Here is a 144,179-nt window from a genome sequence, read left to right as displayed (position 1 = left end):
TGGAAAAGAATTTTTTGTCTTCTGGGGTAATATCGTTGGAAGAGAATTTTTTGTGTTCTCCGGTTTTTTCGATGGAAGCAAATTTTTGAAGTAGGGGGTCATTTCGTTTGTAGCGTGTTTTCTGTGCTCTGGAGTTGTTTCTTTGGAAGCGAATTTTTTGTGTTCTGGGGTGATTTCTTTGGAAGCGAATTTTTTGTGTTCTGTGGTAATTTCGTTGGAAGCGAATTTTTTGTGCTTTGGGGTGATTTCGTTGGAAGCGAATTTCTTGTGTTCTGGGGTATTTTAGTTGGAAGCTATTTTTTTGTGTTTTAAGGTGATTTCGATGGAAGCAAATTTTTGAAGTATGGGTAATTTCATTGGAAGCGAATTTTTTGTGTTCTCGGGTGATTTCGGTGGTCCATAATTTCTTGTGTTCTGGGTAGATGTCGTTGGAAGCAAATTTTTTGTGTTCTGGGGTAAGTTCGTTGGAAGCAAATTTTTTGTGTTTTGGGGCGATTTCGTTGTAAGCATGTTTTCTGTGCATTGGAGTCATTTCCTTGGAAGCAAATTTTTTGTGTTCTGGGGTGATTTTGTTGGAAGCGAATTTTTTGTGTTCTAGGGTGATTTCTTTGGAAGCAATTTTTTGTGTTCTGTGGGAATTTCGTTGGAAGCGAATTTTTTGTGTTCTGGGGGATTTCGATGGAAGTAAAAATTTTCCGTTCTGGGGTAATTTCGTTGGAATCCAATATTTGTGTTCTCGGGTGATTTTTTTGGAAGGGAATTTTTCGTGCTCTGGCTTGATTTGGGTGGAAGTAAATTTATCTATTCTGGGGTAATTTCTTTGGAAGCGAATTTTTTCTGTTCTCGGGTGATTTGGATAGAAGCACATTGTTTGTGTTCTGGGTTGATTTTGTTGGAAGCGAATTTTTTGTGCTCTTGGGTGATTTCATTGGAAGCGTGTTTTCTGTGTTTTGGAGTCATTTCGTTGGAAGGGAAATTTTTATGTTCTGTGTGATTTCTTTGGATGCGAATTTTTTGTGTTCTGGGTTGATTTCGTTGGACGCGAATTTTTTGTGTTCTCAGGTGATTTCGTTGAAAGTGAATTTTTTTTTTTTTTTTTTTTTTTGCCTTGGGTAAATTCGTTGGAAGCAAATTTTCTGTGTTCTGGGTTGATTTCGTTGGAAGCGAATTTTTTGTGTTCTGGGGCAATTTAGTTGGAAGCGAATTTTTTTGAAGTATGGGGTGATTTCATTGGAAGCATGTTTTCTGTGCTCTGGAGTCATTTCTTTGGAATAAAATTTTTTGTGTTCTGGGGTGATTTCGTTGGAAGCGAATTTTTTGTGTTCTTAGGTGATTTCGATGGAAGCAAATTTTTGAAGTATGGGCTCATTTCGTTGAAAGCGAATTTTTTGTGCTTGGTGTGATTTTGTTGGAAGCGAATTTTTTGTGCTCTGGGGTGATTTCTTTGGAAGCGGATATTTGTCTTCTCAGGACATTTCTTTGCAAGTGAATTTTTTGTGTTCTGGGGTAATTTCGTGGAAGTGAATTTTTTGTGTTCTGGGGTGATTTTGATGGAAGTGAATATTTTGTGTTCTGGGTTGATTTCGTTGGAAGAGAATTTTTTGTGTTCTGGGGCAATTTTTTGAAAGCGAATTTTTTTGAATTATGGGGTGATTTTGTTGGAAGCGTATTTTCTGTGCATTGGAGTCATTTCTTTGGAAGCAAATTTTTTCTGTTCTCAGGTGATTTGGATAGAAGCAAATTTTTTGTGTTCTAGGTTGATTTCGTTGGAAGCGAATTTTTTGTGCTCTGGGGTGATTTCATTGGAAGCGTGTTTTCTGTGTTTTGGAGTCATTTCATTGGAAGGGAAATTTTTGTGTTCTGAGTGATTTCTTTGGATGCGAATTTTTTGTGTTCTGGGTTGATTTCATTGGACACGAGTTTTTTGTGTTCTCAGGTGATTTCGTTGAAAGTGAAATTTTTTTCCTTAGGGTTATTTCGTTGGAAGCGAATTTTTGGTGCTCTGGGGTGATTTCTTTGGAAGCGAATATTTGTGTTCTCAGGAGATTTTGTTGGAAAACAATTTTTTGATTTTAGGGTGATTTCATTGGAAGCTAATATTTGTGTTCCCGTGTGATTTCGTTAGAAGCGAATTTTTTCTGTTCTCGGGTGATTTCGATGGAAGCAAATTTTTTGTGTTCTGGGTTGATTTCGTTGGAAGCGAATTTTTTGTGTTCTGGGGCAATTTAGTTGGAAGAGAATTTTTCTGAATTATGGGGTGATTTCATTGGAAGCATGTTTTCTGTGCTCTGGAGTCATTTCTTTGGAAGCAAATTTTTTGTGTTCTGGGGTGATTTCCTTGGAAGCGAATTTTTGTGTTCTGGGGTAATTTCTTTGGAAGCGAATTTTTTGTGTTCTCGGGTGATTTCGATGAAGCAAATTTTTCAAGTATGGGCTCATTTCATTGAAAGCGAATTTTTTGTGCTTGGGGTGATTTCGTTGGAAGTGAATTTTTTGTGCTCTGGGGTGATTTCTTTGGAAGCGAATATTTGTCTTCTCAGGAGATTTCTTTGCAAGCGAATTTTTTGTGTTCTGGGGTAATTTCGTTGGAAGCGAATTTTTTGTGTTCTGAGGTAATTTCGATGGAAGCAAATTTTTGAAGTATAGGGACATTTCGTTGGAAGCGAATTTTTTATGTTCCTGGGTGATTTCGTTGGATGCAAATATTTGTGTTCCCTGGTGATTTCATTGGAAGCTAATTTTTCATGTTCTGGGGTATTTTTGTTGGAAGCGAATTTTTTTCTGTTCTCGGGTGATTTCAATAGAATCAAATTTTTCGTGTTCTGGGTTGGTTTCTTTGGAAGTAAATTTTTTGTGTGTTGGCGTAATTTCGTTGGAAGCGATTTTTTTTTTGTTCTGGGGTGATTTCGATGGAAGCAAACTTTTTCCATTCTGGGGTAATTTCGTGGGAAGCCAATATTTGTGTTCTCGGGTGATTTTGTTGGAAGGGAATTTTTTGTGCTCTAGGTTGATTTGGTTGGAAGTAAATTTTTTCAATTCTCGGGTAATTTCGTTGTATGCGAATTTTTTGTGTTCTCGGGTGATTTCGTTGAAAGTGAATTTTTTTTGCTTTAGGGTGATTTCGTTGAAAGCGAATTTTTTGTGCTCTGTGGTGATTTCTTTGGAAGCGAATTTTTTGTGTTCTGGGGTGATTTTATTGGAAGCGAATTTTTTGTGTTCTAGGGTGATTTCGTTGGAAGCGAATTTTTTGTGTTCTCTGGTTTTTTCGATGGAAGCAAATTTTTGAAGTAGGGGGTCATTTCATTGGAAGCGTGTTTTCTGTACTCTGGAGCCATTTCGTTGGAAGGGAATTTCTTCTATTCTGGGGTAATTTCGTTGGAAGCGAATTTTTTTGTGTTCTCGGTTGATTTCGATGGAAGCGATTTTTTTATGTTGTAGCGTGATTTCGTTGGAAGCTAATATTTTTGTTCTCGTGTGATTTCATTGGATGTGAATTTTTGGTGGTCTGGCGTAATTTCTTTGGAAGCGAATTTTTTCTGTTCTTGGGTGATTTCGATGTAAGCAAATTTTTTGTGTTATGGGTTCATGTCGTTGGAAGCGAATTTTTTGTGTTCTGGGGTAATTTCGTTTGAAGTGAATTTTTGGTGTTCTTGGGTGATTTCGATGGAAGCAAATTTTTGAAGTATGGGATCATTTCGTTGGAAGCGTGTTTTCTGTACTCTGAAGTCTTTTCGTTGGCAGCGAATTTTTTGGGCTCTGCGGTGATTTCTTTGGAAGCGATTATTTTGTGTTCTCGGGTGATTTCGTTGAAAGCGAATTTTTTATGTTCTAGGGTAATTTCGTAAAAGCGAATTTTTTGAGCTCTGGGGTGATTTGGTTGGAAGTGAATTTTTTGTCTTCTGTGGTGATTTCGATGGAAGCGAATTTTTTATGTTCTAGGGTGATTTCGTTGGAAGCAAATTTTTTGTGTTCTGGGGTAATTTCATTTGAAGCTTCTTTTCTGTGCTCTGGAGTCATTTCGTTGGAAGCGAATTTTTTGTGCTCTGCGGTGATTTCGATGGAAGCGAATTTTTTGTGTTCTCTGGGGATTTCGATGGAAGCATATTTTTGAAATATGGGGTCATTTCATTGGAATCATATTTTCTGTGCTCTGGAGTCTTTTCTTTGGAAGTGAATTTTCTGTGCTCTGTGGTGATTTCGTTGGAAGCAAATTTTTTGTGCTCTGGGGTGATTTCTTTGGAAGCGAATATTTGTCTTCTCAGGAGATTTCTTTGCAAGCGAATTTTTTGTGTTCTGGGGTAATTTCGTTGGAAGCGAATTTTTTGTCTTCTCAGGTAATTTCGATGGAAGCAAATTTTTGAAGTATAGGGACATTTCGTTGGAAGCGAATTTTTTATCCTTTGGGGTGATTTCATTGGAAGCGAATTTCTTGTGTTCTGGGGTAATTTCTTTGGAAACGAATTTTTTTCCTCTGTGGTGATTTCGTTGGAAGCATATTTTTGTGTTCTGGGGTAATTTGTTTGGAAGCAAATTTTTTGCATTCTCGGGTGATTTCGTTGGAAGCAAATTATTTGTGTTCTAGTGTGTTTTCGTTGAAAACGAATTTTTTGTGCTCTGGGGTGATTTTGTTGGAAGCAAATATTTTGTGTTCCTCTGGTGATTTCGATGGAAGTGAATTTTTTGTTTTCTGGGGTAATTTCATTGGAAGCAATTTTTTGTGGTCTGGGTTTATTTCGTTGTTAGCGAATTTTTTGAAGTATGGGGTGATTTCGTTGGAAGCGTGTTTTCTGTGCTCTGGGGTGATTTCGTTGTAAATGAATTTTTTGTGTTCTCGGGTGATTTCGATGGAAGCGAATTTTTTGTGGTCTGGGATGATATCGTTGTTAGCGAATTTTTTGAAGTATGGGGTGATTTATTTGGAAGCGTGTTTCCTGTGCTCTGGAGTCATTTTGATGGAAGCGAATTTTTTGTGTTCTGGGTTGATTTCGATCGAAGCGATTTTTTTGTGTTCTGGGGAGATTTCAGTGAGAGCGAATTTTTGGTGTACTGGGGTAATTTTGTTGGAAGAGGGTTTTATGTCCTTTGTAATCATTTCATTGGAAGCGAATTTTTCTCTGTTCTGGTGTGATTTTGCTGGAAACAGATTTTTTTTGCTCTGGAATGTTTTCGTTGTAAGAGAATGTTTTGTGTTCTGGGGTAATTTAATTGGAAGCGAATTTTTTGTGTGTGTGTGTTCTGGGGTGATTTTATTGGAAGGGAATTTTTTTGTCATCTGGGGTAATTTCGTTGGAAGCGGGTTTTATGTCCTTTGGAGTCATTTCGTTAAAAGCGAATTTTTCTCTGTTCTGGTGTATTTTCGTTGGAAATGAAGTTTTTGTGATCTGGGGTGATTTCGTTGGTAGCGAATTTTTTGTGGTCTGGTGTGATTTCTTTGGAAACAAACTTTTTGTGTTCTAGGGTGATTTGATGGAAGCGAGTTTTTTGTGTTCTGGGGTCATTTCGTTGGTAGCGTGTTTTCTGTGCTCAGGAGTCATTTCGTTGGAAGCGAATTTTTTGTGTTCTCGGTTGATTTCGATGGAAGCAAATTTTTGAAGTATGGTATCATTTTGTTCGAAGCTTGTTTTCTGTGCTCTTGAGTCATTAAGTTGGAAGCGAATTTTTTGTGTTCCAGGGTGATTTCGTTGGAAGCGAATTTTTTTGTGCTCTGGGATGATTACTTTGGAAGCGAATATTTGTGTTTTCAGGATATTTCTTTGGAAGCGAATTTTTTGTGTTCTTGGGTAATTTCGTTGGAAGCGAAATTTTTGTGTTCTCGGATGATTTCGATGGAAGCAAATTTTTAAAATATGGGGTCATATCGTTGGAAGCATGTTTTCAGTGCTCTGGAGTCATTTCTTTGGAAGTGAATTTTTCGTACTCTAGGGTGATTTCGTTCGAAGTGAATTTTTTGTGCTCTGGAATGATATCTTTGGAAGCGAATATGTGTGCTCTCAGGAGATTTTGTTGGAAAATAATTTTTTGTCTTCTGGGGTAATATCGTGGGAAGAGAATTTTTTGTGTTCTCGGTTGATTTAGATGGAAGCAAATTTTTGAAATAGGGGGTCATTTCGTTGGAAGCGTGTTTTCTGTGCTCTGGAATCATTTCGTTCGAAGCGAATTTTTTGTGCTCTGGCGTGTTTTCGTTGGAAGCGAATTTTTTGTGCTCTAGGAGGATATCTTTGGAGGAGAATATTTGTGTTCTCAGGAGGTTTCATTGGAAAAGAATTTTTTGTCTTCTGTTGTAATATCTTTGAAAGAGAATTTTTTGTGTTCTCCGGTCTTTTCGGTCGAAGCAAATATTTGAAGTAGGGGGTCATTTCATTGGAAGCGTGTTCTCTGTGCTAAGGAGTCATTTCGTAGGAAGCGAGCTTTTTGTCTTCTGGGGTGATTTCGTTGCAAGCAAATTTTTTGTGTTCAGGGTTAATTTCGTTGGAAGCGAATTTTTTGTGTTCTCAGGTGATTTGGATGGAAGCAAATTTTTGAAGTATGGGGTCATATCTTTGAAAGCATGTTTTCTGTGCTCTGGAATCATTTCTGTGGAAGGGAATTTTTCGTGCCCTGGGGTGATTTTGTTGGAAGCGAACTTTTTGTGTTCTCGGGTGATTTCGTTGAAAGCGAATTTTTTATGTTCTAGGGTGATTTCGTTGGAAGTGAATATTTTTCTGCTCTGGGGTGATTTGGTTGGATGCGAATTTTTTGGCTTCTGTGGTGATTTCGATGGAAGCGAATTTTTTATGTTCTAGGGTGTTTTCGTTGGATGCGATTTTTTGTGCTCTGGGGTGATTTCGTTGGAAGCGAATTTTTTTGTGTTCTCGGGTGATTTCGTTGAAAGGGAATTTTTGTGTTCTGGGGTAATTTCGTTGGAAGCGTATTTTTGTGTTCTCCGGTTTTTTCGATGGAAGCGAATTTTTTAAGTAGGGGGTCATTTCGTTGGAAGTGTGTTTTCTGTGCTCTGGAGTCATTTCGTAGGAAGCGAATTTTTTGTGTTCTCGGGTGATATTGATGGTAGCAAATTTTTGAAGTAAGGGATTATTTCGTTGGAAGCGTGTTTTCTGTGCTCAGGAGTAATTTCGTTGGAAGCGAAGTTTTTGTGTTCTGGGGTGATTTCGTTGGAAGCGAATATTTGTGTTCTCAGAAAATTTCGTTGCAAACAAATTTTTAGTGTTCTGGGGTTATTTCTTTGGAAGCAACTTTTTTATGTTCTCTGGTTTTTCGATGGAAGCAAATTTTTGAAGTAGGGGGTCATTTCGTTGGAATGGTGTTTTCTGTGCTCTGGAGTCATTTCGTTGGAAGGGAATTTTTTGTGCTCTGGGGGGATTTTGTTGGAAGCCAATTTTTTGTGTTCTCGGGTGACTTCATTGAAAGCTAATTTTTGTGTTCTAGTGTGATTTCGTGTGAAGCGAATTTTTTTGTGCTCTAGGATGATTTCTTTGGAAGCGAACATTTGTGTTCCCAGGAGATTTCGTTGGAAGCGAATTTATTCTGTTCTGGGGTAATTTCGTTGGAAGCGAATTTTTTGTGTTCTCGGGTGATTTCGATGGAAGCAAATTTTTCAAATATGGGGTCAATTCATTGTAAGCGTGTTTTCTGTGCCCTGGAGTCATTTCGTTGGAAGCAAATTTTTTGTGTTCTGGTGTGCTTTCGTTGAAACGAATATGTGTGTTCTCTGAAAATTTCGTTGCAAGCGAATTTTTTGTGTTCTGGGGTAATTTCTTTGGAAGCGAATTTTTTATGTTCTCCGGTTTTTCGATGGCAGCAAATTTTTTAAGTAGAGGGTCATTTCGTTGGAATCATGTTTTATGTGCTCTGGAGTCATTTCCTTGGAAGGGAATTTTTTGTGCTCTGGGGTGATTTCATTTTAAGCTAATTTTTTTGTGTTCTAGCGTGATTTCGTTGGAAGCGAATTTTTTGTGTTCTGGGGTTATTTCGATGGAAGCAAATATTTTCTGTTCTGTGGTAATTTCGTTGGACGTGAATTTTTTGTGTTCTCGGGTGATTTCGTTGAAAGGGAATTTTTGTGTTCTCGGGTGATTTCGTTGTAAACGAATTTTTTGTGTTCTGGGATGATTTCTTTGGAAGCGAATATTTGTGTTCCCAGGAGATTTCGTTGGAAGCGATTTTTTTGTGTTCTGGGGTAATTTCGTTGGAAGCGAATTTTTTGTATTCTACGGGTTTTTCGATGGAACCAAATTTTTGAAGTAGGGGGTCATTTCGTTGGAACTGTGTTTTCTGTGCTCTGGAGTCATTTCGTTGGCAGCGAATTTTTTGTGCTCTTGGGTGATTTATTTGGAAGCGAATTTTTTATGTACTAGGGTGATTTCTTTGGAAGTGAATTTTTTCTGCTCTGGGGTGATTTGTTTGGAAGTGAATTTTTTGTCTTCTGTGGTGATTTCAATGGAAGCGAATATTTTATGTTCTACGGTGATTTCGTTGGAAGCGAATTTTTTATGCTCTGGGATGTTATTTTTGGAAGCGTATATTTGTGCTCTCAGGAGATTTCATTGGAAAAGAATTTTTTGTGTTTTGGGATAAATTCGTTGGAAGCGAATTTTTTGTGTTCTGGTGTGATTTCGATGGAAACAAATTTTTTAAGTGGTGGTCATTTCGTTGGAAGCGGGTTTTCTGTACTCTGGATTCATTTCGTTGGAAGCAAATTTTTTGTGCTGTGGGGTGATTTCGTTGGAAGCGAATTTTTTCTGTTCTCGGGTGATTTTGATGGAAGCAAATTTTTGAAGTATGGGGTCATATTGTTGGAAACGAATTTTTTGTGTTCTCGGGTGATTTCGTTGGAAGTGAATTTTTTCTGCTCTGGGGTGATTTGGTTGGAAGCCAATTTTTTGTCTTCTGTGGTGATTTCGATGGAAGCGAATTTTTTTGTTCTAGGTTGATTTCGTTGGAAGCGAATTTTTTGTGCTCTGGGGTGATTTTGTTGGAAGCGAAATTTTTGTATTCTCGGTTGATTTCGTTGAAAGGGAATTTTTGCGTTCTAGGGTGATTTCGTTGGAAGCAAATTTTTTTTATTCTGGGGTGATTTCGATGGAAGCAAATTTTTTTCTGTTCTGTGATAATTTCGTTGGACGTGAATTTTTTGTGTTATCGGGTGCTTTCGTTGGAAGCTAATTATTTCTGTTCTGGGATGATTTCTTTGGAAGCGAATATTTGTGTTCTCAGGGGATTTCATTGGAAAAGAATTATTTGTCTTCTGGGGTAATCTCGTTGGAAGAGAATTTTTGTGTTCTCCGGTTTATTCGATGGAAGCAAATTTTTGAAGTAGGGGGTCATTTCGTTGGAAGCGTGTTTTCTGAGCCCTGGAATCATTTCGTTGGAAGCTTGTTTTCTGTGCTCTGGATTCATTTCGTTGGAAGCCTATTTTTTGTGTTCAGGGGTAATTTCGATGGAAGCTAATTTTTTGTGTTCTCTGGTTTTTTCAATGTAAGCAAATTATTGAAATAGGGGGTCATTTCATTGGAAGCGTGTTTTCTGTGATCTGGAGTCATTTCATTGGAAGCGAATTTTTTGTGTTCTGGGGTGATTTCGTTGGAAGCGAATATATGTGTTCTCAGAAGATTTCATTGAAAGCGAATTTTTTGTGCTCTGGGGTGATTGCTTTGGAAGCGAATATTTGTGTTCTCAGGAGACTTCGTTGCAAGAGAATTTTTTGTGTTCTGGGGTAATTTCGTTGGAAGCGTATTTTTTTGTTCTCCGGTTTTTTCGATGGAAGCGAATTTTTTAAGTAGGGGGTCATTTCGTTGGAAGCGTGTTTTCTGTGCTCTGGAGTGATTTCGTTGGAAGCGAATATTTGTGTTCTCAGAAAATTTCGTTGCAAGCGAATTTTTTTGTTCTGGGGTGATTTCGTTGGAAGCGAATATTTGTGTTCTCAGAAAATTTCGTTGCAAGCGAATTTTTTTGTGTTCTGGGGTAATTTCTTTGGAAGCGAATTTTTTATGTTCTCCGGTTTTTCGATGGAATCAAATTTTTTAAGTAGAGGGTCATTTCGTTGGAAGCTTATTTTCTGTGCTCTGGAGTCCTTTTCGTTGGAAGGGAACTTTTTGTGTTCTGGGGTGATTTCGTTGGAAGCGAATTTTTTGTGTTCTCGGGTGATTTAATTGAAAGGGACTTTTTGCGTTCTAGGGTGATTTCGTTGGAAACGAATCTTTTGTGCTCTGGGACGATTTCGTTGAAAGCGAATATTTGTGTTCTCAGGAGATTTCATTGCAAGCGAATTTTTTGTGTTCTGGGGTGATTTCATTGGAAGCGAATTTTTTGTGTTCTCGGGTGAATTCTTTGAAAGGAAATTTTGTGTTTTCGGGTGATTTCGTTGAAAAAGCTAAGTTTTTGTGTTGTAGCGTGATTTCGTTGGAAGAAAATTTTTTTTTTATTCTGGGGTGATTTCGATGGAAGCAAATTTTTTTCTGTTCTGTGATAATTTCTTTGGACGTGAATTTTTTGTGTTATCGGGGGCTTTTGTTGGAAGCGAATTTTTTTGTGCTCTGGGATGGTTTTTTCGGAAGCGAATATTTGTGTTCTCAGGAGATTTCGTTGGAAAAGAATTTTTTGTCTTCTGGGGTAATCTCGTTGGAAGAGAATTTTTTGTGTTCTCCGGTTTATTCGATGGAAGCAAATTTTTGAAGGAGGGGGTCATTTCGTTGGAAGCGTGTTTTCTGAGCCCTGGAATCATTTCGTTGAAAAGAGTTTTTTGTGCTCTGGGGTGATTTCATTGGAAACAAATATTTGTGTCCTCAGGAGATTTCGTTGGAAAAGAAATTTTTGTCTTTTGAGGTAATTTCGTTGGAAGGGAATTTTTTGTGTTCTCAGATTATTTCAATGGAAGCAAATTTTTGAAGTATGGGATCATTTTGTTGGAAGCTTGTTTTCTGTGCTCTGGATTCATTTCGTTGGAAGCCTATTTTTTGTGTTCAGGGGTAATTTCGATGGAAGCTAATTTTTTGTGTTCTCTGGTTTTTTCAATGGAAGCAAATTATTGAAATAGGGGGTCATTTCATTGGAAGCGTGTTTTCTGTGATCTGGAGTCATTTCATTGGAAGCGAATTTTTTGTGTTCTGGGGTGATTTCGTTGGAAGCGAATATATGTGTACTCAGAAGATTTCGTTGAAAGCAAATTTTTTGTGCTCTGGGGTGATTGCTTTGGAAGCGAATATTTGTGTTCTCAGGAGACTTCGTTGCAAGAGAATTTTTTGTGTTCTGGGGTAATTTCGTTGGAAGCGTATTTTTGTGTTCTCCGGTTTTTTTGATGGAAGCGAATTTTTTAAGTAGGGGGTCACTTCGTTGGAAGCTTGTTTTCTGTGCTCTGGAGTCATTTCGTTGGAAGTGAATTTTTTGTGTTCTCTGGTGATTTCGAAGGAAGCAAATTTTTGAAGTATGAGATCATTTTGTTGAAAGCATGTTTTCTGTGCTCTGGAGTAATTTCGCTGGAAGCGAATTTTTTGTGTTCTCTGGTGATTTCGAAGGAAGCAAATTTTTGAAGTATGAGATCATTTTGTTGAAAGCATGTTTTCTGTGCTCTGGAGTAATTTCGCTGGAAGCGAATTTTTTTTGTTCTGGAGTGATTTCGTTGGAAGCGAATATTTGTGTTCTCAGAAAATTTCGTTGGAAGCGAATTTTTTGTGTTCTGGGGTAATTTTGTTGGAAGCTAATTTTTTGTGTTCTCCGGTTTTTTCAATGGAAGCAAATTATTGAAATAGGGGGTCATTTCATTGGAAGCGTGTTTTCTGTGATCTGGAGTCATTTCATTGGAAGCGAATTTTTTCTGTTCTGGGGTGATTTCGTTGGAAGCGAATATATGTGTTCTCAGAAGATTTCGTTGAAAGCGAATTTTTTGTGCTCTGGGGTGATTTCTTTGGAAGCGAATATTTGTGTTCTCAGGAGATTTCATTGCAAGCGAATTTTTTGTGTTCTGGTGTAATTTCGTTGGAAGCATATTTTTGTGTTCTCCGGTTTTTTCGATGGAAGCGAATTTTTTAAGTAGGGGGTCATTTCGTTTGAAGCGTGTTTTCTGTGCTCTGGAGTCATTTCGTTGGAAGAGAATTTTTTGTGCTCAGGGGTGATTTCATTGAACGCTAATTTTTTGGGTTCTAGCGTGATTTCATTGGAAGAGAATTTTTTGTGTTCTCGGGTGATTTCTTTGAAAGGAAATTTTGTGTTCTCGGGTGATTTCGTTGAAAAAGCTAATTTTTTGTGTTCTAGCGTCATTTCGTTGGAAGCAAATTTTTTTTATTCTGGGGTGATTTCGATGGAAGCAAATTTTTTTCTCTTCTGTGATAATTTCGTTGGACATGAATTTTTTGTGTTATCGGGTGCTTTCGTTGGAAGCGAATTTTTTTGTGCTCTGTGATGATTTCTTTGGAAGCGAATATTTGTGTTCTCAGGAGATTTCATTGGAAAAGAATTTTTTGTCTACTGGGGTAATCTCGTTGGAAGAGAATTTTTTGTTCTCCGGTTTATTCGAAGGAAGCAAATTTTTGAAGTAGGCGGTCATTTCGTTGCAAGCGTGTTTTCTGTGCTCTGGAGTCATTTCGTTGGATGCGAATTTTTTGTGCTTTGGTGTGATTTCGCTGGAAGCGAATATTTGTGTTCTCAGGAGATTTCGTTGCAAGCGAATTTTTTGTGTTCTGGGGTGATTTCGTTGGAAGTGAATTTTTTGTGTTCTGAGGTGATTTTGATGGAAACAACTTTTTGAAGTAGGGGGTAATTTCGTTGGAAGCGTGCTTTCTGTGCCCTGGAGTCATTTCGTTGGAAACGACTTTTTTGTGCTCTGGGGTGATTTCATTGGAAACGAATATTTGTGTTCTCAGGAGATTTCGTTGCAAGCGAATTTTTTGTGTTCTGGGGTAATTTCTTTGGAAGCGAATTTTTTGTATTCTCAGGTGATATCGTTGAAAGTGAATTTTTTATATTCTAGGGTGATTTCTTTGGAAGCGAGTTTTTTGTGCTCTGGGGTGAGTTCGTTGGAAGCGAATATTTGTGTTCTCAAGAGGTTTCGTTGGAAAAGAAATTTTTGTCTTCTGGGGTAATTTAGTTGGAAGCGAATTTTTTGTGTTCTCAGGTGATTTACATGGAAGCAAATATTTGAAATAGGTGGTCATTTCGTTGGATTCATGTTTTCTGTGCTCTGGAGTCCTCTCGTTGGATGGTAATTTTTTGTGCTCTGGGGTTATTTCGTTGGAAGGAATTTCTTGTAATCTGGGGTAATTTCGTTGGAATCGAATTTTTTGTGTTCTCGGGTGATTTTGATCGAAGCGAATTTTTCATATTCTTGGATTATTTCTTTGGAAGCGAATTTTTTATATTCTTGGGTTATTTCTTTGGAAGCGAATTTTTTTGTATTCTGTGGTGATTTCGTTGGAAGCGAATGTTTTGTACTCTGGGGTAATTTCGTTGGAAGCGAATTTTTTGTTCTCTGGGATGATATCTTTGGAAGCGAATATTTGTGTTCTCACGAGATTTCGTTGGAAAAGAATTTTTTGTCTCTGGGGTAATATTGTTGGAAGAGAATTTTTTGTGTTCTCCGGTCTTTTCGATGGAAGCAAATTTTGAAATAGTGTGTCATTTCTTTGGAAGCGTGTTTTCTGTGCTCTGGAGTCAACTCATTGGAAGCGAAATTTTTTTCTCTGGGGTGATTTCGTTGGAAGCGAATTTTTTTTTGTTCTCGGGTGATTTCTTTGAAAGGGAATTTTTGTGTTCTAGGGTGATTTCGTTAGAAGCGAATTTTTTGTGTTCTGGGGTGATTTCGTTGGAAGCCAATATTTGTGTTCTTGGGTGATTTTGTTGGAAGGGAATTTTTGTACTCTGGGGTGATTTCTTTGGAAGCAAATTTTTTGTGCTAAGGGTGATTTCTTTGGAAGCGAATATTTGTGTTCTTAGGAGATTTCGTTGGAAGCAAATTTTTTTTCTTCTGTGGTAATATCGTTGGAAGCGAATTTTTTGTGTTCTGGGGTGATTTCGTGAAAGGCGAATTCTTTGTGTCTCCGGTTTTTTTGAATGAAGCAAATTTTTGAAATAGGGGGTCATTTCGTTGGAAGCGTGTTTTTTTATGTGCTCTGGAGTCTTTTCGTTGGACGTGAATTTTTGTGTTTTGCGGTGATTTCGATGGAAGCGAAATTTTTGTTTCCTGGGGTCATTTCATTGGAAGTGTGTTTTCTGTGCTCTGGAGTCATTTCGTTGGATGCGAATTTTTTGTGTTCTAGGATGATTTCGTTGGAAGCGAATTTTTTGTGTTCTCGAGTGATTCCGTTGGTAGCGTTTTTTCTGTGTTCTGGAGTCATTTCGTTGGAAGCGAAATTTTTGTGTTCTGCGGTGATTTCTTTGGGAGCAAATTTTTTGTGTTCTGGGGTGATTTTGTTGGAAGCGAATTTTTGTGTTCTGGGGTGATTTCTTTGGAAGCAAAGTTTTGTGTTCTGGGGTGATTTCGATGGAAGCGAAATTTTTGTGTTCTGGGGTGATTTCGATGGAAGCAAATTTTTTTTGTTCTGGGGTAATTTCGTTGTTAGCAAATATATGCGTACTCAGGTGATTTTATTCAGTTCTGGGGTAATTTCGTTGGAAGCCAATATTTGTGTTCTTGGGTGATTTTGTTGGAAGGGAATTTTTGGTGCTCTGGGTTGATTCGGTTGGAAGTAATTTTTTTCTATTCTGGGTTAATTTTTTTGGATGCGAATTTTTTGTGTTCTTTGGTTTTCGTCGGAAGTGAATATTTGTGTTCTCAGGAGATTTCGTTGCAAGCTAATTTTTTGTGTTTTGGTGTAATTTCATTGGAAGCTAATTTTTTGTGTTCGCTGGTTGTTTCGATGGAAGAAAATTTTTCAAGTAGGGGGTCATTTCGTTGGAAGCGTGTTTTCTGTGCTTTGGAGTCTTTTCATTGGAGGTGAATTTTTGTGTTTTGCGGTGATTTCGATGGAAGCGAATTTTTTATGTTCTAGGGTGATTTCGTTGGAAGCGAAATTTTTGTTTTCTGGGGTCATTTCATTGGAAGCGTGTTTTCTGTCCTCTGGAGTCATTTCGTTGGGAGCGAATTTTTTATGTTCTCCGGTTTTTTCGATGGAAGCAAATTTTGGAATTAGGGGGTCATTTCGTTGGAAGCGTGTTTTCTGTGCTCTGGAGTCATTTTATTGGAAGCGAATTTTTTATGTTCTGGGGTGATTTCGTTGGAAGCAAATATATGTGTTCTCAGAAGATTTCGTTGCAAGCGAATTTTTTGTGTTCTGGGGTAATTTCGTGGGAAGCGAATTTTTTATGTTCTCCGGTTTTTCGATGGAGTCATTTCGTTCGAAGGGAATTTTTTGTGCTCTGGGGTGATTTCATTGAAAGCTAATTTTCGTTGGAAGAGAATTTTTTCTGTTCTGTGATAATTTCGCTGGACATGATTTTTTTGTGTTATCAGATGATTTCGTTGAAAGGGAATTTTTTTTGTTCTAGGTTGATTTCGTAGGGAGCGAATTTTTTTGTGCTCTGGGATGATTTCCTTGGAAGCGAATTTTTGTGTTCTCAGGAGATTTCGTTGAAAAGAATTTTTTGTGTTCTGGGGTAATTTTGTTGGAAGCGAATTTTTTGTGCTCTGGGATGATATCTTTGGAAGCAAATGTTTGTGTTCTGATGTAATTACGGTAGAAGACAATGTTTTGTGTTTTGGGGTGATTTCATTGGAAGCGTGTTTTCTGTGCTCTGGAGTCCTTTCGTTGGAAGCGAACATTTATGTTCTCAGGAGATTTCATTGCAAGCGAATTTTTTGTGCTCTGGGGTGATTTCATTGGAAGCGAATTTTTTGTGTTCTCGGGTGATTTCGTTGAAAAAGCTAATTTTTTGTGTTCTAGCGTGATTTCGTTGGAAGTGAATTTTTTGTGTTCTGGTGTGATTACATTGGGAACGAATATTTCGTGCTCTGTGGTTACTACGATAGAAGCAAATTTTTTCTATCCTGGGGTAATTTCGTTGAAAGGGAATTTTTTGTGTTCTAGGATGATTTCGTTGATATCGAATTTTTTGTGCTTTAGGGTGATTTCGTTGCAAGCGAATTTTTTGTACTCTGGGGTGATTTCGTTGGAAGCAAATGTTTTCTGCTCTGGGATAATTTCGTTGGACGAGAATATTTTTAAGTATGGGGTGATTTTGTTAGAAGCGTGTTTTCTGTGCTCAGGAGTCATTTCGTTGGAAGCGAATGTTTTATGTTCTGGGGAGATTTCATTGGAAGCGAATTTTTTGTGTTCTCGGGTGATTTCGATGGAAGCAAATGTTTGAAGTAGGGGGTCATTTCGTTCGAAGCTTGTTTTCTAGTTTTGGAGTCATTTCGTTGGAAGCAAATTTTTTGTGCTCTGGGGTGATTTCGTTGGAAGCAAATTTTTTGTGTTCTGGGGTAATTTCATTGGAAACGAATTTTTTGTGCTCTGGGGCGATTTTGTTGGAAGAGTGTTTCTTGTGTTCTGGGGTAATTTCGTTGTAATTGAATTTTTGTGCTCTGGGGTGATCTCGTTGAAAGGAAAAGATTTTGTTCTGGGGTGATTTTGTTGGAAGCGAATTTTTTTGAAGTATGGGTTTCTTTCGTAGGTAGGGTGTTTTCTGTTCTCTAGAGTAATTTTTTGGAAGCAAATTTTTTGTGTTCTGGGGTGATTTCGTTGGAGGCGAATTCTTTGTGTCTCCGGTTTTTTTGAATGAAGCAAATTTTTGAAATAGGGGGTCATTTCATTGGAAGCGTGCTTTCTGTGCTCTGGAGTCATTTCGTTGGATGCGAATTTTTTGTGTTCTAGGATGATTTCGTTGGAAGCGAATTTTTTGTGTTCTAGGGTGATTTCGTTGGAAGTGAAATTTTTGTTTTCTGGGGTCATTTCATTGGAAGCGTGTTTTCTATGCTCTGGAGTCATTTCTTTCTAAGCGAATTTTTTATGTTCTCCGGTTTTTTCGATGGAAGCAAATTTTGAATTAGGGGGTCGTTTCGTTGGAAGCATGTTTTCTGTGATCTTGAGTCATTTCATTGGAAGCGAATTTTTTGTGTTCTGGGGTGATTTCGTTGGAAGCGAATATATGTGTTCTCAGAAGATTGCGTTGCAAGCGAATTTTTTGTGCTCTGGGGTGATTTCTTTGGAAGCGAATATTTGTGTTCTCAGGAGATTTCCTTCCAAGCAAATTTTTTGTGTTCTGGGGTAATTTCTTTGGAAGCGTATTTTTGTGTTTTCCGGTTTTTTCGATGAAAGCGATTTTTTGAAGTAGGGGGTCATTTTGTTGGAAGCGTGTTTTCTGTGCTCTGGAGTCATTTCGTTGGAAGCGAATTTTTTTGTTCTGGGGTGATTTCGTTGGAAGTGAATATTTGTGTTCTCAGAAAATTTCGTTGCAAGATAATTTTTTGTGTTCTGGGGTAATTTCGGTGGAAGCGAATTTTTTATGTTCTCCGTTTTTTCGATGGAAGCGTGTTTTCTGTGCTCTGGAGTCATTTCGTTGGAAGCGAAATTTTTGTATTCTGGGGTGATTTCAATGGAAGCCAATATTTGTGTTCTCGGGTGATTTTGTTGGAAGGGAATTTTTGTACTCTGGGGTGATTTCTTTGGAAGCAAATTTTTTGTGCTCTGGGATGATTTCTTTGGAAGCCAATATTTGTATTCTCAATAGATTTCTTTAGAAGTGAATTTTTTGTGTTCAGGGGTAATTTCGTTGGAAGTGAATTTTATGTGTTCTCTGGTCTTTTCGATGGAAGAAAATTTTTGAAGTCTGAGGTCATTTCTTTGGAAACGAATTTTTTATGTTTTCGGGTGATTTCGATGGAAACAAATTTTTGAAGTATGGGGTCATTTCTTTGCAAGCGTGTTTTCTGTGCTCTGGAGTCACTTCGTTGTAAGCGAATTTTTTGTGCTCTAGTGTGATTTCTTTGGAAGCGAATATTTGTGTTCTCCGAAGATTTGGTTGCAAGCGAATTTTTTGTTTTCTTGGGTAATTTCGTAGGAAGCGAATTTTTTGTGTTCTACTGTTTTTCGCTGGAAGAAAATTTTTGACGTAGGGGGTCATTTCGTTGGAAGAGAATTTTTTGTGCTCTGGGGTGATTTCGTTGGAAGCGAATTTTTTGTATCCCCTGTTCATTTTGTTAAAAGCGAAGTTTTTATGTTCCAGCGTGATTTCGTTGTAAGCAATTTTTTTGTGCTCTGGGGTATTTGGTTGGAAGCGCATATTTTGTCTTCTCTGGTGATTTCGATTGAAGCGAATTTTTTATGTTATAGGGTCATTTTACGGGAAGCGAATTTTTTGTGCTCTGTGGTGATTACGTTGGAAGTGAAATTTTTTCTCGGGTGATTTCGTTGAAAGCGAATTTTTTGTGTTCAAGGTGATTTTGTTGGCAGTGAATTTTTTGATCTGGGGTCATTTCTTTGGAAGCGTGTTTTCTGTGCTCTGGAGTCATTTCTTTGGAAGCTAATTTTTTGTGCTCTGTGGTGATTTCGTTGGAAGCGAATTTTTTTTGTTCTCGGGTGTTTTCGTTGAAAGAGAATTTTTTATGTTCTAGGGTGATTTCGTTGGAAGCGAATTTTTTGTGCTAAGGGTGATTTCTTTGGAAGCGAATATTTGTGTTCTCAGGAGATTTCGTTGGAAGCGAATTTTTTTTCTTCTGGGGTAATATCGTTGGAAGCGAATTTTTTGTGTTCTTGGGTATTTAGTTGGAAGCGAATTTTTTGTGTTCTGGTGTGATAACATTGGGAATGAATATTTCGTGCTCTGTGGTGACTACGATAGAAGCAAATTTTTTCTCTCCTGGGGTAATTTCGTTGAAAGTGAATTTTTTGTGCTCTAGGATGATTTCGTTGATATCGAATTTTTTGTGCTTTAGGGTGATTTTGTTGAAAGCGAATTTTTTGTGCTTTGGGGTGATTTCGTTGGAAGCAAATGTTTTCTGCTCTGGGATAATTTCGTTGGACGAGAATATTTTTAAGTATGGGGTGATTTTGTTAGAAGCGTGTTTTCTGTGCTCAGGAGTCATTTCGTTGGAAGCGAATGTTTTATGTTCTGGGGTGATTTTGTTGGAAGCGAATTTTTTGTGTTCTCGGGTGATTTCGATGGAAGCAAATGTTTGAAGTAGGGGGTCATTTCGTTCGAAGCGTGTTTTCTAGCTATGGAGTCATTTCGTTGGAAGCAAATTTTTTGTGCTCTGGGGTGATTTCGTTGGAAGCGAATTTTTTGTGTTCTGGGGTAATTTCATTGGAAGCAAATTTTTTGTGTTCTCGGGTGATTTTGTAGAAAGCCAATTTTTTGTGTTCCAGGGTGATTTCGTTGGAAACGAATTTTTTGTGCTCTGGGGCGATTTTGTTGGAAGAGTATTTCTTGTGTTCTGGGGTAATTTTGTTGTAATCGAATTTTTTGAGCTCTGGGGTGATTTCGTTGAAAGAAAAAGATTTTGTTCTGAGGTGATTTTGTTGGAAGCGAATTTTTTGTGTTCTGGGGTGATTTCGTTGGAGGCGAATTCTTTGTGTCTCCGGTTTTTTCGAATGAAGCAAATTTTTGAAATAGGGGGTCATTTCGTTGGAAGAGTGTTTTCTGTGCTCTGGAGTCTTTTTATTGGATGTGAATTTTTGTCTTTTGCGGTGATTTCGATGGAAGCGAAATTTTTGTTTTCTGGGGTCATTTCATTGGAACCGTGTTTTCTGTGCTCTGGAGTCATTTCATTGGATGCGAATTTTTTGTGTTCTAGGATGATTTCGTTGGAAACGAATTTTTTGTGTTTTCGGGTGATTTCGTTGGTAGCGTTTTTTCTGTGTTCTGGAGTCATTTCGTTGGAAGCGAACTTTTTGTGTTCTGCGGTGATTTCTTTGGGAGCAAAGTTTTGTGTTCTTGGGTGATTTCGAAGGAAGCAAATTTTTTCAGTTCTGGGGTAATTTCGTTGGAAGCCAATATTTGTGTTCCTGGGTGATTTTGTTGGAAGGGATTTTTTTGTGCTCTGGGTTGATTTGGTTGGAAGTAATTTTTTTCTATTCTGGGGTAATTTCGTTGGATGCGAATTTTTTGTGTTCTTCGGTGATTTCGTTGGAAGCGAATATTTGTGTTTTTGCTTGATTTGGTCGGAAGCAAATATTTGTGTTCTCAGGAGATTTCGTTGCAAGCTAATTTTTTGTCTTTTGGGGTAATTTCATTGGAAGCTAATTTTTTGTGTTCGCTGGTTTTTCCGATGGAAGAAAATTTTTCAAGTAGGGGGTCATTTCGTTGGAAGTGTGTTTTCTGTGCTCTGGAGTATTTTCGTTGGATGTGAATTTTTGTGTTTTGCGGTGATTTCGATGGAAGCGAATTTTTTATGTTCTAGGGTGATTTCGTTGGAAGTGAAATTTTTGTTTTCTGGGGTCATTTCATTGGAAGCGTGTTTTCTGTGCTCTGGAGTCATTTCTTTGGAAGCGAATTTTTTGTGTTCTCGGGTGATTTCGTTGAAAGCGAATTTTTTATGTTCTAGGGTGATTTTGTTGGAAGCAATTTTTGTGCTCAGGAGGGCTTTAGTTGGAAGCATGTTTTCTCTGCTCTGGAGTCATTTCTTTGGAAGCAAATTTTTTGTGCTCTGGGGTGATTTTGTTGGAAGCGAATTTTTTGTGTTCTCTGGTTTTTTTCAATTGAAGCAAATTTTTGAAGTAGGGGGTCATTTCGTTGGAAGCGTGTTTTCATTGCTCTGGAGTCATTTGTTGGAAGCCAATTTTTTGTGCTCTGGGGTGATTTCTATGGAAGCAAATTTTTTGTGTTCTCTGGTGATTTCGTTGAAAGCGAATATTTGTGTTCCCAGGTGATTTCATTGGAAGCGAATTTTTTGTCTTCTGGGGTAATATCGTTGGAAGAGAATTTTTTGTGTTCTCCGGTTTTTTCGATGGAAGGAAATTTTTGAAATACGGGGTCATTTCGTTGGAAGCATGTTTTCTGTGCTCTGGAGTCACTTCGTTGGAAGCGAATTTTTTGTGCTCTGGGGTGATTTCGTTGGAAGCGAATTTTTTGTGTTCTCGCGTGATTTCGTTGAAAGGGAATTTTTGCGTTCTAGGGTGATTTCGTTGGAAGGGAATATTTTGTGCTCTGGGATGATATTTTTGGAAGTGAAAATTTGTGTTCTCAGGAGATTTCGTTGGAAAAGAATTTTTTGTCTTCTGGGGTAATATCGTTGGAAGAGAATTTTTTGTGTTCTCCGGTTTTTTCGATGGAAGCAAATTTTTGAAGTAGGGGGTCATTTCGTTTGTAGCGTGTTTTCTGTGCTCTGGAGTTGTTTCTTTGGAAGCGAATTTTTTGTGTTCTGGGGTGATTTCTTTGGAAGCGAATTTTTTGTGTTCTGTGGTAATTTCGTTGGAAGCGAATTTTTTGTGCTTTGGGGTGATTTCGTTGGAAGCGAATTTCTTGTGTTCTGGGGTATTTTAGTTGGAAGCTATTTTTTTGTGTTTTAAGGTGATTTCGATGGAAGCAAATTTTTGAAGTATGGGTAATTTCATTGGAAGCGAATTTTTTGTGTTCTCGGGTGATTTCGGTGGTCCATAATTTCTTGTGTTCTGGGTAGATGTCGTTGGAAGCAAATTTTTTGTGTTCTGGGGTAAGTTCGTTGGAAGCAAATTTTTTGTGTTTTGGGGCGATTTCGTTGTAAGCATGTTTTCTGTGCATTGGAGTCATTTCCTTGGAAGCAAATTTTTTGTGTTCTGGGGTGATTTTGTTGGAAGCGAATTTTTTGTGTTCTAGGGTGATTTCTTTGGAAGCAATTTTTTGTGTTCTGTGGGAATTTCGTTGGAAGCGAATTTTTTGTGTTCTGGGGGATTTCGATGGAAGTAAAAATTTTCCGTTCTGGGGTAATTTCGTTGGAATCCAATATTTGTGTTCTCGGGTGATTTTTTTGGAAGGGAATTTTTCGTGCTCTGGCTTGATTTGGGTGGAAGTAAATTTATCTATTCTGGGGTAATTTCTTTGGAAGCGAATTTTTTCTGTTCTCGGGTGATTTGGATAGAAGCACATTGTTTGTGTTCTGGGTTGATTTTGTTGGAAGCGAATTTTTTGTGCTCTTGGGTGATTTCATTGGAAGCGTGTTTTCTGTGTTTTGGAGTCATTTCGTTGGAAGGGAAATTTTTATGTTCTGTGTGATTTCTTTGGATGCGAATTTTTTGTGTTCTGGGTTGATTTCGTTGGACGCGAATTTTTTGTGTTCTCAGGTGATTTCGTTGAAAGTGAATTTTTTTTTTTTTTTTTTTTTTGCCTTGGGTAAATTCGTTGGAAGCAAATTTTCTGTGTTCTGGGTTGATTTCGTTGGAAGCGAATTTTTTGTGTTCTGGGGCAATTTAGTTGGAAGCGAATTTTTTTGAAGTATGGGGTGATTTCATTGGAAGCATGTTTTCTGTGCTCTGGAGTCATTTCTTTGGAATAAAATTTTTTGTGTTCTGGGGTGATTTCGTTGGAAGCGAATTTTTTGTGTTCTTAGGTGATTTCGATGGAAGCAAATTTTTGAAGTATGGGCTCATTTCGTTGAAAGCGAATTTTTTGTGCTTGGTGTGATTTTGTTGGAAGCGAATTTTTTGTGCTCTGGGGTGATTTCTTTGGAAGCGGATATTTGTCTTCTCAGGACATTTCTTTGCAAGTGAATTTTTTGTGTTCTGGGGTAATTTCGTGGAAGTGAATTTTTTGTGTTCTGGGGTGATTTTGATGGAAGTGAATATTTTGTGTTCTGGGTTGATTTCGTTGGAAGAGAATTTTTTGTGTTCTGGGGCAATTTTTTGAAAGCGAATTTTTTTGAATTATGGGGTGATTTTGTTGGAAGCGTATTTTCTGTGCATTGGAGTCATTTCTTTGGAAGCAAATTTTTTCTGTTCTCAGGTGATTTGGATAGAAGCAAATTTTTTGTGTTCTAGGTTGATTTCGTTGGAAGCGAATTTTTTGTGCTCTGGGGTGATTTCATTGGAAGCGTGTTTTCTGTGTTTTGGAGTCATTTCATTGGAAGGGAAATTTTTGTGTTCTGAGTGATTTCTTTGGATGCGAATTTTTTGTGTTCTGGGTTGATTTCATTGGACACGAGTTTTTTGTGTTCTCAGGTGATTTCGTTGAAAGTGAAATTTTTTTCCTTAGGGTTATTTCGTTGGAAGCGAATTTTTGGTGCTCTGGGGTGATTTCTTTGGAAGCGAATATTTGTGTTCTCAGGAGATTTTGTTGGAAAACAATTTTTTGATTTTAGGGTGATTTCATTGGAAGCTAATATTTGTGTTCCCGTGTGATTTCGTTAAAAGCGAATTTTTTCTGTTCTCGGGTGATTTCGATGGAAGCAAATTTTTTGTGTTCTGGGTTGATTTCGTTGGAAGCGAATTTTTTGTGTTCTGGGGCAATTTAGTTGGAAGAGAATTTTTCTGAATTATGGGGTGATTTCATTGGAAGCATGTTTTCTGTGCTCTGGAGTCATTTCTTTGGAAGCAAATTTTTTGTGTTCTGGGGTGATTTCCTTGGAAGCGAATTTTTGTGTTCTGGGGTAATTTCTTTGGAAGCGAATTTTTTGTGTTCTCGGGTGATTTCGATGAAGCAAATTTTTCAAGTATGGGCTCATTTCATTGAAAGCGAATTTTTTGTGCTTGGGGTGATTTCGTTGGAAGTGAATTTTTTGTGCTCTGGGGTGATTTCTTTGGAAGCGAATATTTGTCTTCTCAGGAGATTTCTTTGCAAGCGAATTTTTTGTGTTCTGGGGTAATTTCGTTGGAAGCGAATTTTTTGTGTTCTGAGGTAATTTCGATGGAAGCAAATTTTTGAAGTATAGGGACATTTCGTTGGAAGCGAATTTTTTATGTTCCTGGGTGATTTCGTTGGATGCAAATATTTGTGTTCCCTGGTGATTTCATTGGAAGCTAATTTTTCATGTTCTGGGGTATTTTTGTTGGAAGCGAATTTTTTTCTGTTCTCGGGTGATTTCAATAGAATCAAATTTTTCGTGTTCTGGGTTGGTTTCTTTGGAAGTAAATTTTTTGTGTGTTGGCGTAATTTCGTTGGAAGCGATTTTTTTTTTGTTCTGGGGTGATTTCGATGGAAGCAAACTTTTTCCATTCTGGGGTAATTTCGTGGGAAGCCAATATTTGTGTTCTCGGGTGATTTTGTTGGAAGGGAATTTTTTGTGCTCTAGGTTGATTTGGTTGGAAGTAAATTTTTTCAATTCTCGGGTAATTTCGTTGTATGCGAATTTTTTGTGTTCTCGGGTGATTTCGTTGAAAGTGAATTTTTTTTGCTTTAGGGTGATTTCGTTGAAAGCGAATTTTTTGTGCTCTGTGGTGATTTCTTTGGAAGCGAATTTTTTGTGTTCTGGGGTGATTTTATTGGAAGCGAATTTTTTGTGTTCTAGGGTGATTTCGTTGGAAGCGAATTTTTTGTGTTCTCTGTTTTTTTCGATGGAAGCAAATTTTTGAAGTAGGGGGTCATTTCATTGGAAGCGTGTTTTCTGTACTCTGGAGCCATTTCGTTGGAAGGGAATTTCTTCTATTCTGGGGTAATTTCGTTGGAAGCGAATTTTTTTGTGTTCTCGGTTGATTTCGATGGAAGCGATTTTTTTATGTTGTAGCGTGATTTCGTTGGAAGCTAATATTTTTGTTCTCGTGTGATTTCATTGGATGTGAATTTTTGGTGGTCTGGCGTAATTTCTTTGGAAGCGAATTTTTTCTGTTCTTGGGTGATTTCGATGTAAGCAAATTTTTTGTGTTATGGGTTCATGTCGTTGGAAGCGAATTTTTTGTGTTCTGGGGTAATTTCGTTTGAAGTGAATTTTTGGTGTTCTTGGGTGATTTCGATGGAAGCAAATTTTTGAAGTATGGGATCATTTCGTTGGAAGCGTGTTTTCTGTACTCTGAAGTCTTTTCGTTGGCAGCGAATTTTTTGGGCTCTGCGGTGATTTCTTTGGAAGCGATTATTTTGTGTTCTCGGGTGATTTCGTTGAAAGCGAATTTTTTATGTTCTAGGGTAATTTCGTAAAAGCGAATTTTTTGAGCTCTGGGGTGATTTGGTTGGAAGTGAATTTTTTGTCTTCTGTGGTGATTTCGATGGAAGCGAATTTTTTATGTTCTAGGGTGATTTCGTTGGAAGCAAATTTTTTGTGTTCTGGGGTAATTTCATTTGAAGCTTCTTTTCTGTGCTCTGGAGTCATTTCGTTGGAAGCGAATTTTTTGTGCTCTGCGGTGATTTCGATGGAAGCGAATTTTTTGTGTTCTCTGGGGATTTCGATGGAAGCATATTTTTGAAATATGGGGTCATTTCATTGGAATCATATTTTCTGTGCTCTGGAGTCTTTTCTTTGGAAGTGAATTTTCTGTGCTCTGTGGTGATTTCGTTGGAAGCGAATTTTTTGTGCTCTGGGGTGATTTCTTTGGAAGCGAATATTTGTCTTCTCAGGAGATTTCTTTGCAAGCGAATTTTTTGTGTTCTGGGGTAATTTCGTTGGAAGCGAATTTTTTGTCTTCTCAGGTAATTTCGATGGAAGCAAATTTTTGAAGTATAGGGACATTTCGTTGGAAGCGAATTTTTTATCCTTTGGGGTGATTTCATTGGAAGCGAATTTCTTGTGTTCTGGGGTAATTTCGTTGGAAGCGAATTTTTTTGTGTTCTCGGGTGATTTCGATGGAAGCGAATTTTTTATGTTCCTGGGTGATTTCGTTGGAAGCAAATATTTGTGTTCCCTGGTGATTTCGTTGGTAGCTAATTTTTTATGTTCTGGGGTATTTTTGTTGGAAGCGAATTTTTTTCTGTTCTCGGGTAATTTCAATAAAAGCAAATTTTTCGTGTTCTGGGTTGATTTCTTTGGAAGTAAATTTTTTGTGCGTTGGGGTGATTTCGTTGGTAGCGATTTTTTTGTGTTCTCTGGGGATTTCGATGGAAGCGAATTTTTGAAATATGGGGTCATTTCTTTGGAATCATGTTTTCTGTGCCCTGGAGTCATTTCTTTGGAAGCGAATTTTTTGTGCTCTGTGGTGATTTCGTTGGAAGCGAATTTTTTGGTTCTCGGTTGATTTCGTTGAAAGGGAATTTTTGTGTTCTAGGGTGATTTAATTGGAAGCAATTTTTTTCTGATCTTGGATGATATCTTTGGAAGTGAATATTGGTGTTCTCAGGAGATTTGCTTGGAAAAGATTTATTTGTCTTCTGGGGTAATATCTTTAAAAGAGAATTTTTTGTGTACTACGGTCTTTTCGATGGAAGCAAATTTTTGAAGTAGGGGGTCATTTCATTGGAAGCGTGTTTTCGGTGCTCTGGAGTCATTTCGTTGGAAGCGAATTTTTTGTGCTCTGCGGTGATTTCGTTGGAAGCGAATATTTGTGTTCTCTGGAGATTTCATTGCAAGCGAATTTTTTGTGTTCACGGGTGATTTCGTTGGAAGCGAATATTTGTGTTCTCAGGAGATTTTGTTGGAAGCGAAATTTTTGTGTTCTGGGGTGATTTCGATGGAAGCAAATTTTTGAAGTATGTGGTCATTTCGTTGGAAGCGTGTTTTCTGTGCTCTGGAGTCATTTGGTTGGAAGCAAATTTTTTGTGCTCTGGGGTGATTTCTTTGGAAGCGAATTTTTTGTGTTCTCGGGTGATTTCGATGGAAGCAAATTTTTGAAGTATGGGGTCTTTTCTTTGGAAGCGTGTTTTCTGTGCTCTGGAGTCATTTAGTTGGAAGCGAATTTTTTGTGTTCTGGTGTGATTCCGTTGGAAGCGAATATATGTGTTCTCAGACGATTTTGTTGCAAGCGAATTTTTTGGGTTCTGGTGTGATTCCGTTGGAAGCGAATATATGTGTTCTCAGACGATTTTTTTGCAAGCGAATTTTTTGGGTTCTGGGGTAATTTCGTTGGAAGCAAATTTTTTATGTTCTCGGATGATTTCAATGGAAGCAAATTTTTGAAGTGTGGGGTCATTTTGTTGGAAGCGTGTTTTCTATGCTCTGGAGTCATTTCGTTGGCAGCGAATTTTTTATGTTTAAGAGTGATTCCTTTGGAAGCGAATTTTTTGTGCTCTGGGGTGATTTCCTTGGAAGCGAATATTTTCTTCTAAGGAGATTTCGTTGCAAGCAAATTTTTTGTGTTCTCAGGTGATTTCGTTGGCAGCGAATATTTGTGTTCTATGAAGATTTCGTTGCAAGCGAATTTTTTTGTGTTCTCCGGTTTTTTCGATGGAAGTAAATTTTTGAAGTATGGGGTCATTTCTTTTGAAGCATGTTTTCTGTGCTCTGGAGTCATTTCGTTGGAAGGGAATTCTTTTTGTTCGGGGGTGAATTCGTTTGAAGCGAATATTTGTGTTCTTAGGAGACTTCATTGCAAGCGAATTATTTGTGTTCTAAGGTGATTTCGTTGAAAGGGAATTTTTTGTGTTCTCGGGTGATTTCATTGAAAGGGAATTTTTTGTGTTCTAGGGAGATTTTGTTGGAAGCGAATTTTTTTGTGCTCTGCGATGATTTCTGTGCAAGCGAATATATGTGTGCTCAGAAGATTTCGTTGCAAGCGAATTTTTTGTGTTCTGGGGTAATTTCGTTGGAAGCGAATTTTTTGTGTTCTTGGGTGATTACGATGGAAGCAAATTTTTGAAGTATGGGGTCATTTCGTTGGAAGCGTGTTTTCTGTGCTCTGGAGTCATTTCGTTGGCAGCGAATTTTTTGTGCTCTGGGGTGATTTCGTTGGAAGCGAATATTTTGTGTTCTCAGGTGATTTTGTTGAATGCGAATTTTTTATGTTCTAGGGTAATTTCATAAAAGCAAATTTTTTGAGCTCTGGGGTGATTTGGTTGGAAGCGAATTTTTTGTCTTCTGTGGTGATTTCGAAGGAAGCGAATTTTTTATGTTCTAGGGTGATTTCGTTGGAAGCGAATTTTTTTCTGTTCTGGGGTAATTTCATTTGAAGCTTGTTTTCTGTGCTCTGGAGTCATTTCGTTGGAAGCGAATTCTTTGTGCTCTGGGGTGATTTCATTGGAAACGAATTTTTGTTTTCTGTGGTAATTTCCATGGAAGCGAATTTTTTATGTACTAGGGTGATTTCGTTGGAATAATTTTTGTGTTCTGGATTCATTTTTTTGGAAGCGTGTTTTCTGTGCTTTGGAGTCATTTCGGTGGAAGCAAATTTTTTCTGCTCTGGGGTGATTTCTTTGGAAGGGATTTTCTTTGTTCTACGGTGATTTCGTTGGGAGCGAAATTTTGTGCTCTGTGATGATATCTTTGGAAGAGAATATTTGTGTTCTCAGGAGATTTCGTTGGAAAAGAATATTTTGTCTTCTGGGGTAATATGGTTGGAAGCGAATTTTTTGTGTTCTCTGGTTTTTTCGATGGACGCAAATTTTTGAAGTAGGGGGTCATTTCGTTGGAAGCATGTTTTCTGTGCTATGGAGTCATTTCATTGGAAGCGAATTTTTTGTGCTCCGCGGTGATTTCGTTTGAAGCGAATATTTGTGTTCTCAGGAGATTCCGTTGCAAGCGAATTTTTTGTGTTCTAGGGTAATTTCGTTGGAAGCGAATTTTTTGTCTTCTGGGGTCCTTTCATTGGAAGCGTGTTTTCTGTGCTGTGCAGTCATTTCATTGGAACCAAATTTTTTGTGTTCTGGGGTGATTTCGTTGGAAGTGAATTTTTTGTGTTCTGGGTTGATTTCTTTGGAAGCGAATTTTTTTGTGTTCTGGGGTAATTTCGTTGGAAGAGAATATTTTGTATTCTCAGGTGATTTCGATGGAAGCAAATTTTTGAAGTATGGTATCATTTCGTTCGAAACGTGTTTTCTGTGCTCTGGAGTCAGTTCTTTGGAAGCGAATTTTTTGTGTTCTCAGGTGATTTATTTGAAAGCGAATTTTTTATGTTCTAGGGTGATTTTGTTGCAAGCGAATTTTTTGTGCTCAGGAGGTCTTTAGTTGGAAGCGTGTTTTCTGTGCTCTGGAGTCATTTCGTTGGAAGCAAATTTTTTTGTGCTCTGGGGTGATTTTGTTGGAAGTGAATTTTTTGTGTTCTGGGGTAATTTCGTTGGAAGGAAATTTTTTGTTTTCTGGGTTGATTTCGTTGGACACGAATTTTTTTGTTCTGGGGTGATTTCGTTGAAAGCGAATTTTGAGTGCTCTAGGTTGATTTCGTTGGAAGGGAATTTTTTGTGCTCTGGGTTGATTTCGTTGGAAGCAAATTTTTTCTGTTCTGGGGTAATTTCGTTGGAAGTGATTTTGAAGTATGGGGTGATTTCGTTAGTAGCTTGTTTTCTGTGTTCTGGAGTCATTTTGTTGGAAGCGAATATTTGTGTTCCTGGTGATTTTGTTGGAAGTGAATTTTTTGTGTTCTGTGGACAGAAAACACGCTTCCAAAGAAATGAACTCCCGCTTCAAAAATTTGCTTCCATCAAAAAAACCAGAGAAAACAAAAAATTCACGTCCAACCAAATTACCACAGAACAGAAAAAATTTGCTTCCATAGAAATCACCACAGAATATAAAAAATTCGCTTCCAATGGAATCTCCTGAGAACACAAATTGTTGCTTCCAAAGAAATCATCCCAGAGCCCAAACAAGTTCGCTTACAACGAAATCACCCCAGAGCGCAAAAAATTCCCTTCCAACGAAATGACTCCAAAGCACAGAAAACACGATTATAACGAAATGACCCCCTACTTCAAAAATTTGCTTACATCGAAAAAACTGGAGAACACAAAAAATTCACTTCCATCGAAGTCACCCCAGAACACAGAAAATTCTCTTCCAACGAAATCACCCTAGAAAACAAAAACTTCCCTTTCAACGAAATCACCCGAGAACACAAAAAATTTGCTTCAAACTATATTACCCCTGAACACAAGAAATTCGCTTCCAACGAAATCACCCCAAAGCACATAAAATAGCTTCCAACGAAATGTCCCCATACTTCAAAAATTTGCTTCCATCGAAATCACCTGAGAACACAAAATAATTCGCTTCCAACCAAATTACCCCAGAACACAAAACATTCGCTTCCAACGAAATCACCCCTGAACACAAAAATTTCGCTTCCAACGGGATGACCCCCTACTTCAAAAATGTGCTTCCATCAAAAAAACCAGAGAACACAAAAAAATTCGCTTCCAACGAAATTACCCCAGAACACAAAAAATTCACTTCCAACAAAATCTCCTGAGGACACAAATATTCGCTTCCAAAGAAATCACACCCGAGCACAAAAAATCCGCATCCAATGAAATCACCCTAAAGCAAAAAAAATTCACTTTCAACGAAATCACCTGAGAACAAAAAAATTCACGTCCAACGAAATTACCCCAGAATAGAAAAAATTTACTTCCAACCAAATCAACCCAGAGCACAAAAAATTCCCTTCCAACAAAATCACCCGAGAACAAAAATATTGGCTTCTAAAGAAATTATCCCAGAATGGAAAAAAATTGCTTCCAACGAAATCACCCCAGAGCACAAAAAATTCCCTTCCAATAAATCACCTGAGAACAAAAATATTGGCTTCCCACAAAATTACCCCAGAACGGAAAAAATTTCCTTCCATCGAAATCACCGCAGAGCACAAAAAATTCGCTTCCAACGAAATTACCCCAGAATACAAAAAATTTGCTTCCATGAAATCACCCCAGAACACAAAAAATTTGCTTCCACAGAAATGACTCCAGAGCATAGAAAACACACTTCCAACCAAATGACCCCATATTTCAAAAATTTGCTTCCATCGAAATCACCTGAAAACACAAAAAATTCGCTTTCAACGAAATTACCCCAGAAGACAAAATATTTGCTTCCAACGAAATCTCCTGAGAACACAAACATTCGCATCGAAAGAAATCATCACAGAGCACAAAAAAATTAGCTTCCAACGAAATCACAATAGAACACAAAAAATTCCCTTTCAACGAAATCACCCAAGAACACACAAAATTCACGTCCAAAGAAATTACCACAGAATAGAAAAAATTTGCTTCCATCGAAATCACCTAGAACACAATAAATTCGCCTCCAACGAAATCACCCTAGAACACAATAAATTCGCTTCCAACAAAATCACCCTAGAAAAGAAAAACTCCCTTTAAACGAAATCACCCTAGAACACAAAAAATTCGCTCCAACGAAATTACCCCAGAATAGAAAAAAATTACTTCCAACCAAATCAACCCAGAGCACAAAAAATTCCCTTCCAACAAAATCACCCAGGAACAGAAATATTGGCTTCCAACGAAATTACCCCAGAACTGAAAAAATTTGCTTCCATCGAAATCACCCAAGAACACAAAACTTTGCTCCCAAAGAAATCACCGCAGAACACAAAAATTTCGCTTCCAACGAAATGACTCCAGAACACAGAAAAAACGCTACCAACAAAATCACCCGAGAACACAAAAAATTCGCTTCCAACGAGATCATCCTAGAACACAAAAAATTCGCATCCAATGAAATGACTCCAGAGCACAGAAAACACGGTTCCAATGAAATGACCCCAGAAAACAAAAATTTCGCTTCCATCGAAATCACCGCAAAACACAAAAATTCACATCCAATAAAAAGACTCCAGAGCACAGAAAACACGCTTTCAACGAAATGACCCCCTATTTCAAAAATTTGCTTCATTCGAAAAAACCGGAGACACAAAGAATTCGCCTCAAACGAAATCACCCCAGAACACAAAAAATTTGCTTCCAAAAAATTACTCTAGAGAACAGAAAACACCCTACCAACGAAAGAACCCCATACTTCAAAAAAATTCGCTTCCAACAAAATCACCCCGGAACAAAATCTTTTTCTTTCAACGAAATCACCCCAGAGCACAAAAAAATTCGATTACAACAAAATTACCCCAGAACACAAGAAATACTCTTCCAAAAAAACGCCCCAGAGTACAAAAAATTCGTTTCCAACTAAATCACCCTGGAACACAAAAAATTGGCTTTCAACAAAATCACCGGAGAACACAAAAAATTTGCTTCCAATGAAATTACATCAGAACACAAAACATTCGCTTCCAACGAAATCACCCCAGAGCACAAAAAATTTGCTTCCAACGAAATGACTCCATAGCTAGAAAACACGCTTCGAACGAAATGACCCCATACTTCAAACATTCGCTTCCAACGAAATCTCCTGAAAACACAAATATTCGCTTACAATGAAATCATCCCAGAGCACAAAAAAATTCGCTTCCAACGAAATCACCCGATAACACAAAAAATTCACGTCCAACGAAATTATCACAGAACAGAAAAAATTTGCTTCCATCGAAATCACCCCACAATACAAAAAATTCGCCTCCAACGAAATCACGCTAGAACACAAAAAATTAGCTTTTTCAACGAAATCACCCGAGAACACAAAAAATTCGCTTCCAATGAAATCACCCCAGAGCACAAAAAATTCCCTTTCAACGAATGGACTCCAGAGCACAGAAAACTCGCTTGCAATGAAATGACCCCCTACTTCAAAAATTTGCTTCCATCAAAAAAACCGGAGAACACAAAAAATTCTCTTCCAACGATATTACCCCCAGAAGACCAAAAATTCTTTTCCAACGAAATCTCCTAGGAACACAAATATTCGCTTCCAATGAAATCATCCCAGAGCACAAAAAAACTTGCTTTCAAAGAAATCACCCTAGAATATAAAAAATTCGCTTTCAACGATATCACCTGAGAACACAAAAAATTCGCTTCCAAAGAAATTACCCCAGAACACAAAAAATTCGCTTGCAACGAAATCTTCTGAGAACACTTATATTCGCTTCCAATGAAATTACCCCAGAACACAAAAAATTCGCTTCCAATGAAATGACTCCAGAGCACAGAAAACACGCTTCCAACAAGATGACCCCTTATTTCAATAATTTGCTTCCATTGAAAAAACCGGAGAACACAACAAATACGCTTCCAAAGAAATTACCCCAAAACACAAAAATAGGCTTCCAACGAAATGACTCCAGAGCACAGAAAACAAGCTTCCAACGAAATTATCCCATACTTCAAAAATTTGCTTCCATTGAAATCACCCGAGAACACAAAAAATTCGCTTCCAACGAAATTACCTCAGAAGACAAAAATTTCTTTTCCAACGAAATCTCCTGAGAACACAAATATTCATTTCCAATGAAATCACACCAGAGCACAAAAAATTCATTTCCAACGAAATGATTCCCGGGCACAGAAAACATGCATCCAACAAAATTACCCCCTACTTCAAAAATTTGTTTCCATCGAAATCACCTGAGAACACAAAAAATTCACTTCCAACGAAATCACCCCAGAACACAAATATTCGCTTCCAGCCAAATCACACCAAAGCACAAAAAATTCGCATCCAACGAAATGACTCCAGAGCACAGAAAACACGCTTGCAACGAAATGACCCCATACTTCAAAAATTTGCTTCCATCGAAATCACCCGAGAACACAAAATTTCGCTTCCATTGTAATTACCCCAGAACAAAAAATCGCTTCCAACGAAATCTCCTGGGAACACAAATATTCACTTCCAAAGAAATCATTCTAGAGCACAAAAAATTCCCTTCCAACGAAATCACCCTAGAACACAAAAAATTCCGTTTCAACGAAATCACCTGAGAACACAAAAAATTCACGTCCAATGAAATTACCACAGAACAGAAAAAATTTGCTTCCATCGAAATCAAGCCAGAACACAAAAAATTCTCTTCAAACGAAATCACGCTAGAACACAAAAAATTAGCTTTCAATGAAATCACCCCAGAGCACAAAAAATTCCCTTCCAACGAAATGACTCCAGAGCACATAAAACACGATTCCAACGAAATGACCCCCAACTTAAATAATTTGCTTCCATCGAAAAACCGGAGAACATAAAAAATTCGCTTCCACCGAAATTACCACAGAACACAAAAAATTCGCTTGCAACGAAATTTTCTGAGAACACAAATATTCGCTTCCAACGAAATCACCCCAGAACAAAAAAATTTGCTTCCAACGAAATGACTCCAGAGCACAGAAAACACGCTTCCAACAAAATGACCTCCTACTTCAAAAATTCGCTTCCATCGAAAAAACCGGAGAACACAAAAATACGCTTCCAACGAAATTACCCCAGAACACAAAAAATTTGCTTGGAAGGAAATCTCCTGAGAACACCAATATTCGTTTCCAAAGAAATCACCCCAGAGCACAAAAAATTCGCTTGCAACGCAATCTTCTGAGAACACATATATTTGCTTCCAACGAAATCACCCCAGAACACAAAAAATTCGCTTCCAATGAAATGACTCCAGAGAACAGAAAACACGCTTCCAACGAAACGACCCCCTAATTCAAAAATTTGCTTCCATCGAAAAAACCGGAGAACATCAAAAATTCGCTTCCAAAGAAATGACTCCAGAGCACAGAAAACACCCTTCCAATGAAATGACCCCAGAAAACAAAAATTTCACTTCCAACGAAATCACCCTAAAACATAAAAAATTCGCGTCCATCGAAATCACCGCAAAACACAAAAATTCACAACCAACGAAAAGACTCCAGAGCACAGAAAACACGCTTCCAACGAAATGACCCCGTATTTCAAAAATTTGCTTCCATCTAAAAAACCGGAGAACACAAAAAATTCGCTTCCAATGAAACTACCCCAAAACACAAAAAATTAGCTTGCAAAGAAATCTCCTGAGAACACAAATATTCGTTTCCAACAAAATCCCCGAAGAACACAAAAAATTCGCATCCAACGAAATTAACCCAGAATAGAAAAAAATTACTTCCAACCAAATCAACCCAGAGCACAAAAAATTCCCTTCCAACAAAATCACCCAGGAACAGAAATATTGGCTTCCAACGAAATTACCCCAGAACTGAAAATATTTGCTTCCATCGAAATCACCCCAGAACACAAAACTTTGCTTCCAAAGAAATAACCCCATAACACAAAAATTCGCTTCCACCAAAATCATCCTAGAACACAAAAAATTCGCATCCAACGAAATGACTCCAGAGCACAGAAAGCACGCTTCCAATGAAATGACCACAGAAAACAAAAATTTCGCTTCCATCGTAATCACCGCAAAACACAAAAATTCACATCCAATAAAAAGACTCCAGAGCACAGAAAATATGCTTTCAACGAAATGACCCCCTATTTCAAAAATTTGCTTCATTCAAAAAAACCGGAGACACAAAGAATTCGCCTCCAACGAAATCACCCCAGAACACAAAAAATGTGCTTACAAAAAATTACTCTAGAGAACAGAAAACACCCTACCTATGAAAGAAACACATACTTCAAAAAAATTCGCTTCCAACAAAATCACCCCAGAACAAAATATTTTCCTTTCAACGAGATCAACCCAGAGCACAAAAAATTCAATTAGAACGAAATTACCCCAGAACACAAGAAATACTCTTCCAACAAAATCGCCCCAGAGCACAAAAAATTCGTTTCCAACGAAATCACCCTGGAACACAAAAAATTCGCTTTCAACAAAATCACCCGTGAACACAAAAAAATTTGCTTCCAACGAAATTACCCCAGAACACAAAAAATTCGCTTCCAACGAAATCACCCCAGAACATGAAACATTCGCTTCCAACGAAATGACTCCTGAGCACAGAAAACACGCTTCTAACGAAATCACCCCATACTTAAAAATATTCTCGTCCAACGAAATTATCCCAGAGCAGAAAACATTTGCTTCCAACGAAATCACCCCAGAGTACAAAAAATTCGCTTGCAACGAAATCACCCTAAAGCACAAAAATTCGATATCAACGAAATCATCCTAGAACACAAAAAATTCCCTTTCAACGAAATTACCCCAGGAGAGAAAAAATTTGCTTCTATCGTAGTCACCACAGAGCACGAAATATTCGTTCCCAATGTAATCCCACCAGAACACAAAAAATTCGCTTCCAACGAAATCACGCTAGAACACAAAAAAATTATCTTTTTCAACGAAATCACCCGAGAACACAAAAAATTCGCTTCCAATGAAATCACCCCAGAGCACAAAAAATTCGCTTGCAATGAAATCTCCTGAGAACATAAATGTTCGCTTCCAACGAAAGGACTCCAGAACACAGAAAACACGCTTCCAACGAAATTACCCCAAAACACAAAACATTCTCTTCCAACGTAATTACATCAGAACACAAACATTCGCTTCCAAAGATATCATCACAGAGCACAAAAAATTCGCTTCCAACGAAATTACCCCAGAACACAAAAAATTCATTTCAACGAAATCTCCTGAGAACACAAAAATTCGCTTCCAAGGAAATCATCCCAGAGCACAAAAAAATTCGCTTCCTACGAAATCAACCTAGAACACAAAAAATTCCCTTTCAACGAAATCATCCGATAACACAAAAAATTCATGTCCAGCGAAATTATCACAAAACAGGAAAAATACTCTTCCAACGAAAATTAGCTTTCAATGAAATCACCCCAGAGCACAAAAAATTCCCTTCGAACGAAATGACTCCAGAGCACATAAAACACGTTTCCAACAAAATGACACCCTACTTAAAAAATTTGCTTCCATCGAAAAACCGGAGAACATAAAAAATTCGCTTCCCACGAAATTACCCCAGAACACAAAAAATTCGCTTGCAACGAAATCTTCTGAGAACACATATATTTGCTTCCAACAAAATCACCCCAGAACATAAAAAATTCGCTTCCAATAAAATGACTCCAGAGCACAGAAAACACGCTTCCAACGAAATGATCCCCTAATTCCAAAATTTGCTTCAATCGAAAAAACCGGAGAACATAAAAAATTCGCTTCCATCGAAATGACTCCAGAGCACAGAAAACACGCTTCCAATGAAATGACCCCAGAAAACAAAAATTTCGCTTCCAACGAAATCACCCTAGAACATCAAAAATTCGCTTCCATCGAAATCACCGCAAAACACAAAAATTCACCTCCAACGAAAAGACTCCAAAGCACAGAAAACACGCTTCCAACGAAATGACCCCCTACTTGAAAAATTTTCTTCCATCGAAAAAACCAGCGAACACAAAAAAATTAGCTTCCAATGAAATTACCCCAAAAGACAAAAAATTAGCTTGCAACGAAATCTCCTGAGAAAACAAATATTCGCTTCCGACGAAAACCGAAGAACACAAAAAATTCGCATCCAAAAAAATTAACCCAGAATAGAAAAAAATTACTTCAAACCAAATCAACCCAGAGCACAAAAAATTCCCTTCCAACAAAATCACCCAAGAACACAAATATTGGCTTCCAACAAAATTACCCCAGAACTGAATAAAATCACCTGAGTACGCAAATATTTGCTAACAACGAAATTACCCCAGAACAGAAAAAATTTGCTTCCATCGAAATCACCGCAAAACACAAAAATTCACCTCCAACGAAAAGACTCCAAAGCACAGAAAACACGCTTCCAACGAAATGACCCCCTACTTGAAAAATTTTCTTCCATCGAAAAAACCAGCGAACACAAAAAAATTAGCTTCCAATGAAATTACCCCAAAAGACAAAAAATTAGCTTGCAACGAAATCTCCTGAGAAAACAAATATTCGCTTCCGACGAAAACCGAAGAACACAAAAAATTCGCATCCAAAAAAATTAACCCAGAATAGAAAAAAATTACTTCAAACCAAATCAACCCAGAGCACAAAAAATTCCCTTCCAACAAAATCACCCAAGAACACAAATATTGGCTTCCAACAAAATTACCCCAGAACTGAATAAAATCACCTGAGTACGCAAATATTTGCTAACAACGAAATTACCCCAGAACAGAAAAAATTTGCTTCCATCGAAATCACCCCAGAACACAAAAATTTCGCTTCCATCGTAATCACCCCAGAACACAAAACTTTGCTTCCAAAGAAATCAATCCAGAACACAAAAATTCGCTTCCAACAAAATCACCCCAGAACACAAAAAATTTGCTCCCAAAGAAATCACCGCAGAACACAAAAATTTCGCTTCCAACGAAATGACTCCAGAACACAGAAAAAACGCTACCAACGAAATCACTCGAGAACACAAAAAATTTGCTTCCAACGAAATCATCCTAGAACACAAAAAATTCGCATCCAACGAAATGACTCCAGAGCACAGAAAACACACTTCCAATGAAATGACCCTAGAAAACAAAAATTTCGCTTCCATCGAAATCACCGCAAAACACAAAAATTCACATCGAACGAAAAGACTCCAGAACACAGAAAAAACACTACCAACGAAATCACCCGAGAACACAAAAAATTCACTTCCAACGAAATCATCCTAGAACACAAAAAATTCGCATCCAACGAAATGACTCCAGAGCACAGAAAACATGCTTCCAGTGAAATGACCCTAGAAAACAAAAATTTCGCTTCCATCGAAATCACCGCAAAACACAAAAATTCACGTCCAATGAAAAGACTCCAGAGCACGTAAAAAAACACGCTTCCAACGAAATGACCCCCTATATCAAAAATTTGCTTCATTCGAAAAAACCGGAGAAACAAAGAATTCGCCTTCCACGAAATCACCCCAGAACACAAAAAATTCGCTTCCAAAGATATTACCCCAGAAGAAAAAAAATTTGCTTCCAACGAAATCTCCTAAGAACACAAATATTCGCTTCCAAAGAAATCACCCTTAGCACAAAAAAATTTGCTTCCAAAGAAATCACCCCAGAGTACAAAAATTCCCTTCCAACAAAATCACCCGAGAACACAAATATTGGCTTTCATTGAAATCACCCCAGAACACAAAAATTTCTCTTCCAACGAAATGACTCCAGAGCACAGAAAACACGCTTGCAACGAAATGACCCCCTACTTCAAAAATTTGCTTCCATCGAAAAAAAACGGAGAACACAAAAAATTATCTTACAACGAGATTACCCCAGAAGACAAAAATTCTTCTCCAAAGAAATCTCCTGAAAACACAAATATTCGTTTCCAAAGATATCATCCCAGAGCTCGAAAAACTCGCTTCCAACGAAATCACCCCAGAACACAAAAAATTCACTTGCAACGAAATCTCCTGTGAACACAAATATTCGCTTCCAACGAAATCACACTAAAGCACAAAAAATTCGCATCCAACGAAGTGACTCCAGAGCACAGAAAACACGCTTGCAACGAAATGACCCCCTACTTCAAAAATTTGCTTCCATCAAAAAAAAAAAACGGAGAACACAAAAAATTCTCTTCCAACGATATTACCCCAGAAGACAAAAAATTCTTTTCCAACGAAATCTCCTGAAAACACAAATATTCGTTTCCAAAGATATCATCACAGAGCACAAAAAAAATCGCTTCCAACAAAATCACCTATTGACACAAAAAATTCACGTCCAACGAAATTATCACAGAACAGAAAAATTTGCTTTCATCGAAATCACCCCATAATACAAAAAATTTGCTTCCAACCAAATCATGCTAGAACACAAAAAATTAGCTTTTTCAACGAAATCACCCGAGAACACAAAAAATTCACTTGCAATGAAATCACCCGAGAGCACAAAAAATTCTCTTGAAAGGAAATGACTCCAGAGCACAGAAAACACGATTCCAACGAAATGACCCCCTATCTCAAAATTTTGCTTCCATCGAAAAGCCCGGAGAACACAAAAAATTTGCTTCCAACGAAATAACCCCAGAACACAAAAAATTAGCTTGCAACGAAATTTTCTGAGAACACAAATATTCGCTTCCAACGAAATTCCCCCAGAACACAAAAAATTCGCTTCTAACGAAATCACCCTAGAACACAAAATTCCCTTTCAAATAAATCATCCGAGAACAAAAACAAATTCGCTTCCAATGAAATCACCCAGAGAACAAAAATTTCGCTTCCAATGAGATGACTCCAGAGCACAGAAAACACGCTTCCAAAGAAATGATCCCCTACTTCAAAAATTTGCTTCCATCGAAAAGACAGGAGAACACAAAAAATTCTCTTCCAACAATATTACCCCAGAAGACAAAAAATTCTTTTCCAACGAAATCTCGTGAGAACACAAATATTCGCTTCCAAAGATATCATCCCAGAGAACAAAAAATTCGCTTCCAACGAAATTACCCCAGAGCACAAAAAATTCGCTTCCAATGAAATCACCCCAGAATACAAAAAAATTTGCTTCCAAAGAAATAACCCAAGAATATAAAAAATTCGCTTCCAAAAAATAATCCAAGAATATAAAAAATTCGCTTCGATCAAAATCACCCGAGAACACAAAAAATTCGATTCCAACGAAATTACCCCAGAACACAAGAAATTCCTTCCAACGAAATAACCCCAGAGCACAAAAAATTCCCTTCCAACGAAAGGACTCCAGAGCACAGAAAAATTCGCTTCCAACGAAAGCACCCGATAACACAAAAAATTCACGTCCAACGAAATTATCACAGAACAGAAAAAAATTTGCTTCCATCGAAATAACCCCAGAATAAAAAAATTTGCTTCGAACGAAATCACGCTAAAACACAAAAAATTAGTTTTTTCAAATAAATCACCCGAAAACACAAAATTTCCTTTCAAAGAAATCACCCGAGAACACAAAAAATTCGCTTCCAATGAAATCACCCGAGAACACAAAAAATTCGCTTGCAATGAAATCACCCGAGAACACAAAAAAATCGCTTCCTACGAAATCACCCCAGAGCACAAAAATTCCCTTCCAACGAAAGGACTCCAGAGCACAGAAAACACGATTCCAACGAAATGTCCCCCTATTTCATATATTTGCTTACATCGAAATCACCCGAGAACACAAAAAATTCGCTTCCAACGAAATTACCCCAGAAGACAAAAGTTTCTTTTCCAATGAAACCTCCTGAGAACACAAATATTCGCTTCCAACGAACTCCCCCAGAGCACAAAAAATTCGCTTCCAAAGAAATCACCCTAGAATAAAAAAATTCGCTTTCAACGATATCACCTGAGAACACAAAAAATTCGCTTCCAAAGAAATTACCCCAGAACACAAAAAATTCGCCTGCAACGAAATCTTCTGAGAACACATATAATCGCTTCCAACGAAATCACCCCAGAACACAAAAAATTCGCTTCCAATGAAAGGACTCCAGAGCACAGAAAACACGATTCCAACGAAATGACCCCCTATTTCAATAATTTGCTTCCATTGAAAAAACCGGAGAACAAAATATTAGCTTCCAACGAATTTAACCCAGAACACAAAAAATAGGCTTCAAACGAAATGACACCAGAGCACAGAAAACGAGCTTCCAACGAAATGATCCCATACTTCAAAAATTTGCTTCCATTGAAATCACCCGAGAACACAAAAAATTCCCTTCCAACGAAAGGACTCCAGAGCACAGAAAACACGATTCCAACGAAATGACCCCCTATTTCAAATATTTGTTTCCATCGAAATCACCCGAGAACACAAAAAATTCGCTTCCAACGAAATTACTCCAGAACACAAAAAATTCGCTTGCAACGAAATCTCCTGAGAACACAATATTCGCTTCCAGCGAAATCACACCAAAGCACAAAAAATTCGCATCCAAAGAAATGACTCCAGAGCACAGAAAACACGCTTCCAACGAAATGACCCCCTACTTCAAAAATTTGCTTCCATCGAATAAACCAGAAAACACAAAAATTCTCTTCCAACGAGATTACCCAAGAAGACAAAAAATTCTTTTCCAACGAAATCTCCTGAGAACACAAATATTCGCTTCCAAAGAAATCATCCCAGAGCACAAAAAAATTCGCTTCCAACGAAAGCACCCCAGAGCACGAAAAATTCGCTTCCAAAGAAATGACTCCAGAGCACAGAAAACACGCTTCCAACGATATGACCCCATACTTCAAAAATTTGCTTCCATCGAAAACACCTGATAACACAAAAAATTCGCTTCCAACGAAATTACCCCAGAAAACAAAAAATTCGCTTGCAACGAAATCTCCTGAGAACACAAATATTCGCTTCCAAAGAAATCACCCCAGAGCACAAAAAATTCGCTTTCAACGAAATCTTCTGAGAACACATATATTCGCTTCCAACGAAATCACCCCAGAACACAAAAAATTCGCTTCCAATGAAATGACTCCAGATCACAGAAAACACGCTTCCAATGAAATGACCCCCTATTTCAATAATTTGCTTCCATTGAAAAAACCAGAGAACACAAAAAATTAGCTTCCAACGAAATTACCACAGAACACAAAAATAGGCTTCCAACGAAATGAATCCAGAGCACAGAAAACAAGCTTCCAAAGAAATGATCCCATACTTCAAAAATTTGCTTCCATCGAAATAATCTGAGAACACAAAAAATTAGCTTCCAACGAAATTACCTCAGAAGACAAAAATTACTTATCCAACGAAATCTCCTGAGGAAACAAATATTTGTTTCCAATGAAATCACCCCAGAGCACAAAAAAATTCGCTTCCAACAAAAGCACCCGATAACACAAAAAGTTCATGTCCAAAGAAATTATCACAGAACAGAAAAAAATTTGCTTCCATCGAAATCACCCCAGAATAAAAAAAAATTTGCTTCCAACGAAATCACGCTACAACACAAAAAAATTAGCTTTTTCAAATAAATCACCCGAAAACACAAAATTTCCTTTCAAAGAAATCACCCGAGAACACAAATATTCGCTTCCAACGAAATCGTCCCAGAGCACAAAAAATTCGCTTCCAACGAAATCACCCTAGAACGCAAAAATTCCCTTTCAATGAAATCACCCGAGAACACAAAAAAATCGCTTCCTACGAAATCACCCCAGAGCACAAAAAATTCCCTTCCAACGAAAGGACTCCAGAGCACAGAAAACACTATTCCAACGAAATGTCCACCTATTTCATATATTTGCTTCCATCGAAATCACCCGAGAACACAAAAAATTCGCTTCCAACGAAATTACCCCAGAAGACAAAAATTTCTTTTCCAATGAAACCTCCTGAGAACACAAATATTCGCTTCCAACGAACTCACCCCAGAGCACAAAAAATTCACTTCCAAAGAAATCACCCTAGAATAAAAAAATTCGCTTTCAACAATATCACCTGAGAACACAAAAAATTCGCTTCCAAAGAAATTACCCCAGAACACAAAAAATTCGCCTGCAACGAAATCTTCTGAGAACACATATAATCGCTTCCAACGAAATCACCCCAGAACACAAAAAATTCGCTTCCAATGAAATGACTCCAGAGCAGAGAAAACACGCTTCCAATGAAATGACCCCCTATTTCAATAATTTGCTTCCATTGAAAAAACCGGAGAACACAAAAAATTAGCTTCCAACGAATTTTACCCAGAACACAAAAAATAGGCTTCAAACGAAATGACTCCAGAGCACAGAAAACAAGCTTCCAACGAAATGATCCCATACTTCAAAAATTTGCTTCCATTGAAATCACCTGAGAACACAAAAAATTCCCTTCCAAGGAAAGGACTCCAGAGCACAGAAAACACGATTCCAACGAAATGACCCCCTATTTCAAATATTTGTTTCCATCGAAATCACCCGAGAACAGAAAAAATTCGCTTCCAACGAAATTACCCCAGAACACAAAAAATTTGCTTGCAACGAAATCTCCTGAGAACACAAATATTCGCTTCCAGCGAAATCACACCAAAGCACAAAAAATTTGCATCCAAAGAAATGACTCCAGAGCACAGAAAACACGCTTGCAACGAAATGACCCCCTACATAAAAAATTTGCTTCCATCGAATAAACCAGAGAACACAAAAAATTCTCTTCTAACGAGATTGCCCAAGAAGACAAAAAATTCTTTTCCAACGAAATCTCCTGAGAACACAAATATTCGCTTCCAAAGAAATCATCCCAGAGCACAAAAAATTCGCTTCCAACGAAATCACCCTAGAACACAAAAAATTCCCTTTCAACGAAATCACCTGAGAACACAAAAAATTCACGTCCAACGAAATTACCACATAACAGAAAAAATTTGCTTCCATCGAAATCACCCCAGAACACAAAAAATCTCTTCCAAAGAAAACACGTTAGAACACAAAAAATTAGCTTTCAATGAAATCACCCCAGAGCACAAAAATTCCCTTCCAACGAAATGACTCCAGAGCACATAAAACACGATTCCAACGAAATGACCCCCTACTTCAAAAATTTGCTTCCATCGAAAAAAACGGAGAACATAAAAAATTCTCTTCCAAAGATATTACCTCAGAAGACAAAAAATTCTTTTCAAAGGAAATCTCCTGAGAACACAAATATTCGCTTCCAAAGATATCATCCCAGAGCACAAAAAATTCGCTTCCAAAGAAATCACCCCAGAGCACAGAAAATTCCCTTCCAACGAAATGACTCCAGAGCACAGAAAACACGATTCCAACAAAATGACCCCCTACTTCAAAAATTTGCTTCCATCGAAAAACCAGAGAACATAAAACATTCGCTTCCAACGAAATTACCCCAGAACACAAAAAATTCGCTTGCAACGAAATTTTCTGAGAACAAAATATTCGCTTCCAACGAAATCTCCCCAGAACACAAAAAATTTGCTTCCAACAAAATTACTCCAGAGCACAGAAAACACGCTTTCCACGAAATGACCCGATATTTCAAAAATGTGCTTCCATCAAAATCACGCAGGAACACAAATAATTCGCTTCCAACAAAATTACCCCAGACACAAAAAAATTCGCTTCCAATGAAATCTCCTGAAAACACGAATATTCTCTTCCAAACAAATCATCCCAGAGTACAAAAATATTCTCTTCCAACAAAATCACCCTCTAACACAAAAAATTCCCTTTCGACGAAATCACCTGAGAACACAAACGATTCATGTCCAACAAAATTACCATAGAACAGAAAAAAATTTGCTTCCATCGAAATCACCCAGGAACACAAAAAAATCGCTACCAAGGAAATCATGCTAGAACACAAAAAATCAGTTTTCAACGAAATCACCCAAGAACACAAAAAATTCGCTTCCAACGAAATCACTCCAGAGCACGAAAAAATTCGCTTCCAAAGTAATCAACCCAGAACACAAAAAATTCTTTTCCAACCAAGTGACTCCAGAGCACAGAAAACACGCTTCCAACGAAATGACCCCCTACATCAAAAATTTGCTTCCATCAAAAAAACCGGAGAACATAAAAAATTCTATTCCAACGATATTACCCCAGAAGACAAAAAATTCTTTTCCAACGAAATCTCCTGAGAACACAAATATTCCCTTCCAAAGATATGATCCCAGAGTACGAAAAATTCGCTTCCAAAGAAATTACCCTAGAACACAAAAATTCTTTTTCAACTAAATCACCTGAGAACACAAAAAATTTGCTTTCAACGAAATCACCCCAGAACACAAAAAATTTGCCTGCAAAGAAATCTCCTGAGAACACGAATATTGGCTTCCAACGAAATCACCCCACAGCACAAAAAATTCGCTTCCAACGAAATCACCCCAGAACACAAAAAATTCGCTTGCAATGAAATCTCCTGTGAACACAAATATTCGCTTCCAACGAAATCACCCAAGAGCACGAAAAATTCGCTTCCAACGAAATCATGCTAGAACACAAAAAAATTAGCTTTCAATGAAATCACCCCAGAGCACAAAAAATTCCCTTCCAAAGAAATGACTCCAGAGCACATAAAACACGATTCCAACGAAATGACCCCCTACTTAAAAAATTTGCTGCCATCGAAATCAACCGAGAACACAAAAAATTTGCTTACAAAGAAATTACCCCAGAACACAAAAAAATCGCTTCCAACGAAATCTCCTGGGAACACAAATATTGGCTTCCAAAGAAATCATCCCAGAGCACAAAAAATTCGTTTCCAACGAAATGACTCCAGAGCACAGAAAACACGCTTCCAACGAAATGACCCAATACTTCAAAAATTTGCTTCCATTGAAACAACCGGAGAACGCAAAAAATTCTCTTCCAACGATATTACCCCAGAAGACAAAAAACTCTTTTCCAACGAAATGTCCTGAGAACACAAATATTCGACTCTAACGATATCATCTCAGAGCACAAAAAATTCGCTTCCAACGAAATCACCCGAGAACACAAAAATTCTCTTTCAACGAAATCACCCGAGAACACAAAAAAATTCACGTCCAACAAAATTACCACAGAACAGAAAATATTTGCTTCCATCGAAATAACCCCAGAACACCAAAAATTCGCTTCCAAAGAAATCACGCTAGAACACAAAAAAATAGCTTTCAATGAAATCACCCCAGAGCACAAAAAATTCCCTTCCAACGAAATGACTCCAGAGCACATAAAACACTATTCCAACGAAATGACCCCCTACTTAAAAAATTTGCTGCCATCGAAAACCAGGGAAAATAAAAAATTCGCTTCCAAAGAAATTACCCAAGAACACAAAAAATTCGCTTGCAACGAAATTTTCTGAGAATACAAATATTCGCTTCCAAAGAAATCACCCCAGAACACAAAAAATTTGCTTCCAACGAAATGACTCCAGAGCACAGAAAACACGCTTCCAACGAAATGAACCCTTATTTCAAAAATTTGCTTCCATCGAAATCACCAGGGAACACCAAAAATTCGCTTCAATAGATATCATCCCAGAGCACAAAAAATACGCTGCCAACAAAATCACCCTTGAACGCAAAAATAAGCTTTCAAAGAAAACACCCGAGAACAAAAAAAATTTGCTTCCAACGAAATTACTCCAGAACACAAAAAATTCGCATTCAACGAAATCTCCTGAGAACACAAAAATTAGCCTCCAACGAAATCACCCCAGAGTACAAAAAATTCGCTTCCAACGAAATGACTAAACGGCACAGAAAACACGCTTACAACGAAATGACCCCCTACGTCAAAAATTTGCTTCCATCAAAAAAAACCAGAGAACACAAAAAATTCTCTTCCAACGATATTACCCCAGAAGACAAAAAATTCTTTTCCAACGAAATCTCCTGAGAACACAAATATTTGCTTCCAAAGATATCATCCCAGAGCACAAAAAATTCTCTTTCAACGAAATAACCCTATAACACAAAAATTCCCTTTCAACGAAATCAACCGAGAACACAAAAATTTCGCTTCCAACAAAATCACCCCAGAGCACAAAAAATTCGCTTCCAACGAAATCAACCTAGAACAAAAAAATTCGCTTCCATCGAAATCACCACAGAAGACAAAAAATTCCCTTCCAACCAAATCACCCCAGAGCAGAAAAAATTCACTTCCAACGAAATCACCCGAGAACACAAAAAATTCGTTTCCAACGATATGACCCCATACTTCAAAAATTTGCTTCCATCAAAATCACCCGAAAACAGAAAAAATTCGCTTCCAAAGAAATCACCCCAGAGCACAAAAAAATTCGCTTCCAACGAAATGAATCCAGAGTACAGAAAACCCGCTTCCAACGAAATGACCCCCACTTCAAAAATTTGTTTCCATCGAAATCACCCCAGAACACAAAAAAATCGCTTCCAACGAAATCTCCTGAGAGCACAAATATTCGCTTCCAAAAATATCATCGCAGAGCATAAAAAATTCGCTTCCAACGAAATCACCGTAGAACATAAAATATTCGCTTCCATCGAAATCACCACAGAAGACAAAAAATTCGCTTCCAACCAAATCACCCCAGAGCAGAAAAAAATTCACTTCCAACGAAATCACCCCAGAGCACAAAAAATTCGCTGCCAACGAAATGACTCCAGAGCACAGAAAACACAGTTCCAACGAAATGACCCCCTACTTAAAAAATTTGCTTTCATCGAAAAACCCGTAGAATACAAAAAATTCGCTTCCAAAGAAATTACCCCAGAACACAAAAAAATCCCTTCCAACGAAACCTCCTGGGAACACAAATATTCGCTTCCAAAGAAATCATCCCAGAGCACAAAAAATTCGCTTCCAACGAAATCACCCTATACCACAAAAATTCCCTTTCAATGAAATCACCCGAGAACACAAAAAATTCGCTTCCAACGAAATCACCCCAGAGCACAAAAAATTCGCTTCCAACGAAATCAACCTAGAACAACAAAATTCGCTTCCATCGAAATCACCACAGAACACAAAACATTCCCTTCCATTCAAATCACCCCAGAGCAGAAAAAATTCACTTCCACCGAAATCACCCTATTACATAAAAAATTCGCTTTCAACGAAATCACCCGAGAACACAAAAAATACGTTTCCAACGATATGACCCCATACATCAAAAATTTGTTCCATCAAAATTCCTCGAGAACACAAAAAAATTCGCTTCCAATGAAATCACCCCAGAACACAAAAAATTCGCTTGCAACGAAATCTCCTGAGAACACAAATATTTGCTTCCAACAAAATCACCCCCGAGCACAAAATTTCGCTTCAAATGAAATGACTCCTGAGCACAGAAAACACACTTCCAACGAAATAATCTACTACTTCAAAAATTTGCTTCCATCGAAAAAACCAGAGAACACAAAATATTCTCTTCCAACGATATTACCCCAGAAGACAAAAAATTCTTTTCCAACGAAATCTCCTGAGAACACAAATATTCGCTTCCAATGAAATCACCCCAGAGCACAAAAAATTCACTTCCAACGAAATCACTCCAGAGCACAGAAAACACGCTTCCAATGAAATGACCCCATACTTCAAAAATTTGCTTCCATCGAAATTACCCGAGGACACAAAAAATTCGCTTCCAACGCAATTACCCCAGGACACAAAAAATTCGCTTGCAACCAAATCTTCTGGGAACACAAATATTCGCTTCCAAAGAAATCATCCCAGAGCACAAAAAAATTCACTTCCAACAAAATCACCCTAGAAAACAAAAAATTCGCTTCCAACCATATCTCCTGGGAACACAAATATTCGCTTCCAAAGAAATCATGCCAGAGCACAAAAAAATTCGCTTCCAACAAAATCACCCTAGAAAACAAAAAATTCCCTTTCAACGAAATCACCTGAGAACACAAAAAATTCACGTCCAACGAAATTCACCGAACAGAAAAAAATTGCTTCCATCGAAATCACCCCAGAAGACAAAAAATTCGCTTCCAAAGAAATCACGCTAGAACACAAAAATTAGCTTTCAATGAAATCACCCGAAACACAAAAAATTGGCTTCCAAAAAATCACCCCAGAGCACAAAAAATTCCCTTCCAACGAAATGACTCCAGAGCACAGAAAACACGAATCCAACGAAATGACCCCCACTTCAAAAACTTGCTCCCATCGAAAAACCAGAAAACATAAAACATTCGCTTCCAACGAAATCACCCCAGAGCACAAAAAATCGCTTCCAACGAAAACACCCTAGAACATAAAAAATTCGCTTCCATAAAAATCATCACAGAAGCCAAAAAATTCGCTTCCAACCAAATCACCCATGAGCAGAAAAATATTCACTTCCAACGAAATCACCCTAGAACATAAAAAATTGACTTTCAACGAAATCACCCGAGAACACAAAAAATTCGCTTCCAACAAAATCACCCAAGGGCACGAAAAATTCGCTTCCAAAGAAATGACTCCAGAGCACAGAAAACACGCGTCCAACGATATGACCCCATACTTCAAAAATTCACTTCCAACGAAATTAACCCTGAACACAAAAAAATTTGCTTGCAACGAAATCACCCAGAACACAAAAAGTTCGCTTCCTACGAAATGACTCCTTAGCAAAGAAAACACGCTTCCAACGAAATGACCCCCTACTTCAAAAATTTGCTTCCACCGAAAAGACCGGAGAACACAAAAAATTCTTTCCCAACGAAATCTCCTGAGGACACAAATATTCTCTTCCAAAGATATCCTCCTAGAGCACAAAAAATTCGCTTCCAATGAAATCACCCCAGAACAAAAAAATTCGCTTGCAACGAAATCTCCTGTGAACACAAATATTCGCTTCCAATGAAATCACCCCAGAGCACAAAATATTCGCTTCCAACGAAATCACTCCAGAGCACAGAAAACACGCTTCCAATGAAATGACCCCATACTTAAAAATTTGCTTCCATTTAAATCACCCGAGGACACAAAAAATTCGCTTCCAACGAAATTACACTAGAACACAAAAAATTCGCTTGCAACCAAATCTTCTGAGAACACACATATTCGCTTTCAACGAAAGCACACCAGAACACAAAAAATTCGCTTCCAACGAAATGACTCCAGGGCACAGAAAACACGCTTACAATGAATTGACCCCATATTTGAAAAATTTGCTTCCATCGAAATCACCCGAGAACACAAAAAATTCGCTTCCAACGAAATTACCCCAGAACAGAATAAATTCACTTCCAACGAAATCTCCTGGGAACACAAATATTCGCTTCCAAAGAAATCATCCTAGAGCACAAAAAAATTTGCTTCCCACGAAATCACACTAGAACACAAAAATTAGCTTTCAATGAAATCACCTGAGAACACAAAAAATTGGCTTCCAACAAAATCCCCCCAGAGCACAAAAAATTCCCTTCCAAAGAAATGACTCCAGAGCACAGAAAACACGATTCCAACGAAATGACCCCCTACTTCAAAAATTTGCTTCCATCGAAAAACCAGAGAACATAAAAAAGTTGCTTCCAAAGAAATAACCCCAGAACACTAAAAATTTGCTTGCAACGAAATTTTCTGAGAACACAAATATTCGCTTCCAACGAAATCACCCCAGAACACAAAAACTTCGCTTCCAACAAAATTACTTCTGAGCACAGAAAACACGCTTCCAACAAAATAATCCCTTACTTCAAAAATTTGCTACCATCGATATCACCCGAGAACACAAAAAATTAGCTTCCAACGAAATGACTCCAGAGCACAGAAAACACATTTCCAACGAAATGACCCCCTACTTAAAAAATTCGCTTCCATGGAAAAGAACGGAGAACACAAAAATACACTTCCAACGAAATTACCCCAGAACACAAAAATTCACTTTCAATGAAATCACCCGAGAACACAAAAAATTCGCTTCCAACGAAATCACCCCAGAGCACAAAAAATCGCTTCCAACAAAAACACCCTAGAACATAAAAAATTCGCTTCCATCGAAATCACCACAGAAGCCAAAAAATTCGCTTCCAACCAAATCACCCCAGAGCAGAAAAATATTCACTGCCAACGAAATCACCCTAGAACACAAAAAAATCGCTTCCTACGAAATCACCCCAGAGCACAAAAAATTCCCTTCCAAAGAAAGGACTCCAGAGCACAGAAAACACTATTCCAACGAAATGTCCACCTATTTCATATATTTGCTTCCATCGAAATCACCCGAGAACACAAAAAATTCGCTTCCAACGAAATTACCCCCGAAGACAAAAATTTCTTTTCCAATGAAACCTCCTGAGAACACAAATATTCGCTTCCAACGAACTCACCCCAGAGCACAAAAAATTCGCTTCCAAAGAAATCACCCTAGAATAAAAAAATTCGCTTTCAACGATATCACCTGAGAACACAAAAAAATCGCTTCCAAAGAAATTACCCCAGAACACAAAAAATTCGCCTGGAACGTAATCTTCTGAGAACACATATAATCGCTTCCAACGAAATCACCCCAGAGCACAAAAAATTCGCTTCCAATGAAATGACTCCAGAGCAGAGAAAACACGCTTCCTATGAAATGACCCCCTATTTCAATAATTTGCTTCCATTGAAAAAACCGGAGAACACAAAAAAATTAGCTTCCAACGAATTTAACCCAGAACACAAAAAATAGGCCTCAAACGAAATGACTCCAGAGCACAGAAAACACGATTCCAACGAAATGACCCCCTATTTCAAATATTTGTTTCCATCGAAATCACCCGAGAACACAAAAAATTCGCTTCCAACGAAATTACCCCAGAACACAAAAAATTCGCTTGCAACGAAATCTCCTGAGAACACAAATATTCGCTTCCAGCGAAATCACACCAAAGCACAAAAAATTCGCATCCAAAGAAATGACTCCAGAGCACAGAAAACACGCTTGCAACAAAATGACCCCCTACTTCAAAAATTTGCTTCCATCGAATAAACCAAGGAACACAAAAAAAATCTCTTCCAACGAGATTACCCAAGAAGACAAAAAATTCTTTTCCAACGAAATCTCCTGAGAACACAAATATTCGCTTCCAAAGAAATCATCCCAGAGCACAAAAAAATTCGCTTCCAACGAAAGCACCCCAGAGCACGAAAAATTCGATTCCAAAGAAATGACTCCAGAGCACAGAAAACACGCTTCCAACGATATGACCCCATACTTCAAAAATTTGCTTCCATCGAAATCACCCGAGAACACAAAAAATTCGCTTCCAACGAAATTACCCCAGAACACAAAAAATCGCTTCCAACGAAATCTCCTGGGAAAAGAAATATTCGCTTCCAAAGAAATCATCCAAGATCACAAAAATTCGCTTCCAACGAAATCACCCTAGGACACAAAAAAATTCCCTTTCAACGAAATCACCTGAGAACACAAAAAATTCACGTCCAACGAAATTACCACAGAACAGAAAATATTTGCTTCTATTGAAATCACCCCAGAACACAAAAAATTCGCTTGCAACGAAATTTTCTGAGAACAAAAATATTCGCTTCCAACGAAATCTCCCCAGAACACAAAAAATTTGCTTCCAAAAAAATTACTCCAGAGCACAGAAAACACGCTTTCCACGAAATGACCCGATATTTCAAAAATGTGCTTCCATCGAAATCACGCAGGAACACAAATAATTCGCTTCCAACAAAATTACCCCAGAACACAAAAAAATTCGCTTCCAACAAAATCTCCTGAAAACACAAATATTCGCTTCCAAACAAATCATCCCAGAGTACAAAAATATTCGCTTCCAAAAAAATCACCCTCTAACAAAAAAAATTCCCTTTCGACGAAATCACCTGAGAACACAAACGATTCACGTCCAACAAAATTACCATAGAACAGAAAAAATTTGCTTCTATCGAAATCACCCAGGAACACAAAAAATTCGCTTCCAAGGAAATCATGCTAGAACACAAAAAAATCAGTTTTCAACGAAATCACCCAAGAACACAAAAAATTCGATTCCAACGAAATCACTCCAGAGCACGAAAAAATTCGCTTCCAAAGTAATCAACCCAGAACACAAAAAATTCTCTTCCAACCAAGTGACTCCAGAGCACAGAAAACACGCTTCCAACGAAATGACCCCCTACATCAAAAATTTGCTTCCATCAAAAAAACCGGAGAACATAAAAAATTCTATTCCAACGATATTACCCCAGAAGACAAAAAATTCTTTTCCAACGAAATCTCCTGAGAACACAAATATTCCCTTCCAAAGATATGATCCCAGAGTACGAAAAATTCGCTTCCAAAGAAATTTCCCTAGAACACAAAAATTCTTTTTCAACGAAATCACCTGAGAACACAAAAAATTTGCTTTCAACGAAATCACCCCAGAACACAAAAAATTCGCTTGCAACGAAATCTCCTGAGAACACAAATATTGGCTTCCAACAAAATCACCCCACAGCACAAAAAATTCGCTTCCAACGAAATCAACACAGAACACAAAAAATTCGCTTGCAATGAAATCTCCTGTGAACACAAATATTCGCTTCCAACGAAATCACCAAGAGCACGAAAAATTCGCTTCCAACGAAATCATGCTAGAACACAAAAAATTAGCTTTCAATGAAATCACCCCAGAGCAAAAAAATTCCCTTCCAACGAAATGACTCCAGAGCACATAAAACACGATTCCAACGAAATGACCCCCTACTTAAAAAATTTGCTGCCATTGAAATCAACCGAGAACACAAATATTTGCTTACAAAGAAATTACCCCAGAACACAAAAAAATCGCTTCCAACGAAATCTCCTGGGAACACAAATTTTCGCTTCCAAAGAAATCATCCCAGAGCACAAAAAATTCGCTTCCAACGAAATGACTCCAGAGCACAGAAAACACGCTTCCAACGAAATAACCCAATACTTCAAAAATTTGCTTCCATCGAAACAACCGGAGAACACAAAAAATTCTCTTCCAACGATATTACCCCAGAAGACAAAAAATTCTTTTCCAACGAAATGTCCTGAGAACACAAATATTCGACTCTAACGATATCATCTCAGCGCACAAAAAATTCGCTTCCAACGAAATCACCCTAGAAAACAAAAAATTCGCTTCCAACGAAATCACCCCAGAGCACAAAAAATCGCTTCCAACGAAAACACCCTATAACATAAAAAATTCGCTTCCATCGAAATCACCACAGAAGCCAAAAAATTCGCTTCCAACCAAATCACCCCAGAGCAGAAAAATATTCACTGCCAACGAAATCACCCTAGAACACAAAAAATTCGCTTCCAACAAAATCACCCCAGGGCACGAAAAATTCGCTTCCAAAGAAATGACTCCAGAGCACAGAAAACACGCTTCCAATGATATGACCCCATACTTCAAAAATTTGCTTCCATCGAAATCACCTGAGAACACAAAAAATTCGCTTCCAACGAAATTAACCCTGAACACATAAAAATTTCCTTGCAACGAAATCACTCCAGAAGACAAAAAGTTCGCTTCCTACGAAATGACTCCTTAGCACAGAAAACACGCTTCCAACGAAATGACCCCCTACTTCAAAAATTTGCTTACATCGAAAAAACTGGAGAACACAAAAAATTCACTTCCATCGAAGTCACCCCAGAACACAAAAAATTCTCTTTCAAAGATATTACCCCAGAACACAAAACATTCTTTTCCAATGAAATCTACTGAGAACACAAATATTCTCTTCCAAAGATATCCTCCTAGAGCACAAAAAATTCATTCCAACGAAAACACGCCAGAGCACAAAAAATTTGCTTTGAACGAAATGACTCCAGAGCACAGAAAACACGCTTCCAACAAAATGACCCCCTATTTCAAAAATTTGCTTCCATCAAAATCAACCGAGAACACAAAAATTCTCTTCCAACGATATTACCCCAGAAGACAAAAAATTCTTTTCCAACAAAATCTCCTAAGAGCACAAATATTCGCTTCCAAAGATATCATTCAAGAGCACAAAAAATTCGCTTCGAAAAAAATCACCCTAGAGTACGAAAAATTCACTTCCAAAGAAATGACTCCAGAGCACCAAAAACATGCTTCCAAAGATATGACCCCATATTTCAAAAATTTGCTTCCATCGAAATCACCCGAGAACACAAAAATTTCGCTTCCAACGAAATCACCCCAGAAGACAAAAAATTCGCTTCTAATGAAATCACGCTAGAACACAAAAATTAGCTTTCAATGAAATCACCCGAGAACACAAAAAATAGGCTTGCAACGAAATCACCCCAGAGCACGAAAAATTCCCTTCCAACGAAATGACTCCAGAGCACAGAAAACACGATTCCAATGAAATGACCCCCTACTTCAAAAACTTGCTTCCATCGAAAAACCAGAGAAGATAAAAAATTCGCTTCCAACGAAATAACCCCAGAACACAAAAAATTTGCTTGCAACGAAATTTTCTGAGAACACAAATATTCGCTTCCAACGAAATCACCCCAGAACACAAAAAATTAGCTTCCAACGAAATTGCCCCAGAGCACAGAAAACATGCTTCCAACGAAATGAACCCTTACTTCAAAAATTGGCTTCCATCGAAATCACCCGAGAACACAAAAAATTCGCTTCCAACGAAATGACTCCAGAGCACAGAAAATTCGCTTAAAAAGAAATCACCAAAGAACACAAAAAATACACGTCCAATGAAATTCCCACAAAACAGAAAAAATTTGCTTCCAACGAAATCAACCCAGAGCACAAAAACTTCGCTTCCAATGAAACAACGCTAGAACACAAAAAATTAGCTTTCAAAGAAATCACCCGAGAAGACAAAAAAGTGGCTTCCAACGAAATGACCCCCTACTTAAAAAATTCGCTTCCATCGAAAAAACCAGAGAACACAAAAATATGCTTCCAACGAAATTACCCCAGAATACAAAAATTACCTTTCAACGAAATCACACGAGAACAGAAAAAATTCACTTCCAACTAAATCACCCCAGAGCACAAAAAATTCGCTTCCAACGAAATCACCCTAGAACATAAAAAATTCGCTTCCATCGAAATCACCACAGAAGACAAAAAATTCGCTTCCAACCAAATCACCCCAGAGCAGAAAAAACTTCACTTCCAAGGAAATCACCCTAGAACACAAAAAATTCCCTTTCAAAGAAATCACCAAAGAACACAAAAAATACACGTCCAATGAAATTCCCACAGAACAGAAAAAATTTGCTTCCAACGAAATCAACCCAGAACACAAAAACTTCGCTTCCAACGAAACAACGCTAGAACACAAAAAATTAGCTTTCAAAGAAATCACCCGAGAAGACAAAAAATTGGCTTCCAACGAAATCACCCCAGAGCAAAAAAAATTCACTTCCAATGAAATGACTCCACAGCACAGACAACATGCTTCCAATGAAATGACCCTAGAACACAAAAAAATTCGCTTCCAACAAAATCACCCTAGAACATAAAAAATTCCTTTTCAACGAAATCACACGAGAACACAAAAAATTCGCTTCCAAAGAAATTACCCAAGAACACAAAAAATTCGCTTCCAACGAAATCAACCTAGAACAACAAAATTCGCTTCCATCGAAATCACCACAGAACACAAAAAATTTGCTTCCAACGAAATTACTCCAGAGCACAGAAAACACGCTTCCAATGAAATGATCCCTTACTTCAAAAATTTGCTTCCATCGAAATCACCCGAGAACACAAAAAATTCGCTTCCAACCATAGCACACCAGAGCACAAAAAATTTGCTTCCAACGAAATGACTCCAGAGCACAGAAAACACGCTTACAAAGAAATGACCCCATACATCAAAAATTTGCTTCCATCGAAAAAACTGAACAACATAAAAAATTCTCTTCCAATGATATTACCCCAGAGGACAAAAAATTCTTTTCCAACGAAATCTCCTGAGAACAAAAATATTCGCTTCCAACGAAATCACCACTGAACCCAAAAAAATCGCTTCCAACGAAATCAACCTAGAACAAAAAAATTCGCCTCCATCGAAATCACCACAGAAGACAAAAAATTCGCTTCCAACCAAAGCACCCCAGAGCAGAAAAAATTCACTTCCAACAAAATCACCCTAGTACATAAAAAATTCACTTCCAACGAAATTACCCGAGAATACAAAAAATTCATTTCCAAAGATATGACCCCATACTTCAAAAATTTCTTTCCATCAAAATCACCTGAGAACACAAAAAATTCGCTTCCAACGAAATGAATCCAGAGTACAGAAAACCCGCTTCCAACGAAATGACCCCCTACTTCAAAAATTTGTTTCCATCGAAATCACCCCAGAACACAAAAAAATTTGCTTCCAATGAATTTATCCCAGAACACAAAAAATTCCCTTTCAACGATATCACCCGAGAAAACAAAAAATTCCCTTCCAACGAAATCACCGCAGAACACAAAAAATTTGCTTGCAACGAAATCTCCTGAGAACACAAATATTTGCTTCCAACAAAATGACCTCAGAGCACAAAAAATTCGCTTCCAACGAAATGACTCCAGAGCACAGAAAACACGCTTCCAACGAAATGACCTCCTATTTCAAAAATTTGCTTCCATCAAAAAGACCAGAGAACACAAAAAAATTCTCTTCCAACGATATTACCCCAGAAGACAAAAAATTCTTTTCCAACGAAATCTCCTGAGAGCAAAAATATTCGCTTCCAAAAATATCATCCCAGAGCACAAAAAATTCGCTTCCAACGAAATCACCGTAGAACATAAAAAATTTGCTTCCATCGAAATCACCACAGAAGACAAAAAATTCGCTTCCAACCAAAGCACCACAGAGCAGAAAAAATTCACTTCCATCGAAATCACCCTAGTACATAAAAAATTCGCTTCCAACTAAATCACCCCAGAGCACAAAAAATTCACTGCCAACGAAATTACCCCAGAACACAAAAAATTCGCTTGCAACGAAATCTCCTGAGAACACAAATATTCGCTTCCAATGAAATCACCCCAGAGCATGAAAAATTCGCTTCCAACGAAATGACTCCAGAGCACAGAAAACACGCTTCCAACGATATGACCCCATACTTCAAAAATTTGCTTCCATCGAAATCACCTGAGAACACAAAAAATTCGCTTCCAAATAAATTACCCCAGAACACAAAAAAATCGCTTCTAACGAAATCTCCTGGGAACACAAATATTCGCTTCCAAAGAAATCATCCCAGAGCACAAAAAATTCGCTTACAACGAAATCACCCTAGAACACAAAAAAATTCCCTTTCAACGAAATCACCTGAGAACACAAAAAATTCACATCCAACGAAATTACCACAGAAGAGAAAATATTTGCTTCCATCGAAATAACCCCACAACACAAAAAATTCACTTCCAACGAAATCACGCTAGAACACAAAAAAATTAGCTTTCAATGAAATCACCCCAGAGCACAAAAAATTCCCTTCCAACGAAATGACTCCTGAGCACATAAAACACGATTCCAACGAAATGACCCCCTACTTAAAAAATTTGCTGCCATCGAAAAACCGGAGAACATAAAAAATTCGCTTCCAACAAAATTACCACAGAACACAAAAAATTCGCTTGCAACGAAATTTTCTGAGAAATCAAATATTCGCTTCTAACGAAATCACCCCAGAACACAAAAAATTCCCTTCCAACGAAATGACACTAGAGCACAGAAAACACGCTTCCAATGAAATGACCCCCTACTTAAAAAATTCGCTTCCATCAAAAAACCGGAGAACACAAAAATACGCTTCCAACGAAATTACCCCAGAAGACAAAAAATTCGCTTGCAACGAAATCTTCTGAGAACACAAATATTCGCTTCCAACGAAATCACCCCAGAGCACAAAAAATTCGCTACAAAAGAAATGACACCAGAGCACAGAAAACACGCTTCCAACGAAATGACTCTCTACTTAAAAAATTTGCTTCTTTCGAAAAAACCGGAGAACACAAAAAATTCGCTTCCAAAGAAATTACCCCAGAACCCAAAAAATTCGCTTGCAACGAAATGTCCCGAGAACACAAATATTAGCTTCCAACGAAATCACCCCAGAGCACAAAAATTTGCTTCCAAAGAAATGACTCCAAAGCATAGAAAACATGCTTCCAGCGAAATGACTCCATATTTCAAAAATTTGCTTCCATCGAAATCACTTGAGAATAAAAAAATTAGCTTCCAACGAAATTACCCCAGAACAAAATAAATTCCCTTGCAATGACATCTCCTGAGAACACAGATATTCGCTTCCAAAGAAATCATCCCAGAGCAAAAAAAGTTCGCTTCCAAGGAAATCACCCTAGAACACAAAAAATTCCCTTTCGATGAAATCACCCGAGAACACAAAAAATTCATGTCCAACGAAATCACCCTAGAACACAAAAAATTTCCTTTCAACGAAATCACACTAGAACACAAAAAATTCGCTTCCAAAGAAATCACCCCAAAGCACAAAAAATTCCCTTCCAAAGATCTGACTCCAGAGCACAGAAAACAAGCTTCCAACGAAAAGTCCCCATACTTCAAAAATTTGCTTCCATCGAAATGACCCCAGAACACAAACATTCGCTTCCAACGAAATTACACCAGAACACAAAAAATTTGCTTCCAACGAAATCACCGCAGAAAACAAAAAATTCGCTTCCAACGAAATGACTCCAGAGCACAGAAAACACGCTTCCAACGAAATGACCCCCTGCTTCAAAAATTTGCTTCCATCAAAAAAACCGAAGAAAACAAAAAATTCAGGTCCAACAAAATTACCACAGAACAAAAAAAATTTGCTTCCATTGAAATAACCACAGAGCACAAAAAATTTGCTTCCAACAAAATCACCCTAGAACACAAAAAATTCCCTTTCAACGAAATCACAGTAGAACACAAAAAATTCCCTTCCAAAGAAATCAGACCAAAGCACAAAAAATTCCGTTCCAACGAAATGACTCCAAAGCATAGAAAACAAGCTTCCAACGAAATGACCCCCTACTTCAAAAATTTGCTTCCATCGAAATGACCCCAGAACACAAAAAATTCGCTTCCAACGAAATTACCCCAGAACATAAAATATTTGCTTCCAACGAAATCACCCCAAAACACAAAAAATTCGCTTCCAACGAAATTACCCCAGAACACAAAAAATTTACATCCAACGAAATGACCCCAAAACACAAAAAATTGCTTCCAACGAAATTACCCCAGAACACAAAAAATTTGTTTCCATGATATCACCCCAACACACAAAAAATTCGCTTCCAACGAAATGACTCCTGAGCATAGAAAACACACTTCCAACGAAATGACCCCGTGCTTCAAAAATATGCTTCCATTGAAAAAACCAGAGAAAACAAAAAATTCGCTTCCAACGAAATCTTCTGAGAACACGAATATTCGCTTCCAACGAAATCACCCCAGAACACAAAAAATTCGCTTTTAAACGGAATGACTCCAGAGCACAGAACACACGCTCCCAAAGAAATGATCCCATACTTCAAAAATTTGCTTCCATTGAAATCACCCGGGAACACAAAAAATTCACTTCCAACGAAATCACCCCAGAACACAAAAAATTTGCTTCCAACGAAATCACCCCAGAACACAAAAAATTTGCTTCCAACGAAATCACACCAGAACACAAAAAATTCTCCTCCAACGAAATGACCCCAGACACAAAAAAATCGCTTCTATCAAAATTACCCCAGAACTCACAAAATTCGCTTCCAATGAAATCACCCCAGAACACAAAAAATTCGCTTCCAACGAAATCACTCCAGAGCACCAAAAATTCTCTTCCAACCAAGTGACTCCAGAGCACAGAAAACACGCTTCCAACAAAATGACCCCCTAATTCAAAAATTGGCTTCCATCGAGAAAACCGGAGAACACAAAAAATTCGCTTCCAACGAAATCACCCCAGAACACAAAAAAATACGCTTCCAACGAAATGACTCCAGAGCACAGAAAAGAGGCTTCCAAATAGATGACCCCAGAACACAACAAATTCCCTTTCAACGAAATCACCCGAGAACACAAAAAATTCACTTCCAACGAAAACACCACAAAGTACAAAATATTCGCTTCCAACAAAATGACTCCAGAGCACAGAAAACATGCTTCCAACGAAATGACACACTATTTCAAAATTTGCTTCCATCGTAAAGACCAGAGAACACAAAAAATTCTCTTCCAACGATATTACCCCAGAAGACAAAAAATTCTTTTCCAACGAAAACTCCTAAGAACACAAATATTCGCTTCCAAAGATATCATCCCAGAGCACAAAAAATTCGCTTCCAACGAAATCACCCTAGAACGCAAAAATTCCCTTTCAACGAAATCACCCTAGAACACAAAAATTTTGCTTCCAATGAAATCTCCCAAGAGCACAAAATATTCGCTTCCAACGAAATGACTCCAGAGCACAGAAAACAATGTACCAATGAAATGACCCGAGAACACAAAAAATTCGCTTCCAAAGAAATCACCCTAGAACATAAAAAATTCGATTTCAACGAAATCACCCAAGAATAGAAAAAATTCGCTTCCAATGAAATCACCCCAGAGCACAAAATATTCACTGCCAAAGAAATGACTCCAGAGCACAGAACACACGCTTCCAACGAAATGACCCTGTACTTAAAAAATTTGCTTCCATCGAAAAAACCGGAGAACACAAAAAATTCGCTTCCAACGAAATTACCCCAGAACACAAAAAATTTGCTTGCAACGAAATATCCTGAGAATACAAATATTAGCTTCCAATCAAATCACCCCAGAGCACAAAAAATTCGCTTCCAACGAAATCACCCCAGAACACAAAAAATTCGCTTCCAACGAAATGACTCCAGAGCACAGAAAGCACGCCTCCAACGAAATGACCCCCTGCTTCAAAAATTTGCTTCCATCAAAAAAACAGGAGAAAACCAAAAATTCACATCCAACCAAATTACCACAGAACAGAAAAAAATTGCTTCCATCGAAATCACCACAGAACACAAAAAATTCGCTTCCAACAAAATCACCATAGAAGACAAAAAATTCCCTTCCAACGAAATCACCCGAGAACACAAAAAATTCGTTTACAACGATATGACCCCATACTTCAAAAATTTGCTTCCATCAAAATCACCCGAGAACAGAAAAAATTCGCTTCCAACGAAATCACCCCAGAGCACAAAAAATTCGCTTCCAACGAAATGAATCCAGAGTACAGAAATCCCGCTTCCAACGAAATGAACCCCACTTCAAAAATTTGTTACCATCGAAATCACCCCAGAACACAAAAAATTCGCTTCCAACGAATTTATCCCAGAACACAAAAAATTCTTTTCCAACGAAATCTCCTGAGAGCACAAATATTCGCTTCCAAAAATATCATCCCAGAGCATAAAAAATTCGCTTCCAACGAAATCACCGTAGAACATAAAATATTCGCTTCCATCGAAATCACCACAGAAGACAAAAAATTCGCCTCCAACCAAATCACCCCAGAGCAGAAAAAATTCGCTTCCAACGAAATCACCCTAGTACATAAAAAATTCGCTTCCAAATAAATCACCCCAGAGCACAAAAAATTCGCTGCCAACGAAATGACTCCAGAGCACAGAAAACACAGTTCCAACGAAATGACCCCCTACTTAAAAAATTTGCTTTCATCGAAAAACCCGTAGAATACAAAAAATTCGCTTCCAAAGAAATTGCCCCAGAACACAAAAAAATCCCTTCCAACGAAATCTCCTGGGAACACAAATATTCGCTTCCAAAGAAATCATCCCAGAGCACAAAAAATTCGCTTCCAAAGAAATCACTCTATAACACAAAAATTCCCTTTCAATGAAATCACCCGAGAACACAAAAAATTCGCTTCCAACGAAATCACCCCAGAGCACAAAAAATTCGCTTCCAACGAAATCAACCTAGAACAAAAAAATTCGCTTCCATAGAAATCACCACAGAACACAAAACATTCCCTTCCATTCAAATCACCCCAGAGCAGAAAAAATTCACTTCCAACGAAATCACCCTAGTACATAAAAAATTCGCTTTCAACGAAATCACCCGAGAACACAAAAAATACGTTTCCAACGATATGACCCCATACATCAAAAATTTGTTCCATCAAAATTACCCGAGAACACAAAAAAATTCACTTCCAACGAAATCACCCCAGAACACAAAAAATTCGCTTGCAACGAAATCTCCTGAGAACACAAATATTTGTTTCCAACAAAATCACCCCCGAGCACAAAATTTCGCTTCAAATGAAATGACTCCAGAGCACAGAAAACACGCTTCCAACGAAATAATCTGCTACTTCAAAAATTTGCTTCCATCGAAAAAACCAGAGAACACAAAATATTCTCTTCCAACGATATTACCCCAGAAGACAAAAAATTCTTTTCCAATGAAATCTCCTGAGAACACAAATATTCGCTTCCAATGAAATCAACCCAGAGCACAAAAAATTCACTTCCAACGAAATCACTCCAGAGCACAGAAAACACGCTTCCAATGAAATGACCCCATACTTCAAAAATTTGCTTCCATCGAAATTACCCGAGGACACAAAAAATTCGCTTCCAACGCAATTACCCCAGGACACAAAAAATTCTTTTCCAACGAAATCTCCTGAGAACACAAATATTCGCTTCCAACGAAATCACCCCAGAACACAAAAACTTCGCTTCCAACAAAATTACTTCTGAGCACAGAAAACACGCTTCCAATGAAATAATCCCTTACTTCAAAAATTTGCTACCATCGATATCACCCGAGAACACAAAAAATTCGCTTCCAACGAAATGACTCCAGAGCACAGAAAACACATTTCCAACGAAATGACCCCCTACTTAAAAAATTCGCTTCCATCGAAAAAACCGGAGAACACAAAAATACGCTTCCAACGAAATTACCCCAGAACACAAAAATTCCCTTTCAACGAAATCACCCGAGAACACAAAAAATTCGCTGCCAACGAAATCATCCCAGAGCACAAAAAATTTGCTTCCAACCAAATCACCCTAGAACACAAAAATTCCCTTTCAACGAAATCACCCGAGAACACAAAAATTTTGCTTGCAAGGAAATCAACCCAGAACACAAAAAAATTTGCTTGCAACGAAATCACCCTAGAACACAAAAAATTTGCTTCCAACAAAATCACCCCAGGGCACGAAAAATTCGCTTCCAAAGATATCATCCCAGAGCACAATAAATTTGCTTCCAACGAAATCACCCTAGAACACAAAAATTCCCTTTCAACGAAATCACCCGACAACACAAAAAATTTGCTTCCAACGAAATCACCCCAGAGCACAAAAAATTCGCTTCCAATGAAATGACTCCATAGCACAGAAAACACGCTTCCAAAGAAATGACCCCCTACTTCAAAAATTTGCTTCCTTCGAAAATCCCGGAGATCACAAAAAATTTTCTTCCAACGATATTACCCCAGAAGTCAAAAAATTCTTCTCCAAAGAAATCTCCTGAGAACACAAATATTCGCTTCCAAAGATATCATCCCAGAGCACAAAAAATTCGCTTCCAAAAAAATCACCCTAGAACAGAAAAATTCCCTTTCAACGAAATCACCCGAGAACACAAAAAGTTCGCTTCCAACGAAATCACCAAAGAGCACAAAAAATTCCCTTCCAAAGAAATGACTCCAGAGCACAGAAAACACGCTTCCAACGAAATGACCCCCTACTTCAAAAATTTGCCTCCATCGAAAAGACCAGAGAACACAAAAAATTCTCTTCCAACGATATTACCCAAGAAGACAATAAATTCTTTTCCAACGAAATCTCCTGAGAACACAAATATTCGCTTCCAAAGATATCATCCCAGAGCACAAAAAATTCGCTTCCAACGAAATCACCCCAGAGCACAAAAAATTCTATTCCAACGATATTACTTCAGAATAAATAAAATTCTTTTCCAAAGAAATCTCCTGAGTACACAAATATTCGCTTTCAAAGATATCATCCCAGATACAAAAATTTGCTTCCAACAAAATTACTCTAGAACCCAAAAATTCCCTTTCAACGAAATCACCCCAGAGCACAAAAAATTTGCTTCCAACGAAATGACTCCAGAGCACAGAAAGCACGCTTCCAATGAAATGACCCCAGAACACAAAAAATTCGCCTCCAACGAAATCACCCCAGAGCACAAAAATTCACTTCCAACGAAATGACTCCAGAGCACAGAAAACACGCTTCCAACAAAATGACCCCATACTTCAAAATTTGCTTCCATCGAAAATACCAGAGAACACAAAAAATTCTCTTCCAACGATATTACCATAGAAGACAAAAAATTCGCTTGCAACGAAATCTCCTGAGAACACAAATATTCGCTTCCAAAGATATCCCAGAGCACAAAAAATTCCCTTCCAACGAAATGACTCCAGAGCACAGAAAACACGCTTCCAACGAAATGACCCCCTACTTCAAAAATTTGCCTCCATCGAAAAGACCAGAGAACACAAAAAATTCTCTTCCAACGATATTACCCAAGAAGGCAATAAATTCTTTTCCAACGAAAACTCCTGAGAACACAAATATTCGCTTCCAAAGATATCATCCCAGAGAACAAAAAATTTGCTTCCAACGAAATCACCCCAGAGCACAAAAAATTGGCTTCCAAAGAAATGACTCTAGAGCATAGAAAACACGCTTCCAATGAAATGACCCCATACTTCAAAAATTTGCTACCATCGAAATCACCCCAGAACACAAAAAAGTCGCTTCCAACAAAATGACTCCAGAGCACAGAAAACACGCTTCCAACGAAATGACCCCCTACTTGAAAAATGTGCTTCCATCGAAAAAACTGGTGAACACAAAAAATTCTATTCCAACGATATTACCCAGAATAAATAAAATTCTTTTCCAAAGAAATCTCCTGAGTACACAAATATTCGCTTTCAAAGATATCATCCCAGATACAAAAATTTGCTTCCAACAAAATTACTCTAGAACCCAAAAATTCCCTTTCAACGAAATCACCCCAGAGCACAAAAAATTTGCTTCCAACGAAATGACTCCAGAGCACAGAAAACACGCTTCCAACTAAATCACCCCAGAGCACAAAAAATTCGCTTGCAACGAAATCTCCTGAGAACACAAATATTCGCTTCCAATGAAATGACCCCAGAACACAAAAAATTCGCCTCCAACGAAATCACCCCAGAGCACAAAAATTCACTATCAACGAAATGACTCCAGAGCACAGAAAACACGCTTCCAACAAAATGACCCCATACTTCAAAATTTGCTTCCATCGAAAATACCAGAGAACACAAAAAATTCTCTTCCAACGATATTACCCCAGAAGAAAAAAATTCGCTTGCAACGAAATCTCCTGAGAACACAAATATTCGCTTCCAAAGAAATCCTCCCAGAGAACAAAAAAATTCGCTTCCAACAAAATCACCCTAGAACACAAAAAATTCCCGTTCAACAAAATCACCCGAGAACAGAAAAAATTCATGTCCAACGAAATTACCACAGAACAGAAAAAATTTGCTTCCATCGAAATAACCCCAAAACACAAAAAGTTCGCTTGAAAAGAAATGACTCCAGAGCACAGAAAACACGCTTCATACGAAGTGACCCACTACTTCAAAAATTTCCTTCCATCGAAAAGACTGGAGAACACAAAAAATTCTCTTCCAACGATATTACCCCAGAAGACAAAAAATTCTTTTCCAATGAAATCTCCTGAAAACACAAATATTCGCTTCGAAAGATATCATCCCAGAGCACAATAAATTTGTTTCCAATGAAATCACCCTATAACACAAAAATTCCCTTTCAACGAAATCACCCGACAACACAAAAAATTTGCTTCCAACGAAATCACCCCAGAGAACAAAAAATTCGCTTCCGACGAAATGACTCCATAGCACAGAAAACACGCTTCCAAAGAAATGACCCCCTACTTCAAAAATTTGCTTCCTTCGAAAAGACCGGAGATCACAAAAAATTTTCTTCCAACGATATTACCCCAGAAGACAAAAAATTCTTTTCCAACGAAATCTCCTGAGAACACAAATATTCGCTTCCAAATATATCATTCCCTAGTACAAAAAATTTGCTTCCAAAAAAATCACCCTAGAACACAAAAATTCCCTTTCAACGAAATCACCTGAGAACAGAAAAATTTCGCTTCCAACGAAATCACCCCAGAACACAAAAAATTCGCTTGCAACGAAATCTCCTGAGAACACAGATATTTACTTTCAACAAAATCACACCTGAGCACAACAAATTCGCTTCCAACGAAATGACTCTAGAGCACAGAAAACACGCTTCCAATGAAATGACCCCCTACCTCAAAAATTTGCTTCCATCGAAAATACCGGAGAACACAAAAAATTCTCTTCCAACGATATTACCCCAGAAGACAAAAAATTCTATCCAACGAAATTTCCTGAGAACACAAATATTCGCTTCCAAAGATATCATCCCAGAGCACAAAAAATTCGCTTCCAACGAAATCACCCAAGAACACAAAAATTCCCTTTCAAAGAAATCACCCGAAAACACAAAAAAAATCGCTTCTAACGAAATTACCACAGAACAGAAAAAATTTGCTTCCATTGAAATCACCCGAGAACACAAAAAATTCGCTTCCAACAAAATCACGCTAGAACACAAAAAATTAGCTTTCAACGAAATCACCTAAAAACGCAAAAAAATTCGCTTCCAACGAAATCACCCCAGAGCACAAAAAATTCCGTTTCAACGAAATGACTCCAGAGCACAGAAAACACGCTTCCAACGAAATGACCCCATATTTCAAAAATTTGCTTCCATTGAAATCACCCGAGAACACAAAAAGTTCTCTTCCAACGACATTACCCCAGAAGACAAAAAATTCTTTTGCAACGAAATCTCCTGAGAACACAAATATTCGCTTCCAAAGATATCATCCCAGAGCACAAAAAATTCGCTTCCAACGAAATCACCCTAGAACACAAAAATTCCCTTTAAACGAAATCACAAGAGAACACAAAAAAATTCGCTTCCAACGAAAAAACCCCTGAACAAAAAATTCGCTTGCAACGAAATCTCCTGAGAACACAAATATTCGCTTCCAAAGATATCATCCCAGAGCAGAAAAAATTCGCTTCCAACGAAATCACCTGAGAAAATAAAAATTGCTTTTCAAAGAAATCACCCGAGAACAAAAAAGATTTGCTTCCAAAGAAATGACCCCCTACTTCAAAAATTTGCTTCCATCGAAAAAACCGGAGAACTCAAAAAATTCTCTTCCAACGATATTACCCCAGAAGAAAATATTCTTTTCCCAAGAAATCTCCTGAGAACACAAATATTCACTTCCAAATATATCATCCCAGAGCACAAAAAATTCCCTTTCAACGAAATCTCCTGAGAACACAAAAAATTCACGTCCAACGAAATTACCATAGAACAGAAAAAATTTCCTTCCTTCGAAATCACCCCAGAACACAAAAAATTTGTTTGCAACGAAATCTCCTGAGAAAACAAATATTCGCTTCCAACGAAATCACCACAGAGCACAAAAAATTTGCTTCCAACGAAATGACTCCAGAGCACAGAAAACACGCTTCCAACGAAATGATCCCATATTTTAAAAATTTGCTTCCATCGAAATCCCACGAGAACAGAAAAAATTTGCTTCCAACGAAATTACCCCAGAACACAAAAAATTAGAGTCCAACGAATTCACCCCAGAACACAAAAAAATCGATTCCAACGAAATGACTCCAGAGCATAGAAAACACGCTTCCAATGAAATGACCCCATACTTCAAAAATTTGCTTCCATCGAAAAGACCGGAGAACACAAAAAATTCTCTTCTAACGATATTACCCCAGAAGACAAAAAATTCTTTTCCAACGAAATCTCCTGAGAACACAAATATTCGCTTCCAAAGATATCATCCCAGAGCACTAAAAATTTGATTCCAACGAAATCACCCTAGAACACAAAAATTCCCTTTAAAAGAAATCACCCAAGTACACAAAAAATTCGCTTTCAATGAAATCACCCGAGAACACAAAAAATTCGCTTCCAACGAAATCACCCCAGAACACAAAAAAGTTGCTTCCAACGAAATCACCCTAGAACATAAAAAATTTGCTTTCAACGAAATCACCCGAGAACACAAATTCGCTTCCAACGAAATGATTCCAGAGCACAAAAAACACGCTTCCAACGAAATGACCCCATACTTCAAAATTTGCTTCCATCGAAAAGACCGGAGAACACAAAAAATTCTCTTCTAACGATATTACTCCAGAAGAAAAAAATTCTTTTCCAACGAAATCTCGTGAGAACACAAATATTCGCTTCCAAAGATATCATCCCAGAGCACAAAAAATTCGATTCCAACGAAATCACCCTAGAACACAAAAATTCCCTTTCAAAGAAAGAACCCAAGAACACAAAAAATTCGCTTGCAACAAAATCTCCTGAGAATACAAATATTTGCTTTCATCGAAATCACTCCAGACCACAAAAAATTCACTTACAACGAAATGACTCCAGAGCACAGAAAACACACTTCCAACGAAATGACCCCCTACTTCAAAAATTTGCTTCCATCGAAAAGTCCGGAGAACACAGAAAATTCTCTTCCAACAATATTACCACAGAACACAAAAATTCGCTTCCAACGAAATCTCCTGAGAACACAAATATTCGCTTTCAAAGATATCATCCCAGAGCACAAAAAATTTCGCTGCGAAAGGAAATCACCCTAGGAAAAAAAAATTCACTTTCATCGAAATCACCCAAGAACGCAAAAAATTCACGTTCAACGAAATTACCACAGAACAGAAAAAATTTCCTTCCATCAAAATTACCCCAGAACACAAAAAAAATCGCTTCCAACGAAATCACCTCAGAACACAAAAAATTCGCTTCCAACGAAATTACCCCAGAAGACAAAAAATTCGCTTCCAACGAAATCACCCCAGAACACAAAAAATTCACTTCCAACGAAATGACTCCAGAGCACAGAAAACATGCTTCCAACGAAATGATCCCACACTTCAAATATTTGCTTCCATCGAAAACACCTGAGAACAGAAAAAATTTGCTTCCAACGAAATTACCCCAGAACACAAAAAATTCGCTTCCAAGGAAATCACCCTAGAACACAAAAAATTCGCTTTCAACGAAATGACTCCAGAGCACAGAAAACACGCTTCCAACGAAATGACCCCATACTTCAAAAATTTGCTTCCATCGAAAAGACCAGAGAACACAAAAAATTCTTTTCTAATGATATTACCCCAGAAGACAAAAATTCTTTTTCAACGAAATATCCTGAGAACACAAATATTCGCTTCCAAAGATATCATCCCAGAGCACAAAAACTTTGCATCCAATGAAATCACCCTAGAACACAAAAATTTCCTTTCGAAGAAATCACTCGAGAACACAAAAAAATTAGCTTCCAAAGAAATGACTCCAGAGCACAGAAAACACGCATCCAACGAAATGACCCCCTACTTCAAAAATTTGATTCCATCTAAAAAACCGGAGAATAGAAAAAATTCTCTTCCAACGATATTACCTCAGAAGACAAAAAATTCTTTTCCAACGAAATGACCACCTACGTCAAAAATTTTCTTCCATCGAAAAACAGTAGAACACAAAAAATTCACTTCCAACGAAATTACCCAAGAAAACAAAAAATTCGCTTGCAACCAAATATCCGGAGAACACAAATATTCGCTTCCAAAGAAATCACACCAGAGCACAAAAAATTCGCTTACAACGAAGTGACTCCAGAAATTATCACAGAAATTATCACAGAACAGAAAAAATTTGCTTCCATCGAAATCACCCCACAATACAAAATAATTTGCTTCCAACGAAAACATGCTAGAACACAAAAAATTAGCTTTTTCAACGAAATCACCCGAGAACACAAAAAATTCACTTCCAACGAAATCACCCCAGAACACAAAAAATTCCCTTCCAACGAAATGATTCCAGAGCACAGAAAACACGATTCCAACGAAATGACAACCTATTTCAAAAATTTGCTTCCATCGAAAAACCCGGAGAACACAAAAAATTCTCTTCAAAGGATAAAACCCCAAAAGAAAAAAATTCTTTTCCAAGGAATCTTCTGAGAGCACAAATATTCGCTACCAAAAATATCATCCCAGAGCACAAAAAATTCACTTCCAACGAAATCACCGTAGAACATAAAAAATTTGCTTCCATCGAAATCACCACAGAAGACAAAAAATTCGCTTCCAACCAAAGCACCCCAGGGCAGAAAAAATTCACTTCCAACGAAATCACCCTAGTACATAAAAAATTCGCTTCCAACTAAATCACCCCAGAGGACAAAAAATTTGCTGCCAATGAAATTACCCCAGAACACAAAAAATTCGCTTGCAACGAAATCTCCTGAAAACACAAATATTAGCTTCCAATGAAATCACATCAGAGCACGAAAAATTCGCTTCCAACGAAATGACTCCAGAGCACAGAAAACACACTTCCAACGATATGACCCCATACTTCAAAAATTTGCTTCCATCGAAATCACCCGAGAACACAAAAAATTCGCTTCCAAAGAAATTACCCCAGAACACAAAAAAATCGCTTCCAACGAAATCTCCTGGGAACACAAATATTCGCTTCCAAAGAAATCATCCCAGAGCACAAAAAATTCGCTTCCAACGTAATCACCCTAGAACACAAAAAATTCCCTTTCAACAAAATCACCTGAGAACGCAAAAAATTCACGTCTAACGAAATTACCACAGAACAGAAAATATTTGCTTCCATCAAAATAACCCCACAACACAAAAAAATTCGCTTCCAACGAAATCACGCTAGAACACAAAAAAATTAGCTTTCAATGAAATCAACCCAGAGCACAAAACATTCCCTTCCAACGAAATGACTCCAGAGCACATAAAACACGATTCCAACGAAATGACCCCCTACTTTAAAAATTTGCTGCCACTGAAAAACTGGAGAACATAAAAAATTCGCTTCCAACGAAATTACCACAGAACACAAAAAAATTGCTTGCAACGAAATTTTCTGAGAACACAAATATTCGCTTCCAACGACATCACCCCAGAACACAAAAAATTCGCTTCCAACGAAATGACTCCAGAGCACAGAAAACACGCTTCGAACGAAATGATACCATACTTCAAAAATTTGCTTCCATTGAAATGACCCGAGAACACAAAAAATTCACTTCCAACGAAATTACCCCAGAACACAAAAAATTTACTTCCAACGAAATGACCCTAGAACACAAAAAATTCACTTCCAACGAAATGACCCTAGAACACAAAAAATTGCTTCCAATGGAATGGCCCCAGAACACAAAAAATTTGCTTCCATGAAATCACCCCAAAACACAAAAAATTCGCTTCCAACGAAATGACTCCAGAGCATAGAAAACACACTTCCAACGAAATGACCCCCGGCTTCAAAAATTTGCTTCCATTGAAAAAACCGGAGAAAAAAATATTTGCTTCCAACGAAATCTTCTGAGAACATGAATATTCGCTTCCATCGAAATGACCCCAGAACACAAAAAATTCGCTTCCAACGAAATTACCCCAGAATACAAAAAATTTGCTTCCATGAAATCACCCCAGAACACAAATAATTCGCTTTCAAAGGAATGACTCCAGAGCACAGAAAACACGCTCCCAACGAAATGATGCCATACTTCAAAAATTTGTTTCCATCGAAATCACACGAGAACACAAAAAATTCGCTTCCAACGAAATTACGCGAGAACACAAAAAATTTGCTTGCAACAAAATCTTCTGAGAACAATATATTCGCTTCCAAAGAAACCATCCCAGAGCACAAAAAAATTCGCTTCCAATGAAATCACCCTGGAACACAAAAAATTCCCTTTCAACCAAATCACCCGAGAACACAAAAAATTCACGTCCAACGAAAATACCACAGAAGAGAAAAATTTTGCTTCCATCAAAATCACCCCTGAACACAAAAAACTCGCTGCCAACGAAATCACCCTAGAACACAAAACATTCCATTTCAACGAAATCACCCGAGAACACAAAAAATTCCCTTCCAACGAAATGACTCCAGAGCACTCCAGAAAACACGCTTCCAACGAAATGACACCCTACTTCAAAAATTTGCTTCCATCGAAAAATCGAAGAACACAAAAAATTCGCTTCTATTGAAATAACACCAGAACACAAAAAATTCGCTTTCAACGAAATTTCCTGAGAACACAAATATGCGCTTCGAAAGAAATCATCCCAGAGCACAAAAAAATTCGCTTCCAACGAAATCACAATAGAACACAAAAAATTCCCTTTCAACGAAATCACCCGAGAACACAAAAAATTCACGTCCAACGAAATTACCACAGAACAGAAAAATTTGCTTCCATCGAAATCACCCCTGAACACAATAAATTCGCTTCTAACAAAATCACCCTAGAATAGAAAAACTCCCTTTCAACGAAATCACCCTAGAACACAAAAAATTCGCTCCAACGAAATGACTCCAGAGCAAAGAAAACACGCTTCGAATGAAATGATACCATACTTGAAAAATTTGCTTCCATTGAAATCAACCGAGAACACAAAAAATTCGCTTCCAACGAAATTACCCCAGAACACAACAAAATTCGCTTCCAACGAAATCACCCCAAAACACAAAAAGTTTGCTTCCAACGAAATCACCCCAGATCACAAAAAAATTCGCTTCCAACGAAATGACTCCAGAGGACAAAAAACACGCTTCCAACTAAATGACCCCAGAACACTAAAAATTCGCGGCCAAAGAAATCACCCGAGAACACAAAAAATTCGCTTCCAACGTAATTACCCCAGAACACAAAAAATTCGCTTTCAACGAAATCAACCTGGAACACAAAAAATTCCCTTTCAACGAAATCACCCGAGAACAAAAAAATTCGCTTCCCACGAAATCACCCCAGAGTACAAAAAATTCCCTTCCAACGAAATGACTCCAGAGCACAGAAAACATGCTTCCGACGAAATGACCCGCTACTTCAAAAATTTGCTTCGATCGAAAAAACCGGAGAACACAAAAAATTCACTTCCATCGAAATCACCCCAGGACACAGAAAATGCACTTTCAACGAAATTACCCGAAAACCCAAAAATTTTGCTTCCAACGCAATCACCGAAGAGCACAAATAATTCGCTTCCAACGAAATTACTCCAGAGCACAGAAAACACGCTTCCAATGAAATGATGCCAGAACACTAAAAATTTCCTTTCAACGAAATCACCCGAGAACACAAAAAATTCGCTTCCAACGAAATGACTCCAAGCACAGAAAACACGCTTCCTTTGAAATGATGCCAGACCACTAAAAATTTCCTTTCAACGAAATCACCCAAGAACACAAAAAATTCGCTTCCAACGTAATTACCCCAGAAAACAAAAAATGCGCTTCCAACGAAATTACCCTAGAACACAAAAAATTCCTTTTAAATGAAATCAGCCGAGAACACAAAAAATTCGCTTCTAACGAAATCAACGCAGAGCACCAAAAATTCTCTTCCAACCAAGTGACTCCAGAGCACAGAAAACACGCTTCCAACAAAATGACCCCCTACTTCAAAAATTTACTTCCATCGAAAAAACCGGAGAACACAAAAAATTCGCTTCCAACAAAATTTCCACAGAACACAAAAAATTCGCTTCCAACGAAATCACCCCAGAACACAAAAAATTAGCTTCCAACGAAATGACTCCAGAGCACTCAAAACAGGCTTCCAAAGAAATGACTCCAGAACACAAAAAATTCCCTTTCAACGAAATCACCCGAGAACACAAAAAATTCGCTTCCAACGTAATTACTCCAGAACACAAAAAATTAGCTTCCAATGAAATCACCCTAGAACACAAAAAATTCCCTTTAAACGAATTCATATGAGAACACAAAAATTTGCTTTCAACAAAATCACCCGAGAGCACAAAAAATTCCCTTCCAATGAAATGACTCCAGAGCACAGAAAACACGCTTCCAACGAAATGACCCCCTGCTTCAAAAATTTGCTTCCATCAAAAAAACCGGAGAAAACCAAAAATTCAGGTCCAACAAAATTACCACAAAACAGAAAAAATTTGGTTCCATGGAAATCACCACAGATCACAAAAAATTTGCTTCCAACAAAATCACCCTAGAACACAAAAAATTCCCTTTCAACGAAATCACACTAGAACACAAAAAAATTCGCTTCCAAAGAAATCAGCCAAAAGCACAAAAAATTCCGTTCCAACGAAATTACTCCAGAGCACAGAAAACAAGCTTCCAACGAAATGACCCCCTACTTCAAAAATTTGCTTCCATCGAAAAAACCTGAGAACACAAAAAATTCGCTTGCAACGAAATCGTCTGAGAACACAAATATTCGCTTCCAACGAAATGACTCCAGAGCACAGAAAACACGCTTCGAACGAAATGATACCATACTTCAAAAATTTGCTTCCATTGAAATGACCCGAGAACACAAAACATTCACTTCCAACGAAATTACCCCAGAACACAAAAAATTTACTTCCAACAAAATGACCCCAGAACACAAAAAATTGCTTCCAACGAAATTACCCCAGAACACAAAAAATTTGCTTCCATGAAATCACCCCAAAACACAAAAAATTCGCTTCCAACGAAATGACTCCAGAGCATAGAAAACACACTTCCAACGAAATGACCCCCTGCTTCAAAAATTTGCTTCCATTGAAAAAACCAGAGAAAACAAAAAATTCGCTTCCAACGAAATCTTCTGAGAACACGAATATTCGCTTCCAACGAAATCACCCCAGAACACAAAAAAATTCGCTTTTAAACGGAATGACTCCAGAGCACAGAAAACACGCTCAGAAAGAAATGATCCCATACTTCAAAAATTTGCTTCCATTAAAATCACCCAAGAACACAAAAAATTCACTTCCAACGAAATCACCCCAGAACACAAAAAATTAGTTTCCAACATAATGACTCCAGAGCAGAGAAAACAGGGTTCCAACGAAATGACCCCATATTTCAAAAATTTGCTTCTATCGAAATCACCCAAAAACACAAAAAATTCGCTTCCAATGAAATTACCCCAGAACACAATAAATTCGCTTCAAACGATCTCTCCTGAGAACACAAATATTTGCTTCCAAAGAAATCATCCCAGAGCACAAAAAAATTTGCTTCCAACGAAATCACCATGGAACACAAAAAAATACCTTTCAACGAAATCACCCGAGAACACACAAAATTCACGTCCAACGAAATTACCACAAAACAGAAAAATTTTGCTTCCATTGAAATCACCCCTGAACACAAAAAATTCGCTGCCAACAAAATAACCCTAGAACACAAAACATTCCCTTTCAACGAAATCACCCGAGAATACAAAAAATTAGCTTCCAACAAAATCACCCCAGAACACTAAAAATTCGCTTCCAAACAATTGACTCTAGAGCACAGAAAACAGGCTTCCAACGAAATGACCCCAGAACACAAAAAATTCCCTTTCAACGAAATCACACGAAAACACAAAAAATTCACTTCCAACGAAATCACCACAGAGTACAAAAAATTCCCTTTTAACAAAATGACTCCATAGCACAGAAAACACGCTTCCAACGAAATGACCCGAGAACACAAAAAATTCACGTCCAACAAAATTACCACAGAACAGCAAAAATTTGCTTCCATAGAAATCACCATAGAACACAAAAAATTCACTTCCAATGAAATCTCCTGAGAACACAAATATTCGCTTCCAAAGAAATCATCCCAGAGCCCAAACAAGTTCGCTTACAACGAAATCACCCGAGAGCGCAAAAAATTCCCTTCCAACGAAATGACTCCAAAGCACAGAAAACACGATTATAACGAAATGACCCCCTACTTCAAAAATTTGCTTACATCGAAATAACCGGAGAACACAAAAATTCACTTCCATCGAAGTCACCCCAGAACACAGAAAATTCTCTTCCAACGAAATCACCCTAGAACACAAAAAATTCCCTTTCAACGAAATCACCCGAGAACACAAAAAATTCGCTTCCAACGTAATTACCCCAGAAAACAAAAAATGCGCTTCCAACGAAATTACCCTAGAACACAAAAAATTCCTTTTAAATGAAATCACCCGAGAACACAAAAAATTCGCTTCTAACGAAATCAACGCAGAGCACCAAAAATTCTCTTCCAACCAAGTGAATCCAGAGCACAGAAAACACGCTTCCAACAAAATGACCCCCTACTTCAAAAATTTACTTCCATAGAAAAGACCAGAGAACACAAAAATTCGCTTCCAACAAAATTTCCACAGAACACAAAAAATTCGCTTCCAAAGAAATCACCCCAGAACACAAAAAATTAGCTTCCAACGAAATGACTCCAGAGCACTCAAAACAGGCTTCCAAAGAAATGACCCCAGAACAATAAAAATTCGCGGGCAACGAAATCACACAAGAACACAAAAAATTCGCTTCCACCGTAATTACTCCAGAACACAAAAAATTGGCTTCCAATGAAATCACCCTAGAACACAAAAAATTCCCTTTAAACGAAATCATCTGAGAACACAAAAAATTCGCTTTCAACAAAATCACCCGAGAGCACAAAAAATTCCCTTCCAACGAAATGACTCCTGAGCACAGAAAACACGCTTCCAACGAAATGACCCCCTGCTTCAAAAATTTGCTTCCATCAAAAAAACCGGAGAAAACCAAAAATTCAGGTCCAACAAAATTACCACAGAACAGAAAAAATTTGGTTCCATGGAAATCACCACAGATCACAAAAAATTTGCTTCCAACAAAATCACCCTAGAACACAAAAAATTCCCTTTCAACGAAATCACACTAAAACACAAAAAAATTCGCTTCCAAAGAAATCAGCCCAAAGCACAAAAAATTCCGTTCCAACGAAATTGCTCCAGAGCACAGAAAACAAGCTTCCAACGAAATGACCCCCGACTTCAAAAATTTGCTTCCATCGAAAAAACCTGAGAACACAAAAAAATTCGCTTGCAATGAAATCGTCTGAGAACACAAATATTCGCTTCCAACGAAAGGACTCCAGAGCACAGAAAACACGCTTCGAACGAAATGATACCATACTTCAAAAATTTGCTTCCATTGAAATGACCCGAGAACACAAAACATTCACTTCCAACGAAATTACCCCAGAACACAAAAAATTTACTTCCAACGAAATGACCCCAGAACACAAAAATTGCTTCCAACGAAATTACCCCAGAATACAAAAAATTTGCTTCCATGAAATCACCCCAAAACACAAAAAATTCGCTTCCAACGAAATGACTCCAGAGCATAGAAAACACACTTCCAACGAAATGATCCCCTGCTTCAAAAATTTGCTTCCATTGAAAAAACCAGAGAAAACAAAAAATTCGCTTCCAACGAAATCTTCTAAGAACACGAATATTCGCTTCCAACGAAATCACCCCAGAACACAAAAAATTAGCTTTTAAACGGAATGACTCCAGAGCACAGAAAACACGCTCCCAAAGAAATGATCCCATACTTCAAAAATTGCTTCCATTAAAATCACCCGAGAACACAAAAAATTCGCTTCCAACGAAATCACCCCAGAACACAAAAAATTAGTTTCCAACATAATGACTCCAGAGCAGAGAAAACAGGGTTCCAACGAAATGACCCCATATTTCAAAAATTTGCTTCTATCGAAATCACCCAAAAACACAAAAAATTCGCTTCCAATGAAATTACCCCAGAACACAATAAATTCGCTTCAAACGATCTCTCCTGAGAACACAAATATTTGCTTCCAAAGAAATCATCCCAGAGCACAAAAAAATTCGCTTCCAACGAAATCACCCTGGAACACAAAAAATTCCCTTTCAACGAAATCACCCGAGAACACACAAAATTCACGTCCAACGAAATTACCACAAAACAGAAAAATTTTGCTCCCATCGAATTCACCCCTGAACACAAAAAATTCGCTGCCAACAAAATAACCCTAGAACACAAAACATTCCCTTTCAACGAAATCACCCGAGAACACAAAAAATTAGCTTCCAACGAAATCACCCCAGAACACAAAAAATTCGCTTCCAAACAAATGACTCTAGAGCACAGAAAACAGGCTTCCAACGAAATGACCCCAGAACACAAAAAATTCCCTTTCAACGAAATCACAAGAGAACACAAAAAATTCACTTCCAACGAAATCACCACAGAGTACAAAAAATTCCCTTCCAACAAAATGACTCCATAGCACAGAAAACACGCTTAAAACGAAATGACCCGAGAACACAAAAAATTCACGTCCAACGAAATTACCACAGAACAGAAAAAATTTGCTTCCATAGAAATCACCACAGAACACAAAAAATTCGCTTCCAATGAAATCTCCTGAGAACACAAATATTCGCTTCCAAAGAAATCATCCCAGAGCCCAAACAAGTTCGCTTACAACGAAATCACCCGAGAGCGCAAAAAATTCCCTTCCAACGAAATGACTCCAAAGCACAGAAAACACGATTATAACGAAATGACCCCCTACTTCAAAAATTTGCTTACATCGAAATAACCGGAGAACACAAAAATTCACTTCCATCGAAGTCACCCCAGAACACAGAAAATTCTCTTCCAACGAAATCACCCTAGAACACAAAAACTTCCCTTTCAACGAAATCACCTGAGAACACAAAAAATTCGCTTCCAACGAAATCACCCCAGAGCACAAAAAATTCCCTTCCAACGAAATGACTCCAGAGCACAGAAAACATGCTTCCAACGAAATGACCCCAGGACACAAAAAATTCCCTTTCAACGATATCACCCCAGAACACAAAAAATTCCCTTCCAACAAAATCACCCCAGAGCACAAAAAATTCGCTTGCAACGAAATCTCCTGAGAACACAAATATTCATTTCCAATGAAATCAACACAGAACACACAATATTTGCTTCCATCGAAATCACCTGAGAACACAAAATATTTCGCTTCCAACGAAATTACCACAGAACACAAAAAATTTAGCTTCCAACGAGATGTCCCCATACTTCAAAAATTTCCTTCCATCAAAAAAACCGGAGAACACAAAAAAATTCGCTTCCAACGAAATTACCCCAGAACACAAAAAATTCGCTTCCAACAAAATCTCCTGAGGACACAAATATTCGCTTCCAAAGAAATCACGCCAGAGCACAAAAAATCCACATCCAATGAAATCACCCTAAAGCAAAAAAAATTCACTTTCAACGAAATCACCTGAGAACAAAAAAAGTCACGTCCAACGAAATTACCCCAGAATAGAAAAAATTTACTTCCAACCAAATCAACCCAGAGCACAAAAAATTCCCTTCCAACAAAATCACCCGAGAACAAAAATATTGGCTTCTAAAGAAATTACCCCAGAACGGAAAAAAAATCTTCCAACGAAATCACCCCAGAGCACAAAAAATTCCCTTCCAATAAATCACCTGAGAACAAAAATATTGGCTTCCCACAAAATTACCCCAGAACGGAAAAAATTTCCTTCCATCGAAATCACCGCAGAACACAAAAAATTCGCTTCCAACGAAATGACTCCAGAGCACAGAAAACATGCCTCCAACGAAATGACCCCCTACTTGAAAAATTTGCTTCCATGGAGAAAACCTGAGAACACAAAAAATTCGCTTCCAACGAAAACATATTGAACACAAAAAATTCGCCTCCAATGAAATCATTCCAGAACACAAAAAATTCGCTTCCAACGAAATCAACCCAGAACACAAAAAATTCGCTTCCAACGAAATTACCCCAGAACACAAAAAATTTGCTTCCAACAAAATCTTCTGAGGACACAAATTTTCGCTTCCAAAGAAATCTCCCCAGAGCACAAAAAATCCGCATCCAATGAAATCACCCTAAAGCAAAAAAAATTCACTTTCAATGAAATCACCTGAGAACAAAAATTTCACGTTCAACGAAATTACCCCAGAATAGAAAAAATTTGCTTCCGAGGAAATCACCCCAGAGCACAAAAAATTCCCTTCCAATAAATCACCTGAGAACAAAAATATTCGCTTCCCACAAAATTACCCCAGAACGGAAAAAATTTTCTTCCATCGAAATCACCGCAGAACACAAAAAATTCGCTTCCAACGAAATGATTCCAGAGCACAGAAAACACGCTTCCAACGCAATCACCCCAGAGCACAAAAAATTCCTTCCAACGAAATGACCCCAGAACACAAAAAAATTCCCTTTCAACGAAATCACCCTAGAACCCCAAAAAAAATTGCTTCCAACGAAATCACCCAAGAGCACAAAAAATTAGCATCCAACGAAATGATTCCAGAGCACAGAAAACACGCTTCCAATGAAATGATGCCAGAACACTAAAAATTTCCTTTCAATGAAATGACCCGAGAACACAAAAAATTCGCTTCCAACGTACTTACCCCAGAAAACAAAAAATGCGCTTCCAACGAAATCACCCTAGAACATAAAAAATTGGCTTCCATCGAAATAACCACAGAAGGCAAAAAATTCCCTTCTAACCAAATCACCCCAGAGCACAAAAAATTCGCTTCCAACGAAATCACCCTAGAACATAAAAAATTCGCTTTCAACAAAATCACCCGAGAATAGAAAAAATTCGCTTCCAACGAAATCAACCCAGACCACAAAAAATTCACTGCCAAAGAAATGACTCCAGAGCACAGAAAACACGCTTCCAACGAAATGACCCTCTACTTAAAAAATTTGCTTCCATCGAAAAACCGGAGAACACAAAAAATTTGCTTCCAACGAAATTACCCCAGAACATAAAAATTCGCTTGCAACGAAATATCCTGAGAACACAAATATTAGCTTCCAATCAAATCACCCCAGAGCACAAAAAATTCGCTTCCAACGAAATTACCCCAGAACACAAAAAAATTGCTTCCATGAAATCACCCCAGAACACAAAAAATTCGCTTACAACGAAATGACTCCAGAGCACAGAAAACACACTTCCAACGAAATGACCCCATGCTTCAAAAATTTGCTTCCATCGAAAAAACCGGAGAAAACAAAATATTCGCTTCCAACGAAATTACCCCAGAACACAATAAATTCGCTTCCAACGATACCTCCTGAGAACACAAATATTTGCTTCCAAAGAAATCATCCCAGAGCACAAAAAAATTCGCTTCCAACGAAATCACCCTGGAATACAAAAAATTCCCTTTCAACCAAATCACCCGAGAACACAAAAAATTCACGTCCAACGAAATTACCACAGAAAAGAAAAATTTTGCCTCCATCGAAATCACCCCTGAACACAAAAAATTCGGTGCCAACGAAAGCTCCCAGAACCCAAAAAATTTGCTACCAACGAAATCACCCCAGATCACAAAATATTTGCTTCCTACGAAATGACTCCAGAGCACAGAAAACACGCTTCCAACTAAATGACCCCAGAACACTAAAAATTCGCGGTCCAAGAAATCCCCCAAGAACACAAAAAATCCGCTTCCAATGTGATTACCCCAGAACACAAAAAATTCGCTTCCAAAGAAATCAACCTTGAACACAAAAAATTCCCTTTCAACGAAATCACCCGAGAACAAAAAAATTCGCTTCCAACGAAATCACCCCAGAGAACAAAAAATTCCCTTCCAACGAAATGACTCCAGAACACAGAAAACACGATTCCAACGAAATGACCTGCTACTTCAAAAATTTGCTTCGATCGAAAAAAACGGAGAACACAAAAAATTCACTTCCATCGAAATCACCCCAGGACACAGAAAATTCACTTTCAACGAAATCACCCTAGAACACAAAAAATTCCATTTCAATGAAATCAACCGAGAACACAAAATATTCACTTCCAACGAAATCACCTCAGAGCACAAAAAATTCCCTTCCAACAAAATGATTCCAGAGCACAGAAAACACGCTTCCAACGAAATGAGCCCAGAACACAAAAAATTCCCTTTCAACGAAATCACCCGAGAACCCAAAAAATTTGCTTCCAACGAAATCACCCAAGAGCACAAAAAATTTGCTTCCAACGAAATGACTCCAGAGCACAGAAAACACGCTTCCAATGAAATGATGCCAGAACACTAAAAATTTCCTTTAAACGAAATCACCCGAGAACACAAAAAATTCGCTTCCAACGTAAATACCCCAGAAAACAAAAAATGCGCTTCCAACGAAATCACCCTAGAACACAAAAAATTCCCTTTAAATGAAATCACCCGAGAACACAAAAAATTCGCTTCCAATGAAATCAACCCAGAGCACCAAAAATTCTCTTCCAACCAAGTGACTCCAGAGCACAGAAAACACGCTTCCAACTAAATGACCCCCTACTTCAAAAATTTACTTCCATCGAAAAAACCGGAGAACACAAAAAATTCGCTTCGAACAAAATTTCCACAGAACACAAAAAATTCGCTTCCAACAAAATCACCCCGGAACACAAAAAATTCGCTTCCAATGAAATGACTCCAGAGCACAGAAAACAGGTGTCCAAAAAAATGACTCCAGAACACAAAAAATTCCCTTTCAACGAAATCACCCGAGAACACAAAAAATTCACTTCCAACGAAATCAACACAGAGTACAAAAAATTGGCTTCCAACAAAATGACTCCATAGCACAGAAAACAGGCGTCCAAAAAAATGACCCCCAGAACACAAAAAAACCCCTTTCAACGAAATCTCCAGAGAAAAAAAAAATTCGCTTCCAACGAAATCACCCCAGAGCACAAAAAATTCCCTTCCAACGAAATGACTCCAGAGCACAGAAGACACGCTTCCAACGAAATGACCCCCTGCTTCAAAAATTTGCTTCCATCAATAAAACCAGAGAAAACAAAAAATTCACGTCCAACGAAATTACCACAGAACAGAAAAAATTTGCTTCCATAGAAATCACCACAGAACACAAAAAATTCGCTTCCAATGAAATCTCCTGAGAACACAAATAGTCGCTTCCAAAGAAATCATCCCAGAGCCCAAACAAGTTCGCTTACAAAGAAATCACCCCTGGACACAAAGAATTTCGCTTCCAACGGGATGACCCCCTACTTCAAAAATTAGCTTCCATCAAAAAAACCAGAGAACACAAAAAATTCCTTCCAACGAAATTACCCCAGAACACAAAAAATTCGCTTCCAACAAAATCTCCTGAGGACACAAATATTCGCTTCCAAAGAAATCACCCCAGAGCACAAAAAATCCGCATCCAAAGAAATCACCCTAAAGCAAAAAAAATTCACTTTCAACGAAATCACCTGAGAACAAAAAACTTCACGTCCAACGAAATTACCCCAGAATAGAAAAAATTTACTTCCAACCAAATCAACCCAGAGCACAAAAAATTCCCTTCCAACAAAATCACCCGAGAACAAAAATATTGGCTTCTAAAGAAATTACCCCAGAACGGAAAAAAATTGCTTCCAACGAAATCACCCCAGAGCACAAAAAATTCCCTTCCAATAAATCACCTGAGAACAAAAATATTGGCTTCCCACAAAATTACCCCAGAACGGAAAAAATTTCCTTCCATCGAAATCACCGCAGAACACAAAAAATTCGCTTCCAACGAAATGACTCCAGAGCACAGAAAACACGCTTCCAACGAAATCACCCCAGAACACAAAAAATTTGCTTCCAACGAAATCAACCCAGAACACAAAAAATTCGCTTCCACGAAATCACCCTAGAACACAAAACATTCCCTTTCAACAAAATCACCCAAGAACACAAAAAATTCGCTTCCAACGAAATGACTCCAGAGCACAGAAAACACACTTCGAACGAAATGATACCATACTTCAAAAATTTGCTTCCATCGAAATCACCCGAGAACACAAAAAATTCGCTTCCAACGAAATTTCCCCAGAACACAAAAACTTCGCCTGCAACGAAATCACCCCAGGACACAAAAAATTCGCTTCCAACGAAATGACTCCAGAGCACAGAAAACAGGCTTCCAACGAAATGACCACAGAAGAAAAAAATTCCCTTTTAACAAAATCACCCGAGGAAACAAAAAATTCGCTTCCAACGAAATGACTCCAGAGCACAGAAAACACGCTGCCAACAAAATGACCCCCTACGTCAAATATTTGCTTCCATTGAAAAAACCGGAGAACACAAAAAATTCGCTTCCAATGAAATTACCTTAGAAAACAAAAAATTCGCTTCCAACGAAATCACCCCAGAACACAAAAAAATCGCTTCCAAGGAAATGACTCCAGAGCACAAAAAATTCCCTTTCAACGAAATCACCCAAGAACACAAAGAATTCGCTTCCAACAAAATCACCCCCGAGCACCAAAAATTTGCTTCCAACGAAATGACTCCAGAGCACAGAAAACGAGCTTCCAACGAAATGACCCCATATTTCAAAAATTTGCTTCCATTGAAATCACCCGAGAACACAAAAAATTCGCTTTCAACGAAATTACCCCAGAACACAAAATATTCGCTTCCAATGAAATCTCCTGAGAACACAAATATTCGCTTCGAAAGAAATCATCCCAGAGCACAAAAAAATTCGCTTCCAACGAAATCACCCTAGAACACAAATAATTCCCTTTCAAAGAAATCACCCAAGAACACAAAAAAATCACTTCCAACGAAATTACCAGAGAACAGAAAAAGTTTGCTTCCATCTAAATCACCGCAGAACACCAAAAATTCGCTCCAACGAAATGACTCCAGAGCACAGGAAACCCGCTTCGAACAAAATGATACCATACTTCAAAAATTTGCTTCCATCGAAATCACCTGAGAACACAAAAAATTCGCTTCCAACGAAATTACCCCCGAACACAAAAATTCGCTTCCATCGAAATCACCACAGAACACAAAAAATTCGCTTCCAACAAAATCACCCTAGAACACAAAAAATTCCCTTTCAACGAAATCACACTAGAACACAAAAAATTCGCTTCCAACGAAATCAGCCCAAAGCACAAAAAAATTCCCTTCCAATGAAATTACTCCAGAGCACAGAAAACAAGCTTCCAACGAAATGACCACCTACTTCAAAAATTTGCTTCAATCGATAACACCGGAGAACACAAAAAATTCGCTTGCAACGAAATCGTCTGAGAACACAAATATTCGCTTTCAATGAAATGTCTCCAGAGCACAGAAAATACGCTTCGAACGAAATGATACCATACTTCAAAAATTTGCTTCCATTTTGAAATGACCCGAGAACACAAAAAATTCGCTTCCAACGAAATTACCCCAGAACACAAAAAATTTGCTTCCAAAGAAATGACCGCAGAACACAAAAAAATCGCTTCCAACGAAATTACCCCAGAACACAAAAAATTTGCTTCCAACGAAATCACCCCAGAGCACAAAAAATTGGCTTCCAAAGAAATGACTCTAGAGCATAGAAAACACGCTTCCAATGAAATGACCCCATACTTCAAAAATTTGCTACCATCGAAATCACCCCAGAACACAAAAAAGTCGCTTCCAACAAAATGACTCCAGAGCACAGAAAACACGCTTCCAACGAAATGACCCCCTACTTGAAAAATGTGCTTCCATCGAAAAAACTGGTGAACACAAAAAATTCTATTCCAACGATATTACCCAGAATAAATAAAATTCTTTTCCAAAGAAATCTCCTGAGTACACAAATATTCGCTTTCAAAGATATCATCCCAGATACAAAAATTTGCTTCCAACAAAATTACTCTAGAACCCAAAAATTCCCTTTCAACGAAATCACCCCAGAGCACAAAAAATTTGCTTCCAACGAAATGACTCCAGAGCACAGAAAACACGCTTCCAACTAAATCACCCCAGAGCACAAAAAATTCGCTTGCAACGAAATCTCCTGAGAACACAAATATTCGCTTCCAATGAAATGACCCCAGAACACAAAAAATTCGCCTCCAACGAAATCACCCCAGAGCACAAAAATTCACTATCAACGAAATGACTCCAGAGCACAGAAAACACGCTTCCAACAAAATGACCCCATACTTCAAAATTTGCTTCCATCGAAAATACCAGAGAACACAAAAAATTCTCTTCCAACGATATTACCCCAGAAGAAAAAAATTCGCTTGCAACGAAATCTCCTGAGAACACAAATATTCGCTTCCAAAGAAATCCTCCCAGAGAACAAAAAAATTCGCTTCCAACAAAATCACCCTAGAACACAAAAAATTCCCGTTCAACAAAATCACCCGAGAACAGAAAAAATTCATGTCCAACGAAATTACCACAGAACAGAAAAAATTTGCTTCCATCGAAATAACCCCAAAACACAAAAAGTTCGCTTGAAAAGAAATGACTCCAGAGCACAGAAAACACGCTTCATACGAAGTGACCCACTACTTCAAAAATTTCCTTCCATCGAAAAGACTGGAGAACACAAAAAATTCTCTTCCAACGATATTACCCCAGAAGACAAAAAATTCTTTTCCAATGAAATCTCCTGAAAACACAAATATTCGCTTCGAAAGATATCATCCCAGAGCACAATAAATTTGTTTCCAATGAAATCACCCTATAACACAAAAATTCCCTTTCAACGAAATCACCCGACAACACAAAAAATTTGCTTCCAACGAAATCACCCCAGAGAACAAAAAATTCGCTTCCGACGAAATGACTCCATAGCACAGAAAACACGCTTCCAAAGAAATGACCCCCTACTTCAAAAATTTGCTTCCTTCGAAAAGACCGGAGATCACAAAAAATTTTCTTCCAACGATATTACCCCAGAAGACAAAAAATTCTTTTCCAACGAAATCTCCTGAGAACACAAATATTCGCTTCCAAATATATCATTCCCTAGTACAAAAAATTTGCTTCCAAAAAAATCACCCTAGAACACAAAAATTCCCTTTCAACGAAATCACCTGAGAACAGAAAAATTTCGCTTCCAACGAAATCACCCCAGAACACAAAAAATTCGCTTGCAACGAAATCTCCTGAGAACACAGATATTTACTTTCAACAAAATCACACCTGAGCACAACAAATTCGCTTCCAACGAAATGACTCTAGAGCACAGAAAACACGCTTCCAATGAAATGACCCCCTACCTCAAAAATTTGCTTCCATCGAAAATACCGGAGAACACAAAAAATTCTCTTCCAACGATATTACCCCAGAAGACAAAAAATTCTATCCAACGAAATTTCCTGAGAACACAAATATTCGCTTCCAAAGATATCATCCCAGAGCACAAAAAATTCGCTTCCAACGAAATCACCCAAGAACACAAAAATTCCCTTTCAAAGAAATCACCCGAAAACACAAAAAAAATCGCTTCTAACGAAATTACCACAGAACAGAAAAAATTTGCTTCCATTGAAATCACCCGAGAACACAAAAAATTCGCTTCCAACAAAATCACGCTAGAACACAAAAAATTAGCTTTCAACGAAATCACCTAAAAACGCAAAAAAATTCGCTTCCAACGAAATCACCCCAGAGCACAAAAAATTCCGTTTCAACGAAATGACTCCAGAGCACAGAAAACACGCTTCCAACGAAATGACCCCATATTTCAAAAATTTGCTTCCATTGAAATCACCCGAGAACACAAAAAGTTCTCTTCCAACGACATTACCCCAGAAGACAAAAAATTCTTTTGCAACGAAATCTCCTGAGAACACAAATATTCGCTTCCAAAGATATCATCCCAGAGCACAAAAAATTCGCTTCCAACGAAATCACCCTAGAACACAAAAATTCCCTTTAAACGAAATCACAAGAGAACACAAAAAAATTCGCTTCCAACGAAAAAACCCCTGAACAAAAAATTCGCTTGCAACGAAATCTCCTGAGAACACAAATATTCGCTTCCAAAGATATCATCCCAGAGCAGAAAAAATTCGCTTCCAACGAAATCACCTGAGAAAATAAAAATTGCTTTTCAAAGAAATCACCCGAGAACAAAAAAGATTTGCTTCCAAAGAAATGACCCCCTACTTCAAAAATTTGCTTCCATCGAAAAAACCGGAGAACTCAAAAAATTCTCTTCCAACGATATTACCCCAGAAGAAAATATTCTTTTCCCAAGAAATCTCCTGAGAACACAAATATTCACTTCCAAATATATCATCCCAGAGCACAAAAAATTCCCTTTCAACGAAATCTCCTGAGAACACAAAAAATTCACGTCCAACGAAATTACCATAGAACAGAAAAAATTTCCTTCCTTCGAAATCACCCCAGAACACAAAAAATTTGTTTGCAACGAAATCTCCTGAGAAAACAAATATTCGCTTCCAACGAAATCACCACAGAGCACAAAAAATTTGCTTCCAACGAAATGACTCCAGAGCACAGAAAACACGCTTCCAACGAAATGATCCCATATTTTAAAAATTTGCTTCCATCGAAATCCCACGAGAACAGAAAAAATTTGCTTCCAACGAAATTACCCCAGAACACAAAAAATTAGAGTCCAACGAATTCACCCCAGAACACAAAAAAATCGATTCCAACGAAATGACTCCAGAGCATAGAAAACACGCTTCCAATGAAATGACCCCATACTTCAAAAATTTGCTTCCATCGAAAAGACCGGAGAACACAAAAAATTCTCTTCTAACGATATTACCCCAGAAGACAAAAAATTCTTTTCCAACGAAATCTCCTGAGAACACAAATATTCGCTTCCAAAGATATCATCCCAGAGCACTAAAAATTTGATTCCAACGAAATCACCCTAGAACACAAAAATTCCCTTTAAAAGAAATCACCCAAGTACACAAAAAATTCGCTTTCAATGAAATCACCCGAGAACACAAAAAATTCGCTTCCAACGAAATCACCCCAGAACACAAAAAAGTTGCTTCCAACGAAATCACCCTAGAACATAAAAAATTTGCTTTCAACGAAATCACCCGAGAACACAAATTCGCTTCCAACGAAATGATTCCAGAGCACAAAAAACACGCTTCCAACGAAATGACCCCATACTTCAAAATTTGCTTCCATCGAAAAGACCGGAGAACACAAAAAATTCTCTTCTAACGATATTACTCCAGAAGAAAAAAAATTCTTTTCCAACGAAATCTCGTGAGAACACAAATATTCGCTTCCAAAGATATCATCCCAGAGCACAAAAAATTCGATTCCAACGAAATCACCCTAGAACACAAAAATTCCCTTTCAAAGAAAGAACCCAAGAACACAAAAAATTCGCTTGCAACAAAATCTCCTGAGAATACAAATATTTGCTTTCATCGAAATCACTCCAGACCACAAAAAATTCACTTACAACGAAATGACTCCAGAGCACAGAAAACACACTTCCAACGAAATGACCCCCTACTTCAAAAATTTGCTTCCATCGAAAAGTCCGGAGAACACAGAAAATTCTCTTCCAACAATATTACCACAGAACACAAAAATTCGCTTCCAACGAAATCTCCTGAGAACACAAATATTCGCTTTCAAAGATATCATCCCAGAGCACAAAAAATTTCGCTGCGAAAGGAAATCACCCTAGGAAAAAAAAATTCACTTTCATCGAAATCACCCAAGAACGCAAAAAATTCACGTTCAACGAAATTACCACAGAACAGAAAAAATTTCCTTCCATCAAAATTACCCCAGAACACAAAAAAAATCGCTTCCAACGAAATCACCTCAGAACACAAAAAATTCGCTTCCAACGAAATTACCCCAGAAGACAAAAAATTCGCTTCCAACGAAATCACCCCAGAACACAAAAAATTCACTTCCAACGAAATGACTCCAGAGCACAGAAAACATGCTTCCAACGAAATGATCCCACACTTCAAATATTTGCTTCCATCGAAAACACCTGAGAACAGAAAAAATTTGCTTCCAACGAAATTACCCCAGAACACAAAAAATTCGCTTCCAAGGAAATCACCCTAGAACACAAAAAATTCGCTTTCAACGAAATGACTCCAGAGCACAGAAAACACGCTTCCAACGAAATGACCCCATACTTCAAAAATTTGCTTCCATCGAAAAGACCAGAGAACACAAAAAATTCTTTTCTAATGATATTACCCCAGAAGACAAAAATTCTTTTTCAACGAAATATCCTGAGAACACAAATATTCGCTTCCAAAGATATCATCCCAGAGCACAAAAACTTTGCATCCAATGAAATCACCCTAGAACACAAAAATTTCCTTTCGAAGAAATCACTCGAGAACACAAAAAAATTAGCTTCCAAAGAAATGACTCCAGAGCACAGAAAACACGCATCCAACGAAATGACCCCCTACTTCAAAAATTTGATTCCATCTAAAAAACCGGAGAATAGAAAAAATTCTCTTCCAACGATATTACCTCAGAAGACAAAAAATTCTTTTCCAACGAAATGACCACCTACGTCAAAAATTTTCTTCCATCGAAAAACAGTAGAACACAAAAAATTCACTTCCAACGAAATTACCCAAGAAAACAAAAAATTCGCTTGCAACCAAATATCCGGAGAACACAAATATTCGCTTCCAAAGAAATCACACCAGAGCACAAAAAATTCGCTTACAACGAAGTGACTCCAGAAATTATCACAGAAATTATCACAGAACAGAAAAAATTTGCTTCCATCGAAATCACCCCACAATACAAAATAATTTGCTTCCAACGAAAACATGCTAGAACACAAAAAATTAGCTTTTTCAACGAAATCACCCGAGAACACAAAAAATTCACTTCCAACGAAATCACCCCAGAACACAAAAAATTCCCTTCCAACGAAATGATTCCAGAGCACAGAAAACACGATTCCAACGAAATGACAACCTATTTCAAAAATTTGCTTCCATCGAAAAACCCGGAGAACACAAAAAATTCTCTTCAAACGATAAAACCCCAAAAGAAAAAAATTCTTTTCCAAGGAATCTTCTGAGAGCACAAATATTCGCTACCAAAAATATCATCCCAGAGCACAAAAAATTCACTTCCAACGAAATCACCGTAGAACATAAAAAATTTGCTTCCATCGAAATCACCACAGAAGACAAAAAATTCGCTTCCAACCAAAGCACCCCAGGGCAGAAAAAATTCACTTCCAACGAAATCACCCTAGTACATAAAAAATTCGCTTCCAACTAAATCACCCCAGAGGACAAAAAATTTGCTGCCAATGAAATTACCCCAGAACACAAAAAATTCGCTTGCAACGAAATCTCCTGAAAACACAAATATTAGCTTCCAATGAAATCACATCAGAGCACGAAAAATTCGCTTCCAACGAAATGACTCCAGAGCACAGAAAACACACTTCCAACGATATGACCCCATACTTCAAAAATTTGCTTCCATCGAAATCACCCGAGAACACAAAAAATTCGCTTCCAAAGAAATTACCCCAGAACACAAAAAAATCGCTTCCAACGAAATCTCCTGGGAACACAAATATTCGCTTCCAAAGAAATCATCCCAGAGCACAAAAAATTCGCTTCCAACGTAATCACCCTAGAACACAAAAAATTCCCTTTCAACAAAATCACCTGAGAACGCAAAAAATTCACGTCTAACGAAATTACCACAGAACAGAAAATATTTGCTTCCATCAAAATAACCCCACAACACAAAAAAATTCGCTTCCAACGAAATCACGCTAGAACACAAAAAAATTAGCTTTCAATGAAATCAACCCAGAGCACAAAACATTCCCTTCCAACGAAATGACTCCAGAGCACATAAAACACGATTCCAACGAAATGACCCCCTACTTTAAAAATTTGCTGCCACTGAAAAACTGGAGAACATAAAAAATTCGCTTCCAACGAAATTACCACAGAACACAAAAAAATTGCTTGCAACGAAATTTTCTGAGAACACAAATATTCGCTTCCAACGACATCACCCCAGAACACAAAAAATTCGCTTCCAACGAAATGACTCCAGAGCACAGAAAACACGCTTCGAACGAAATGATACCATACTTCAAAAATTTGCTTCCATTGAAATGACCCGAGAACACAAAAAATTCACTTCCAACGAAATTACCCCAGAACACAAAAAATTTACTTCCAACGAAATGACCCTAGAACACAAAAAATTCACTTCCAACGAAATGACCCTAGAACACAAAAAATTGCTTCCAATGGAATGGCCCCAGAACACAAAAAATTTGCTTCCATGAAATCACCCCAAAACACAAAAAATTCGCTTCCAACGAAATGACTCCAGAGCATAGAAAACACACTTCCAACGAAATGACCCCCGGCTTCAAAAATTTGCTTCCATTGAAAAAACCGGAGAAAAAAATATTTGCTTCCAACGAAATCTTCTGAGAACATGAATATTCGCTTCCATCGAAATGACCCCAGAACACAAAAAATTCGCTTCCAACGAAATTACCCCAGAATACAAAAAATTTGCTTCCATGAAATCACCCCAGAACACAAATAATTCGCTTTCAAAGGAATGACTCCAGAGCACAGAAAACACGCTCCCAACGAAATGATGCCATACTTCAAAAATTTGTTTCCATCGAAATCACACGAGAACACAAAAAATTCGCTTCCAACGAAATTACGCGAGAACACAAAAAATTTGCTTGCAACAAAATCTTCTGAGAACAATATATTCGCTTCCAAAGAAACCATCCCAGAGCACAAAAAAATTCGCTTCCAATGAAATCACCCTGGAACACAAAAAATTCCCTTTCAACCAAATCACCCGAGAACACAAAAAATTCACGTCCAACGAAAATACCACAGAAGAGAAAAATTTTGCTTCCATCAAAATCACCCCTGAACACAAAAAACTCGCTGCCAACGAAATCACCCTAGAACACAAAACATTCCATTTCAACGAAATCACCCGAGAACACAAAAAATTCCCTTCCAACGAAATGACTCCAGAGCACTCCAGAAAACACGCTTCCAACGAAATGACACCCTACTTCAAAAATTTGCTTCCATCGAAAAATCGAAGAACACAAAAAATTCGCTTCTATTGAAATAACACCAGAACACAAAAAATTCGCTTTCAACGAAATTTCCTGAGAACACAAATATGCGCTTCGAAAGAAATCATCCCAGAGCACAAAAAAATTCGCTTCCAACGAAATCACAATAGAACACAAAAAATTCCCTTTCAACGAAATCACCCGAGAACACAAAAAATTCACGTCCAACGAAATTACCACAGAACAGAAAAATTTGCTTCCATCGAAATCACCCCTGAACACAATAAATTCGCTTCTAACAAAATCACCCTAGAATAGAAAAACTCCCTTTCAACGAAATCACCCTAGAACACAAAAAATTCGCTCCAACGAAATGACTCCAGAGCAAAGAAAACACGCTTCGAATGAAATGATACCATACTTGAAAAATTTGCTTCCATTGAAATCAACCGAGAACACAAAAAATTCGCTTCCAACGAAATTACCCCAGAACACAACAAAATTCGCTTCCAACGAAATCACCCCAAAACACAAAAAGTTTGCTTCCAACGAAATCACCCCAGATCACAAAAAAATTCGCTTCCAACGAAATGACTCCAGAGGACAAAAAACACGCTTCCAACTAAATGACCCCAGAACACTAAAAATTCGCGGCCAAAGAAATCACCCGAGAACACAAAAAATTCGCTTCCAACGTAATTACCCCAGAACACAAAAAATTCGCTTTCAACGAAATCAACCTGGAACACAAAAAATTCCCTTTCAACGAAATCACCCGAGAACAAAAAAATTCGCTTCCCACGAAATCACCCCAGAGTACAAAAAATTCCCTTCCAACGAAATGACTCCAGAGCACAGAAAACATGCTTCCGACGAAATGACCCGCTACTTCAAAAATTTGCTTCGATCGAAAAAACCGGAGAACACAAAAAATTCACTTCCATCGAAATCACCCCAGGACACAGAAAATGCACTTTCAACGAAATTACCCGAAAACCCAAAAATTTTGCTTCCAACGCAATCACCGAAGAGCACAAATAATTCGCTTCCAACGAAATTACTCCAGAGCACAGAAAACACGCTTCCAATGAAATGATGCCAGAACACTAAAAATTTCCTTTCAACGAAATCACCCGAGAACACAAAAAATTCGCTTCCAACGAAATGACTCCAAGCACAGAAAACACGCTTCCTTTGAAATGATGCCAGACCACTAAAAATTTCCTTTCAACGAAATCACCCAAGAACACAAAAAATTCGCTTCCAACGTAATTACCCCAGAAAACAAAAAATGCGCTTCCAACGAAATTACCCTAGAACACAAAAAATTCCTTTTAAATGAAATCAGCCGAGAACACAAAAAATTCGCTTCTAACGAAATCAACGCAGAGCACCAAAAATTCTCTTCCAACCAAGTGACTCCAGAGCACAGAAAACACGCTTCCAACAAAATGACCCCCTACTTCAAAAATTTACTTCCATCGAAAAAACCGGAGAACACAAAAAATTCGCTTCCAACAAAATTTCCACAGAACACAAAAAATTCGCTTCCAACGAAATCACCCCAGAACACAAAAAATTAGCTTCCAACGAAATGACTCCAGAGCACTCAAAACAGGCTTCCAAAGAAATGACTCCAGAACACAAAAAATTCCCTTTCAACGAAATCACCCGAGAACACAAAAAATTCGCTTCCAACGTAATTACTCCAGAACACAAAAAATTAGCTTCCAATGAAATCACCCTAGAACACAAAAAATTCCCTTTAAACGAATTCATATGAGAACACAAAAATTTGCTTTCAACAAAATCACCCGAGAGCACAAAAAATTCCCTTCCAATGAAATGACTCCAGAGCACAGAAAACACGCTTCCAACGAAATGACCCCCTGCTTCAAAAATTTGCTTCCATCAAAAAAACCGGAGAAAACCAAAAATTCAGGTCCAACAAAATTACCACAAAACAGAAAAAATTTGGTTCCATGGAAATCACCACAGATCACAAAAAATTTGCTTCCAACAAAATCACCCTAGAACACAAAAAATTCCCTTTCAACGAAATCACACTAGAACACAAAAAAATTCGCTTCCAAAGAAATCAGCCAAAAGCACAAAAAATTCCGTTCCAACGAAATTACTCCAGAGCACAGAAAACAAGCTTCCAACGAAATGACCCCCTACTTCAAAAATTTGCTTCCATCGAAAAAACCTGAGAACACAAAAAATTCGCTTGCAACGAAATCGTCTGAGAACACAAATATTCGCTTCCAACGAAATGACTCCAGAGCACAGAAAACACGCTTCGAACGAAATGATACCATACTTCAAAAATTTGCTTCCATTGAAATGACCCGAGAACACAAAACATTCACTTCCAACGAAATTACCCCAGAACACAAAAAATTTACTTCCAACAAAATGACCCCAGAACACAAAAAATTGCTTCCAACGAAATTACCCCAGAACACAAAAAATTTGCTTCCATGAAATCACCCCAAAACACAAAAAATTCGCTTCCAACGAAATGACTCCAGAGCATAGAAAACACACTTCCAACGAAATGACCCCCTGCTTCAAAAATTTGCTTCCATTGAAAAAACCAGAGAAAACAAAAAATTCGCTTCCAACGAAATCTTCTGAGAACACGAATATTCGCTTCCAACGAAATCACCCCAGAACACAAAAAAATTCGCTTTTAAACGGAATGACTCCAGAGCACAGAAAACACGCTCAGAAAGAAATGATCCCATACTTCAAAAATTTGCTTCCATTAAAATCACCCAAGAACACAAAAAATTCACTTCCAACGAAATCACCCCAGAACACAAAAAATTAGTTTCCAACATAATGACTCCAGAGCAGAGAAAACAGGGTTCCAACGAAATGACCCCATATTTCAAAAATTTGCTTCTATCGAAATCACCCAAAAACACAAAAAATTCGCTTCCAATGAAATTACCCCAGAACACAATAAATTCGCTTCAAACGATCTCTCCTGAGAACACAAATATTTGCTTCCAAAGAAATCATCCCAGAGCACAAAAAAATTTGCTTCCAACGAAATCACCATGGAACACAAAAAAATACCTTTCAACGAAATCACCCGAGAACACACAAAATTCACGTCCAACGAAATTACCACAAAACAGAAAAATTTTGCTTCCATTGAAATCACCCCTGAACACAAAAAATTCGCTGCCAACAAAATAACCCTAGAACACAAAACATTCCCTTTCAACGAAATCACCCGAGAATACAAAAAATTAGCTTCCAACAAAATCACCCCAGAACACTAAAAATTCGCTTCCAAACAATTGACTCTAGAGCACAGAAAACAGGCTTCCAACGAAATGACCCCAGAACACAAAAAATTCCCTTTCAACGAAATCACACGAAAACACAAAAAATTCACTTCCAACGAAATCACCACAGAGTACAAAAAATTCCCTTTTAACAAAATGACTCCATAGCACAGAAAACACGCTTCCAACGAAATGACCCGAGAACACAAAAAATTCACGTCCAACAAAATTACCACAGAACAGCAAAAATTTGCTTCCATAGAAATCACCATAGAACACAAAAAATTCACTTCCAATGAAATCTCCTGAGAACACAAATATTCGCTTCCAAAGAAATCATCCCAGAGCCCAAACAAGTTCGCTTACAACGAAATCACCCGAGAGCGCAAAAAATTCCCTTCCAACGAAATGACTCCAAAGCACAGAAAACACGATTATAACGAAATGACCCCCTACTTCAAAAATTTGCTTACATCGAAATAACCGGAGAACACAAAAATTCACTTCCATCGAAGTCACCCCAGAACACAGAAAATTCTCTTCCAACGAAATCACCCTAGAACACAAAAAATTCCCTTTCAACGAAATCACCCGAGAACACAAAAAATTCGCTTCCAACGTAATTACCCCAGAAAACAAAAAATGCGCTTCCAACGAAATTACCCTAGAACACAAAAAATTCCTTTTAAATGAAATCACCCGAGAACACAAAAAATTCGCTTCTAACGAAATCAACGCAGAGCACCAAAAATTCTCTTCCAACCAAGTGAATCCAGAGCACAGAAAACACGCTTCCAACAAAATGACCCCCTACTTCAAAAATTTACTTCCATAGAAAAGACCAGAGAACACAAAAATTCGCTTCCAACAAAATTTCCACAGAACACAAAAAATTCGCTTCCAAAGAAATCACCCCAGAACACAAAAAATTAGCTTCCAACGAAATGACTCCAGAGCACTCAAAACAGGCTTCCAAAGAAATGACCCCAGAACAATAAAAATTCGCGGGCAACGAAATCACACAAGAACACAAAAAATTCGCTTCCACCGTAATTACTCCAGAACACAAAAAATTGGCTTCCAATGAAATCACCCTAGAACACAAAAAATTCCCTTTAAACGAAATCATCTGAGAACACAAAAAATTCGCTTTCAACAAAATCACCCGAGAGCACAAAAAATTCCCTTCCAACGAAATGACTCCTGAGCACAGAAAACACGCTTCCAACGAAATGACCCCCTGCTTCAAAAATTTGCTTCCATCAAAAAAACCGGAGAAAACCAAAAATTCAGGTCCAACAAAATTACCACAGAACAGAAAAAATTTGGTTCCATGGAAATCACCACAGATCACAAAAAATTTGCTTCCAACAAAATCACCCTAGAACACAAAAAATTCCCTTTCAACGAAATCACACTAAAACACAAAAAAATTCGCTTCCAAAGAAATCAGCCCAAAGCACAAAAAATTCCGTTCCAACGAAATTGCTCCAGAGCACAGAAAACAAGCTTCCAACGAAATGACCCCCGACTTCAAAAATTTGCTTCCATCGAAAAAACCTGAGAACACAAAAAAATTCGCTTGCAATGAAATCGTCTGAGAACACAAATATTCGCTTCCAACGAAAGGACTCCAGAGCACAGAAAACACGCTTCGAACGAAATGATACCATACTTCAAAAATTTGCTTCCATTGAAATGACCCGAGAACACAAAACATTCACTTCCAACGAAATTACCCCAGAACACAAAAAATTTACTTCCAACGAAATGACCCCAGAACACAAAAATTGCTTCCAACGAAATTACCCCAGAATACAAAAAATTTGCTTCCATGAAATCACCCCAAAACACAAAAAATTCGCTTCCAACGAAATGACTCCAGAGCATAGAAAACACACTTCCAACGAAATGATCCCCTGCTTCAAAAATTTGCTTCCATTGAAAAAACCAGAGAAAACAAAAAATTCGCTTCCAACGAAATCTTCTAAGAACACGAATATTCGCTTCCAACGAAATCACCCCAGAACACAAAAAATTAGCTTTTAAACGGAATGACTCCAGAGCACAGAAAACACGCTCCCAAAGAAATGATCCCATACTTCAAAAATTGCTTCCATTAAAATCACCCGAGAACACAAAAAATTCGCTTCCAACGAAATCACCCCAGAACACAAAAAATTAGTTTCCAACATAATGACTCCAGAGCAGAGAAAACACGGTTCCAACGAAATGACCCCATATTTCAAAAATTTGCTTCTATCGAAATCACCCAAAAACACAAAAAATTCGCTTCCAATGAAATTACCCCAGAACACAATAAATTCGCTTCAAACGATCTCTCCTGAGAACACAAATATTTGCTTCCAAAGAAATCATCCCAGAGCACAAAAAAATTCGCTTCCAACGAAATCACCCTGGAACACAAAAAATTCCCTTTCAACGAAATCACCCGAGAACACACAAAATTCACGTCCAACGAAATTACCACAAAACAGAAAAATTTTGCTCCCATCGAATTCACCCCTGAACACAAAAAATTCGCTGCCAACAAAATAACCCTAGAACACAAAACATTCCCTTTCAACGAAATCACCCGAGAACACAAAAAATTAGCTTCCAACGAAATCACCCCAGAACACAAAAAATTCGCTTCCAAACAAATGACTCTAGAGCACAGAAAACAGGCTTCCAACGAAATGACCCCAGAACACAAAAAATTCCCTTTCAACGAAATCACAAGAGAACACAAAAAATTCACTTCCAACGAAATCACCACAGAGTACAAAAAATTCCCTTCCAACAAAATGACTCCATAGCACAGAAAACACGCTTAAAACGAAATGACCCGAGAACACAAAAAATTCACGTCCAACGAAATTACCACAGAACAGAAAAAATTTGCTTCCATAGAAATCACCACAGAACACAAAAAATTCGCTTCCAATGAAATCTCCTGAGAACACAAATATTCGCTTCCAAAGAAATCATCCCAGAGCCCAAACAAGTTCGCTTACAACGAAATCACCCGAGAGCGCAAAAAATTCCCTTCCAACGAAATGACTCCAAAGCACAGAAAACACGATTATAACGAAATGACCCCCTACTTCAAAAATTTGCTTACATCGAAATAACCGGAGAACACAAAAATTCACTTCCATCGAAGTCACCCCAGAACACAGAAAATTCTCTTCCAACGAAATCACCCTAGAACACAAAAACTTCCCTTTCAACGAAATCACCTGAGAACACAAAAAATTCGCTTCCAACGAAATCACCCCAGAGCACAAAAAATTCCCTTCCAACGAAATGACTCCAGAGCACAGAAAACATGCTTCCAACGAAATGACCCCAGGACACAAAAAATTCCCTTTCAACGATATCACCCCAGAACACAAAAAATTCCCTTCCAACAAAATCACCCCAGAGCACAAAAAATTCGCTTGCAACGAAATCTCCTGAGAACACAAATATTCATTTCCAATGAAATCAACACAGAACACACAATATTTGCTTCCATCGAAATCACCTGAGAACACAAAATATTTCGCTTCCAACGAAATTACCACAGAACACAAAAAATTTAGCTTCCAACGAGATGTCCCCATACTTCAAAAATTTCCTTCCATCAAAAAAACCGGAGAACACAAAAAAATTCGCTTCCAACGAAATTACCCCAGAACACAAAAAATTCGCTTCCAACAAAATCTCCTGAGGACACAAATATTCGCTTCCAAAGAAATCACGCCAGAGCACAAAAAATCCACATCCAATGAAATCACCCTAAAGCAAAAAAAATTCACTTTCAACGAAATCACCTGAGAACAAAAAAAGTCACGTCCAACGAAATTACCCCAGAATAGAAAAAATTTACTTCCAACCAAATCAACCCAGAGCACAAAAAATTCCCTTCCAACAAAATCACCCGAGAACAAAAATATTGGCTTCTAAAGAAATTACCCCAGAACGGAAAAAAAATCTTCCAACGAAATCACCCCAGAGCACAAAAAATTCCCTTCCAATAAATCACCTGAGAACAAAAATATTGGCTTCCCACAAAATTACCCCAGAACGGAAAAAATTTCCTTCCATCGAAATCACCGCAGAACACAAAAAATTCGCTTCCAACGAAATGACTCCAGAGCACAGAAAACATGCCTCCAACGAAATGACCCCCTACTTGAAAAATTTGCTTCCATGGAGAAAACCTGAGAACACAAAAAATTCGCTTCCAACGAAAACATATTGAACACAAAAAATTCGCCTCCAATGAAATCATTCCAGAACACAAAAAATTCGCTTCCAACGAAATCAACCCAGAACACAAAAAATTCGCTTCCAACGAAATTACCCCAGAACACAAAAAATTTGCTTCCAACAAAATCTTCTGAGGACACAAATTTTCGCTTCCAAAGAAATCTCCCCAGAGCACAAAAAATCCGCATCCAATGAAATCACCCTAAAGCAAAAAAAATTCACTTTCAATGAAATCACCTGAGAACAAAAATTTCACGTTCAACGAAATTACCCCAGAATAGAAAAAATTTGCTTCCGAGGAAATCACCCCAGAGCACAAAAAATTCCCTTCCAATAAATCACCTGAGAACAAAAATATTCGCTTCCCACAAAATTACCCCAGAACGGAAAAAATTTTCTTCCATCGAAATCACCGCAGAACACAAAAAATTCGCTTCCAACGAAATGATTCCAGAGCACAGAAAACACGCTTCCAACGCAATCACCCCAGAGCACAAAAAATTCCTTCCAACGAAATGACCCCAGAACACAAAAAAATTCCCTTTCAACGAAATCACCCTAGAACCCCAAAAAAAATTGCTTCCAACGAAATCACCCAAGAGCACAAAAAATTAGCATCCAACGAAATGATTCCAGAGCACAGAAAACACGCTTCCAATGAAATGATGCCAGAACACTAAAAATTTCCTTTCAATGAAATGACCCGAGAACACAAAAAATTCGCTTCCAACGTACTTACCCCAGAAAACAAAAAATGCGCTTCCAACGAAATCACCCTAGAACATAAAAAATTGGCTTCCATCGAAATAACCACAGAAGGCAAAAAATTCCCTTCTAACCAAATCACCCCAGAGCACAAAAAATTCGCTTCCAACGAAATCACCCTAGAACATAAAAAATTCGCTTTCAACAAAATCACCCGAGAATAGAAAAAATTCGCTTCCAACGAAATCAACCCAGACCACAAAAAATTCACTGCCAAAGAAATGACTCCAGAGCACAGAAAACACGCTTCCAACGAAATGACCCTCTACTTAAAAAATTTGCTTCCATCGAAAAACCGGAGAACACAAAAAATTTGCTTCCAACGAAATTACCCCAGAACATAAAAATTCGCTTGCAACGAAATATCCTGAGAACACAAATATTAGCTTCCAATCAAATCACCCCAGAGCACAAAAAATTCGCTTCCAACGAAATTACCCCAGAACACAAAAAAATTGCTTCCATGAAATCACCCCAGAACACAAAAAATTCGCTTACAACGAAATGACTCCAGAGCACAGAAAACACACTTCCAACGAAATGACCCCATGCTTCAAAAATTTGCTTCCATCGAAAAAACCGGAGAAAACAAAATATTCGCTTCCAACGAAATTACCCCAGAACACAATAAATTCGCTTCCAACGATACCTCCTGAGAACACAAATATTTGCTTCCAAAGAAATCATCCCAGAGCACAAAAAAATTCGCTTCCAACGAAATCACCCTGGAATACAAAAAATTCCCTTTCAACCAAATCACCCGAGAACACAAAAAATTCACGTCCAACGAAATTACCACAGAAAAGAAAAATTTTGCCTCCATCGAAATCACCCCTGAACACAAAAAATTCGGTGCCAACGAAAGCTCCCAGAACCCAAAAAATTTGCTACCAACGAAATCACCCCAGATCACAAAATATTTGCTTCCTACGAAATGACTCCAGAGCACAGAAAACACGCTTCCAACTAAATGACCCCAGAACACTAAAAATTCGCGGTCCAAGAAATCCCCCAAGAACACAAAAAATCCGCTTCCAATGTGATTACCCCAGAACACAAAAAATTCGCTTCCAAAGAAATCAACCTTGAACACAAAAAATTCCCTTTCAACGAAATCACCCGAGAACAAAAAAATTCGCTTCCAACGAAATCACCCCAGAGAACAAAAAATTCCCTTCCAACGAAATGACTCCAGAACACAGAAAACACGATTCCAACGAAATGACCTGCTACTTCAAAAATTTGCTTCGATCGAAAAAAACGGAGAACACAAAAAATTCACTTCCATCGAAATCACCCCAGGACACAGAAAATTCACTTTCAACGAAATCACCCTAGAACACAAAAAATTCCATTTCAATGAAATCAACCGAGAACACAAAATATTCACTTCCAACGAAATCACCTCAGAGCACAAAAAATTCCCTTCCAACAAAATGATTCCAGAGCACAGAAAACACGCTTCCAACGAAATGAGCCCAGAACACAAAAAATTCCCTTTCAACGAAATCACCCGAGAACCCAAAAAATTTGCTTCCAACGAAATCACCCAAGAGCACAAAAAATTTGCTTCCAACGAAATGACTCCAGAGCACAGAAAACACGCTTCCAATGAAATGATGCCAGAACACTAAAAATTTCCTTTAAACGAAATCACCCGAGAACACAAAAAATTCGCTTCCAACGTAAATACCCCAGAAAACAAAAAATGCGCTTCCAACGAAATCACCCTAGAACACAAAAAATTCCCTTTAAATGAAATCACCCGAGAACACAAAAAATTCGCTTCCAATGAAATCAACCCAGAGCACCAAAAATTCTCTTCCAACCAAGTGACTCCAGAGCACAGAAAACACGCTTCCAACTAAATGACCCCCTACTTCAAAAATTTACTTCCATCGAAAAAACCGGAGAACACAAAAAATTCGCTTCGAACAAAATTTCCACAGAACACAAAAAATTCGCTTCCAACAAAATCACCCCGGAACACAAAAAATTCGCTTCCAATGAAATGACTCCAGAGCACAGAAAACAGGTGTCCAAAAAAATGACTCCAGAACACAAAAAATTCCCTTTCAACGAAATCACCCGAGAACACAAAAAATTCACTTCCAACGAAATCAACACAGAGTACAAAAAATTGGCTTCCAACAAAATGACTCCATAGCACAGAAAACAGGCGTCCAAAAAAATGACCCCCAGAACACAAAAAAACCCCTTTCAACGAAATCTCCAGAGAAAAAAAAAATTCGCTTCCAACGAAATCACCCCAGAGCACAAAAAATTCCCTTCCAACGAAATGACTCTAGAGCATAGAAAACACGCTTCCAATGAAATGACCCCATACTTCAAAAATTTGCTACCATCGAAATCACCCCAGAACACAAAAAAGTCGCTTCCAACAAAATGACTCCAGAGCACAGAAAACACGCTTCCAACGAAATGACCCCCTACTTGAAAAATGTGCTTCCATCGAAAAAACTGGTGAACACAAAAAATTCTATTCCAACGATATTACCCAGAATAAATAAAATTCTTTTCCAAAGAAATCTCCTGAGTACACAAATATTCGCTTTCAAAGATATCATCCCAGATACAAAAATTTGCTTCCAACAAAATTACTCTAGAACCCAAAAATTCCCTTTCAACGAAATCACCCCAGAGCACAAAAAATTTGCTTCCAACGAAATGACTCCAGAGCACAGAAAACACGCTTCCAACTAAATCACCCCAGAGCACAAAAAATTCGCTTGCAACGAAATCTCCTGAGAACACAAATATTCGCTTCCAATGAAATGACCCCAGAACACAAAAAATTCGCCTCCAACGAAATCACCCCAGAGCACAAAAATTCACTATCAACGAAATGACTCCAGAGCACAGAAAACACGCTTCCAACAAAATGACCCCATACTTCAAAATTTGCTTCCATCGAAAATACCAGAGAACACAAAAAATTCTCTTCCAACGATATTACCCCAGAAGAAAAAAATTCGCTTGCAACGAAATCTCCTGAGAACACAAATATTCGCTTCCAAAGAAATCCTCCCAGAGAACAAAAAAATTCGCTTCCAACAAAATCACCCTAGAACACAAAAAATTCCCGTTCAACAAAATCACCCGAGAACAGAAAAAATTCATGTCCAACGAAATTACCACAGAACAGAAAAAATTTGCTTCCATCGAAATAACCCCAAAACACAAAAAGTTCGCTTGAAAAGAAATGACTCCAGAGCACAGAAAACACGCTTCATACGAAGTGACCCACTACTTCAAAAATTTCCTTCCATCGAAAAGACTGGAGAACACAAAAAATTCTCTTCCAACGATATTACCCCAGAAGACAAAAAATTCTTTTCCAATGAAATCTCCTGAAAACACAAATATTCGCTTCGAAAGATATCATCCCAGAGCACAATAAATTTGTTTCCAATGAAATCACCCTATAACACAAAAATTCCCTTTCAACGAAATCACCCGACAACACAAAAAATTTGCTTCCAACGAAATCACCCCAGAGAACAAAAAATTCGCTTCCGACGAAATGACTCCATAGCACAGAAAACACGCTTCCAAAGAAATGACCCCCTACTTCAAAAATTTGCTTCCTTCGAAAAGACCGGAGATCACAAAAAATTTTCTTCCAACGATATTACCCCAGAAGACAAAAAATTCTTTTCCAACGAAATCTCCTGAGAACACAAATATTCGCTTCCAAATATATCATTCCCTAGTACAAAAAATTTGCTTCCAAAAAAATCACCCTAGAACACAAAAATTCCCTTTCAACGAAATCACCTGAGAACAGAAAAATTTCGCTTCCAACGAAATCACCCCAGAACACAAAAAATTCGCTTGCAACGAAATCTCCTGAGAACACAGATATTTACTTTCAACAAAATCACACCTGAGCACAACAAATTCGCTTCCAACGAAATGACTCTAGAGCACAGAAAACACGCTTCCAATGAAATGACCCCCTACCTCAAAAATTTGCTTCCATCGAAAATACCGGAGAACACAAAAAATTCTCTTCCAACGATATTACCCCAGAAGACAAAAAATTCTATCCAACGAAATTTCCTGAGAACACAAATATTCGCTTCCAAAGATATCATCCCAGAGCACAAAAAATTCGCTTCCAACGAAATCACCCAAGAACACAAAAATTCCCTTTCAAAGAAATCACCCGAAAACACAAAAAAAATCGCTTCTAACGAAATTACCACAGAACAGAAAAAATTTGCTTCCATTGAAATCACCCGAGAACACAAAAAATTCGCTTCCAACAAAATCACGCTAGAACACAAAAAATTAGCTTTCAACGAAATCACCTAAAAACGCAAAAAAATTCGCTTCCAACGAAATCACCCCAGAGCACAAAAAATTCCGTTTCAACGAAATGACTCCAGAGCACAGAAAACACGCTTCCAACGAAATGACCCCATATTTCAAAAATTTGCTTCCATTGAAATCACCCGAGAACACAAAAAGTTCTCTTCCAATGACATTACCCCAGAAGACAAAAAATTCTTTTGCAACGAAATCTCCTGAGAACACAAATATTCGCTTCCAAAGATATCATCCCAGAGCACAAAAAATTCGCTTCCAACGAAATCACCCTAGAACACAAAAATTCCCTTTAAACGAAATCACAAGAGAACACAAAAAAATTCGCTTCCAACGAAAAAACCCCTGAACAAAAAATTCGCTTGCAACGAAATCTCCTGAGAACACAAATATTCGCTTCCAAAGATATCATCCCAGAGCAGAAAAAATTCGCTTCCAACGAAATCACCTGAGAAAATAAAAATTGCTTTTCAAAGAAATCACCCGAGAACAAAAAAGATTTGCTTCCAAAGAAATGACCCCCTACTTCAAAAATTTGCTTCCATCGAAAAAACCGGAGAACTCAAAAAATTCTCTTCCAACGATATTACCCCAGAAGAAAATATTCTTTTCCCAAGAAATCTCCTGAGAACACAAATATTCACTTCCAAATATATCATCCCAGAGCACAAAAAATTCCCTTTCAACGAAATCTCCTGAGAACACAAAAAATTCACGTCCAACGAAATTACCATAGAACAGAAAAAATTTCCTTCCTTCGAAATCACCCCAGAACACAAAAAATTTGTTTGCAACGAAATCTCCTGAGAAAACAAATATTCGCTTCCAACGAAATCACCACAGAGCACAAAAAATTTGCTTCCAACGAAATGACTCCAGAGCACAGAAAACACGCTTCCAACGAAATGATCCCATATTTTAAAAATTTGCTTCCATCGAAATCCCACGAGAACAGAAAAAATTTGCTTCCAACGAAATTACCCCAGAACACAAAAAATTAGAGTCCAACGAATTCACCCCAGAACACAAAAAAATCGATTCCAACGAAATGACTCCAGAGCATAGAAAACACGCTTCCAATGAAATGACCCCATACTTCAAAAATTTGCTTCCATCGAAAAGACCGGAGAACACAAAAAATTCTCTTCTAACGATATTACCCCAGAAGACAAAAAATTCTTTTCCAACGAAATCTCCTGAGAACACAAATATTCGCTTCCAAAGATATCATCCCAGAGCACTAAAAATTTGATTCCAACGAAATCACCCTAGAACACAAAAATTCCCTTTAAAAGAAATCACCCAAGTACACAAAAAATTCGCTTTCAATGAAATCACCCGAGAACACAAAAAATTCGCTTCCAACGAAATCACCCCAGAACACAAAAAAGTTGCTTCCAACGAAATCACCCTAGAACATAAAAAATTTGCTTTCAACGAAATCACCCGAGAACACAAATTCGCTTCCAACGAAATGATTCCAGAGCACAAAAAACACGCTTCCAACGAAATGACCCCATACTTCAAAATTTGCTTCCATCGAAAAGACCGGAGAACACAAAAAATTCTCTTCTAACGATATTACTCCAGAAGAAAAAAATTCTTTTCCAACGAAATCTCGTGAGAACACAAATATTCGCTTCCAAAGATATCATCCCAGAGCACAAAAAATTCGATTCCAACGAAATCACCCTAGAACACAAAAATTCCCTTTCAAAGAAAGAACCCAAGAACACAAAAAATTCGCTTGCAACAAAATCTCCTGAGAATACAAATATTTGCTTTCATCGAAATCACTCCAGACCACAAAAAATTCACTTACAACGAAATGACTCCAGAGCACAGAAAACACACTTCCAACGAAATGACCCCCTACTTCAAAAATTTGCTTCCATCGAAAAGTCCGGAGAACACAGAAAATTCTCTTCCAACAATATTACCACAGAACACAAAAATTCGCTTCCAACGAAATCTCCTGAGAACACAAATATTCGCTTTCAAAGATATCATCCCAGAGCACAAAAAATTTCGCTGCGAAAGGAAATCACCCTAGGAAAAAAAAATTCACTTTCATCGAAATCACCCAAGAACGCAAAAAATTCACGTTCAACGAAATTACCACAGAACAGAAAAAATTTCCTTCCATCAAAATTACCCCAGAACACAAAAAAAATCGCTTCCAACGAAATCACCTCAGAACACAAAAAATTCGCTTCCAACGAAATTACCCCAGAAGACAAAAAATTCGCTTCCAACGAAATCACCCCAGAACACAAAAAATTCACTTCCAACGAAATGACTCCAGAGCACAGAAAACATGCTTCCAACGAAATGATCCCACACTTCAAATATTTGCTTCCATCGAAAACACCTGAGAACAGAAAAAATTTGCTTCCAACGAAATTACCCCAGAACACAAAAAATTCGCTTCCAAGGAAATCACCCTAGAACACAAAAAATTCGCTTTCAACGAAATGACTCCAGAGCACAGAAAACACGCTTCCAACGAAATGACCCCATACTTCAAAAATTTGCTTCCATCGAAAAGACCAGAGAACACAAAAAATTCTTTTCTAATGATATTACCCCAGAAGACAAAAATTCTTTTTCAACGAAATATCCTGAGAACACAAATATTCGCTTCCAAAGATATCATCCCAGAGCACAAAAACTTTGCATCCAATGAAATCACCCTAGAACACAAAAATTTCCTTTCGAAGAAATCACTCGAGAACACAAAAAAATTAGCTTCCAAAGAAATGACTCCAGAGCACAGAAAACACGCATCCAACGAAATGACCCCCTACTTCAAAAATTTGATTCCATCTAAAAAACCGGAGAATAGAAAAAATTCTCTTCCAACGATATTACCTCAGAAGACAAAAAATTCTTTTCCAACGAAATGACCACCTACGTCAAAAATTTTCTTCCATCGAAAAACAGTAGAACACAAAAAATTCACTTCCAACGAAATTACCCAAGAAAACAAAAAATTCGCTTGCAACCAAATATCCGGAGAACACAAATATTCGCTTCCAAAGAAATCACACCAGAGCACAAAAAATTCGCTTACAACGAAGTGACTCCAGAAATTATCACAGAAATTATCACAGAACAGAAAAAATTTGCTTCCATCGAAATCACCCCACAATACAAAATAATTTGCTTCCAACGAAAACATGCTAGAACACAAAAAATTAGCTTTTTCAACGAAATCACCCGAGAACACAAAAAATTCACTTCCAACGAAATCACCCCAGAACACAAAAAATTCCCTTCCAACGAAATGATTCCAGAGCACAGAAAACACGATTCCAACGAAATGACAACCTATTTCAAAAATTTGCTTCCATCGAAAAACCCGGAGAACACAAAAAATTCTCTTCAAACGATAAAACCCCAAAAGAAAAAAATTCTTTTCCAAGGAATCTTCTGAGAGCACAAATATTCGCTACCAAAAATATCATCCCAGAGCACAAAAAATTCACTTCCAACGAAATCACCGTAGAACATAAAAAATTTGCTTCCATCGAAATCACCACAGAAGACAAAAAATTCGCTTCCAACCAAAGCACCCCAGGGCAGAAAAAATTCACTTCCAACGAAATCACCCTAGTACATAAAAAATTCGCTTCCAACTAAATCACCCCAGAGGACAAAAAATTTGCTGCCAATGAAATTACCCCAGAACACAAAAAATTCGCTTGCAACGAAATCTCCTGAAAACACAAATATTAGCTTCCAATGAAATCACATCAGAGCACGAAAAATTCGCTTCCAACGAAATGACTCCAGAGCACAGAAAACACACTTCCAACGATATGACCCCATACTTCAAAAATTTGCTTCCATCGAAATCACCCGAGAACACAAAAAATTCGCTTCCAAAGAAATTACCCCAGAACACAAAAAAATCGCTTCCAACGAAATCTCCTGGGAACACAAATATTCGCTTCCAAAGAAATCATCCCAGAGCACAAAAAATTCGCTTCCAACGTAATCACCCTAGAACACAAAAAATTCCCTTTCAACAAAATCACCTGAGAACGCAAAAAATTCACGTCTAACGAAATTACCACAGAACAGAAAATATTTGCTTCCATCAAAATAACCCCACAACACAAAAAAATTCGCTTCCAACGAAATCACGCTAGAACACAAAAAAATTAGCTTTCAATGAAATCAACCCAGAGCACAAAACATTCCCTTCCAACGAAATGACTCCAGAGCACATAAAACACGATTCCAACGAAATGACCCCCTACTTTAAAAATTTGCTGCCACTGAAAAACTGGAGAACATAAAAAATTCGCTTCCAACGAAATTACCACAGAACACAAAAAAATTGCTTGCAACGAAATTTTCTGAGAACACAAATATTCGCTTCCAACGACATCACCCCAGAACACAAAAAATTCGCTTCCAACGAAATGACTCCAGAGCACAGAAAACACGCTTCGAACGAAATGATACCATACTTCAAAAATTTGCTTCCATTGAAATGACCCGAGAACACAAAAAATTCACTTCCAACGAAATTACCCCAGAACACAAAAAATTTACTTCCAACGAAATGACCCTAGAACACAAAAAATTCACTTCCAACGAAATGACCCTAGAACACAAAAAATTGCTTCCAATGGAATGGCCCCAGAACACAAAAAATTTGCTTCCATGAAATCACCCCAAAACACAAAAAATTCGCTTCCAACGAAATGACTCCAGAGCATAGAAAACACACTTCCAACGAAATGACCCCCGGCTTCAAAAATTTGCTTCCATTGAAAAAACCGGAGAAAAAAATATTTGCTTCCAACGAAATCTTCTGAGAACATGAATATTCGCTTCCATCGAAATGACCCCAGAACACAAAAAATTCGCTTCCAACGAAATTACCCCAGAATACAAAAAATTTGCTTCCATGAAATCACCCCAGAACACAAATAATTCGCTTTCAAAGGAATGACTCCAGAGCACAGAAAACACGCTCCCAACGAAATGATGCCATACTTCAAAAATTTGTTTCCATCGAAATCACACGAGAACACAAAAAATTCGCTTCCAACGAAATTACGCGAGAACACAAAAAATTTGCTTGCAACAAAATCTTCTGAGAACAATATATTCGCTTCCAAAGAAACCATCCCAGAGCACAAAAAAATTCGCTTCCAATGAAATCACCCTGGAACACAAAAAATTCCCTTTCAACCAAATCACCCGAGAACACAAAAAATTCACGTCCAACGAAAATACCACAGAAGAGAAAAATTTTGCTTCCATCAAAATCACCCCTGAACACAAAAAACTCGCTGCCAACGAAATCACCCTAGAACACAAAACATTCCATTTCAACGAAATCACCCGAGAACACAAAAAATTCCCTTCCAACGAAATGACTCCAGAGCACTCCAGAAAACACGCTTCCAACGAAATGACACCCTACTTCAAAAATTTGCTTCCATCGAAAAATCGAAGAACACAAAAAATTCGCTTCTATTGAAATAACACCAGAACACAAAAAATTCGCTTTCAACGAAATTTCCTGAGAACACAAATATGCGCTTCGAAAGAAATCATCCCAGAGCACAAAAAAATTCGCTTCCAACGAAATCACAATAGAACACAAAAAATTCCCTTTCAACGAAATCACCCGAGAACACAAAAAATTCACGTCCAACGAAATTACCACAGAACAGAAAAATTTGCTTCCATCGAAATCACCCCTGAACACAATAAATTCGCTTCTAACAAAATCACCCTAGAATAGAAAAACTCCCTTTCAACGAAATCACCCTAGAACACAAAAAATTCGCTCCAACGAAATGACTCCAGAGCAAAGAAAACACGCTTCGAATGAAATGATACCATACTTGAAAAATTTGCTTCCATTGAAATCAACCGAGAACACAAAAAATTCGCTTCCAACGAAATTACCCCAGAACACAACAAAATTCGCTTCCAACGAAATCACCCCAAAACACAAAAAGTTTGCTTCCAACGAAATCACCCCAGATCACAAAAAAATTCGCTTCCAACGAAATGACTCCAGAGGACAAAAAACACGCTTCCAACTAAATGACCCCAGAACACTAAAAATTCGCGGCCAAAGAAATCACCCGAGAACACAAAAAATTCGCTTCCAACGTAATTACCCCAGAACACAAAAAATTCGCTTTCAACGAAATCAACCTGGAACACAAAAAATTCCCTTTCAACGAAATCACCCGAGAACAAAAAAATTCGCTTCCCACGAAATCACCCCAGAGTACAAAAAATTCCCTTCCAACGAAATGACTCCAGAGCACAGAAAACATGCTTCCGACGAAATGACCCGCTACTTCAAAAATTTGCTTCGATCGAAAAAACCGGAGAACACAAAAAATTCACTTCCATCGAAATCACCCCAGGACACAGAAAATGCACTTTCAACGAAATTACCCGAAAACCCAAAAATTTTGCTTCCAACGCAATCACCGAAGAGCACAAATAATTCGCTTCCAACGAAATTACTCCAGAGCACAGAAAACACGCTTCCAATGAAATGATGCCAGAACACTAAAAATTTCCTTTCAACGAAATCACCCGAGAACACAAAAAATTCGCTTCCAACGAAATGACTCCAAGCACAGAAAACACGCTTCCTTTGAAATGATGCCAGACCACTAAAAATTTCCTTTCAACGAAATCACCCAAGAACACAAAAAATTCGCTTCCAACGTAATTACCCCAGAAAACAAAAAATGCGCTTCCAACGAAATTACCCTAGAACACAAAAAATTCCTTTTAAATGAAATCAGCCGAGAACACAAAAAATTCGCTTCTAACGAAATCAACGCAGAGCACCAAAAATTCTCTTCCAACCAAGTGACTCCAGAGCACAGAAAACACGCTTCCAACAAAATGACCCCCTACTTCAAAAATTTACTTCCATCGAAAAAACCGGAGAACACAAAAAATTCGCTTCCAACAAAATTTCCACAGAACACAAAAAATTCGCTTCCAACGAAATCACCCCAGAACACAAAAAATTAGCTTCCAACGAAATGACTCCAGAGCACTCAAAACAGGCTTCCAAAGAAATGACTCCAGAACACAAAAAATTCCCTTTCAACGAAATCACCCGAGAACACAAAAAATTCGCTTCCAACGTAATTACTCCAGAACACAAAAAATTAGCTTCCAATGAAATCACCCTAGAACACAAAAAATTCCCTTTAAACGAATTCATATGAGAACACAAAAATTTGCTTTCAACAAAATCACCCGAGAGCACAAAAAATTCCCTTCCAATGAAATGACTCCAGAGCACAGAAAACACGCTTCCAACGAAATGACCCCCTGCTTCAAAAATTTGCTTCCATCAAAAAAACCGGAGAAAACCAAAAATTCAGGTCCAACAAAATTACCACAAAACAGAAAAAATTTGGTTCCATGGAAATCACCACAGATCACAAAAAATTTGCTTCCAACAAAATCACCCTAGAACACAAAAAATTCCCTTTCAAAGAAATCACACTAGAACACAAAAAAATTCGCTTCCAAAGAAATCAGCCAAAAGCACAAAAAATTCCGTTCCAACGAAATTACTCCAGAGCACAGAAAACAAGCTTCCAACGAAATGACCCCCTACTTCAAAAATTTGCTTCCATCGAAAAAACCTGAGAACACAAAAAATTCGCTTGCAACGAAATCGTCTGAGAACACAAATATTCGCTTCCAACGAAATGACTCCAGAGCACAGAAAACACGCTTCGAACGAAATGATACCATACTTCAAAAATTTGCTTCCATTGAAATGACCCGAGAACACAAAACATTCACTTCCAACGAAATTACCCCAGAACACAAAAAATTTACTTCCAACAAAATGACCCCAGAACACAAAAAATTGCTTCCAACGAAATTACCCCAGAACACAAAAAATTTGCTTCCATGAAATCACCCCAAAACACAAAAAATTCGCTTCCAACGAAATGACTCCAGAGCATAGAAAACACACTTCCAACGAAATGACCCCCTGCTTCAAAAATTTGCTTCCATTGAAAAAACCAGAGAAAACAAAAAATTCGCTTCCAACGAAATCTTCTGAGAACACGAATATTCGCTTCCAACGAAATCACCCCAGAACACAAAAAAATTCGCTTTTAAACGGAATGACTCCAGAGCACAGAAAACACGCTCAGAAAGAAATGATCCCATACTTCAAAAATTTGCTTCCATTAAAATCACCCAAGAACACAAAAAATTCACTTCCAACGAAATCACCCCAGAACACAAAAAATTAGTTTCCAACATAATGACTCCAGAGCAGAGAAAACAGGGTTCCAACGAAATGACCCCATATTTCAAAAATTTGCTTCTATCGAAATCACCCAAAAACACAAAAAATTCGCTTCCAATGAAATTACCCCAGAACACAATAAATTCGCTTCAAACGATCTCTCCTGAGAACACAAATATTTGCTTCCAAAGAAATCATCCCAGAGCACAAAAAAATTTGCTTCCAACGAAATCACCATGGAACACAAAAAAATACCTTTCAACGAAATCACCCGAGAACACACAAAATTCACGTCCAACGAAATTACCACAAAACAGAAAAATTTTGCTTCCATTGAAATCACCCCTGAACACAAAAAATTCGCTGCCAACAAAATAACCCTAGAACACAAAACATTCCCTTTCAACGAAATCACCCGAGAATACAAAAAATTAGCTTCCAACAAAATCACCCCAGAACACTAAAAATTCGCTTCCAAACAATTGACTCTAGAGCACAGAAAACAGGCTTCCAACGAAATGACCCCAGAACACAAAAAATTCCCTTTCAACGAAATCACACGAAAACACAAAAAATTCACTTCCAACGAAATCACCACAGAGTACAAAAAATTCCCTTTTAACAAAATGACTCCATAGCACAGAAAACACGCTTCCAACGAAATGACCCGAGAACACAAAAAATTCACGTCCAACAAAATTACCACAGAACAGCAAAAATTTGCTTCCATAGAAATCACCATAGAACACAAAAAATTCACTTCCAATGAAATCTCCTGAGAACACAAATATTCGCTTCCAAAGAAATCATCCCAGAGCCCAAACAAGTTCGCTTACAACGAAATCACCCGAGAGCGCAAAAAATTCCCTTCCAACGAAATGACTCCAAAGCACAGAAAACACGATTATAACGAAATGACCCCCTACTTCAAAAATTTGCTTACATCGAAATAACCGGAGAACACAAAAATTCACTTCCATCGAAGTCACCCCAGAACACAGAAAATTCTCTTCCAACGAAATCACCCTAGAACACAAAAAATTCCCTTTCAACGAAATCACCCGAGAACACAAAAAATTCGCTTCCAACGTAATTACCCCAGAAAACAAAAAATGCGCTTCCAACGAAATTACCCTAGAACACAAAAAATTCCTTTTAAATGAAATCACCCGAGAACACAAAAAATTCGCTTCTAACGAAATCAACGCAGAGCACCAAAAATTCTCTTCCAACCAAGTGAATCCAGAGCACAGAAAACACGCTTCCAACAAAATGACCCCCTACTTCAAAAATTTACTTCCATAGAAAAGACCAGAGAACACAAAAATTCGCTTCCAACAAAATTTCCACAGAACACAAAAAATTCGCTTCCAAAGAAATCACCCCAGAACACAAAAAATTAGCTTCCAACGAAATGACTCCAGAGCACTCAAAACAGGCTTCCAAAGAAATGACCCCAGAACAATAAAAATTCGCGGGCAACGAAATCACACGAGAACACAAAAAATTCGCTTCCACCGTAATTACTCCAGAACACAAAAAATTGGCTTCCAATGAAATCACCCTAGAACACAAAAAATTCCCTTTAAACGAAATCATCTGAGAACACAAAAAATTCGCTTTCAACAAAATCACCCGAGAGCACAAAAAATTCCCTTCCAACGAAATGACTCCTGAGCACAGAAAACACGCTTCCAACGAAATGACCCCCTGCTTCAAAAATTTGCTTCCATCAAAAAAACCGGAGAAAACCAAAAATTCAGGTCCAACAAAATTACCACAGAACAGAAAAAATTTGGTTCCATGGAAATCACCACAGATCACAAAAAATTTGCTTCCAACAAAATCACCCTAGAACACAAAAAATTCCCTTTCAACGAAATCACACTAAAACACAAAAAAATTCGCTTCCAAAGAAATCAGCCCAAAGCACAAAAAATTCCGTTCCAACGAAATTGCTCCAGAGCACAGAAAACAAGCTTCCAACGAAATGACCCCCGACTTCAAAAATTTGCTTCCATCGAAAAAACCTGAGAACACAAAAAAATTCGCTTGCAATGAAATCGTCTGAGAACACAAATATTCGCTTCCAACGAAAGGACTCCAGAGCACAGAAAACACGCTTCGAACGAAATGATACCATACTTCAAAAATTTGCTTCCATTGAAATGACCCGAGAACACAAAACATTCACTTCCAACGAAATTACCCCAGAACACAAAAAATTTACTTCCAACGAAATGACCCCAGAACACAAAAATTGCTTCCAACGAAATTACCCCAGAATACAAAAAATTTGCTTCCATGAAATCACCCCAAAACACAAAAAATTCGCTTCCAACGAAATGACTCGAGAGCATAGAAAACACACTTCCAACGAAATGATCCCCTGCTTCAAAAATTTGCTTCCATTGAAAAAACCAGAGAAAACAAAAAATTCGCTTCCAACGAAATCTTCTAAGAACACGAATATTCGCTTCCAACGAAATCACCCCAGAACACAAAAAATTAGCTTTTAAACGGAATGACTCCAGAGCACAGAAAACACGCTCCCAAAGAAATGATCCCATACTTCAAAAATTGCTTCCATTAAAATCACCCGAGAACACAAAAAATTCGCTTCCAACGAAATCACCCCAGAACACAAAAAATTAGTTTCCAACATAATGACTCCAGAGCAGAGAAAACAGGGTTCCAACGAAATGACCCCATATTTCAAAAATTTGCTTCTATCGAAATCACCCAAAAACACAAAAAATTCGCTTCCAATGAAATTACCCCAGAACACAATAAATTCGCTTCAAACGATCTCTCCTGAGAACACAAATATTTGCTTCCAAAGAAATCATCCCAGAGCACAAAAAAATTCGCTTCCAACGAAATCACCCTGGAACACAAAAAATTCCCTTTCAACGAAATCACCCGAGAACACACAAAATTCACGTCCAACGAAATTACCACAAAACAGAAAAATTTTGCTCCCATCGAATTCACCCCTGAACACAAAAAATTCGCTGCCAACAAAATAACCCTAGAACACAAAACATTCCCTTTCAACGAAATCACCCGAGAACACAAAAAATTAGCTTCCAACGAAATCACCCCAGAACACAAAAAATTCGCTTCCAAACAAATGACTCTAGAGCACAGAAAACAGGCTTCCAACGAAATGACCCCAGAACACAAAAAATTCCCTTTCAACGAAATCACAAGAGAACACAAAAAATTCACTTCCAACGAAATCACCACAGAGTACAAAAAATTCCCTTCCAACAAAATGACTCCATAGCACAGAAAACACGCTTAAAACGAAATGACCCGAGAACACAAAAAATTCACGTCCAACGAAATTACCACAGAACAGAAAAAATTTGCTTCCATAGAAATCACCACAGAACACAAAAAATTCGCTTCCAATGAAATCTCCTGAGAACACAAATATTCGCTTCCAAAGAAATCATCCCAGAGCCCAAACAAGTTCGCTTACAACGAAATCACCCGAGAGCGCAAAAAATTCCCTTCCAACGAAATGACTCCAAAGCACAGAAAACACGATTATAACGAAATGACCCCCTACTTCAAAAATTTGCTTACATCGAAATAACCGGAGAACACAAAAATTCACTTCCATCGAAGTCACCCCAGAACACAGAAAATTCTCTTCCAACGAAATCACCCTAGAACACAAAAACTTCCCTTTCAACGAAATCACCTGAGAACACAAAAAATTCGCTTCCAACGAAATCACCCCAGAGCACAAAAAATTCCCTTCCAACGAAATGACTCCAGAGCACAGAAAACATGCTTCCAACGAAATGACCCCAGGACACAAAAAATTCCCTTTCAACGATATCACCCCAGAACACAAAAAATTCCCTTCCAACAAAATCACCCCAGAGCACAAAAAATTCGCTTGCAACGAAATCTCCTGAGAACACAAATATTCATTTCCAATGAAATCAACACAGAACACACAATATTTGCTTCCATCGAAATCACCTGAGAACACAAAATATTTCGCTTCCAACGAAATTACCACAGAACACAAAAAATTTAGCTTCCAACGAGATGTCCCCATACTTCAAAAATTTCCTTCCATCAAAAAAACCGGAGAACACAAAAAAATTCGCTTCCAACGAAATTACCCCAGAACACAAAAAATTCGCTTCCAACAAAATCTCCTGAGGACACAAATATTCGCTTCCAAAGAAATCACGCCAGAGCACAAAAAATCCACATCCAATGAAATCACCCTAAAGCAAAAAAAATTCACTTTCAACGAAATCACCTGAGAACAAAAAAAGTCACGTCCAACGAAATTACCCCAGAATAGAAAAAATTTACTTCCAACCAAATCAACCCAGAGCACAAAAAATTCCCTTCCAACAAAATCACCCGAGAACAAAAATATTGGCTTCTAAAGAAATTACCCCAGAACGGAAAAAAAATCTTCCAACGAAATCACCCCAGAGCACAAAAAATTCCCTTCCAATAAATCACCTGAGAACAAAAATATTGGCTTCCCACAAAATTACCCCAGAACGGAAAAAATTTCCTTCCATCGAAATCACCGCAGAACACAAAAAATTCGCTTCCAACGAAATGACTCCAGAGCACAGAAAACATGCCTCCAACGAAATGACCCCCTACTTGAAAAATTTGCTTCCATGGAGAAAACCTGAGAACACAAAAAATTCGCTTCCAACGAAAACATATTGAACACAAAAAATTCGCCTCCAATGAAATCATTCCAGAACACAAAAAATTCGCTTCCAACGAAATCAACCCAGAACACAAAAAATTCGCTTCCAACGAAATTACCCCAGAACACAAAAAATTTGCTTCCAACAAAATCTTCTGAGGACACAAATTTTCGCTTCCAAAGAAATCTCCCCAGAGCACAAAAAATCCGCATCCAATGAAATCACCCTAAAGCAAAAAAAATTCACTTTCAATGAAATCACCTGAGAACAAAAATTTCACGTTCAACGAAATTACCCCAGAATAGAAAAAATTTGCTTCCGAGGAAATCACCCCAGAGCACAAAAAATTCCCTTCCAATAAATCACCTGAGAACAAAAATATTCGCTTCCCACAAAATTACCCCAGAACGGAAAAAATTTTCTTCCATCGAAATCACCGCAGAACACAAAAAATTCGCTTCCAACGAAATGATTCCAGAGCACAGAAAACACGCTTCCAACGCAATCACCCCAGAGCACAAAAAATTCCTTCCAACGAAATGACCCCAGAACACAAAAAAATTCCCTTTCAACGAAATCACCCTAGAACCCCAAAAAAAATTGCTTCCAACGAAATCACCCAAGAGCACAAAAAATTAGCATCCAACGAAATGATTCCAGAGCACAGAAAACACGCTTCCAATGAAATGATGCCAGAACACTAAAAATTTCCTTTCAATGAAATGACCCGAGAACACAAAAAATTCGCTTCCAACGTACTTACCCCAGAAAACAAAAAATGCGCTTCCAACGAAATCACCCTAGAACATAAAAAATTGGCTTCCATCGAAATAACCACAGAAGGCAAAAAATTCCCTTCTAACCAAATCACCCCAGAGCACAAAAAATTCGCTTCCAACGAAATCACCCTAGAACATAAAAAATTCGCTTTCAACAAAATCACCCGAGAATAGAAAAAATTCGCTTCCAACGAAATCAACCCAGACCACAAAAAATTCACTGCCAAAGAAATGACTCCAGAGCACAGAAAACACGCTTCCAACGAAATGACCCTCTACTTAAAAAATTTGCTTCCATCGAAAAACCGGAGAACACAAAAAATTTGCTTCCAACGAAATTACCCCAGAACATAAAAATTCGCTTGCAACGAAATATCCTGAGAACACAAATATTAGCTTCCAATCAAATCACCCCAGAGCACAAAAAATTCGCTTCCAACGAAATTACCCCAGAACACAAAAAAATTGCTTCCATGAAATCACCCCAGAACACAAAAAATTCGCTTACAACGAAATGACTCCAGAGCACAGAAAACACACTTCCAACGAAATGACCCCATGCTTCAAAAATTTGCTTCCATCGAAAAAACCGGAGAAAACAAAATATTCGCTTCCAACGAAATTACCCCAGAACACAATAAATTCGCTTCCAACGATACCTCCTGAGAACACAAATATTTGCTTCCAAAGAAATCATCCCAGAGCACAAAAAAATTCGCTTCCAACGAAATCACCCTGGAATACAAAAAATTCCCTTTCAACCAAATCACCCGAGAACACAAAAAATTCACGTCCAACGAAATTACCACAGAACAGAAAAATTTTGCCTCCATCGAAATCACCCCTGAACACAAAAAATTCGGTGCCAACGAAAGCTCCCAGAACCCAAAAAATTTGCTACCAACGAAATCACCCCAGATCACAAAATATTTGCTTCCTACGAAATGACTCCAGAGCACAGAAAACACGCTTCCAACTAAATGACCCCAGAACACTAAAAATTCGCGGTCCAAGAAATCCCCCAAGAACACAAAAAATCCGCTTCCAATGTGATTACCCCAGAACACAAAAAATTCGCTTCCAAAGAAATCAACCTTGAACACAAAAAATTCCCTTTCAACGAAATCACCCGAGAAAAAAAAATTCGCTTCCAACGAAATCACCCCAGAGAACAAAAAATTCCCTTCCAACGAAATGACTCCAGAACACAGAAAACACGATTCCAACGAAATGACCTGCTACTTCAAAAATTTGCTTCGATCGAAAAAAACGGAGAACACAAAAAATTCACTTCCATCGAAATCACCCCAGGACACAGAAAATTCACTTTCAACGAAATCACCCTAGAACACAAAAAATTCCATTTCAATGAAATCAACCGAGAACACAAAATATTCACTTCCAACGAAATCACCTCAGAGCACAAAAAATTCCCTTCCAACAAAATGATTCCAGAGCACAGAAAACACGCTTCCAACGAAATGAGCCCAGAACACAAAAAATTCCCTTTCAACGAAATCACCCGAGAACCCAAAAAATTTGCTTCCAACGAAATCACCCAAGAGCACAAAAAATTTGCTTCCAACGAAATGACTCCAGAGCACAGAAAACACGCTTCCAATGAAATGATGCCAGAACACTAAAAATTTCCTTTAAACGAAATCACCCGAGAACACAAAAAATTCGCTTCCAACGTAAATACCCCAGAAAACAAAAAATGCGCTTCCAACGAAATCACCCTAGAACACAAAAAATTCCCTTTAAATGAAATCACCCGAGAACACAAAAAATTCGCTTCCAATGAAATCAACCCAGAGCACCAAAAATTCTCTTCCAACCAAGTGACTCCAGAGCACAGAAAACACGCTTCCAACTAAATGACCCCCTACTTCAAAAATTTACTTCCATCGAAAAAACCGGAGAACACAAAAAATTCGCTTCGAACAAAATTTCCACAGAACACAAAAAATTCGCTTCCAACAAAATCACCCCGGAACACAAAAAATTCGCTTCCAATGAAATGACTCCAGAGCACAGAAAACAGGTGTCCAAAAAAATGACTCCAGAACACAAAAAATTCCCTTTCAACGAAATCACCCGAGAACACAAAAAATTCACTTCCAACGAAATCAACACAGAGTACAAAAAATTGGCTTCCAACAAAATGACTCCATAGCACAGAAAACAGGCGTCCAAAAAAATGACCCCCAGAACACAAAAAAACCCCTTTCAACGAAATCTCCAGAGAAAAAAAAAATTCGCTTCCAACGAAATCACCCCAGAGCACAAAAAATTCCCTTCCAACGAAATGACTCCAGAGCACAGAAGACACGCTTCCAACGAAATGACCCCCTGCTTCAAAAATTTGCTTCCATCAATAAAATCAGAGAAAACAAAAAATTCACGTCCAACGAAATTACCACAGAACAGAAAAAATTTGCTTCCATAGAAATCACCACAGAACACAAAAAATTCGCTTCCAATGAAATCTCCTGAGAACACAAATAGTCGCTTCCAAAGAAATCATCCCAGAGCCCAAACAAGTTCGCTTACAAAGAAATCACCCCTGGACACAAAGAATTTCGCTTCCAACGGGATGACCCCCTACTTCAAAAATTAGCTTCCATCAAAAAAACCAGAGAACACAAAAAATTCCTTCCAACGAAATTACCCCAGAACACAAAAAATTCGCTTCCAACAAAATCTCCTGAGGACACAAATATTCGCTTCCAAAGAAATCACCCCAGAGCACAAAAAATCCGCATCCAAAGAAATCACCCTAAAGCAAAAAAAATTCACTTTCAACGAAATCACCTGAGAACAAAAAACTTCACGTCCAACGAAATTACCCCAGAATAGAAAAAATTTACTTCCAACCAAATCAACCCAGAGCACAAAAAATTCCCTTCCAACAAAATCACCCGAGAACAAAAATATTGGCTTCTAAAGAAATTACCCCAGAACGGAAAAAAATTGCTTCCAACGAAATCACCCCAGAGCACAAAAAATTCCCTTCCAATAAATCACCTGAGAACAAAAATATTGGCTTCCCACAAAATTACCCCAGAACGGAAAAAATTTCCTTCCATCGAAATCACCGCAGAACACAAAAAATTCGCTTCCAACGAAATGACTCCAGAGCACAGAAAACACGCTTCCAACGAAATCACCCCAGAACACAAAAAATTTGCTTCCAACGAAATCAACCCAGAACACAAAAAATTCGCTTCCACGAAATCACCCTAGAACACAAAACATTCCCTTTCAACAAAATCACCCAAGAACACAAAAAATTCGCTTCCAACGAAATGACTCCAGAGCACAGAAAACACACTTCGAACGAAATGATACCATACTTCAAAAATTTGCTTCCATCGAAATCACCCGAGAACACAAAAAATTCGCTTCCAACGAAATTTCCCCAGAACACAAAAACTTCGCCTGCAACGAAATCACCCCAGGACACAAAAAATTCGCTTCCAACGAAATGACTCCAGAGCACAGAAAACAGGCTTCCAACGAAATGACCACAGAAGAAAAAAATTCCCTTTTAACAAAATCACCCGAGGAAACAAAAAATTCGCTTCCAACGAAATGACTCCAGAGCACAGAAAACACGCTGCCAACAAAATGACCCCCTACGTCAAATATTTGCTTCCATTGAAAAAACCGGAGAACACAAAAAATTCGCTTCCAATGAAATTACCTTAGAAAACAAAAAATTCGCTTCCAACGAAATCACCCCAGAACACAAAAAAATCGCTTCCAAGGAAATGACTCCAGAGCACAAAAAATTCCCTTTCAACGAAATCACCCAAGAACACAAAGAATTCGCTTCCAACAAAATCACCCCCGAGCACCAAAAATTTGCTTCCAACGAAATGACTCCAGAGCACAGAAAACGAGCTTCCAACGAAATGACCCCATATTTCAAAAATTTGCTTCCATTGAAATCACCCGAGAACACAAAAAATTCGCTTTCAACGAAATTACCCCAGAACACAAAATATTCGCTTCCAATGAAATCTCCTGAGAACACAAATATTCGCTTCGAAAGAAATCATCCCAGAGCACAAAAAAATTCGCTTCCAACGAAATCACCCTAGAACACAAATAATTCCCTTTCAAAGAAATCACCCAAGAACACAAAAAAATCACTTCCAACGAAATTACCAGAGAACAGAAAAAGTTTGCTTCCATCTAAATCACCGCAGAACACCAAAAATTCGCTCCAACGAAATGACTCCAGAGCACAGGAAACCCGCTTCGAACAAAATGATACCATACTTCAAAAATTTGCTTCCATCGAAATCACCTGAGAACACAAAAAATTCGCTTCCAACGAAATTACCCCCGAACACAAAAATTCGCTTCCATCGAAATCACCACAGAACACAAAAAATTCGCTTCCAACAAAATCACCCTAGAACACAAAAAATTCCCTTTCAACGAAATCACACTAGAACACAAAAAATTCGCTTCCAACGAAATCAGCCCAAAGCACAAAAAAATTCCCTTCCAATGAAATTACTCCAGAGCACAGAAAACAAGCTTCCAACGAAATGACCACCTACTTCAAAAATTTGCTTCAATCGATAACACCGGAGAACACAAAAAATTCGCTTGCAACGAAATCGTCTGAGAACACAAATATTCGCTTTCAATGAAATGTCTCCAGAGCACAGAAAATACGCTTCGAACGAAATGATACCATACTTCAAAAATTTGCTTCCATTTTGAAATGACCCGAGAACACAAAAAATTCGCTTCCAACGAAATTACCCCAGAACACAAAAAATTTGCTTCCAAAGAAATGACCGCAGAACACAAAAAAATCGCTTCCAATGAAATTACCCCAGAACACAAAAAATTTGCTTCCATGAAATCACTCCAGAACACAAAAAATTCGCTTCCAACAAAATGACTCCAGGATATAGAAAACACACTTCCAACGAAATGACCCCATATTTCAAAAATTTGCTTCCATCGAAATCACCTGAAAACACAAAAAATTCGCTTCCAACGAAATTACCCCAGAACACAATAAATTCGCTTCCAACGATATCTCCTGAGAACACAAATATTTGCTTTCAAAGAAATCATCCCAGAGCACAAAAAAATTCGCTGCCAAAGAAATCACCCTACAACACAAAACATTCCCTTTCAACGAAATCACCCGAGAACACAAAAAATTAGCTTCCAACGAAATCACCCCAGAACACAAAAAATTTGCTTCCAACGAAATGACTCCAGAGCACAGAAAACACGCTTCGAACGAAATGATACCATACTTCAAAAATTTGCTTCAATCGAAAAAACTGGAGAAAACAAAAAATTCTCTTCCAATGATATTACCCCAGAAGACAAAATATTTGCTTCCAACGAAATCTCCTGAGAACACAAATATTCGCTTCGAAAGAAATCATCACAGAGCACAAAAAAATTAGCTTCCAACGAAATCACCCTAGAACACAATAAATTCGCTTCCAACGAAATCACCCTAGAACAGAAAAACTCCCTTTAAACGAAATCACCCTAGAACACAAAAATTCGCTCAAACGAAATGACTGCAGAGCACAGAAAACACGCTTCGAACAAATTGATACCATACTTCAAAAATTTGCTTCCATCGAAATCACCCGAGAACAAAAAAATTCGCTTCCAACGAAATTACCCCAGAACACAAAAAATTCGCTTCCAACGAAATCAACCAGAACAGAAAAAATTTGCTTCCAACGAAATCACCCCAGAGCACAAAAAATTTGCTTCCATCGAAATAACTCCAGAGCACAGAAAACACGCTTCCAACTAAATGACCCCAGAACACTAAAAATTTGCGGCCAAAGTAATCACCCGAGAACACAAAAAATTCGCTTCCATCGAAATGACTCCAGAGCACAGAAAACACACTTCCAACTAAATGACCCCAGAACACTAAAAATTCGCGGCCAAAGAAATGACCACAGAACACAAAAAATTCCCTTTCAACGAAATCACCCGAGAACAAAAAAATTCACTTCCAACGAAATCACCACAGAGTACCAAAAATTCGCTTCCAACAGAATGACTCCAGAATACAGAAAACATGCTTCCAACGAAATGACACACTATTTCAAAATTTGCTTATATCAAAAAGACCGGAGAACAGAAAAAATTCTCTTCCAACGATATTACCCCAGAAGACAAAAAATTCTTTTCCAACGAAAACTCCTGAGAACACAAATATTCGCTTCCAAAGATATCATCCCAGAGCACAAATAATTCCGTTTCAACGAAATCACCCGAGAACACAAAAATATCGCTTCCAATGAAATCACCCGAGAGCACAAAAAATTCGCTTCCAACGAAATGACTCCAGAGCACAGAAAACAATTTACCAATGAAATGACCCGAGAACACAAAAAATTCGCTTCCAAAGAAATCACCCTAGAACATAAAAAATTGGCTTCCATTGAAATAACCACAGAAAACAAAAAATTCCCTTCCAATAAATCACCTGAGAACAATAAAATTCACGTCCAACGAAATTACCCCAGAATAGAAAAAATTTGCTTCCAACGAAATCACCACAGAGCACAAAAAATTCCCTTCCAATAAATCACCTGAGAACAAAAATATTGGCTTCCCACAAAATTACCCCAGAACGGAAAAAATTTCCTTCCATCGAAATCACCGCAGAACACAAAAAATTCGCTTCCAAAGAAATGACTCCAGAGCACAGAAAACACGCTTCCAACGAAATCACCCCAGAACACAAAAAATTCGCTTCCAACGAACTGACTCCAGAGCACAGAAAACACGCTTCCAACGAAATCAACCCAGAACACAAAAAATTTGCTTCCAATGAAATCAACCCAAAACACAAAAAATTTGCTTCCAAAGAAATGACTCCAGAGCACAGAAAACACGCTTTCAACGAAATCACCCCATACTTCCAAAAAATTCGCTTCCAATGAAATTGACCCAGAACACAAAAAATTCTCTTCCAAAAAAATCACCCCAGAACATAAAAAATTCGCGTCCAAAGAAATTACCCCAGAACAGAACAAATTCGCTTCCAAGGAAATCACCCCAGAACACAAAAAATTCGCTTCCAACGAAATGACTCCAGAGCACAGAAAACATGCTTCCAACGAAATGACCCCCTACTTCAAAAATTTGCTTCCATCGAGAATACCTGAGAACACAAAAAATACACTTCCAACGAAAATACCCTAGAACACAAAAAATTCGCCTCCACTGAAATCATCCCAGAACACAAAAAATTCGCTTCCAACGAAATCAACACAGAACACAAAAAATTTGCTTCCAACGAAATCACCCTAGAACACAAAACATTCCCTTTCAACGAAATCACCGGAGAACACAAAAAATTCGCTTCCAACGAAATGACTCCAGAGCACAGGAAACCCGCTTCGAACGAAATGATACCATAGAGAAAAATTCGCTTCTAACAAAATGACTCCAAAGGACATAAAACCTGCTTCCAAGAATATTACCCCAGAAAACAAAATATTCACTTTCAACTATATCACCCCAGAACACAAAAAATTCGCTTCCAACAATATCACCCCCAGAACACAAAAATTTGCTTCCAACGAAATCTCCTGAGAACACAAATATTCGCTTCCAAAGTAATCACCCCAGACCACAGAAAACACGCTTCCAACGAAATCACCCCAGACCACCAAAAATTCGCTTCCAACGAAATCACCCCAGAACACAAAAAATTCGCTTCCAAAGAAATGAATCCAGAGCACAGAAAACACGCTTCCAACGAAATGACACCAGAACACTAAAAATTCCCTTTCAACGAAATCACCCTTGAACACAAAAAATTCGCTTCCAACGTAATTACCCCAGAAAACAAAAAATTTGCTTCCAAAGAAATCACACCAAAGCACCAAAAATTCCCTTCCAATGAAGTGACTTCAGAGCACAGAAAACACGCTTCCAACGAAATGACCCCCTACTTCAAAAATTTGCTTTCATCGAAAAAACCGGAGAACACAAAAAATTCGCTTCCAACGAAATTACCCCAGAACACAAAAAAATTCGCTTGCAATGAAATCTTCTGAGAACATGAATATTCGCTTCCAGCGAAATCAACCAGGAACACAAAAAATTCGCTTCCAACGAAATGACTCCAGGGCACAGAAAACACGCTTCCAACGAAATGACCCCATACTTCAAAAATTAGCTTCCATCGAAAACACCCGAGAACACAAAAAATTTGCTTCCAACGAAATTACCCCAGAACACAAAAAATTTGCTTTCATGGAAATCACCCAAGAACACAAAAAATTGGCTTCCAACGAAATCACCCGAGAACACAAAATATTCGCTTCCAACGAAATTGCCCCAGAGCACAAAAAATTAACTTCCAACGAAATGACTCCAGAGCACAGAAAACACGTTTCCAACAAAATGGCCCCCTACTTCAAAAATTTGCTGCCATCAAAATCACCCTAGAACACAAAAAATTTGCTTCCAACGAAATTACCCAAGAACACAAAAAATTAGCTTCCAACGAAATATCCTGAGAACACAAATATTCGCTTCCAAAGAAATCATCCCAGAGCACAAAAAAATTCGCTTCCTCGAAATCACCCTGGAACACAAAAAATTCGCTTCCATCGAAATGACTCCAGAGCACAGAAAAAACGCCTTGAACAAAATGATACCATACTTCAAAAATTTGCTTCCATCGAAATCACCCGAGAACTCAAAAAATTTGCTTCCAACAAAATCACCCAAAACACAAAAATTTCGCTTCCAACGAAATGACTCCAGAGCACAGAAAACACGCCTTGAACAAAATGATACCATACTTCAAAAATTTGCTTCCATCGAAATCAACCGAGAACAAAAAAATTCGCTTCCAACGAAATGACTCCTGAGCATAGAAAACACGCTACCAACGAAATGACCCCAGAACACAAAAAATTCGCTTCCATCAAAATCACCCTAGAACAGAAATAGTTTGTTTCCAAAGAAATCACACCAGACCACAAAAAATTCGCTACCAACGAAATCACCCCAGATCACAAAATCTTCATTTCCAACGAAATCACACCAGAACAGAGAAAAATTCGCTTTTAACGAAATGACTCCAAAGGACATAAAACCCGCTTCCAACGAAATTACCCCAGATCACAAAAAATTCCCTTCCAATGAAATCACCCCAGAACACACACAAAAAAAATTCGCTTCCAATGAAATTACCCCAGAACGCAAAACATTCTCTTACAACAAAAACGTTCCAGAGCAAAAAAAAATGCGTTTCCAACAAAATCACACCAGAACAGAGAAAAATTCGCTTCCAATGAAATGACTACAAAGGACATTAAACCCTCTTCCAACAAAACTACCCCAGAACACCAAAAATTCGCTCCCACGGAAATCTCCCCAGAACACAAAAAAATCGCTTCGATAGAAATCAACCCAGAACACAAAAAATTCGCTTCCAACAAAATGACGCCAGAGCATAGGAAACACGCTTCCAAATAAATCACCCCATACTTCAAAAAATTCGCTAACAACGATATCATCCCAGACCACAAAAAATTCGCTTCCATCGAAATCACACGAGAACACAAAAAATTCGTTTCCAACGAAATCACCCCAGAGCACAGAAAACACGCTTCCAACGAAACGACCCCCTACTTCAAAAATGTGCTTCCATCGAAAAAATTCGCTAACAACGAAATAAACCCAGACCACAAAAAATTCGCTTCCAACGAAATTACCCCAGAAAACAAAAAATTCACTTCCATCAAAATCACCCGAGGAACACAAAATATTCGCTTCCAACAAAATCACCCCAGAGCACAAAAAATTTGTTTTCAACGAAAACACCCTAGAACACAAAAAATTTGCTTCCAACGAAATCACCCGAGAATGCAAAAAATTTGCTTCCAAACAAATTACCCCAGAACACAAAAATTTGCTTCCAACGAAATCACCACAGAGGACAAAAACTTCGTTTCCAAAGAAATCACACCAGAACAGAGAAAAATTCGCTTCTAACGAAATGACTCCAAAGGACATAACACCTGCTTCCAAAGATATTACCCCAGAATACAAAGAATTCGCTTCCAACGAAATCACTCCACAACACAAAAAAAATTCGCTTCGATCGAAATCAACCCAGAACAGTTCGCTTCCAACAAAATTACCCCGATCACAAAAACATCATTTCCAACAAAATCAACAAAGATCACAAAAAATTTGCTTCCATCGAAATCACCTGAGATCACAAAAAATTAGCTTACAAAGAAATCACCCGAGAACACAAAAAATTAGCTTCCAATGAAATTACCCAAGTACGCAAAAAAATCGCTTCAAAGGAAATCACCCCAGAGCACAAAAAAATTCGTTTCCAACGAAATCACCGCAGATCACAAAAACTTCATTTCCAACGAAATCACACCAGAACAGAGAAAAATTCGCTTCTAACGAAATTACTCCAAAGGACATAAAACCTGCTTCCTAAGAAATTACGCCAGAACACCAAAAATTTGAATCCACTGAAATCATCCCAGAACACAAAATATTCGCTTCCAACGAAACCACCCCAGAGCAGAAAAAAATCGCTTCCAACAAAATTACCCCAGAACAGATAAAATTTGCTTCCAATGAAATCATCCCAGAGGACAAGAAATTCTTTCCAAAGAAATCACACCAGAACACAAAAAATTCGCTTCCAACCAAATCAACCCAGATCTCAAAAACTTCATTTCCAAAGAAATCAAACCAAAACAGAGAAAAATTCGCTTCTAACAAAATGACTCCAAAGGACATAAAACGTGCTTCCAAGGATATTACCCCAGAACATAAAAAATTCGATTCCAACGAAATCACCCCAGAACACAAAAATTCACTTCCAACAATATCACCCCAGAACACAAAAAATTCGCTTCCAACGAAATCTCCTGAGAACACAAATATTCGCTTCCAAAGTAATCACTCCAGACCACAGAAAACACGCTTCCAACGAAATCACCCCGGACCACCAAAAATTCGCTTCCAACGAAATCACCCCAGAAGACAAAAAAATTCGCTTCCAACGAAATTGTCCCAGAACACAAAAAATTTGCTTCCAACGAAATCACCCAGAAACACAAATATTTCGCTTCCAACGAAATGACTCCAGAGCACAGAAAACACGCTTCCAATGAAATGATCCCCTGCTTCAAAAATTTGCTTCATTGGAAAAAAACGGAGAAAACAAAAAATTCCCTTCAAAGGAAATTAACCCAGAAAACAAAAAAATTCGCTTTCAACGCAATGACTCCAGAGCACAGAAAACACGCTCCCGACGAAATGATCCCAATCTTCAAAAATTTGCTTCCATCGAAATCACCCGAAAACACACAAAATTCGCTTCCAACGAAATTACGCCAGAACACAAAATATTCGCTTGCAACGAAATCTTCTGAGAACACATATATTCGCTTCCAACGAAATCACCCCAGAACACAAAAAATTCGCTTCCAACATAATGACTCGAGAGCAGAGAAACCACGCTTCCAACGAAATGACCCCATATTTCAAAAATTTGCTTCTATCGAAATCACCCGAGAACACAAAAAATTCGCTTCCAACGAAATGACTACAGAGCACAGAAAACACGCTTCCAACGAAATGACCCCCTCCTTCAAAAATTTGCTTCCGTCAAACAAACCAGAGAACACAAAAAATTCATTTGCAAAGAAATGACCCCAGAAAACAAAAAAATTCGCTTCCAATGAAATCTTCTGAGAACACAAATATTCACTTCTAAAGAAATCATCCCAGAGCACAAAAAATTCGCTACCAACAAAATCACCCTAGAACACAAAAAATGCCCTTTCAACGAAAACACCTAAGAATACAAAAAGATCACGTCCAACGAAATTACTACAGAACGGAAAATATTTGCTTCCAAAGATATCAACCCAGAGCACAAAAAATTCGCTTCCAACAAAATGACTTCAGAGCACAGAAAACACGCTTCCAATGAAATGACTCCAGAACACAAAAAATTCGCTTTCAACGAAATCACTCTAGAACATAAAAAATTCGCTTCCATCGAAATCACCATAAAAGACAAAAAATTCGCTTACAACCAAATCACTCCAGAGCACAAATATTTGCTTCCAACGAAATCACCCTAGAACAAAAAATTCCCTTTCAATGAAATTACACCAGAACACAAATCATTCGCTTCCAACAAAATCTCCTGAGAACACAAATATTCGCTTCCAAAGAAAACATCCCAGAGCACAAAAATTTCACTTCCAACGAAATCACCCCACAACACCAAAATTTCCCTTTCAACGAAATCACCCCAGAACACAAAAAATTCGCTTCCAACGAAATCAACCCAGAGCACAAAACATTCGCTTCCAACGAAATTACTCCAGAGCTCCGAAAACATGCTTCCAACGAAATGACGTCCTACTTCAAAAATTGACTTCCATCGAAAAAACCGGAGAACAGAAAAAATTCGCTTGCAACGAAATCTTCTGAGAACACAAATATTCGCTTCCAACGAAATCTCCCCAGAACACAAAATATTCGCTTCCAACAAAATGACTCCAGAGCACAGAAAACACGCTTCGAACGAAATGATACCATACTTCAAAAATTTTTTTCCGTTGAAATCATCTGAGAACACAAAAAATTCGCTTCCAAAAAAATGACTCCAGAGCACAGAAAACTCGTTTCGAACGAAATGACCCCTTACTTCAAAAATTTGCTTCCATTGAAGAAACCGGAGAACACAAAAAATTCTCTTCCAACGATATTACCCCTAAAGAGAAAAAATTCTTTTCCAACGAAATCTCCTGAGAACACAAATATTCGCTTCCAAAGATATCATCCCAGAGCACAAAAAATTCGCTTCCAACGAAATCACCCCAGAACACAAAAATTTCCTTTTAGAGAAATCACCCGAGAAAACAAAAAATCCGCTTCCAACGAAATCACCCCAGTGCACAAAAAATTCGCTTCAATGAAATGACTTCAGAGCAAAGAAAACACGCTTCCAACGATATGACCCCCTACTTCAAAAATTTGCTTCCATCGAAAAAACCGGAGAACACAAAAAATTTCTCTTCCAACCATATTACCCCAGAAGACAAAAAATTCTTTTCCAAAGAAATCTCCTGAGAACAAAAATATTCGCTTCCAACGAAATCACCCTAGAACACAAAAAATTCCCTTTCAACGAAATCACCAGAGAACACAAAAAGATCACGTCCAACGAAATTACTACAGAATGTTAAATATTTGCTTCCATTGAAATCAAAGCAGAACACAAAATATTCGATTCCAAAGAAATCACCCTACAACACAAAAAATTCCCTTTCAACGAAATCACCGGAGAACACAAAAAATTCGCTTCCAACGAAATTACACCAGAACACAAAAAATTCGCTTCCAACGAAATCACTCCAGAACACAAAAAATTTACTTCCAACGAAATGACTCCAGAGCACAGAAAACAGGCCTCCAACGAAATGACCCCCTACTTCAAAAATTTGCTTCCATCGAAAAATCCTGTGCACACAAAAATTTCTCTTCCACCGAAATCACCCCAGAACACAAAAAATTTGCTTCCAACGAAATGACCCCATTCTTCAAAAATTTGTTTCTATCTAAATCACCCGAGAACACAAAAAATTCGCTTCTGAAGAAATCAACCCAGAGCACAAAAAATTCGCATCCAAAAAAATGACTCCAGGACACAGAAAACAGGCTTCCAACGAAATGACCCACTACTTCAAAAATTTGTTTCCATCGAAATCACCTGAGAACACCAAAAATTCGCACCAAAAAAATTAGCCCAGAAAACAAAAAATTCGCTTGCAACGAAATCTCCTGAGAACACAAATATTCGCTTCCAACAAAATCACCCCAGAGCACAAAAAATTCGCTTCCAAAGAAATGACTCCAGAGGATAGAAAACACGCGTCCAAAAAAATGACCCCATACTTCAAAAATTTGCTACCATTGAAATCACCCCAGAACACAAACAATTTGCTTCCAAAGAAATTTCCCCAGAAGACAAAATATTCTTTTGCAACGAAATCTCCTGAGAACACAAATATTCGCTTCCAAAGATATCATCCCAGAGCTCAAAAAAATCATTTCAACAAAATCACCGTAGAACGCAAAAATTGCCTTTCAACAAAATCACCCGAGAAACCAAAAAATTTGCTTCCAACTAAATCACCCTGGAACACAAAAATTCCCTTTCAATGAAATCACCCGAGAACACAAAAAATTCGCTTCCAACGAAATGACTCCAGAGCACAGAAAACATGCTTCCAACGTAATGACCCCCTACTTCAAAATTTGCTCCCATCGAAAAAACCAGAGAACACAAAAAATTCTCTTCCAATGATATTACCCCAGAAGAAAAAAAAAATTCTTTCCAACGAAATCTCCTGAGAACACAAACATTCGCTTCCAAAGATATCATCCCAGAGCTCAAAAAAATCATTTCAACAAAATCACCCTAGAACGCAAAAATTGCCTTTCAACAAAATCACCCGAGAAACCAAAAAATTTGCTTCCAACGAAATCACCCTAGAACACAAAAATTCCCTTTCAATGAAATCACCCGAGAACACAAAAAATTCGCTTCCAACGAAATGACTCCAGAGCACAGAAAACATGCTTCCAACGTAATGACCCCCTACTTCAAAATTTTCTTCCATCGAAAAAACCGGAAAACACAAAAAATTCTCTTCCAACGACATTACCCCAGAAGACAAAAAATTCTTTTGCAACGAAATCTCCTGAGAACACAAATATTCGCTTCCAAACTTATCATCCCAGAGCAAAAAAAATTCGCTTCCATCGAAATCACCCCAGAACACAAAAATTCCCTTTCAACGATATCACCCGAGAACACAAAACGTCGCTTCCAACTAAATGACCCCCTATTTCAAAAAATTGCTTCCATCGAAAAAACCGGAGATCACAAAAAATTCTCTTCCAACGATATTACCCCAGAAGACAAAAAATTCTTTTCCAACGAAATCTCCTGAGAACACAAATATTCGCTTCCAAAGATATCATCCCAGAGCACAAAAAAATCATTTCAACGAAATCACCCCAGAACACAAAAATTCCCTTTCAAAGAAATCACGTGAGAACGCAAAAAAATACGCTTCCAACGAAATTATCCCAGAACACTAAAAATTCACTTGCAACAAAATCTCCTGAGAACACAAATATTCGCTTCCAAGGAAATCACCCCAGAGAACAAAAAATATTCACTTCCAACGAAATGACTCCAGAGCACAGAAAACACGCTTTTAACGAAATGACCCCCTACTTCAAAAATTTGCTTCCATCGAAAAGACCGGAGAACACAAAAAATTCGGTTCCAACGAAATTACCCCAGAACACAAAACATTCGCTTGCAACGAATTCTCCTGAGAACACAAATATTTGCTTCCAAATATATCATCCCAGAGCACAAAAAATTCTCTTCCAACGAAATCACACTAGAACGCAAAAATTCCCTTTCAACAATACCACGCGAGAACACAAAAAATTCGCTTCCAACGAAATGAGTCCAGAGCACAGAAAACATGCTTCCAACGAAATGACCCCCTACTTCAAAATTTGCTTCCATCGAAAAAACCGGAGAACACAAATAATTCTCTTCAAACGACATTACCCCAGAAGACAAAAAATTCTTTTGCAACGAAATCTCCTGAGATCACAAATATTCGCTTCCAAACTTATCATCCCAGAGCAAAAAAAAATCGCTTCCATCGAAATCACCCCAGAACACAAAAATTCCCTTTCAACGATATCACCCGAGAACACAAAAAAGTCGCTTCCAACTAAATGACCCCCTACTTCAAAAAATTGCTTCCATCGAAAAAACTGGAGATCACAAAAAATTCTCTTCCAACGATATTACCCCAGAAGACAAAAAATTCTTTTCCAACGAAATCTCCTGAGAACACAAATATTCGCTTCCAAAGATATCATCCTAGAGCACAAAAAAATCATTTCAACGAAATCACCCCAGAACACAAAAATTCCCTTTCAAGGAAATCCCCCGAGAACACAAAAAATTCTCTTCCAACGACATTACCCCAGAAGACAAAAAATTCTTTTTCAACGAAATCTCCTGAGAACACAAATATTCGCTTCCAAAGGTATCATCCCAGAGCACAAAAAAATCATTTCAAAGAAATCACCCCAGAACACAAAAATTCCTTTTCAAAGAAATCACGTGAGAACACAAAAAATACGCTTCCAACGAAATTACCCCAGAACACAAAAAATTCACTTGCAACGAAATCTCCTGAGAACACAAATATTCGCTTCAAATGAAATCACCCCAGAGTACAAAAAATTCGCTTCCAACAAAATGACTCCAGAGCACAGAAAACATGCTTCCAAAGAAATGACCCACTACTTCAAAAATTTGCTACCATCGAAAAAACCGGAGAACAGAAAAAATTCTCTTCCAACGACATTACCCCAGAAGACAAAAAATTCTTTTCCAACGAAATCTCCTGAGAACACAAATATTCGCTTCCAAAGATATCATCCCAGAGCACAAAAAATTCGCTTCGAAAGAAATCACACTAGAACACAAAAATTCCCTTTCAACGAAATCACACGAGAACACAAAAAATTAGCTTCCAACGAAATGACTCCAAAGCACCGAAAACATGCTTCCAACGAAATGACCCCCTACTTAAAAAATTGCTTCCATCGAAAAAACCGGAGAACACAAAAAATTCTCTTCCTACGACATTACCCCGTAAGACAAAAAATTCTTATCCAGCGCAATCTCCTGAGAACACAAATATTCGATTACAACGAAATCACCCCAGAGCACAAAAAATTCGCTTTCAACGAAATGACTCCAGAGCACAGAAAACATGCTTCCAATGAAATGACACCCTACTTCAAAATTTGCTTCCACCGAAAAAACAGGAGAACACAAAAAATTGTATTCCAACGATATTACCCCAGAAGACAAAAAATTATTTTCCCACGAAATCTCCTGAGAACACAAAATTAGTTTCAAAAGATATCATCCCAGAGCACAAAAAATTCGCTTCCAACGAAATCACCCCAGAACACAAAAATTCCGATTCAACGAAATCACGCTAGAACACAAAAAATTCGGTTCCAAAGAAATTACCCCAGAACACAATAAATTCGCTTGCAACAATATCACCCGAGAACACAAAAAATTCGCTTCCAACGAAATCACACCAGAACACAAAAAATTCGCTTCCAACGAAATGACTCCAGAGCACAGAAAGCACGCTTCCAACGAAATGACCTCCTAATTCAAAAATTTCCTTCCATCGAAAAAACCAGAGAACACAAAAAAATCTCTTCCAACGATATTACCCCAGAAGAAAAAAAATTCTTTCCAACGAAATCACCTGAGAACACAAATATTCGCTTCCAAAGATATCATCCCAGAGCTCAAAAAAATCATTTCAACAAAATCACCCTAGAACGCAAAAATTGCCTTTCAACAAAATCACCCGAGAAACCAAAAAATTTGCTTCCAACGAAATCACGCTGGAACACAAAAATTCCCTTTCAATGAAATCACCCGAGAACACAAAAAATTCGCTTCCAACGAAATGACTCCAGAGCACAGAAAACATGCTTCCAACGTAATGACCCCCTACTTCAAAATTTTCTTCCATCGAAAAAACCCGGAAAACACAAAAAATTCTCTTCCAACGACATTACCCCAGAAGACAAAAAATTCTTTTGCAACGAAATCTCCTGAGAACTCAAATATTCGCTTCCAAACTTATCATCCCAGAGCAAAAAAAATTCGCTTCCATCGAAATCACCCCAAAACACAAAAATTCCCTTTCAACGAAATCTCCCGAGAACACAAAAAATTCACTTCCAACGAAATCACCACAGAGTACAAAAAATTGGCTTCCAACGAAATGACTCCATAGCACAGAAAACATGCTTCCAATGAAATGACACACTATTTCAAAATTTGCTTCCATCGAAAATACCGGAGAACACAAAAAATTCTCTTCCAACGATATTACCCCAGAAGACAAAAATTTCTTTTCCAACGAAAACTCCTGAGAACACAAATATTCGCTTCCAAAGATATCATCCCAGAGCACAAAAAATTCGCTTCCAACAAAATCACCCTAGAACATAAAAAATTGGCTTTCATCAAAATAACCACAGAAGACAAAAAATTCCCTTCTAACCAAATCACCCCAGAGCACAAAAAATTCGCTTCCAACGAAATCACCCTAGAACATAAAAAATTCGCTTTCAACGAAATCACCCGAGAATAGAAAAAATTCGCTTCCAACGAAATCACCCCAGAGCATAAAAAATTCGCTTCCAACGAAATGACTCCTGAGCACAGAAAACACGCTTCCAATGAAATGATGCCAGAACACTAAAAATTTCCTTTAAACGAAATCACCCGAGAACACAAAAAATTCGCTTCCAACGTAAATACCCCAGAAAACAAAAAATGCGCTTCCAACGAAATCACCCTAGAACACAAAAAATTCCCTTTAAATGAAATCACCCGAGAACACAAAAAATTCGCTTCCAACGAAATCAACCCAGAGCACCAAAAATTCTCTTCCAACCAAGTGACTCTAGAGCACAGAAAACACGCTTCCAACAAAATGACCCCCTACATCAAAAATTCACTTCCATCGAAGAAACCGGAGAACACAAAAAATTCGCTTCCAACAAAATTTCCACAGAACACAAATAATTCGCTTCCAACGAAATCACCCCGGAACACAAAAAATTCGCTTCCAACAAAATGACTCCAGAGCACAGAAAACAGGCGTCCAAAAAAATGACCCCAGAACACAAAAAATTCCCTTTCAACGAAATCAACACAGAGTACAAAAAATTGGCTTCCAACAAAATGACTCCATAGCACAGAAAACACGCTTCCAACGAAATGACCCCAGAACACTAAAAATTCGCGGCCAACGAAATCACCCCAGAGCACAAAAAATTCCCTTCCAACGAAATGACTCCAGAGCACAGAAAACACGCTTCCAACGAAATGACCCCCTGCTTCAAAAATTTGCTTCCATCAAAAAAACCAGAGAAAACAAAAAATTCATGTCAAACAAAATTATCACAGAACAGAAAAAATTTGCTTCCATAGAAATCACCACAGAATACAAAAAATTCGCTTCCAATGAAATCTCCTGAGAACACAAATAGTTGCTTCCAAAGAAATCATCCCAGAGCCCAAACAAGTTCGCTTACAATGAAATCACCCCAGAGCGCAAAAAATTCCCTTCCAGTGAAATGACTCCAAAGCACAGGAAACACGATTATAACGAAATGACCCCCTACTTCAAAAATTTGCTTACATCGAAAAAACTGGAGAACACAAAAAATTCACTTCCATCGAAGTCACCCCAGAACACAGAAAATTCGCTTCCTACGAAATCACCCTAGAAAACAAAAACTTCCCTTTCAAGGAAATCACCCGAGAACACAAAAAATTTGCTTCAAACTAAATTACCCCTGAACACAAGAAATTCGCTTCCAACGAAATCACCCCAAAGCACATAAAATAGCTTCCAACGAAATGTCCCCATACTTCAAAAATTTGCTTCCATCGAAATCACCTGAGAACACAAAATAATTCGCTTCCAACCAAATTACCCCAGAACACAAAACATTCGCTTCCAACGAAATCACCCCTGAACACAAAAATTTCGCTTCCAACGGGATGACCCCCTACTTCAAAAATTTGCTTCCATCAAAAAAACCAGAGAACACAAAAAAATTCGCTTCCAACGAAATTACCCCAGAACACAAAAAATTCACTTCCAACAAAATCTCCTGAGGACACAAATATTCGCTTCCAAAGAAATCACCCCAGAGCACAAAAAATCCGCATCCAATGAAATCACGCTAAAGCAAAAAAAATTCACTTTCAACGAAATCACCTGAGAACAAAAAAATTCATGTCCAACGAAATTACCACAGAATAGAAAAAATTTACTTCCAACCAAATCAACCCAGAGCACAAAAAATTCCCTTCCAACAAAATCACCCGAGAACAAAAATATTGGCTTCTAAAGAAATTACCCCAGAACGGAAAAAAATTGCTTCCAATGAAATCACCCCAGAGCACAAAAAATTCCCTTCCAATAAATCACCTGAGAACAAAAATATTGGCTTCCCACAGAATTACCCCAGAACGGAAAAAATTTCCTTCCATCGAAATCACTGCAGAACACAAAAAATTCGCTTCCAACGAAATGACTCCAGAGCACAGAAAACACGCTTCCAACGAAATGACCACCTACTTCAAAAATTTGCTTCCATCGATAAAACCGGAGAACACAAAAAATTCGCTTGCAACGAAATCGTCTGAGAACACAAATATTCGCTTCCAACGAAATGACTCCAGAGCACAGAAAACACGCTTTGAACGAAATGATACCATACTTCAAAAACTTGCTTCCATTTTGAAATGACACGAGAACACAAAAAATTCGCTTCCAACGAAATTACCCCAGAACACAAAAAATTTGCTTCCAACGAAATGACCGCAGAACACAAAAAATTCGCTTCCAACGAAATTACCCCAGAATACAAAAAATTTGCTTCCATGAAATCACCCCAGAACACAAAAAATTCGCTTCCAACGAAATGACTCCAGAGCATAGAAAACACACTTCCAACCAAATGACCCCATATTTCAAAAATTTGCTTCCATCGAAATCACCTGAAAACAGAAAAAAATTTGCTTCCAACGAAATTACCCCAGAAGACAAAATATTTGCTTCCAACGAAATCTCCTGAGAACACAAATATTCGCTTCGAAAAAATCATCACAGAGGACCAAAAAATTAGCTTCCAACGAAATCACAATAGAACACAAAAAATTCCCTTTCAACGAAATCACTCAAGAACACAAAAAATTCATGTCCAAAGAAATTACCACAGAATAGAAAAAATTTGCTTTCATCGAAATCACCCCAGAACACAATAAATTCTCCTCCAACGAAATCACCCTAGAACACAATAAATTCGCTTCCAACGAAATCACCCTAGAACAGAAAAACTACCTTTAAACGAAATCACCCTAGAACACAAAAAATTCGCTCCAACGAAATGACTGCAGAGCACAGAAAACACGCTTCGAACGAATTGATACCATACTTCAAAAATTTGCTTCCATCGAAATCACCCGAGAACAAAAAAATTCGCTTCCAACGAAATTACCCCAGAACACAAAAAATTTGCTTCCCACGAAATCACCCAGAACACAAAAAATTTGCTTCCAACGAAATCACCCCAGAGCACAAAAAATTCGCTTCCATCGAAATGACTCCAAGCACAGAAAACACGCTTCCTACTAAATGACCCCAGAACACTAAAAATTCGCGGCCAAAGAAATCACCCGAGAACACAAAAAATTCGCTTCCATTGAAATGACTCCAGAGCACAGAAAACACGCTTCCAACTAAATGACCCCAGAACACTAAAAATTCGCGGCCAAATAAATGACCCCAGAATACAAAAAATTCCCTTTCAACGAAATCACCCGAGAACACAAAAAATTCACTTCCAACGAAATCACCACAGAGTACCAAAAATTCGCTTCCAACAAAATGACTCAGAATACAGAATACAGAAATACAGAATACAGAATACAGGATACAGAATACAGAAAACATGCTTCCAACGAAATCACACACTCTTTCAAAATTTGCTTCCATCGAAAAGACCGGAGAACAGAAAAAATTCTCTTCCAACGATATTACCCCAGAAGACAAAAAAATTCTTTTCCAACGAAAACTCCTGAGAACACAAATATTCGCTTCCAAAGATATCATCCCATAGCACAAAAAATTCCCTTTCAACGAAATCACCCGAGAACACAAAAATATCCCTTCCAAAGAAATCACCTGAGAGCACAAAAAATTCGCTTCCAACGAAATGACTCCAGAGCACAGAAAACAATTTACCAATGAAATGACCCGAGAACACAAAAAATTCGCTTCCAAAGAAATCACCCTAGAACATAAAAAATTGGCTTCCATTGAAATAACCACAGAAGACAAAAAATTCCCTTCCAATAAATCACCTGAGAACAATAAAATTCACGTCCAACGAAATTACCCCAGAATAGAAAAAATTTGCTTCCAACGAAATCACCCCAGAGCCCAAAAAATTCCCTTCCAATAAATCACCTGAGAACAAAAATATTGGCTTCCCACAAAATTACCCCAGAACGGAAAAAATTTCCTTCCACCGAAATCACCGCAGAACACAAAAAATTCGCTTCCAACGAAATGACTCCAGAGCACAGAAAACACGCTTCCAACGAAATCACCCCAGAACACAAAAAATTTGCTTCCAATGAAATGACTCCAGAGCACAGAAAACACGCTTTCAACGAAATCACCCCATACTTCCAAAAAATTCGCTTCCAACAAAATTGCCCCAGAACACAAAAAATTCTCTTCCAAAAAAATCAACCCTGAACACAAAATATTCGCTTCCATCGAAATCATACCAGAACACAAAAAATTCGCTTCCAAAGAAATTACTCCCGAACAGAACAAATTCGCTTCCAAGGAAATCACCCCAGAACACAAAAAATTCGCTTCCAACGAAATTACTCCAGAGCACAGAAAACATGCTTCCAACGAAATGACCCCCTACTTCAAAAATTTGCTTCCATCGAGAAAACCTGACAACACAAAAAATACACTTCCAACGAAAATACCCTAGAACACAAAAAATTCGCCTACACTGAAATCATCCCAGAACACAAAAAATTCGCTTCCAACGAAATCAACACAGAACACAAAAAATTTGCTTTCAACGAAATCAACCCAGAACACAAAAAATTCGCTTCCAACGAAATCACCCTAGAACACAAAACATTCCCTTTCAACGAAATCACCGGAGAACACGAAAAATTCGCTTCCAACGAAATGACTCCAGAGCACAGGAAACCCGCTTCAAACGAAATGATACCATATATCAAAAATTTGCTTCCATCGAAATCACCCGAGAACACAAAAAATTCGCTTCCAACGAAATTACCCCCGAACACAAAAATTCGCTTCTAACGAAATCACCCCAGGACACAAAAAATTTGCTTCCAACAAAATGACTCCAGAGCACAGAAAACACGCTTCCAACGAAATGACCCACTAATTCAAAAATTTGCTTCAATCGAAAAAAACGGAGAACACAAAAATTCTCTTACAAAGATATTACCGCAGAAGACAAAAAATTATTTTCCAACGAAATCTTTTGAGCACACAAATATACGCTTCCGATGAAATCATCCCAGAACACAAAAAATTTGCTTCCTAAGAAATCACCCTAGACCACAAAAATTCCCTTTGAACTAAATCACCTGAGAACCCAAAAATTTTGCTTCCAAAGAAATCACCCCAGAACACAAAAAATTCGCTTGCAACGAAATCTCCTGAGAACACACATATTCGCTTCCAACGAAATCACCCCAGAGCAGAAAAAATTCGCTTTCAACGAAATGACACCAGAGCACAGAAAACAGGCTTCCAACAAAATGACCCCCTACTTCAAAAATTTGCTTCCACCAAAAAAACCGGAGAACACAAAAATTCTCTTCCAACGATATTACCCCAGAAGACAAAAAATTCTTTTCCAACGAAATCTCCTCAGAACACAAATATTTGCTTCAGAAGATATCATACCACAGCACAAAAAATTTGCTTCCTAAGAAATCACACTAGAACAAGAAAATTCCCTTTCAACTAAATCACCTGAGAACACAAAAATTTTGCTTCCAAAGAAATCACCCCAGAGCACAAAAAATTTGCTTGCAACGAAATCTCCTAAGAACACACATATTCACTTCCAATGAAATCACCCCAGAGCACAAAAAATTTGCTTCCAACGAA

This window comes from Meriones unguiculatus, chromosome 5, assembly GCF_030254825.1.
Source record: "Meriones unguiculatus strain TT.TT164.6M chromosome 5, Bangor_MerUng_6.1, whole genome shotgun sequence".
In the NCBI taxonomy this organism is placed as follows: Eukaryota; Metazoa; Chordata; class Mammalia; order Rodentia; family Muridae; genus Meriones; species Meriones unguiculatus.
The sequence above is the reverse complement of the archived record's forward strand: the minus strand, read 5'-3'. Positions refer to the sequence as shown.